The sequence below is a fragment of the Gobius niger genome, assembly GCF_951799975.1.
Source record: "Gobius niger genome assembly, chromosome: 2".
In the NCBI taxonomy this organism is placed as follows: Eukaryota; Metazoa; Chordata; class Actinopteri; order Gobiiformes; family Gobiidae; genus Gobius; species Gobius niger.
The window spans coordinates 26,117,241-26,240,615 of NC_136853.1; the positions used below are offsets into that span (position 1 = coordinate 26,117,241).

The 123,375-nt window shown below is 42.9% G+C and overlaps 11 protein-coding genes across 16 annotated transcripts; 6 read left to right on the forward strand and 5 right to left on the reverse strand.

The window, feature by feature from the left end:
• Positions 1-3,184: 3,184 nt before the first annotated feature.
• xpo7 (exportin 7) lies at positions 3,185-18,727 on the forward strand. The gene is made up of 28 exons (XM_079551650.1): positions 3,185-3,238; positions 5,434-5,580; positions 6,524-6,617; positions 6,698-6,864; positions 6,948-7,013; positions 7,096-7,200; positions 7,322-7,487; positions 10,019-10,092; positions 10,159-10,278; positions 10,357-10,503; positions 10,678-10,850; positions 12,173-12,366; positions 12,674-12,779; positions 13,024-13,159; positions 14,591-14,664; positions 14,747-14,827; positions 14,915-14,978; positions 15,059-15,167; positions 15,246-15,352; positions 15,428-15,516; positions 15,596-15,703; positions 15,782-15,864; positions 15,950-16,164; positions 16,252-16,390; positions 16,465-16,622; positions 16,705-16,803; positions 16,886-17,013; positions 17,090-18,727. The coding sequence occupies exons 1-28, from the start codon at positions 3,206-3,208 to the stop codon at positions 17,181-17,183; spliced, it is 3,276 nt and encodes a 1,091-aa protein (XP_079407776.1). The 5' UTR covers positions 3,185-3,205; the 3' UTR covers positions 17,184-18,727.
• A 276-nt stretch (positions 18,728-19,003) lies between these two features.
• On the reverse strand, positions 19,004-20,984 carry pbdc1 (polysaccharide biosynthesis domain containing 1). Its single transcript, XM_079551395.1, has 6 exons — positions 20,886-20,984; positions 20,529-20,594; positions 19,801-19,860; positions 19,535-19,675; positions 19,347-19,458; positions 19,004-19,277 (listed from the first exon to the last, which is right to left on the reverse strand). Exons 1-6 carry the CDS (start codon positions 20,913-20,915, stop codon positions 19,189-19,191), a joined length of 498 nt encoding a protein of 165 aa, XP_079407521.1. The 5' UTR covers positions 20,916-20,984; the 3' UTR covers positions 19,004-19,188.
• Positions 20,985-21,582: 598 nt separating this feature from the next.
• LOC306960041 (dematin-like) lies at positions 21,583-25,962 on the forward strand. Its single transcript, XM_079552306.1, has 13 exons — positions 21,583-21,833; positions 23,379-23,427; positions 23,529-23,609; positions 23,692-23,835; positions 23,915-23,959; positions 24,327-24,435; positions 24,547-24,591; positions 24,666-24,800; positions 24,874-24,965; positions 25,209-25,314; positions 25,391-25,446; positions 25,760-25,802; positions 25,880-25,962. Exons 2-13 carry the CDS (start codon positions 23,419-23,421, stop codon positions 25,945-25,947), a joined length of 933 nt encoding a protein of 310 aa, XP_079408432.1. The 5' UTR covers positions 21,583-21,833; positions 23,379-23,418; the 3' UTR covers positions 25,948-25,962.
• A 1,025-nt stretch (positions 25,963-26,987) lies between these two features.
• Positions 26,988-28,287, forward strand: LOC306960043 (dematin-like). The gene is made up of 3 exons (XM_079552308.1): positions 26,988-27,241; positions 27,444-27,524; positions 28,126-28,287. Exons 1-3 carry the CDS (start codon positions 27,200-27,202, stop codon positions 28,237-28,239), a joined length of 237 nt encoding a protein of 78 aa, XP_079408434.1. The 5' UTR covers positions 26,988-27,199; the 3' UTR covers positions 28,240-28,287.
• Positions 28,288-31,105: 2,818 nt separating this feature from the next.
• On the reverse strand, positions 31,106-44,674 carry ppp3ccb (protein phosphatase 3, catalytic subunit, gamma isozyme, b). Of its 2 annotated transcripts, none has more exons than XM_079551291.1 (14): positions 44,144-44,674; positions 41,197-41,394; positions 40,536-40,660; positions 39,223-39,334; positions 38,961-39,106; positions 38,512-38,651; positions 37,445-37,522; positions 37,260-37,354; positions 37,009-37,134; positions 36,795-36,872; positions 34,938-35,022; positions 34,457-34,554; positions 33,956-33,982; positions 31,106-32,781 (listed from the first exon to the last, which is right to left on the reverse strand). In XM_079551291.1, the coding sequence occupies exons 1-14, from the start codon at positions 44,193-44,195 to the stop codon at positions 32,597-32,599; spliced, it is 1,545 nt and encodes a 514-aa protein (XP_079407417.1). In that variant the 5' UTR covers positions 44,196-44,674; the 3' UTR covers positions 31,106-32,596. The 2 variants fall into 2 exon arrangements, with proteins under 2 accessions (XP_079407417.1, XP_079407418.1); XM_079551292.1 differs by having other exon boundaries at positions 31,111-32,772; positions 44,144-44,671.
• On the forward strand, positions 44,669-47,658 carry LOC306959238 (myosin light chain 5-like). 2 transcript variants are annotated; one of them, XM_079551293.1, is made up of 7 exons: positions 44,669-44,802; positions 46,427-46,534; positions 46,619-46,694; positions 46,765-46,869; positions 46,954-47,032; positions 47,405-47,453; positions 47,524-47,658. In XM_079551293.1, the coding sequence occupies exons 1-7, from the start codon at positions 44,788-44,790 to the stop codon at positions 47,626-47,628; spliced, it is 537 nt and encodes a 178-aa protein (XP_079407419.1). In that variant the 5' UTR covers positions 44,669-44,787; the 3' UTR covers positions 47,629-47,658. The 2 variants fall into 2 exon arrangements, with proteins under 2 accessions (XP_079407419.1, XP_079407420.1); XM_079551294.1 differs by lacking the exon at positions 44,669-44,802 and adding an exon at positions 46,304-46,321.
• Positions 47,659-47,833: 175 nt separating this feature from the next.
• Positions 47,834-52,548, reverse strand: hpse (heparanase). Its single transcript, XM_079551290.1, has 12 exons — positions 52,274-52,548; positions 51,838-51,962; positions 51,625-51,756; positions 51,379-51,552; positions 50,810-50,981; positions 50,485-50,532; positions 49,875-49,968; positions 49,694-49,800; positions 49,135-49,249; positions 48,934-49,061; positions 48,718-48,864; positions 47,834-48,071 (listed from the first exon to the last, which is right to left on the reverse strand). The coding sequence occupies exons 1-12, from the start codon at positions 52,483-52,485 to the stop codon at positions 47,906-47,908; spliced, it is 1,620 nt and encodes a 539-aa protein (XP_079407416.1). The 5' UTR covers positions 52,486-52,548; the 3' UTR covers positions 47,834-47,905.
• Positions 52,549-54,791: 2,243 nt separating this feature from the next.
• On the reverse strand, positions 54,792-106,967 carry helq (helicase, POLQ like). Of its 2 annotated transcripts, XM_079551703.1 has the most exons (18): positions 106,780-106,967; positions 106,049-106,712; positions 105,797-105,975; positions 105,511-105,711; positions 105,359-105,431; positions 105,194-105,291; positions 104,993-105,091; positions 104,594-104,739; positions 104,275-104,514; positions 102,481-102,622; positions 102,306-102,410; positions 102,025-102,232; positions 101,650-101,807; positions 101,467-101,565; positions 55,458-55,631; positions 55,280-55,393; positions 55,069-55,203; positions 54,792-54,975 (listed from the first exon to the last, which is right to left on the reverse strand). In XM_079551703.1, the coding sequence occupies exons 1-18, from the start codon at positions 106,945-106,947 to the stop codon at positions 54,895-54,897; spliced, it is 3,084 nt and encodes a 1,027-aa protein (XP_079407829.1). In that variant the 5' UTR covers positions 106,948-106,967; the 3' UTR covers positions 54,792-54,894. The 2 variants fall into 2 exon arrangements, with proteins under 2 accessions (XP_079407829.1, XP_079407830.1); XM_079551704.1 differs by lacking the exon at positions 106,780-106,967 and having other exon boundaries at positions 54,832-54,997; positions 106,049-106,375.
• Positions 106,968-107,682: 715 nt separating this feature from the next.
• mrps18c (mitochondrial ribosomal protein S18C) lies at positions 107,683-108,582 on the forward strand. Its single transcript, XM_079581991.1, has 6 exons — positions 107,683-107,792; positions 107,895-107,944; positions 108,012-108,095; positions 108,171-108,228; positions 108,303-108,362; positions 108,427-108,582. Exons 1-6 carry the CDS (start codon positions 107,732-107,734, stop codon positions 108,516-108,518), a joined length of 405 nt encoding a protein of 134 aa, XP_079438117.1. The 5' UTR covers positions 107,683-107,731; the 3' UTR covers positions 108,519-108,582.
• Positions 108,527-111,335, reverse strand: abraxas1 (abraxas 1, BRCA1 A complex subunit). 2 transcript variants are annotated; one of them, XM_079581967.1, is made up of 9 exons: positions 111,200-111,335; positions 110,889-110,979; positions 110,778-110,814; positions 110,635-110,701; positions 110,344-110,540; positions 109,396-109,515; positions 109,242-109,326; positions 109,053-109,164; positions 108,527-108,958 (listed from the first exon to the last, which is right to left on the reverse strand). In XM_079581967.1, the coding sequence occupies exons 1-9, from the start codon at positions 111,290-111,292 to the stop codon at positions 108,666-108,668; spliced, it is 1,095 nt and encodes a 364-aa protein (XP_079438093.1). In that variant the 5' UTR covers positions 111,293-111,335; the 3' UTR covers positions 108,527-108,665. The 2 variants fall into 2 exon arrangements, with proteins under 2 accessions (XP_079438093.1, XP_079438094.1); XM_079581968.1 differs by lacking the exons at positions 108,527-108,958; positions 109,053-109,164; positions 109,242-109,326 and having other exon boundaries at positions 109,402-109,511.
• A 177-nt stretch (positions 111,336-111,512) lies between these two features.
• On the forward strand, positions 111,513-115,721 carry gpat3 (glycerol-3-phosphate acyltransferase 3). Of its 2 annotated transcripts, none has more exons than XR_013794176.1 (12): positions 111,513-111,795; positions 111,861-111,927; positions 113,036-113,324; positions 113,451-113,525; positions 113,590-113,679; positions 113,769-113,862; positions 113,947-114,062; positions 114,164-114,219; positions 114,285-114,370; positions 114,478-114,568; positions 115,185-115,264; positions 115,336-115,393. XR_013794176.1 is itself a non-coding variant. In XM_079581953.1 (12 exons), the coding sequence occupies exons 1-12, from the start codon at positions 111,652-111,654 to the stop codon at positions 115,451-115,453; spliced, it is 1,344 nt and encodes a 447-aa protein (XP_079438079.1). In that variant the 5' UTR covers positions 111,513-111,651; the 3' UTR covers positions 115,454-115,721. The 2 variants fall into 2 exon arrangements, 1 of the variants encoding a protein (XP_079438079.1); XM_079581953.1 differs by having other exon boundaries at positions 114,440-114,568; positions 115,336-115,721.
• The last annotated feature ends 7,654 nt before the right edge of the window (positions 115,722-123,375 follow it).

Sequence of the window (123,375 nt, forward strand, 5' to 3'; positions counted from 1 at the left end):
AGTGAGAGATCGCGTTGCTTACGTTTGAGTTGCCAAAATTGATCCAATACTGCCCCCTTGAGGAAAGAAACAAGGCTTTTGTAAGGAATTAAATATTCTGGGGGAAAATACTACTACTATAATAATAATAATAATAATAATAATAATAATAATAATAATAATAATAATAATAATAATAATAATAATAATAATAATAATAATAATTGCAAAAGCCTATAATGAGTTGCCTTAAATGTAACATTCAGAGGAAGTGGGAACTGGATTGTTCCCACTGGACTGAATTGAACACAGGACCTTCTAGCTTTTAAGTAACCGGTGCAGATGGCCAACACAATAACATTTCATGATTAATCCAATCCTCCAGGGCCAAAATTTTGGTAACTGGAGTCCCACAAGCTTGCAATGTGGGCCGTGAGACGTAGCAGTGCACATGTGTTGAAGATTGTTCCCACGCTTTGGTCCTGGAGAAGTTATATTGTTAATCACAAAATGCAGATAGCATTGATCTGGGCCTACCTGTCTGAGACATTGAGTCAGCTAATAAACAGCAACAATGTGTCGTACTCACTGACGGCTGGTGAACATGGGCCTGTAAATACTCTCTGTCACTGCATCCAACAGATCAGTTTGTGGATGCAAAACAACTTTCTCCAACTAAATTCAGACAAAACTGAGATCATTGTTTTTGGCCCACAAACACAAAGACAAAGTGTTATCAGTCACCTTGAGTCTCTCTCTCAGACCTGAAACAGCCACATTAAAGCAATAACATCAGCAGCTTTTTACCATCTGAAACAAGATCAGAGGAATAGTGTCAAAACCAGACTTAGAGAGACTTATCCATGCATATGTCTCCAGCAGGTTAGACGACTGTAACCGCTGCTCACTGTCAGAGCTGCAGAACATCCAGAACGCTGCTGCTGGAGTACTGACAAGAACCAGGAAATACAACCATATTAGTCCAGTGCTCCGGTCTCTGCACTGACTTCCTGTCACTCGGAGAATAGAATTTAAAACAGCTCTGCTTGTGTACAAGTCTTTTCATGCTGTGATGCACTTTGAATTGCCTTGGGTACAAATTGTGCTCTACAAATAAACTTGCTTTGCCTAAACCAGAAAAAAAAAAATCATCCTACTTAAATGCATTACTAAAACATAAATACAATGATCTAAAATTGACATAAATAAAGTTTAAACTTGCAAATTACCCTGGCCTGAGTAAGCTACCATCTGAACAAGCCTAAGTACCACATACCACAGTTTGAGAAACACTGGCCAAAGCGAAAACTGAAAAGTCTCAAAACACTGTTCAAAGTCAGATTGACAAAGGCTATTGTAATGATTCAATGAATTGGTTTCTATTGAGAAACCCATGAGCAGTGTTGGGGAGTAATGGGATACGTATTTAGAATACAGTTACTCAAAATACTCATTTTGAGTAACTAGTCTAGTAGAGTTACACTTTCATTTGAGAATTTTTAGAATACCCTCCTAAAATTAAAGGAAAAGGCCTACATCTCAATCATTAAAATAGCCTTTGTCAATCTGACTTTGAACAGTGTTTTGAGGCAATATGCGAAAACATGACCGTGATGATGTCATAATGTCAGATGGAGGGCGGTGCCAATACATCTCTATGGGAGAAATGCAGTTTTTGTAAGAAATCTCCAAAACGAAAATTGACAAGTGTTTTTCCTCATCTGTAGGATTTGATCGTGATTGGATTCACAAACCTGTGATATCATTTTTATTTCTGAGAAAATAATTTGACATTAGTTCATATGTGCTGACAGACTAGACAATGAACTTTGTGACAGTTTTTTGTTTCATGTGGATTCCCCCAGTAATGACTGAGATATGAGCCAAAAATCAAAGACATAAAAACGTGCATTTTGTCAGTTACCACAGTTACCATAGTTACCGTCAGTTGCCCTCCACCTGAGGCTCAATCCGAAACCATCAAATTGTAGCCTCTAAGCACTAACACTAGCAACTAACTCCTTAACCTTTCATGGGGTCAACTGTTAGACCTCTATGCAGTTAGTGAACTAGACCTTCAGCAGCATTTGAACAATCCGTCCGTCCTTAAACAGGGGAAAGGGAAGTGACATCACCAACAGCTGCTTTTCTTCTTCTTTAAAGTTATTGGTGGAGTGCAGGCCAAACAAAAGTGCATGTCGCCCCCTAGTGTACAGTGTCCAACAACAACATAGTGTCCAAACAAAGACAAAAGAAAAAAATAAATCCAACTGATCCAAACATTTCCCTTTAGTGTTATTTTATTTCAACAGCTGTTTCATAAAGCGACTTTATGCAAATGATCCATGTGGCTTAAGTTTATACTAAATGAAAACAAAAGCATTTAATCTGTTTCCTGAGTTTCCTCTTTAACACTGACATGTGACTGAGCTGTGGGGACGACAACATGGATTTATCACTTTTATAAAGTTTGGCTTGTGCAGAATCTTAATTTTTTATTATTATTATTTTTATTATTAAATGTGCTCCTGTCAATCAACAGTGGTTGCGCATGAATCACTCGAGGGTGGGGGCGAGGGGGGTGGGTTTTTTTGGCGCAGTGGCTTGTGGGATGGCACATAGCTCCTAATCACTGGTTAGTTAGCATCAGAGGTCCCTATGCTAAAGTGGCCATGATAGTTAGCATCAAGGCTCCTTTTCCTAACTACTTCCTAACTGACTTACCAATTCGGAGGCAACTTGCCATGGCGGACGCTGACGCACATCCGGTTTGGCGTAAGAGCTCTTAGCAATCTGCCCGTTTCGGAACCAGCCTCAGTTTTAAACTATGGGCCCTTTAGTATGTTGTGATGTCACGTGAACGCAACCTATTAGGAAAGACCTTGATGACCTGTTTTTCCGCACATTTGCCAAGAAAGTTTTTGAATTCTTAATAAGTGGTGAAGACATTTATAGCAAGCGTTTCAACAGCATACCTACATTTTTGAATGTATACGCCGTTTGCGAAAATATTATGCAAATCATCGTTAAAGTATTCATAAAACAGTACTCTGACTGAACAAAGTAAGGGAATATGTTACAAAATACGTTTTAAGTCAAGCACTCAGCATTCTGTATCTCTAAATACAATGTAAAAGTATTCTCCCCGACACGGCTCATGACAGGTGGACGCCTGTGGGGGCGCTGTTGTCGCCGTTCATAGCCAAAAGCGAGGACTGTGAGGTGCATGAAATGGGGAAAAATGGCGGATCATGTGCAGGTAAGAAGAGGAATCATGTTTTTGTCAATATTACAATTTAAAACGCCTAAATTAAAGTTGGCCTACTATTTCGGAATGGTGGGTTGTGGGTTTGGACCCGGTGTGACTCCAGGATGCGCATAAATTAGTCGTGTTGTTTTCTGTTAGACTAAAGAGAAAGGATGGTGCTGTGTTGACTTGTGGCCTGCTGTCATTGCTAGACTTGGCTCGGTACACTATGAGCTAACTAATGCTAGCTGTGTGCCTCAAATTGAATCCGAAAAGGTAAACAAAGGCCCCCCGCGCCGCTGTCTTGTGTGCTATACAACTTCTGATGTTTTTATCATTTAACTGCACGTTGTATTTAGGATACAGGGCATTTCAGGAGCACATATTCCATTCACGTAAACAATAAAAAATACAATTCGGAAGGTTGCGGATGAAAAGATGCCCTGCTAGCATAAAAACCAAACAAATTTGGATTTTATTGTAATGGCAAACATTCACACGAACAGCTCTAGATGACTGATGCATCTACGGGCGGTTTTGTGGCTGTTTCCAGGCGCCAGAGCCTCATGTTTTCGTTTGCCGACGGTGCTAAAAAGCCGACTTTCCACCCGCGAGGCTAACGTTAGCATCATAGTTCTACTTCTCCCGCCCGACCTCATTTGAAAAGATTATTTGCTTTGTTTTATTTGACCACCTTTAATGTGAATATGATTTTCTTTTTTCTCTCTTTCCTTTTCGTCTCACTCGCCAACATCACATGTAGCGTTAAAACAAAAAATAAACGTGGCTACTTTATTCTAGGCTGCACATTTGTAGGATGATGCTGGACTGTTATGTTTGGATAGCATGCACGGCTAAAGCTAGCCCGAGACTGATGGGACACATGTTAAGGGAGCTGCTGATAGAAAGGTCTCTCCAAGTGCTTGATGCTGGACTGTGAGGTTAATATTATTTTATAGGCGAGATATTTCTAAATGTTGTGTAAAGACTAACGTGCAATGCGTTTGTATCCAGCGTGAAAATAATGTTTGTGAATTATTTGATAAACCACAGAATGTTAAACGGCTGAACGTCGTGTGAAGTAATTTGTGCATTTTTCAAACTTTATATTTCCTCTGTTATTTGAATTGGCTTCCAGCAGTGTTTTAAAGAAAGTTGTGGCTGCTGTGAATGTTAGACTTGATTCACAGCAAAGCGAAGACTTATCTATTACCAACAGAGCGTAGTTTATCAAAGGCAAACTTATGTCAGAATTGCTGGTTGTCAATCAGGTGTTTTTGATTTGCATGAATAAATACGTGTTAGTAATTCATGCTAGTACATTCGACACATTTTTATTATTAAGCCATTGTAATCTTAAAGAGCACTCTATGTTAAAGCCACACTGTGTAGGATTTACCCCAAGAATAAATTTTAGATACAAGCATTTATTTTATGACATATATTTTCATATTTGAAAAATGCCTCATAAATGTACAAACAAACATGTACTTTTGCTGTGAGCGCCTCACCTCTCCTAAGACATGACTGTAACTTTACTGGGAGTGGGTAAGTCTCCAGCCTGTCGCCATGGAGACGTCGACTAAACTCAGCGGAATTTGAGATTTAAACAGGTTAGGTTCACATCCAAATACAGTCTTTAGTATTTCAATGTTTTTTATTTGGAGCGTTTTTGTTTTTTGTCATAAAAAAAAAAAAATATATATATAATTACACACGCACACACGCGCGGGTCCAGTGTACCCCCTTGCATACCACCACAGCATTTCTCTGAGTATGTATGCATATACATACATACTTCCTATATGCACCAGCATAAACACATATACACACATAAATATCCATGTATATATACCGTGCACATACATGTACACACATAAACCTGCATGGTACAATGGTGGATCTAGCTCCAATTTCTGTGAGTGCAATAAAAGAAAGCCAACCAAACTGGTCATTAGGAGCATGTTTAGTACTGATAGCAACAGAACAGTCCAAAAAGTTACGCAGTGTGCCTTTAAGTAAAAAAAAATAGTGCTCATTTTGTTCATTATGTTACAACAGCCAGGCTTTGTTTACAAGCAAACATCTGGAACACTGTGTGCTTTTGTGTTATCGTGTTGTTTGTTCAACATCCAGGTAACTGGGGGGTCTACAATATGCATGTGGTTGACGCTGATATCTCATTGTGTCTTTCTGTCTTTATCTAGGGCCTTGCCCAGCTGGAGATCCTATGTAAGCAGTTGTATGAGACGACCGACACTGCTGTTCGACACCAGGCGGAGAAAGCCTTGGTAGAGTTTACAAACAGCCCCGACTGTCTTAGCAAATGCCAACTTCTTCTTGAGCGAGGCAGTGTAAGTATTCACAAGCTAATTCAAAGGTATTAGGGTGTGCTGATATCATGTACAATAAAGCAGTAGCCTGTAACGTCCCATCATCTGTAGCCACTAGATATCAACATGGCCGTTTTCCCATTAACCCATCACAGGACGCTCCAGAACACTCATCACTGACTAAACTTTATAATGTTCCCTTCATAACGTACAGAGGCATGCTCTCCATCATTCTTGATTCTTATGGTTTTTAGTATATAGCTTAATGCTTCTTTATTTGTGTATTAATTTATCATATCTCTGGTTGGGTTCACTTGCATATGATCAGGAAATAGGTTTGGGTTAAATTTTTACTCCCAAACAATTTATCTCTCAAATTTGCCGTCAGTTTAAGTGCTCTACACACATTTAAATATATAGTTTAATTTGCATGAAAGAATAAAAAATACATTTTATTGTTGGAGTTTGGTTTTGGTGTGTTTTCCCATGACATCTTGTGGTTTTGGCAAAGTGGCAAAGGATCTGACAGTCGTAACAGAGTTAATAATCATGTAAGAGAGAAAAGAAAGAAACACCAAGGCACTCTTCTTCCGTCAAAATTCTCTACATACGTTGTCTCCATTTTATTTTAAGGAGTTAATTCAATTTGAATGTCCTTAAAAACATTGCATGCAAGGTGTTTCTTTATAACACGTACAGCGTCCAACAAATAAATTTCAGTAAAGTTTTAGGGAACACATAAATTGCGAATTTTAAGTCAGGGAGTGCTTTGGTGTTGCTCTTGGTTTTCACCTCAGAACAATTATTGTGCTTTGGTAATAAATACAACTGCAGATTTCACAACATTTTCCCTAATAATTACTATGTCGATGTATGAGGAATAACACGGATTCAAACGGACAAACAAATATTCCTTTATATTTGGAAACCTACTCTCAATCTAAATCTGTCCTTGTCTCCACAGTCGTCGTACTCTCAGTTGTTAGCAGCAACCTGTTTGTCTAAGCTGGTGTCAAGGACCAGTAACCCCCTGCCATTGGAGCAAAGGGTCGACATTCGTGAGTCTCCCATACATACATGGCATGCGCAATGTGGGCTTAAGTGTAGATTTGATTACAAATATTATGCTGCTCTACAGGAAACTATGTGCTGAATTACCTGGCGACTCGGCCAAAGTTGGCAGCATTTGTTACCCAAGCCCTGATTCAGCTCTATGCTCGAATCACTAAGTTGGGCTGGTTTGACTGTCAGAAAGAAGATTATGTCTTTCGAAATGTCATAGCTGATGTGACGCGCTTTCTTCAAGTAAGTTCATGTACTTAAAAAAGCGGGCATGTTTGTCTTTTCCTATGTGTCATGTTATTGAAATTCTATTTGTGTGTCTCCAGGATAGCGTTGAACACTGCATTATTGGGGTCACCATTCTATCACAGTTAACCAATGAGATCAATCAGGTACAAACTTATAAAGATGAAGTACCGAATATGTTTTGGTTATGAAATTATAATTATAAAACCCTCTGTCTCTCGTTTTAAGGCTGACACAACACATCCTTTAACAAAGCATAGAAAGATTGCATCGTCTTTCAGGGATTCATCTCTTTTCGACATCTTTACTCTTTCCTGTAACCTTTTAAAACAGGTAATCATTAAACCCAGATGAGTTTTCACTATTGACGAGAACATCGTGGTTTCAAATGTTGCAAATTCTGCATTCAGTTTGATCCCTCCTGAAAGCTGATCATTGTTCTTCTACACTTCAGGCATCAGCAAAGAATCTCAACTTGAACGATGAATCGCAGCATGGCCTGCTGATGCAGTTACTCAAACTCAGCTATAATTGCCTCAACTATGACTTCATAGGAACCTCAACAGACGAGTCCTCAGATGACCTGTGCACCGTACAGATTCCCACGTCGTGGAGATCAGGTAGTGCCCGCTCATTGGCTTTTATCTTTAGGGGGACACTGTTGTTGATTTAAAAGTAGTGTCTGGAGCATAAGGTGAGGAAAGCGCTTCTCTTTGGTCCTCATGGCGGGGAGCTGACATTGCTGTAATACCACTCCCTGGTGGCCAGGGGCGACTCCAAAAGACACTTTGGAAACAGGATTATGTAGCTTTGGACCTCGTTTGTACTGCTTATAAGCCTGGTTCCAAAGTGCTTCATTTTATCTAAAAATTGTTATGACCCATGTGACAACGCTGGGCTAGGTAATTTTAACCACACTGGTTTTTGTATATTAGAAATAAAAAGTGGAAGCCTAAATCTATGATTGACAGGCTCTGGAGCTCTGTGGGGGCTCATTGCCAAGCCGGGCTTCTCACCTTTTTGCCCTTTTTAAGGAACAGGCCTGGTAGGAGGAGACTTTCCAGCCATGTTCATTAATTTCACAGACCACTCGCGATAATTGCTATGAGTGGGGCTGGATGGGACCTGCTGATCTCTATTATTTAGAGCTGTGACCTGGAGACATAGCTGCTCATCCCAGTCCTGTATTATCTATGCAGCTAGGGGCTCTCTTTATGTCTGTTAACATACAGGCCATGTTGCAAATCAAATCTAGTTTTGTCTCACACAATATCACAACGAGGCCTGTAGTTGTGATGTTGTCTGTTCCCCTTAACTGGTTACTTTAATTGGCCAGAGGAAAGCCTCTTTCAGTCTCAATGGCACAACTTGGGTTGGATTTAGACAATTGGGCGTTTTCTGCAGCTCAAATACAGATCCTTTTGTCCACTTTCTCCTATGGTTCAGTCTAGGGCTGAAACGACTAATAGATTATTGAAATAGTCAACAACTATTTTAGTAATCGATTAATCGTTTTCTGGTTCACACAGACTCAAATAGAGCAAAAATGACATGAAATTGTAGTATTTTTAATGAAAACCTACTTTGTTTTTCATAGTAAGTGTATGTAGTGTTTTGTATATTGTAAATTTCATGAATATCTGTCTGTGTCTCATCCAATCAGAAGCATAATTAGTGCCAAAAGCCTCTAAACAAATATTCACTTTAAGTTTACTCCATCAACACGTCATCAAGCAGCACCACTTTAGCTTTATGTGATAAATCAATTTCCTACATCATTCCCAGCAAAGCGATTAGTCGAATAATCGTAAAATCGTTCAGTCTCGTTATGCTCGGTGTGAGTGACAGTTGAACTGAGTCAAGCAGTTAGGGTTGCAAAGGGGTTGAAAATGACACCGCTTCCCTAAACCTACATTCTGCATAATACTCTTTCTAATGAGTGATGGGACAAACGGCAAAGCTACTATGATGCATACAAACATGGAATGAGTCTAATTCATTTCCAAAAGCCCTTCTTTGTATTGGCCACACACCCAAAACACTCCTCTTCAAACCCTGGTGCCAGACATGGCGAGGATGATTTCTCTGAGACTTTTCATCTCTGCTGTGATGTGTATTGCAGTAACTTGGCATTAAAAAGCATTCAAAGTCATTAAATAAATTGTGACAAAATCAAGGCCTTAAAGGAACGGGCCACCGGTTTTCCATACTGAGATATGTTCTTACCTTAGTTTAGACGAGTTGATGCGTACTTGTCTGGTCTTTGTGTGTGCGCTCAGTCACGCAAAAACACCAAACATGTTTGTAATCAGCCTCTCTTCCTCTCCTCTATGGACCCAAACGGGGTGAACTTAAAAGCGACCAAGCTCTTCCACATTTTCCCTATTTAGATACAGTGACGTGAGTAGTTACACGATCCAAGTATAGTTAGTGAATACCACCTTACCTCAACGTCCGCGCAGTAAAGTCGATGTGCTCCTAAAAGTGTTATTACGCCTTACAATATAGCACAACTTTTATCCGCTAAGAAAATCAATGTTTAATGTTGTGTAACTAGACTTGGATCGTGTAACTACTCTCGTAACCATATTTAAATAGGGGAAACAAGGAAGAGCTTGGTCGCTTCTAGCTTCATCCCATTTGGGTCAGTGAGAAGAGGAGGAGAGGCTAAATGCTAACAACATGTTTGGTGCGAAAATTGGGAGGCTGGAGTGCTACTTGGATGTAAAAACGTTGTATAAACTTGGTCTTTTGGGTGCTCTTCAGTGCAAGGTTCAGTTTCAGCAAAAAAATCCAACAAACTGAGGCACTCCAAAAGTAGAGAAACATGTTTGATGCTTTTGCGTGACTGAGCACAGGCGTAGAAACCAGAAACGCATCAACTCGTCTAAACTAAGGCAAGAACATATCTCAGTATGGAATGGTGGCCAATTCCTTTTTTAAATGGCTCTAAAAAAGCATTGAATTTAATTCCAACTGGCATTAAATCTACATTTCTTTGAGAATAATGGCACTGTCCGACTTTCCTTACTGTGGAAATACAAAATGTATGGTCCGAAACGCGATGAAAGCCTCTGTACCAGCTAATAGAACATCTGTCATAGAACTGCAACATGTGATGAAGAATTGACTCCTTGTATTTTCTTTGCAGCTTTTCTTGATTCCTCTACGTTACAACTATTTTTCAATCTATATCATTCCATCCCTCCATCCCTTTCTCCATTGGTGAGTTGGTGTTATTGGATATTTTAAGTTGTGCTTGTTGAGGCTAACGATAGTTATGTGTTGCAGGTGCTGTCATGTTTAGTTCAAATTGCTTCTGTTCGGAGGTCCCTTTTCAACAATGCAGAAAGAGCAAAGTTTCTTTCACATTTGGTCGATGGCGTTAAGAGGATATTGGCAAACCCACAGGTTAGTTTGACTTTAACGTGGCATATTTGATCAACTTGTTTATCCCTGTACCAGATTTTCCTATCTGCATTTTTTCAGTGTTTGCCGGACCCCAATAACTACCATGAATTTTGTCGCTTGCTGGCGAGGCTCAAAAGCAATTATCAGCTTGGGGAGCTGGTCAAAGTAGAAAACTATCCAGAAGTCATTCGCCTGATTGCAAACTTCACAGTCACCAGCCTACAGGTGAGTCTAACAGTTTTGATGCATTTCCATACAACAGCAACTCAGTTTGAATTGTATTTTGGTTTTACATTACCACGATTGAAAACAAGGACTTCAATCAGCCATTCTAACACAGTAATGTGACACATGACTGTGATTAAAGCGGTAACTTGAGTTGCTTTCTCTCATACACAGCACTGGGAATTTGCCCCCAACAGCGTGCACTACCTGCTGAGTCTATGGCAGCGTTTGGCAGCATCTGTTCCATATGTTAAAGCCACTGAACCACATCTGCTGGAGACGTACACTCCTGAAGTCACCAAGGCCTACATCACGTCACGGCTGGAGTCCGTCCATGTCATCCTTAGGTAACCACACCAACTGCACTCACTGGTGACTCTAACACTAGTACTCGCTCAGCCCGACTTTACTTCAACACACACAGCACTTCAACGCGGCTGCCACGCTTTTCCTCTCGGGTTGAGATGGATCTGAATCTGCGGCTCTGGCGTTCAGGTTTACTGCTGTGGTTCTAATGCCGTACCGAAGCTACAACCTTTGCAGTGCTGTCATTTAATCTTAGAGTGGAGTCAGAACCCAGGAAGAATCTAATCCAAGAGCAGTGATGAGAGCACTCTCTTATAGGGCCCGGCCTTTCAAACAAACTCCCACTGAAGTTTGCTCGGAAAAATCCAGACTCGGCAGCGAGTCTGGTAAGAGTCCGCATCAACTTGATTTCCACAGCGGAACATACACAAGCAAACAGGAAGCGGAGTAAACCAATCAGCGAAGGGCAGTCGATAAATGAGATTCTTAATCTCAGTGGGGCTTTCCTGGTTAAGTAAAGGTCAAATAAAAAAGATTATAGACGAGTTTTTCTAAGGTCGATGCTGATATTTTGTTAAAATTTGTTTTATTATGAGATGTATTTCTATTATTTTAAATAAATTGTATTATTATTATTACTATAGTTATTACTACAAAGGATAATGGACAGTAGTAAATGTTATATGATACAGTATATAATAAATAATATATCTAAAATGTAATTATGCAAAAAGACTGTATAGGATTGGTATTGGCCACCATGAGTGGGATCAGATCAGGAGCTCAAGAAAACAGATCAGGACATCCCCAGTGTGTGGTGGGCTTCAGTTACAAAAGCCTTATTACACATTTCTCAGACGTTTAACCTTTAGCCCTATTCGCACAGGATGAGAATTAGCCAGGGACTTTGGTAAAACTGAACTCACCCAGGACGTCGTTTATGTTTTATGGACATTCGCACAGGATTAGCAATGTCATTTATTTACTAATATTTACTGAACATTCCCCATAAATGCTGGACAGACTGTAACACTCAATGATGGCAACAATCCTTTGCTCACACCACTTGTCTGTCTGTGATGTGCAGTAGCGGAAACAGCCGGTCCATTTTGATCCATTTTGGTGATCCATGTTGCCAATATTCAGACTTCATAACTCGGGTTAAAAACTTTCAGAACAGCGACATTTCGATTTGCACAGGAGTAAAATTACAGGGGGACCTCAGAGTTTGCAGAATCAGTTCAATAGTTCATCAATCGTTTTTATTGCCATTGTTTGTTAACGGGTTCACAAAGTAGGAATTTTTCTCGGTATTTCTAATCTTGTGTGAATAAGGCTTTTGACCGTTTCCTTTGTCCTTCAGAGATGGATTAGAAGACCCCTTAGATGATGCAGGACTGGTTCAGCAGCAGTTAGACCAGTTATCAACCATAGGGAGGTGTGAGTATGAGAAGACGTGTGCTCTGCTGGTGCAGCTGTTCGACCAGGCGGCTCAGACGTACCAGGAGCTGCTCCAATCCACAAACTCCAGTGCTGTGGACATCACTGTGCAGGAGGGTGAGCTCAGTTCTTCATTCACGGATGTGTTCGCTTGGCCAGTCAGCCTCTTCTGCTTACTATGGCTCCAAAAACCTTGCTCCAATCACAGATGTACATTTGTAACACTCAGAACAAGCTTTGTAAACTGTTGATTTGGCACTAAATGGCAATTTTCTGTCTGATATTTCTTGTTATGTTTAACGTTTTTGCACTCTGGTGAATCACTTGTTTGAGTACAGTAAAGGATTGTAAGTCTGGCTGGCCAAGCGACCAATGTATTCCATCCAGAGAGAAATGTTTTATTGTTTAAACGATCTCTGTGTAGGTCGGCTGACATGGTTAGTGTATATTATTGGGGCAGTCATCGGTGGACGTGTGTCGTTTGCCAGTACTGATGAGCAGGACGCCATGGATGGAGAGTTAGTCTGTCGGTAAGTTTATGAATTACTGACAAATCATCTCTTTCTTGTTCTATTATTGCAATTTTCTTTTAATTCCTCATTGTTTTTGATCTTTCTTTCTACATATTTGGCACATGTGGTGGAATTTAAATCTAAGCTTCTTGAATTCTGATACATTTCCTATTATATAATAAGTAATTGTTTGCTGTTAATCAATTTTTTTAGCATATTAATTGAACAGGCATATTCACACATTGCTGAATGTCCTTCCTAGGGTTCTCCAGCTGATGAATCTGACGGACTCGCGGCTCGCTCAGGCTGGAAACGAGAGGCTGGAGCTGGCCATGCTGAGCTTCTTCGAGCAATTCCGAAAGATTTACATCGGAGATCAGGTGCAGAAATCATCAAAGGTAAGTGTGATCTCTGCTGCTGTTGTCGGCTGCAGACTTTGACAGAGCAAGCTACTCCATCTCACTGTCATTGGGTCCCATGAGTCCAGTTTGATTGAACTGAGCAGCTCCTTAGTCCACAGTGCTTTCACTTCATGCTGACCAAAGCTATGTTCATGGAGGGCTCATGCTTAGCCAATGTCAGGTCTAACATGGCATAGTAAGCACTAGTAGACTGACCGTTTGTTTTGTTTTTGCTCTGGACAGAACCTGCATTTTGTCACCCTCAGATAAGTAGTGAAACCTAAAAAAAAATAAAAAACCTTGTGACTGTCTGGTGTGACATTAGAGCCCCAAACCTTCTAGAAATAATTACGTAGTGAGATATTTTTTACCAATGTACTTTTTAATGTTTGAATTACAAGGAGAACTTGTACGTAGCTGTGTCACTCTGCTGTTGCTCTTAACGCGACAGGTCACATTTGTTCTTAGTGTGGATTGAGCCAGGTGTTCACTGTACCATTTTGGCTGTCTTTAAAACAAGACTTCTGAATTGCATGGAATATCATCTGCTGTTTGGTTTACAGCCTGGGACAAAGATTAGACAAATTATAACCATCTTGTTGTGTAAACGAAGAGGAGCTGTGTCTTTAATGTGGTCATGTTTGTGGAGACGCTTTTTAAGTATCGGCTTTTCTATATTCAATGAAATAAAAGAAAAAACAATTAATAACAGAAGCGTCTCCAAACCTTTGACCGGTTGTGTGCATCTATTTTCAGTGATGATCTGTAGACCTCGGCTCAGAAACCACAGCAGTGCTTGGCCTCAAACACATTTCCCTCTTTATCTTTTTAATCGATTTCATAAAAAGGCAAGAGGTACAACTTCCCTCTCGTCCGGCCGTCATCGAAGACAAACAAAACCGTGCAGTGCGCATCTGACTTTAAACATCACTACCTTTTCGTGTGCCCCTTTTAGATTTATGTTTTGGATATACAAATTCCTTATCAAAACTTTCTTCCTTAACGGTGCATTCTGCAACTATTTTATCTGGGGGAAAAAAGGTGATATTTGTGCGTACTTGATCTTGTAGTGACCCAGTGGCTGTATGAGTGGTCAGCATGGCACCTTTACTTTTCATCAGTGGTCTCTAGGACGCTCCAGGATCAATTGTCTGGAAGGTTTTCTCTGCTGATGGAGCGTCTCATCAGAAAACCTACAAAACATTTGATCCTGGAGCGTTGTAGAGACCACTGATGAAAAGTAAAGGCGCCATGCTGACCACTCATACAGCCACTGGGTCACTACAAGATCAAGTACGCACAAATATCACCTTTTTTTTCTGCATAAAAAGTTGCATAATGCACCTTTAAGCTTACTGAAAACTTAAGAGTTAGTGCTGCTATTATTGTGTGTATGGTGATGTGTTAACCATTTGTATTTGTTTTTAGCTTTACAGACGACTATCAGAGGTTTTAGGGTTAAATGATGAGACGATGGTTCTCAGTGTCTTTATTGGGAAAATGTGAGTATGAGTTGAAATAAATCCACTGCACAAACCCCTGCACATGTAGGCTATGTTTAACTGTCGTTGTCTTTTTTGATAGCATTACCAACTTGAAGTACTGGGGCCAGTGTGAACCTATTACCTCAAAGACTCTTCAGCTTCTGAATGATCTTTCTTTAGGATATCCTTTTGTCTGCTATAAAAGCAAACATTTGAATGTTTTTAAGTCCAGAACATGAACTGCTGCTTTTCCTTGACCTGTGTGCACTTATAGCAGCGTGCGGAAGTTGGTCAAGCTTAGTGCAGTGCAGTTTATGCTGAATAACCACACAGTAAGTGCATGACATTATCAAACAATTGTACTGTTATCTCTTGTTTTGAATGTAATTTTTTTTAATCTTTACCTTGTTAGAGTGAGCACTTCTCCTTTCTGGGAGTCAACAACCAGTCTAATCTCAGTGACATGCGGTGCAGGACCACCTTCTATACAGCGCTAGGACGCCTCCTAATGGTCGATCTAGGTACCTACAGTTCTGATCCGTTTAGTATGGTTGTGTTTGGCAAATCTTAGAAGTGTTTTTGTTCTACATGTCCTGCAGGTGAAGATGAAGATCAGTTTGAACAATTCATGCTCCCCTTGACAGCTGCCTTTGAAGCTGTGGCCCAAATGTTAAGTACAAACACATTCAATGAGCAGGAGGCCAAGGTAATCGCCACAAATGCACTTGTGTTACAAATGTGTTTGTTTGTGCATTAACTTCTTTGTTTTTTGTTGTTGTAGCGTACGTTGGTGGGTTTGGTCAGAGATCTGCGAGGCATTGCTTTTGCCTTCAATGCTAAAACCAGCTTTATGATGCTTTTCGATTGGATGTATCCTCCTTAATGTTCACGTTTCACTGAAAATGAGCTGTATGTGCTTAGATTGTATTCCTTTAACATTTACCTCTAGATATCCAGCCTACATGCCCATTTTACAGCGAGCCATAGAGCTTTGGTACCATGACCCTGCATGTACCACACCTGTTCTCAAGCTTATGGCTGAGCTTGTTCACAATAGGTAAAGATGAGCTTTTAGTGACTGAGAAAACTAAAAAAAAAGTCAACACATGTTTTTTTCTCTCCCCCTTTTGCACAGGTCTCAGAGGCTACAGTTCGATGTGTCGTCGCCAAACGGCATCCTGCTATTCAGAGAAACTAGCAAAATGATCACTACTTATGGTATTAACAAGCAGCAAAGTTAAAACGACATCAGTGTCTGCTGCCTTGAAATGTAAGCATTGTCTTGTCTCTTGTCTTTTATCAGGTAACCGTATTCTGACTCTAGGAGAAGTTCCAAAAGACCAAGTGTACAGTGTGAAGTTAAAGGGGGTCAGCGTATGTTTCGCAATGCTCAAAGCGGTGCTAAGCGGCAACTACGTCAACTTCGGCGTCTTCCGGCTATATGGGGATGATGCTCTGGATAATGCCCTTCAAACCTTTATCAAACTACTGCTCTCTATCCCACACAGTGACTTACTAGTAAATGAAATCACACTTATTTGACTTTTCACTTTTTAACCTCTAATTTGGGTTGGTCACACTAACTGCTTCTTGCCTTTTATCCAGGATTATCCGAAACTTAGTCAGTCTTTCTACTCTTTGCTGGAAGTGTTGACACAGGACCACATGAACTTCATTGCCAGTTTGGAACCGCACGTGGTCATGTACATCTTGTCTTCGATCTCAGAAGGGCTCACCGCACTTGGTAGGCAACCGTTTCTTTGACTGTGAAGCGCGCCTTTCTGGCCACGTTTATAAATACGCAGTTCTGTATTTCAGACACAATGGTGTGCACAGGCTGCTGCTCCAGTCTGGACCATATTGTAACCTACTTGTTCAAGCAGCTGTCTCGGTCCACAAAGAAGAGGCCGACGCCGATGGCAACAGACGACAGATTTCTACACATCATGCAGCAGCATCCAGAGATGATTCAACAGGTTGATAATTTTGTGATTGATTCTAACGTAATGCACAAAGTCAGTGATACTACTATACTAAGAACATTCGACAAACTTGCAGATGCTGTCCACGGTCTTAAACATCATCATATTTGAAGACTGTCGAAATCAGTGGTCAATGTCGCGGCCACTATTGGGTCTCATTCTGCTAAATGAGAAGGTGAAGCCCACGACTAAATGCTAAATGATCTTTAACCGTGTTGATGTTGCTTCTCATTTAAAATGTTCCCTATATGCTTCAGTATTTTGCTGACCTGAGGAACAGTATTGTAAACAGTCAACCCCCAGAGAAGCAGCAAGCCATGCACTTGTGTTTTGAAAACTTGATGGAGGGAATAGAGCGCAATCTTTTGACGAAGAACCGGGACAGGTGAATTTGGAGAAAATCAAGTTTCAAAATAATTAAAGTACAGAAATTAAACTGCATTGTTTCTCTTTTTATTTAGATTTACACAGAACCTGTCCGTCTTCAGGAGGGAAGTGAACGACAGCATGAAGAACTCGACATACGGGGTCAACAGCAACGACATGATGAGCTGACATTCCACTGGGCAGAGTCTGGCACAGACACATCCACAGCTCTCCTTCGCCACAGCCTTTCTACCCCTTACTGCACCCTGCTGCCCCTCTCCACATCAGCCTTTCTCCTCCCTTGGGCCAGGATGCCTAGGGATTCCAAACTTACCCCAACTTGAACTGCTGCGTGTTCGGCAATTTATGGGGACCTAGGCTAAATTCAGCCAATAAACCACTTTGCTTCTATGTTTTCACTTGCCCATTCCCTCTGACAGGCCATTTTCACCCTTTTTTGATAAAGCATATATAAATATACAGATCTATTTTAAAGCCAGCCTGCATTGGTCTGAAAGACCGTTCATCTGGTCATGCTGAAGATGGAGGGGTACATTTGGGGGGATGCTTCGCATGTATCAGCACTCCTGTGTCAGTGTGTGCTGGGTTCAGAAAGGGGTGCGTGTGGGGGGTGCTGGTAAATGTAGTTATCCGCTTTTGCCTGCCTTGTATAGAAAAATACAAACCAAGTGTACATTTCTTTTCGTAACATTTTGAACAATGTTTATAATGATTGAAATTTAAGACACAGCTGAGTTGAAAATGTGTGACTGGGCTTTTTACAGTGTAGTGAGTTAGTCCAAATATCTGTCTGCGTATGGAGCAAGCTGTCCACAGGAGGTGGGGGCACAGTGGGTGGGTCATCAGGTAGTGAACTGAACTGCAGCCACATAAGCACTTAAGTGGTAAAAGGTACACACTAATAGAAAAGGGAGATTCAGAGCATTCATGTTGTACATTTGAGTATCATATTGAACTTTATGTAAATATTGCCACTTCCCTTTTGCAGCAGCAGACTCGGCACGGTCCAAAGTTACTCTGCTGGCCTGTTAACCACCTCCTGCTCAAAGCAAACGCTAAACGTTAGACCCACTCCCAAAGGCCTTCTGTGAAACACTTGCTTGTTCCATAAGTTGTAAAGGCTAATGTGTAAGCAACATGGTAATGGCTACATGTTTTCCTCTGGTAGGCTGGGTGCAGTTTCAACCATTTTGTTTACACTCTGGATTCCTTGGACCAGGTTTTGGGACTGCCCCGTAAAGAGGAGATAGTCCTGCTGTGTGTTTGCAGATTTATGTTGTCTGTGTGGAGTGAAGTGGCGCTGTTGCCTTGTGCGTATGTGAAGTCCCACGGTGCTGCCACAGCTAGAACCCAGAACAGCTTCGGGCTCAGTCACAACGGCCTAAGCCACCATAGGAAATGTAACGTTCCCGGCTTGTATGGGGTGCCAGCAGTAAATGTAATGTCATCTGAGCTCCCGCGAAGGAATCCACTCTTGTTTTTAAATACCTGAAGAATATTGCGTCAAATCTTTGTAGAAGTTCAAAGCAGTCGAAAAGGAAAGCGAGAAATATGGAGTATATTAGCAACTTGTTACCCTCTACGATGTTGCTGCTAACGTTTTGTGACAACTAGCTCATTTCTAACCTTGTCAGCACTCATGGATGTTTATTGAGTTTCTATGTTTTTGGTTTGTGTCCCTGATGTGAATGTTGGATCCATAGAGTGAATAGTTGAGTTGTTTGGATGTCTGCTACATATAGTGTAAGCATTGTGACTGCAAATAAACCTCACTGATTTTTACAGTTAACTTCGCCTGGATTTTTATCTGTGCCTGTTGTGCCACTTCCTTCACTCGTTTTAATATCAAGTCTATGGTTTTAGCCGATAAGACACTCTATTTTACCACTTGGCATCATTGTATCCTGTCATAAGCTATGATTGAAATGATCCCGAAGTGTCTCTGGTATCACACTTTAAGGAAAACTGGAGAAGTTTAATGAGTAGCAAACTTTATTATAGTTTATGTGAGGACTTGACAAATAAAAATAACCCAGTAATGTTTGGCAAATTCAGCTTCGTGTAGGCCATTCAGTATTTAGGCCCCGTGAGTAATAACGAAACACATTTGTCATCAGGACAGAGGCAAAAAGACTAACTTTACATATGGATTAAGGAAGGCAGGTGCATTTCTTTATCTCTTGCTTTTGGACTTGAATACTGTTTCGTTGAAGCCTTCCTTGTTGCGAGCAATCTCTACAGCATAAAACTGCACTCTTGTAGCTGCAATCAAGAGGAAAGTTTAGACTCAAGGTAACTTCATTCCCAAGTACTTTTACACTCTCAACAAACCAAATATCGTGTTGTCCTCGGTGTATTCCTTTTCACAGTTCAAACGAAGAAGGGTGCCATAATTGAAATCCTCAACAATTCCCTCAAATTGGTTGCAAAACAGCCGCCACCGCTGCAAGAAACGTCAACAATACCTTTAGTGTATAAATCAACAATATAAAGAAGTGTGAGTTTGAAGCTTGTCTCACCTCTTTCGCTTCGTCTGATTTAAGATCTTCTGTTTGCAACAATTTGATGTCAAGATCCTTGAAGGTTTCTCTAAATGATGTGTAAAGTTGGTCATCCACTTTGGTCAGTTTCAGGAATTTGGGGTCCACAGACGATATGAGCTAAAGACATCAAAACATGTGGGACTTTTACCCATAACATGGTATTCTCGGCTGCAAACCGCCCCACTATTTCGGAGAACAGACACCAGACTTGTATGTTTCCCAGTTACTTGAAAAGCACTTACATTAAAGTAAACTTCTGCATGTTCTGCAGCCTTTATCGCCCACATGGCCTCGAGTCTTGGCTGCAAACAAATCACACAGATTTGATTAATGATTAGATTTTGTTTTAAATCCCTTTCTCACAGTATATTTTTGGTACAGCATTTTACTATTGTAGTTTCCACATTAAAATGTATTGTGCGGTGTTTCAGATCAGTGTTAATTTTGACAACATATTTTATTTTAGTCTTTTGACTAAAATGTAATGTAATTTTAGTCGAGATTTAGTCGAAAAAATGTTTTCAATTTTAGTCTAGTTTTAGACGACTAAAATTGCAAGTAAATTTAAGACGAATTTAGTGGACTTTGCATTGATAATATTCATTATAATCATATTTAATCTTGTTCCTCTGCTTCATGTTTCTGCTCCACATGAACAAATCTCAGAGCTGATCCTTTGGCTGTGAATTTACATGATCTGAGTCTCTTTCAGACGCTCAATAGAAGCTTGGATGATTTTAGTCTCTCCTTTTCATTTTTATTTAGTCTTATTTTAGTCGACTAAAATATCTGGACATTTTAGTCATAGTTTCAGTCTCATGAACAACATTTAATTTAGTTTTAGTCCAATTTTAGTCTTCAAAAATAACACTTTGACTAAAATTAAGACTAAATATTTGAGTCGACGAAATTAACACTGTTTCAGATATTACTGATATTAAATATGCAGTGAAAATGAAGGCTCACGTACATCATTTCCATATGCGTCCGCTGGCAGAGACAGCGCGTGTGCGGCTGATGTCGCTCCCTCCAGCCCCTGAAAAAGCACAGACAAAACCCCTCATCACATGATCAATAAGTTAAGCATCTGATTCTCTGAAACGTTACACCTATTATGAACTACTGAGCTTTCTTCTTCTAGGGCTCATCAAGTTGACAATATTTTCGCTGTGCACGTGCTCCTGTCAAATAGCTGCCGAACCACGTTATGACATTTACCGCCGCGGTCCAAACACTAAACATGCCAGAGTTCATTCTGTCAAAATCGCGTGTACTCAAGCACATACCGAAAGTACAAACCCCTAAACTGAACATTGAACACATTTACCAGAGAGGCCAAGGCACTGTGCATCGCCATTTTTCTTTTCCCTTTTTTTAACCAAAGATGTGCCAACAACGCACGCGAGAGTGTGACTTCATACAAAAACCTCCTCGCTTGATGCTTTGTTCACTCTAACAATCCAGACATAGCAAAAAAATTAGTCATCTACAAGAAAACAGTTTGAGTGATAGGCTAGAGTTGTTTATTTTAAGAACCGACACATTTGTAACTAATACAGGGCTAAATTATACGTTGTATACGTGACACAACTATCTTGTTTGTTACTGCTCTTTGTCAACTTTACCGTAGAGTGACGTCACAACGCGTCTTAAAGCGGTCCTCTCGGGTTTGGCGGACACCACAGACTTATTAAGCAAACTAATCAGGAAATGTCTTTGTTTAGTCTACATATTACAAGGGCCAAACATGAATTATTTTACTCATTGCGTCGATTAATTGTGTTAGTTTTATGTCCCATGCGTCCCATGTCCACACACTGCCATCTGGTGGCCAACCAGATAATCTCACCTTTTCTGTTCGCTAAATCTTATTTATTTAGAATTGTAATCGTTGCTTGTGTAAATACATATAAATCATAGTTGTTTCGTGAAATAAGAAACACTTCATTCTAAATTGATTAAATAATGTCGACGACGTGCTCGAGTTTATTGGATATTATGCAATAGCATGAATACTCTGATTGTTTTCTTGTCTCTATAAAGAATGGAATGGCCGTGGGAAGCCACAGGGAAACGGCTTGTTTTCCCCGATGCTCGTGCTGTGGTTAGAAGCAGTGCTCAAACCATCCCAGAAACCCAAGCGAAACACCCGCAACCTCCTGCCCTTCCTCCTCCTCCACCTCCGCCTCTTCTGTCCTCATCCGCCGACAGTCCTCCGGATGCGTCCACCTCAAGCTCTGAAGCGCATCGTTGTTATTCTCACTGTTGCTTGGAGGTAAGACGTACATTCTGCTGATGTTAATGTTTGCATTCTCATGTTGGTTCTACCCCAGCTCGTGGTTGTAGCATACGGATGGAGGGACCACTTGCCTCCTCGCCCTCCTCCTTTCATCCGCGCAATTACGCACCAGACAGGCCACATGAACGGCTGGTGACTAGGCCGCAGGACAAGGACGCTCTCACTCAGATGTGATGTGATCAGTGTTATAGAATATAATACTATATCGCATTTAGAGGCGTTACTGTGGAAGGCTTTTAACTGTTCCTCCAGTAGCCCCACAGCATTGACTCTCTTAGCACTGTTCTCAGATGGCCCGTTCTGTTCAGAAACTTGTGTCGGCTACAACGCGGAATATACAGAAGGCAAATACAATTATGAATGCATCATGCAACATTTGAAACACAACACGCAGCAAATTGTCTCCTCTTTTAACTGTATAGACTACTTGCCTGCGGTAGTTCATGTTTTTATTTTACCGGGAATGTAATGGTGTGAATAGTGAATGAATGAGATGTTAAGTTCTTTATTATCAACACAAACCTACAGACCATTTATTACTACAATGGTCTGTTGGTTATTTCGTTTTTATTATTTTTATTTGCTCGTGTGCTTGTTTAAAAATGTAATCTTAGTTTTGGACTGTTGTGCATCAGTCCTTTCAAGTCATGTGTTGGACTTGAGTCATATATTTTTAAAGTTGAGTGAGAGTGGGAGTGTGATTCTGTACAGTCAGAGAAGTGTAACCACAGCAATAACTGTTAGGGACGGCCTGGGCGTTGGCCTGACTGGGCTTGCTGATAAAGTCTCATACTGTAGAGTAGAGAGAGGGTAGTGGTTGGAGAGGACGACCAGGGCTGGGATGGAGAGGAGCAGATGAAAAGCAAGGCCCAGTGAGGGGTCCACACTGAAGTCCTCGTGGACGGGGAGAGGGGCTTTGCAGGATGTGGTGGTCTTCCAACAGTATCCTCAACTCTGACTATATACTCAGACATGTATGGAAACTTGTTTAGACACTAAGTTTCTTTTCTGCTTGCTGGCCACCACCCCCCGCCACTGTCCCCGGAGGAGGCTCCATAACAGCCTGGCTCAATCTGATCTGTGTAGTTTTACACACACTCGCCTTGTCCCTATTGCTGCAGTGAAAGCCCAGGGGATGTGGCGCATCTGTTTGAAACGATGATTTGTTCTCAGAGCAACTCTAAAGCTAAAGCAGCTAATACAATCCATTAGTGCACTAAAAATCCTTTAGCGTTCAATATGACCTGGGAAATTGATGCCTCTTCATCAGCAGGTTTCATTCTTCAGATAATTGTGTAGGCCTGAATGTTTCTCATCACTTATGATTTACCAGTTTAAACGGTTAATATAGAAACATAAATCATGTTTGTTTACTCAATGCAGTTATGAATGTAATATATTCTTTGTATAATGCTTGTGTCGTCCTCACATTGAGGGTGTGATAGATAATGTCTAAAGGAAACTATGAATGCTTATTATCCATTATCCATTATACATATTATATTTTTCTTGTTTTTACAGCCAGCTAAAACTACAGTGAGGGGACAGGTTCTCTCCAGCCATGCAGAAGGTACATAACTCTACACATCCACATTCACATGTGGTCATTTTCTGCACTGCTGTTTGCTGTAAAGAATTAAAATCTTCTAAATGAGTGTGATGATGTCACAGGTGGAGGGACGGGTCACCCCAGTTAACCTGCCCTCCTCCAGGGGCCCGAGTACTCCAGGGTCCCCTGCGGCTGCCATCACAGTAAGACCTGTTAGACAACAGTTGAGCTCCATTCCTATCCCTCGGGTCGGGAGGCAATAACTGATGAGAGTTTTTGGTGCAGGCACGTGTGGATGATCAGCTGGTGGGCTACAGAGACCTGGCAGCGCTGCCCAGAGACAAAGCCATACTTCAGGTGGAGAGGCCTGACATGATGACTTACCAGCCTCACCTCACCTTCTCCCCATTGGACGCCCCACGCAGAGAGGTGTTTACCACATGGAATTTAGAGACATAGTTTTGCAGCGTTGTGCAACTTTGTACAAAATTCCGTGTGTTTCTTACAGCGATCTCAGTCTCCTCCTTCCACATCTCCTACAAGATCCCACGAGGTAAAATCAACCTACCTCTTCTTCCCAAAATGTACAAGATATATTTTCATCGTGTTCTGGTCTTTTGCGTCTTAAATTCAAGCTAAGAAATGTTTAAACTGAACATAAACTCTAGTAAATGACACACTGGAAATTGGCTCAACCCCAACTAAACAATGAGCTGTCTGTCCTTGTTTCCCGGCGTTTTCTGTAAGTTACGACCAGGATGGGTTATGAGCCCAGTATTTGTTGTTGCACTCTGTGTCTTATCGTAGACCTAATACAAAAATGGACAGCATAGTTGAAACTAATACAAATGATGATAAAGGATAAAAGTTTTGCATAAACTCCTATCAATTATTATAATTTCAACTGTGTTGCTTTGCAGGTTAAACTGGACAGAGCAGAGAGCGACAGTGGCTCTCCTGGAGGATCCTCTCTACAACTACATGCTGAACGCAAGATCAGTGCCAGCTTACAACACTTTCATAGACCAGGTACACTCACATTAATAAGTGACATAAGAAAGATCTTACTCTAACGCTTTTCTCAAAACCATAATACAGAACAGCTTGTTAATTAAATATATATATATATTTTTCCTTTAGATAATGGAGCAAATATTTACAGAAAGCCTCCAATCTATAAACAAGGTGATCACTTCTCACTATTTGCCATGTTTTGGTAAATTTGAAAGATCCTTACACTGGTTGCTTTGTCTGTGCAGATATGGGTAAACACGCAGAGGGCAGTGGGGTTATTAATTCGGCCAAGTTCCCTGCAGCGCAGCGGCCAGACCCGAACGAACCCTCCAAGATTGAGACAGAGTACTGGCCCTGCCCTCCTTCGCTGGCTGCCATGGGTAAAACGCACACACATTACTTAGATGTGTGTTTTTGTAGACACTGTTGCAGAGATCGACTGTTCTGTTGCAGAGATTGAGTGGAAGAAGAAAAAACTGCTAGAAGAAGACGAGTTTGAGGACACCGATGAGGTCAAGACCATACAAGAGCAGGAGCTTGAAAAGGTGTGGATTTATTCATGTGCGACTCCGAAACATACTTATCTTATAATTATATGTGTGTTGAGTGAAAGTTGTGATGCATTCAGTGGCCTGCATGGGCCACAATTTCAAAATCAGTGAGCAAAAACCCTCAAATTAGATGTGATCTCTGCACATAGATATTATGCCATATTATGCCACAATTCATGCAGTAGCAGAAAGCAGAAATGCTTGATAGAAATGTTCTTTTTGTTCTAATGGTTTTAGATCAAGTCCAATCTGGGACGTCTCATTTTGAAGGAAGAAAAGGAGAAAGCCATTCAGTTTCGGAGGAAGACACAGTCTCTGCCTGACAGAACCCACATGCACACCAGTAAGAACATATCTGACATACTGTATCTGAGCTTCCAAATAGACCTCTTACTACATACAGTATTTGCTGTCGACAGGTTTGTCTGCAAACGCCTCAAAGTCTCCATCCCGGACAGGAGCAGGACTGACCAGAGTACGTACACTGTTGTGATAGTTGACAGTAATCCCCCATATGATTTGGTTCAGTAAGATTGCATTAAATTGTATTAAAATGTGATTCCAAATTTTTATCTAAATTACAGATTTTCTGGAAATACTTCAGTCTTGAATATATTATATATCCTTACATACTTCAAGCTTAAGTAAATTTATGTTACGATAGTGAGCAATATATTTGCTTGGAATTGTTAAACCTCCTTTAAATTAATCCAAAACGTATATTGTAGATTAAGTTATGAGGAAATAAAAGTACCCAACATACCTAACTGCTCATTATGTGTCAACAGATGCAGTCTGCAGAGTTTTCCAATGAAGACAAAGGACAATCAGGTAGGAGTCTTCTGTGGTGTAAGTCTGAAAAGTTGAGTTCCAAGAGCTCATCCTGTCTCTTTCTTCATGTCTTACAGCTGCTCAGGTAAGAGTGTGGCACTCACTGTGTGGCATGTGCATGATACTCACTGCTCTGGGCTTTTGAGCCAACATGTTTATGAGAACTTCTATGTTTATACAGTACCCTCCAAACAGACACTCACAGAAAAATAATATAGTAAATAGTCCCAAACATTCAAGTCCCTCCTCCATGTTTGACTCTGGACATGGGGTACTTGGCCACCTCTGTGTTTTTTTCTTTTTTTTTTGCCAATAACCTGTAGTTGACGTTGATGGAGACGACCGGTTGTACTTTTGACACTTTCTGACCCCAAAACCGTACTTACCTGTGCAGTTCTCATAAACCAATTCATGGAACGCCTAGACCAGTAGCCCCGTCCTGACAAGTGTTGGGAAGCCTAGTCACTTTCTACTTTCAAAGTTATAATTTAAATGGACAAAAATATAAATCTTGCACTGGCTCAGTACAAGACTTTTTGCCATAGGTTCCTTTTCTGTAGCACAATAACAGTCAGTCATACTAGGACAGGATTTCACACTGAATATGTCACATGTGTTTTTTCAAGCCCCTGAGCGAGAGCATAAACTTCAGAAATAAAATCAATGGCTTGTGGCTCACACTAATGTTATCCGTTGTTTTTAAAGGATGAGGCTTTTAACCAAATGGGCCCGATTTTCAACACCCTTTCTGTCCACTTTTTGCTATAATAAGCTAGTTCTGCAGTAAGGTAGGTTAAGGTATACTTTATTGTCCCCGTTGGGAAATGTGTCCTCTACATTTGACCCAACCTGTAAGGAGCAGTCTCCAGATGTGGACCCGGGGTGATGGCCAGAATCACCTGGCTGGAGGATTCATCTATTGTACATGTTTTTAGCGGTAGGGTAAACCAGCGCACCCGGAGGAAGCCTACGCAGACACGGGAGAACAAACTCCACACAGAAAGACCCCGTCTGGGAACCGAACTAAAGAATTTCCCTTTATTTGTTTAAAGTTGGATGAAACATCAACAGAATGTAAACGAAATGTGGCCCCAGCTTGGAAGTTTGTTTCTCATTACACCACTTTGCCATCATTTTTCCAGATTCAATAAAGAAAATATTTACCGTTACACTTTTGCTTATTGCAAAAACACCTGAATCCAATTTTAAAACAAGTTTTCAGTTTCTCAATAATGCAGTGAAGAGTGAAGTAAATTACATGCCCCGACACGCGTTTACTCACAAGCAGTATTGCATGATTCTGATCTTTGATGTGCTTCTTCCTCAGTTTCATGGCTGAATGAGTCATGTGCCATTAATTATGTGTTGTTTTGAAGAATGGAGATCGTAAGGAGAGGATGGATAGAGGAAGCTCACTGCCCAGTATCTTGGAACAGAAGGTGAGAGAGTACGCGAGACTGAGCGGCAATTCTGTGGTCCTCCGGAGCTTTGCCAAGTCATCAAACATCACCTGAATCGTCACTCTAAACTTGTTTACTTGACCATGTTATGCATTTGTGTGGACCAAAATGGAATGGTAAAAAAAAAAGAATGGTTGGCAACTGTAGCAGTAAGTCAAGTCTCTGTGTTCTCATGTCACAGATATATCCATACGAAGCACTTATTGTGACCCACAGAGGGCGCTGGAAGCTGCCTCCTGGAGTTGACCGTACACGACTAGAGGTTTGTATGGCCGGATTTGAAAGCATTGCAACAATGTCTCAAAATTTACTGTTAACACTACTGCCTTGTGCCGTATACATTTTTATTCTACTTGTAACATTTACGTCAAACATAATTTTTGTACAACAGGAAGCAGTATCTTTATAAAAAAAAATGTTACCAAGTTTAGTATTCCCAAAATACGGTATTCGGTGTTTTTTTTTGGTATTCGGTGTTTGTTTAGCAAGTGTCAATAATGTGACGTCATATCGCTAAGCATTGGGATTAGCAGCAATTGTAAACTAATGGAGATTTTAAAAGTTAAAATACTGGAGCTATTATTCACATTAAAACACTTGAACACCACAGTGTGCTAGATGTATTTACCAGCAGTACACTTTTTATACTGTTTTTAGCTCATGTTAGTCAATGGTAATGTATGCTAACAGCTGCAAAGATGGCTGATCTCCATGGTAACTGTGGAATTTCCCGAACTCTCTGACTTGTCCTCACTGGTTGGTGCATACCGTGTACATAAAATAAAGTAAACTCTGTCAAATCTGCCAGGCTGAACACAGAAACCAGTCGCGTCCCTTTAATAGTCCCTCCTGTGTGTGCGCAGCGGCACCTGGCCCCGGAGGAGTTCGAGCAGCTCTTCGGGATGCCGATGGTCGAGTTTGACCGCCTGTCGCTATGGAAACGGAACGAACTGAAGAAGAAAGCGTCCCTGTTCTGAAAAAAAGTGACCTGATTTGATACTTGACGGAGGCCGTGATCATCTCCGCTGGGGGGCGCACAGAGCCCTCGATCTTCTGACTTTCCCCCCCGTCGGGAGAGCCCGGGTCGGACTGCGCGTGCACTACGGCTGGATCAACTACTAACCCCTAAGATACACTGACATAATGTTCACCTACCGCACTGTACTCACTACTGCTTGCTGTCAGGCGCTTACCGTGAAGCCACTACACCGACATCATAAAAGACGCACATCAGAAACTTAGAATATTGTGGAAAGGTTTAACCTCTTAACCCCCGCCTGAACCGAGCGCATTCTCTCCACAATGGAAAACAGTGTAATGCCTCATTTGAAAGCCAAGACCTACAGAAGTGATCGGAACATTTTTGAAGCGTTTGTGTCGTGTTTGTCTCTTTTTGTTGTTGTCAGTTTTTCACCTCGTTTTTGTCGCATTTTTGTTGCTTTTTTCTGGCACGTTTTTTGGTCGCTCCTTTGCTGCATTTTCATCCTCGTTTTAGTAGCTATGATGCTTCTTTTTTCTTTTTTCTTTAGCTCTTAGATTTGGGTGAAGTCATAACAGGAGAAAATGTGCTCGTGGGGGCAGTGTTAATTTTGACAACATATTTTATTTTAGTTTTAGTCTTAGTCTTTTGACTAAAATGTAATTTAATTTTAGTCGAGATTTAGTTAAAAAAAAAGTTTCAATTTTAGTCTAGTTTTAGTCGACTAAAATTGCATGTCAATTTAGTCGACTAAAATTAAGACTAATTTAGTCGACTTTGCATTTATAATATTCATTATAATCATATTTAATCAAGGTCCTCGACTTAATGGAGCTTCTCCCACATGAATAAAGCTCAGAGCTGATCCTTTGGCAGAGGATTTAAATGATCTGAGGCTCTTTCAGACGGTCAATAGAAGTTTGGATGATTTTAGTCTCTCCTTTTCATTTTTATTTAGTCTTATTTTAGTCGACTAAAATATCTGGACATTTTAGTCATAGTTTTAGTCTCATGAGAAACTTTTAATTTAGTTTTAGTCCAATTTTAGTCGTCAAAAATATCACTTTGACTAAAATTAAGACTAAATATTTTAGTCGACGAAATTAACACTGCGTGGGGGTTGAGAGGTTACTTAAGTTTGATTCAGAAATGAAATCAAAAAAACTTCTTAGGCTAATTAAACTAATCACATGATCAATATTTTTAGTCATCTTCTGCTTGTTTAACATCAACAATGGGTACAACAAATCCTAAAAAATATCCAGTTAGTGGTGAAGCTGCATTTTTAAAGTCAATGTAAAAAAATGCGTACTATTTATATATAGGACTGTGATTATTGTGCTGCATTAAATCAATTCCTCATGGGCTGCCTGTGCCAGAGTCCGGCAGGTCTGAGGAGAGTGAGCCTGCTCCCGGTGAAGAAGCTTTATTTATTTTATTTATTTATTATTTTCCACCAATAACATTCCAATGGTGCAATCTGCATTTCATTGTATGGGTGTCATGCAATGCGGTATGGCTTTAAATTGTAACGATCCCAAGTGATTGATTGAAATATTTCTCTAGGGTTGGTAAATGTCATAGAAAAACTACAGTTCCACAATGTTTTACTTCGATGAGATTTAGCTTGTTTTTTTATTTGAGTTTCAAAGTGTCACAGCCTTAACTGAAATCACATTTAATCGATGTATTATGTAAATCAATGTGACAAATTGTAATGTATTATACATATATATATATAATGTTTATTTGATTGTCAGTCGTACACATATCAACACAGCCTATCAATCTTTTGTACAGCTTTTTTTTAAATCGCATATTTCTGAGTTGATGCATTTAAATGTTTTAGTTCCTCCTGTTTTTAGAGGTTATTTGGGAATTTGTTGAATCCGCTGTCACTTTTCATATTAGTATCCTTTAATTACACAGGACATGACGCACTCAAGTCCATGTTTCTGCTGTAGAATGTAGAGAACTCAAATAAACTAATCACAAATGTCCTGATGTTACAGATATGTGGCTTTACAGTAGAATTATCCCTATCCACTTTGAAATGTCTTTTTAAAGTTATTTAGTTTTCAGTGTTTTTAAGTATCCGACTGATGCATAATAAAGTTCAAATAATGGAGCTCTGGAAACCACTATACAAAATGTCAGTCTTTCTATATTATAACTACTATAATACTATACTATAATAACTATTGATATGTAACTTTACGCCGTCATATGTGCTCAATAATTTAAAAATGGGACTTCTCACCCATCATCCAAACAGCTTTGTCAGCCACAGCGCTAATGATCTTTGTCTTGGTAACAGATGGAAAATAAAAGACCGGTGGGAGCGGTTTATCTCGTATTAGTACCACCTGTCTTTGTTCTAAAAACTACGTCCAATTTGTTCAAAAACGTCATCTACGATGGAAAACTGTGCGACAGAGAGCTTACACAAAGACATCATATTTGGATCCTCTGCAAACATTTCCAGTACGGTGTTAAGCGTTCATCTTTGTTCACTAAACTGGAGCCTTTTCACTTTTTAGTGCTTTCCCCCCCCCCCTTCTACCACCATTGCTTACAATGCTCAAAATTACTGCTGCTTTTCTTTTTCTTTTAATCTCCTGCATGAGTTGTAAGGAGGATCTGTGTTGCCAAGAAACATGGGACTCTTCACATAAAAGCACAGATGCTGGCGATTTTTCAGTGCCACACGCTCTCCTTGGATGAAGTAGCACAAAGAGACACCTCCTACGCTGGACTTTGATTGACAGGCTCACCGTCCTTGAGCACAAAAAGCACAAGCACCCATTCAACAAACACAAGCCCCACTAATTCACCTCTTTATTTGAATGGAGTGAAACATCTACAAGCCGTCGATGGCCTCGTCATACAGCCTCAAAAAAAAGACATCTTTGTTTTTTTATCTCCCCAATTTCAGCTTAATAGAAAAAAAAATGAAAACATTTTTTTCAGCTTATGAAATTTCTGTACATTCAGTGAGTGAGATATGTTTTGAGACTTGAACAGGAGTCAAATGTGTGAGAGGACTTGCCGCTCCCACCCAAAGTCTTTATCACTTACCAACTTAAAGAAAATAACCATGCTGCGTTAAAGAACATAGAGCCGACACCTCAGTGATGCTCTCCTCGTCAGAGCACATGAATGCCACAGGATTAATTAGACTGCATTTGAACATTTCTTATTGTAAAAGGTGTATTTAGTTAACTGGATGTGTCCAGATACCACTGCGTCTAAGCCAAACTTCACGGAGCTTCGTTAGACGAACAGGTGACGTCAGGTTTGTTGTCATGGAAACATGACTAAGGCAGCTGAACTTTTAAAGGCAGCAAACAATCAAGCCTTCAACACACGACACGAGCTTCTCCAGCAATCCCTCTCAAAGTAAACTAATACAAGTTCAATAGCTGCTTAACCAGGAAAACAGTGAACTGCTTGCATTTCAACGCATGACTCTCCAGATCTTCAGCGGCAAATACAATGTGACCATAATAACTGGCCAAAAATATGACACACAAGAGCGAGGGAAAAGGTCCATTAACCACATCACAGAGTCATTACAGGAGATTGACAGTGAATACTTTCTGTGGCTTCTACCAAATCAGCCACCAACCAAAGGTCAGGTTTATTTCATTTTGGTCATTTTTATAAAACTTTTTTCAATCCACAAATTTAACTGCAAAAGCAGAAACATCTTTGTTACATTAATAATTATTTATTAGCAATAATCTTTCCATCACAATGCCTTTGTCCATTTGTATTTTTCTTCCCTCATTCTGAAAAATTATGCCTAAATCTGTGTTGTAAAAAACATCAAACTGAAGAGGAAACAATTAAAATATACACATAATTGTCAATACTTGCTCCGAAGAGCACATTCACACTATCATTGGCATAAGAAAAGAGGGTTTATGCGGCGGAGGATTCAACTGAATCTATCTTTTTTAATCAGTTGCAGCCACTTGCTGTTTTACAGGGGCATGAACTTCACATGGGTACATTTGAATAAGGCATACAACCTGGACAAGCACCCTCAACAGAGCTGATAAGAGGTGTTGTCCCTGAAACCAGGAGAGTAAGTGGATCAGCAGGGAGGGCTATTAGCATGTGCACATGCTTAATTTCCATAATGGTTTTGTCTGGCTCAGTCTTTGACAATGGTCATAAAATCTTCCTATATTATTCAATAAATTAAGCAGGGAGAAAATGGACTGAAGTTCTCTTCAATGACTCTCCTCGGAGAAGGCAGGGAGAGGAGGAGGGAAGGATGGAAGAGAATTGAATGAGAGGAAGCAGAAGAGATAGGGAAAGGGAGAGGTGTGGTATATATAGGTGTAGTTTTAGGCCTGGGAGTTGGTGCCATTTTTGTCTGGAGGTCCGGTACTTGCTGGCAAGTTGTTGAGAGATGGAGCACCTTCGTTTTGCTTGGAGTCCCGACGTGGAGGCATCCTTTCATTGATGCGGTCCAGTCCTCTGGCCTCTTCGAAGCTTTGGATCTTGTGCTGGGGCTTAAAGCCTTGAATGGCTGTAGAAACAGGCACCACAGATGAGTGTCACTTCAATGTCCAACTGTATTATATTATTAGTAAAGAGAAATAATTTCTCTCATTTACAAAGATAAGCAGCTTCAGCTGGAGGTAAACACAGGGCTGTTTTAAGGAGGCATTTTGGTGTCTATGTACTCTACAGAGGTACTTAATATTCTATCAATAATTGCAATAGAACTTTCATACTGGTGGATTATACGGTACAAAAATATATTCGACTAATGTACACTTTTGAAGACATTACCAAGTAAGTAACTTAACCAATCTCATCATAGATCTTACATAATTTTACATCATCATCATACATTTCAGAAAAGGTTCACTCATTATGACTCTTTGGGTTTTATCAACAAAAAGGTTTGTAACAAATCAAACAGTGAATGTGTGAAGTTTGGACACAGTGTCTTTTTTTGTTTGTAAAAGAAAATTAAGTTTAAAAAAAAAACGGGCCAAAATTTGGTTAATCAGGGTTTGTTCAATATTGTAGAGATTTTTAAGTAGTAATCTCAGATATTGAGAAGCTAAAATTGATTTTAAAATATCTTAACTGTAAAACTACGTATAATTCTGGTAGCCGTGTGCCTCCTGGAGTTAATGATTCCTACATATTATTGTTGTAAATAGTATTGTGTAAATACACGGAGATAAAAGTGTGAACATTCACATGCAACATGTCAAAACTAGTGTAATGACCATGAACTTACTTTAACAGAAAGTGCGGAAAGCGTGAAGGAAAACATGACACATTATATTAGCAGTTTGTTTATAGTGATTTCATTTTCCATTATATTTGTCCAACTGTATTAGTGTATTACTGAGTAATCCAAAGTCTAGTTCAGTGGTCACCAATTTCATTGAATAAAGGGCCAAATTATTTTCTCGCAAGATAATTTGGGGATCAGACAGTTTGCATTATTTCACTAAACAAAATGAAAATGGTATGTCAATATATTGAAACTTGATTTTATAAATACATTTCCTGCTTGCACAAGAGCATTATTTAATGACATACAAAGTTAACTTGGATGTAAAATAATTTATGAACAAAGACTGGTCAGGCGGGAGCTCTAGGGGCTTGATATTGGTGATCACTGGTCTAGATAATCTGGTTTATTGAGACATACAGAGATGTAGAAAGAAAAAGATGCATACCTCGTGCCTCTTCTGCCTCTACGGTGGCTGTGTAAGCGTGAGTAGAAGTGCCATGCCCAAAACCAACGGAGAGAGAGTTGCAACATTATATATCAATGCATTCAGTAAGTCACTGTTAACAAGCAGAGATAATGGTCATACATTCCTACTCTCTGTTATAACACTAGTTAAGATAACATCACAGGTTAGACAGTGCAAATTCGGAATAAAAAAGTTAAAGGTCAAGTCACAATGTAATTTAACCGGTAAACGTTAACGCAGTACTCGTCCAGAAGTGTAATAGGCTGCATGGTAGAGTGGTAAATGTTGATAACACATTATATATGCTGGTATACTCATTTAAACTCCTACTCATTCCTACGATAGCGTGGTACAGATGAGGGTTTCACGGACAAGATGCAACTTTACATTTAAGTCTGTCATTTAAGAGGCCTGTGATCGGTGGCGTGCAGGCTCTTGAGATCAGAGTAAAACTAGATGAACTGATTGGCTTCCACTCACCGCTCTGCAGAGTCTGCCGACCGCCAGACAGCACTCCCATAGGCAGCGTCCCAGTGGGGGTCAGCCCTTTGAGCTGCAACACGCTCTCATTCTCCTCCCTGGGAAAACCACAACAGAGCAGGTGTCATTGTAGAAGTGGGAGTCAATGGAAGACCGACACTAGAACACTCTGGAAAAACTGTTCAAATATGATCATCGCCTTTGATATGAATATCTAAATCCATATCAAAAGTGGCAAGAGGAGCGAGGGGCTTTTTTGTTGACACACTTAAACTAAAATAGAGTGGGTCATGTGTAATTCAAGAAACGTTATTAACCTTAAAAAAGTGGAGCAAGTCGTCAATGGAAATGAGAGCAATAAACTCAAATAAAGCATCTGGAACATTAACGTCTCTCATTCAAAAATACCATTATACACAGCAAATAAAACACATGTATGCCCTTATTTTAATGAGATTTTGTGACTCTTATGACAGCGCACCTGAGCACGGAGAAGACTCTGGCCATCTTCCCAATGGCCCTGATCTTATTTCTGATCACCTCTTTTCTGACGGCTGGAGCTCCACCTGGAAACAACAGTTCACATTTATTAACTGAATGTGTACTACAACTACAAGAAACATTTTGATCAACTTCAGTTTTTTTTGTGGGCGTGTGAATGAATTTTCTCATGCTGGTTGAATTTTGTAGAATAATTACAGAAAACACAGATTTCATCTCACTCAACTTTTTCCTTGTAGTGCTTTGAATTAATTACTGCTCTTTGCTGGAAATACAACTTCTCCCACAGCAAATATGATACACCAGTTAACAAGGATCACTTATAAAATGATTACATTATAATCGATTAAACATGATTATTTGATCAGTGGCCTCAGAGTTAAAAGTGCATATGACATGTTTTTAATGTTTTATTACTAGATTTGATGGGATAATGCAGGCGTAAGTGTTAATCACAGGTTTACGTCACTAAAGTGGCATTTGTGTGAAGAAAATGACCACAAGCGCGTTCCTTTTCCTTTAAACTTGAATGAACTCTAGCTTTTTATTATACTAGGTTTAAGATTATTGTTTGCAGTAAAGTAGCCTGATAAACCACACCCACTTCTTTCTGCGCGAAAGTAAACGGATAAACGGCAAACAAGTTGCTGATTCGTGGCGAAGACAGAACCAATCACGAGTTCAATTAACATTAACATTACCCAAAACTAATCATGGATGAAGTAGTCGAGGATTTTGCCTCCGAGTTCTCCGTGTTTATATTCAGTTCATATTTTGTGAAATGGACACAGCTGTCGTCACGTCCGCTAATTGGTTTATTTCACTGACAATCTGTGCGCGTCAGGCCCGCCCGTTCAAACTGCTCCAACTGCTCCGTGCCCAGACTAACTCCCTGTGTGGAATGGACAGGGTATAGTATGGCAGAGCCAGGCAAGCCGTAAAGGGCCTATGCAGCCTGGAGACTAGCTGGAGACTCGAGTTGCCACTGATCACAGAGATGTCTCCGAGATGTCCCCTAGAGATAAAATGAGCCTCCAGGTGGTGTTGGGGAAAACGAAAATGTTCAATTGTCAAGTCTCCATGCAGTCTTCATGTGCACAGTCTCAAGCAGTTGTGCCGCGAACAACATTTGTTGTCCTCAACCTGTGAGATGTTTCTGGGATGTCCCTGCAATCCCTCCGAGACCTGTCGGACACCAAGGAGATCTCAAAGAGCTGTGTGGAGTCTCTTTGAGGTTGAGGGCAACAAATGGTGTTTGCAACAGTGCCACAGCTGCTTGAGACCGTGTAGACCTCTCGGAGACTCCTCTGAAATTTAACCTGTTCGTTTTCAGCGAAACTACTTGGAGACTCGCCTTAGCACCAGGGGAAGTCTCTGTGACTAGCAGTGACTCTAGTCTCCAACTAGTTTCCAGGCCGGTGCAATAAGCACTTTGTATGCGCGCAATCAATTCGAGTTGGGGAGAGTCGTTGCGGAGACTGTCAGTGTCTCCTCCGCTGAGACAGGCCCTTCAGAGTGAGTAAAGCAGTGGTTCCCAACAGGGCCCAGTATTGGTTTGTTGGACCCATTTCTGTTGGTCACAGGCCTCTTCCTAAAATAACAGCAGATAAGTTTGTTTATGGCTTTTGACGGTCATCCTGCACATCTGAACAACTGAATTCTGAGGAAATATAGTAAACTATGTAACAGGCTCAAATACATCCATCTTTGTGCAGCTGCTTATTTTCACAGGTTGGAGTTGGGACCTGAAACTGAACCAGTTGAGAACCACCAGAATAAATGAGTGTGTGGATAAAGAGAAGTGCAGAGCTCAGTGGAGTAGGCTGCAACATCTTACCCTCACAAGTGTCATCACCCTCGGACATGAGCTCGTCATCAGAGCAGATATTCAGGACGTTCACCAACATCTCTGTCACTGAAACATATAGCCACATGAACTATCCATCACACCTCATAACTGCATTAGATAGCTACGATTTATGATCATTTATCTTAACTACCATCCAGACAAAAACAAAAAAAACATAGACATTAAACTTGATCACACTAACCTTTTTCTCCAACAAAAGGTAAAGACCATGTGAAAACATCCATAAAGTTGGGCAGCCAATACGGATGAGGGGAACAGTTAAACTGCCTGATGTTCATAACATTATTCTCATATTTGAGGACCGCAGCTGAGGAGAAACGAGAGCAATCAATCGTTCACATCTCTCCTTCAATGAACACATGCCAATAGACTCCATGTTGCCAAGGTTTCTGAAAGCGTTTCCATGGTTTCAGTTTGTCAATGTGTTCATACCTTTGTTGTTGTATACATCCAGGTAATTAGGAGCCGAAAAGATGGTAATTAAAGAAGGGAAGCCTGTTGTTTGACTTTTCCTATACATTCGATACCTGACAACACAAACAGCAGTCGATTTACGTAAAACAATTCGATGATTAAAGCATTATTAAAGCAAAAGGGAGGTCATCACTCCCACTCACCCTGCATCCTGCGCTTCATGTGCTCGTATTACAGATAAAAGATTATTGTTCATCAGGAAGTCACACACGGCTGGGTAACTGTAAAGAATGAAATGATTAGCTCGATCTGAGCAGCAATATGAGAACTGTGCTGTTTAAGTGAATAAAGCCAAAAGCTGTGAGATTTCATTCTTTTATAAGATAAGATAAGACGATACTTTATTGATCTCACAGATGGAGAAATTACAGTCTCGATTTAAAGTTTATGGCAAAAATGGCAAAAAGTCCCATTGTGCATGATTGGATCTTGCTGCTGAGGTGGGACGTCATTTGCTGGTGACATTTCTTTGGGTCTTCCACTTGACTTTTTTGTTCCATAACCCTCAAGATCTTCGGTCCAAAATGACCGTTTTACTTTCAGAACAAGATTATAATTTTTTTGCCTTTGCCATTAGGACGTCGTGACAGTGTTAATACCTGACAGAAAATGACAATGAATCCACATTTTTGCAGATTTGGTCTTTTAAAAAGGCCTGTGGACCTAAATTTATGATCAGCTGCAAATCAGCCAATAAATAAATGAGCGTTAGTACGAAGTGCACTTGGTATAAAAACACTTTAAAAACATTTGAAAACTCGAGTTAAAAAAAATTAGCTGCTTGGTTTAACTCTCGTTTTCAATGAAAGGTTTACTCAAAAAGAATCTTGTCTCACTCCCATTTCGTGCATACTGAAGTTCTACTTGGAGCCTTGTTAAGATCTAACCATTTGAATGTGATATTTGCCATTTTTCAACTGGTCTTAAACTTTTGATCAGGGCTGGAATAAACCACTACGAGAAAGGATCCTTTATATGCTACAGATTTGATGCTTCCACACAGAGACTAATCTAAACATCGGAGAGGTTAGTCATAAGGGAAACGCTAATTCAGAAAAGGGATGCTTTATAACTTCAGTGTTCTGTTAATTATTCAACAGCAAGAACCCTTTAACATTAAGCCAGTAGTGCCTGGATGGACCTTTTTTCCAATGTGTAAACCCGTACCGCACATCTCTACCATAGAGAGCATAGTGAAGCTGAGTGGCACCTGTAGAAATAGGAGCAGCCTCTGACACTGTTGTGGCAAAAATGTTCCTGGGTTTTCTCCGAACCGTAGTCTTCCCCAGGATCCGACCAGAGCAGGTCACACATGGGCCCAAACGCAGGCGGCTCTTTAAACCGGTCCAGCTGAGCACACAACACATACAACACCGATTAACATGCCAACAATCCAGTGACTAGTAGGCAATGGCTATTCATCTATACAGAGCTACTTCCCTTAAAGATGGCCCTCGCACACAACAGGACAGCCAATATAGTTAAACAATAATATGGTGAACAAAACACATCAATTCTTAATGTCCTGATACATTTCCTTTAACTCACTGGCACTGCTATCAGGACAGACGAGACAAACAGCTTTACCTAGTCTCCTCTACAACCCAGTAATTCATCGCACTATTCATCTCAAGAATGTATTGTATACAGTGTGGGTACCTTTTGTATGTCCCCTAGGCAGGTGATTTCAGGGCTCAGGCCTCCATGCACACAAAGGAACTGCTGGTTGAGGAGTGCAGCCAGGGGCAAGCAGTCAAATGCATCCATACATGCATCATATACACGCTCTGAGTATTTAATCTTACCTAAAGGACACAACACGGTCAGAGACATGCCTCGTACCACCACAAAAATATCACAGGTAGTCATTTCCATCATTGACAAATTCAAATGTTCAGAATTCGCACAGTGTAAAACTTACACTCCTGTTTAAAGGTGAAGTACTCTGTGAGATGCCGGCACTCGTGGTTGCCTCTGAGGAGGAAGAGCGTGTTGGGATGGTTGATCTTCAGGGCCCACAGGTAAAGCACACACTGGAAGAGGCAAATCAAAATCAACATTCACCAATCAAAATCTCCTGTGCCAAGACAGATACAAACAATCATATGAATGCAGCCGACAAAATACACGTATACAGTTCACAGTACAATCAGAATTACTTCTGGTTTTGTTAATGAGGACAGAGTAGGACTTGCTTCACATGGCACAGTGGCTGAATGGTTAATGATCTTTCCTCACAGTAACAAGGTCCCGGCAGTGTGGAGTTTGCATGTTCTCCTCATGTATGGATGGGTTTTCTCCAGGTGCTCCGGTTACCCCCATCGATCTACAGGTCGCCTCAGTGGCATTGAAGGAGAGGACAAATTTCCCTCCTGGGACAATAAAATTCACCTTGACCTTAACTTCTCCGCCCCTGTTCGTGCTCCAGTGTGTGAGCTGCAGCTTCGCGCTGAAAGACTCTAGACATCAGTTAAGTCGAAACTTTAGCCAGGACTCCTGTTCTATTGCTTTTGTAATGGGCTGATACAGGTGAAATACTGTATGAAAAAGGCAGACATTACCGGGCGTGTGATCGTATCGTTTACTTTTAACTCCACATATCCAGCATAATTCTGTCAAACCATGAAGCCAAAAACATGAGGCTTATTGTTGTCGCATAGAAAGTGACTAAATGCTAGAGAATATGTGGATTAGCTTCTTCTTATCAGGCCCTAATCAACAGTATGACCTCTGTTAGAAATAGAAACCGCACCAAGACACAAAATGAGTTTTAATTGCAAATATCCCTGCCTTTCCATAAAAATTCCAGCTCTTTAATTTAAAATGTCACTGGGAGGTCTGTAATATTTAATCATGATAACATATTACAAAAATAGGAGCAGCCTCTGACACTGTTGTGACAAAAATGTTCCTGGGTTTTCTCTGAACAGGGACCAGCCCTGTGGTAAAGTAGATTTAGCAGGTTGGCTATAAACCCAACAAGGAGGCATGAGAAACCCCCTTCAGTGAACTCAGACAGAAGCAATCCTCTTTTTTTAGATTGTTTTGGAATGGGGACAGGCTGAGCCTGTAGGCAGTGTTCAAGACAAGTGCCGGCACGCACCGCGTATCTGAGCGAGTGTATATGGACAACAATTTAAAATGGGCTCATACACAGCCTGTGCTCAACAACTCCCAAATGTCCGATTAAAAGGCACATAAAATACAACCAGACGACCAAGCAGTGGCTCCTACCTCAATGCTGAAGTATCCTCGATCAACATAGTCTCCCAAAAACAAGTAGCGGGTGGTGCTTGGAGAGCCGCCCACCTCAAAGAGTTTCATCAGGTCAAAGAACTGTCCATGAACGTCTCCACACACTGACATGGAAAAGAAAAACTGTTTACTAACCAACAGCAGCCAAGAGACAGCACATCTTTGACCTAGTGCTGCACAATAATCGCAATCAAAACAACACAATGTTCATATTAGAAAACTGCAAAGGCACTGATTACTTAGGCCAAAGGTTTGTAATGGCTCTCATTTGTCTACTAGGTAATATAAAAAGAATAATAATAATAATCTCTCTCGAACCTGCTTAATCTGTAGTTTCTCTCTACAAGTATGTTGCTACTAACTCCATCTGAGTGTAATCTTTCTCTCAAGTGGTATAAATGCTCTGGGACATGTGTAAAATGAATTGAATTTCGAATTACAAAAATAAAATTAATATCTATCTGCCGGGCAGAAAAATTGCAATTAGATATTTTTCTAAAATTGTGCAAGGGCTTGTGCACAGATGCTGAAGTTATGTCACGTGTCACAAACGGCAGCAATAGAAATGGGCTTGAGACACATCCTATAGCTTTGTCTTCTTTGAAGTCAACACATCAGTGATGTTTAAGAGTCGTCTCACCTGTGATAGGAGCTTCTACTTCCAGCATGCACTTCTCCTGACGCAAGATGTTGGCTCCATCGTTGATGATCCGCAAAGCTGCCTCCTCCTCCAGCCGGCCTTCCTTCACAAGATGGGCCTTAAGTGTCTCCACGCTGGGCCTCCCATCCACATAGAAGTCTTTGACAGTTAGGCGGTTACCGGGAGGATACGGCACCGCTGAATAACACATGATAAATGACAATGAAAACAGGGACCATTAAATGACTACTGCACAAACGTACAGTAACAATAACACCTCTATCAATCTATTGTTTCTCGTAGCTTTCAAGTGATACTGGCATTTAAAAATGAGACTTGGCCTCTTCAGAATAATTGAAAAAAGCTTTTTGTATGACTGAGGGACTCCTTATGTAACATCCAAACTACAGCGTGGAACTCATCGTGTATAAGCAAATTAACATGACATCCGAGTCACCAAATAACTTGATAAACCAGAATACATCAACAATGATTTTCATTCTATTCACTTACCAAATCCTTACCGACCAAGCTTTTATGTTTCCGATACCGATACTGGGGTGAATATAAGCCAAGTGGCTGCTATGAGTGAAAAAGTGACTGTTCCTCAATAAAGATCAATAAAGACTTATTTTTTCTTGCAAACGAGATGTTACAATTATTACGTTTATAAATAAACTGTAATGGATAAACATTAAATGAGGATCACTGGTCTTTTCTACACTAAATAAATCCTTGGGTACATGATGGGCTATTCAGTTTGCATTAATACAACCAAGTCACATAAAGTGGTCTGATCATTACACTTCTGCAATACAAATGTGTGCCACTCCAGGGGTGACTTTTATTTAATGACTTTAGGTGATTCAATCATAGTTTCTGTCACCAGCCTTGACTAACTTCGCTAGCATTAGCATGTTGTTGCTAGCCGGGCCATTTTAAGGCGGACAAAAGTACGTTTGCAGAGTAATGACCAACTCATCTACAGGTTCTGAGCTTCATAATATATAGCATGCCCATGTTCATCTATGTGCGTTTTTAAAACTGTGAGAGCCAAAATAGGCATCGGCTCAGTATCGGGTATTTGGAATCGCTATTGTATATTTTTTCCCCAGTATCGGCCCCGATGTCCGATACCAATATCAGATATCGGAGCAACCCTAATTTAAATCAACGGAAAATGCTTTACATCATTTTAACATGGATAGGCATGTCAAGGCCATAGCTTAAGACAATGATAGACCCTAAGCGCCTGAAGTAGCTCAAACTAAGTCATACTTAAGTGCAATTCCTGGAAGAAAAAAAAATGTTGGGAATTCATACGTGAACAAACAACCGAGATACATTAATAGAGAAAAGAAGTGTGTATAGAGGCTTCACACACTTTCAGCTGGTCATGTTGGTAAGTCATGTTGAGTAGCATCACAAACAAGACTAAAACATAGAAGCCTGAGATATCCTGGGACAGTGTCAAGGACACTCTGTCCTTGACACTGTCCCAGGACACTCTTGTAAAAGAGATTCTTAATCTCAATGAGATTTTTAGTTAAATAAAAGGTTTGAATGAAGGATGTGCTGATGTTTAAACGACCAAAGAGAGATCAATGTTCCTCCTGTTAGCAGTAGGAACCAGGAAAACTTTCTTCGCACACCAAAACACTCCATTGCATCGGCTTCCAATCTAATCAGCTTAAGTAAATTCAGGCAGCTAACGGGGCCCAAAATTTCCACCTGCAAAATACACAGTTAAATGTTCCTGACAGATACATAGACCCCTACAGGAGACCTGGATATTCTCAGAGCTTGGATCTGTTTGGCTACAACAACATATGGCCACATAAGCAAGTCAAATATAAGCAAAAAGACTATATCAAACAGGACACCTGTTTGCTTCCTCTGTAGAAAGATTCACAGAGCAACAACATCTGTTTAAAAATGTTTTGCCAATGAAGTATAACATAAAACTGAATCTTTTGTCTTTTGTCCAAAGAGAAAGACTGTCAACATGGCAATATAGAAAGCCTGAGGGAAACCAGAGAGTACAATGTGTTGGGGTTTATTCCAACTGTGAAAACTGACAGAACAATTTGACAACAGGATTATTAACACAACTACTGCAAAATTAAGGTTAAACAAATGATGACATGACCTGTTCTCTCTGGTCCATCAATTATGAATGAGGACAGAACCGTACTGTGTCAGCCATTGCAGCTGAACAGTGATTCAATTACCATAATTAAGCCAACAGGCCAAAGCATTATACAGGCTGTAGCAGCCACAACTGTTACATTGATAAACACTGGCATAGCTGAGGTTTTATTTAAATACTTGACTTTATGCAAAAGAAAACAACAACAGAAGAGCATTGAGGTTTGTAGTTTCTCCAGTAGCGGCCATCAATCTTTGTAAACAAATGTTCTGCACATTGGTCAGATTGGGTCGGTGCTCGTGTCGATCTAACATGCACGTATTCCCCACGCGCCGACGTGGCTCAAGTTTCAAGGTGTGTTGATATATCCACAAAATGCTGCTCATGCCGGGTCAGTGCGAACTCTTGACAGGCTTTGGCAGATAACTTTAACGAGTTCCACATAAGTATTCTTAACCCCATGATTGAATCACACGTATCCTGTACTCTACAGAGCTACATTACAACACACCTCTCAGGAAAAACAATGGATCTGGGTAGGGCAGAAAAGTGCGAGATGCTACCGCAAACAAAAACTTAAACTGTCTGCATTAGAATAGACACTTGGCATAATTATGAACAATGCCACAATGTCGATTGACTCCTTTGAATGCATCATGTTTCAGACAAACCCCACCAACTGGATCCTGACATCTTGCAGAGTATGAAGCTGTCACCTTGATAATTAGCAAACTGGTTGAACTTCCTGCACCAACAAATATTGTTAACATTAAATTAATCAACACCAATGTTACAAACCTTTGACCGGTCGTTCAGTGGTGGAGATCTTGTTTTGGTCTTTCGTCGACATTGTCTTTTCTTCGGTAGAATGAGTGGTAAATTAGCCGAATTCCTAACTAAACTTGATTAATTCTTTCTAGCTAGCCGCGCTAGCTGGGGTGCGCTAGCCGCGCTAGCTAGCTGAGTTTCAGCAGCGCCGCACAGCCACACGACAAGCGGCTCAGAGCAGACTTTAATTTAACGGGGGAAGGGAGAGGGGAGATCTTTTTAACCAGCAAATTAAAGCTTTCTACTTTCTACTCACGGCAGCACAGCGCAGTGAGCTAAGCCGCTGTCACTTGATTAGAGAAGTGCACACGGGTCCAAGAAACAGTCCTTCGCGGTAGCGCAGATCGAGAAGTAATGAGCAGAGCGTCAGATCATTACTCCAGTTTATCCTTTTACTCTCGGACGAGGAGCATCTGTAACAGGCCGCCGCTTTGCTTTTTGTCGTGATCCGATGTGTCGTTCAGACCTACCGTCGGATTACAATAATCTGCCGCAAGCGGATTTCCTACAACATGGCTCAGCGCGAGGAGCTGTGGGTAGTGTAGTGTCTCGCGCACTTTAAAGCGGCCACTTTACGGCATCCGCACCGCAGGTCGGCCCAGGTCTACTACGCAATGGTCCAATGTGGGGCAATTGTTTCAGCCTACAGCTTTAAAGTTCTATAAGAAATGAAATAAATAAGTAGTCAGGGTGGGTTTACAAGTTCACTATGGCGACAGCGCCACCATGTGGCATGAAGCATTAAGGACAGTGTTGGGGAAAAAAATACTTTTAAATCTGTAAAACAAAACCATGTAGTGTCAAATTCTTTGATCCATTATTCTCTGGATTTCCATGTAATCTGAAAGTGGCCAATAACTCATTAATTACATTGCTCATAGTGTGTGAGCCTAGGCTAAGCATGAGTAACAGAGCCACCGACTCTTTAGCTCTGCTTTTGAGGCTGTTCAATGAAAGGTGACCTGTAAAATGCCGCGCTCTTTACCAATATGAATTTAGTATTTTTTTTTTTACAGAGATTTGGGTTTTCAGATCCAAAAGGCTGCAGACCCCCATGGCCTGGCCCTAGACTAGCTCATATAGTATGTTCTACAGCCGGGGTGCCCAAAAATTCAGGCCAATTTTTAGTGGCCCTCAGGCTTGTTGAATTGGCACACATCTCCAGAAATTCAACTTTTTACCAGAACTTTCATAATTCCACACAATAAAAACCTCAGAAACTAACATTTCATTGTGAGACAGAGCTGGTATTAAAGCTCCAAGTTTAAGTAAAGGTGCCGAGCACGGTTTGAACCTCTCTTAAATGCACCCGGGTGAAAGTGTCACTGCACTGAGCACTGAGCTATGGCCCTCTACCTTGTATACTCTTTGATATGCGGCCCTCAATGAAAAAAAGGGTGGACACCCCTGATCTACAGTATGAGATAACTGTCACTTTCTATTTTGTTATTACATTAATAATGGTGATAATTCTTGCTGTGTTGGATAGACTGATTATGCAAGCACTGTAAAACACCAGTGGGCTCTCATCCTCTCTTTAGTCTCTATAAAAGATACTGGGCGTATATATACAGCATATAAACTTTATATCTGAGAAGGGAAGCGGATGTGTATAAAGGCACACGTTTAAGTTTTCCCGCTGATGAAATGCTCTTTTTATAAACTGTATTATAGCACTGTCTTTATATATTATGAACTGTATTGTTTTATGCTTTTTACAGTGTTTTCTAATTGTCTGTCTCAGGGACTGCAGATGTAAATTAGCTGCAAGAGCTAAAACCTGGTACAAAACATCATTTCATGGCACCTTTTACGACAATATACAAAAACACAATATAACTATACAGTTGTTTTTTTTGTTATCTAGGATGCCTTCACCCACCCCTTCAATGTGCATATAACTCTCTAAATAGAAACCCTTTAAAGGGTTTTAGTGCAACAGTTGTTGGGGCTCTGATCATATTGCCCGTGTATGGAGATCTTGGACTGTTTGGGGGGTCCCATTTAGATTACTGATTCTCCCCCAAGAGTCAGCTTCATTCAAAATTGCAGCATGTGTCCTCTCCCAATCCCAGACAGCTGCTGTATTTAAACTCAGGGTTCTCAAATAATTTGGCATACTGCAGTAGCCAGAGCATACTCAGGATGGTATGTGTCAGAACCCTCAGCTACACTTTATGTTCCTTAAATGAAGTGTTGTTGTGTTTGTTATATGTTGTTGTACCATAGACTGTATATTTCTGTTGTACATAGGCCAGCAGAAAGACAAAGAAGAAGGAAGGAGGCGCCAAAAGAGCCCAGAGAGCATCATCAAATGTTTTCTCCATGTTCGAACAAACCCAAATCCAAGAGTTTAAAGAGGTAAATATGTTCAAATATTTTATATATTTTTCATTTATAGGTGAGTGAGACATTGATATTTAACAACAATCTTTTTTTTGTTAGGCATTTACTCTAATTGACCAAAATCGAGATGGATTCATTGACAAAGAAGACCTGAAGGACACATATGCATCTTTAGGTCTGTGCTTTGAACACGACGCTGTAACAGTTTAATTTCTTAGATATAAACTTGAAAGTATGTTTTGAAGGTAAGCTCAATGTGAAGGACAATGAACTCGAGGACATGCTAAAGGAAGCTACTGGACCCATTAACTTCACAATGTTTCTGAATCTTTTTGGAGAAAAGCTGCATGGTAAGATCATTTGCTGTGCTAGACACCGTGTGAAAACAAAATTACACTTTAGAAAAGATATGTTTTATTTTATTTTATGGGCAGGTACTGACGCTGAAGAAATTATCCTAAATGCTTTCAAAATGTTTGATCCAGAGGCGAAGGGTTTCATACACAAAGACGAGTAAGTTGAATCTGCATGTTGTTTATTAAAGTGATAGTTTGCAAGTTCAAATGTTTTACACATTTAATAGACTGCTTCTAAATAACCTCCTGGGCCTGTAATTTCACATAATGACATAACGAGCCATATTTAATAATCATATGTTTCCTTAAGTCCCGCCTTATGCTGATTTCAGCAACTGATCAGAATCCCCGGGCTATCACTTCGACCAATAAGACGAGCTTTTAGGGGAACCAGTCTGTCAGGACCGAACAGGAGGGAAGGGGGGAGGGGCTTGATTGTTTGTTTAGTTTTGGAATCTCTCTCTCTCTCTTTCCTTTTGCAAACCATTAAATGCACAATTTATTTTTTCATTGCTTTCATTTGCTAAAGACTGCAGATTTTACTGATGACCCAGGCGGACAAGTTTTCATTGGAGGAGGTAAAGTAGACTGCCAATTCTGTAATATGTGATTCTGTAGTCAATATGTAAGACTCCCTATTGCTTGCAGGTCAATCAAATGTTGCAGTCATCAAATATTGACCCTGCTGGGAACCTTGACTACAAATCCCTGTGCTACATAATAACACATGGGGAGGAACAAGAAGAGCAGTGATGTTCATGAATAAAACTTCAATAAACTGGTGCGGCATGTGACCTTTTTGTGGCCCCACTGTTTGCGTTACACTCTAGATCTAATAAAGCATAAAATGTAGTGAACAAAGAAAGGCAGTGTGTTGATAAAGAGTAAACAAAATGGAGTGAAGATATGAGCTTTCCACAAGGAAGAACAAGGAAGACATTAAATAAAAGTCTCTTTAAACCATTGATGGAAAAAAAAATACAGTGTCCATTGCACTAAAGTATAGTGATCTACGTATATGTTCAGTGTGTTAGAGTGACAGACATGCTGGTGCCCTGATATCACTGTACACATAAAAGGAGAGAGAGTAGGCACTGAGGTGGATATGCTCTGAGGGAGGCAGATGAACTCCTTTAAGATCCGGGAGAGTGGTGTCATCCACCATCTTCAGCACGTCTCCGTTCAGCTTCACAGATCTATTAGGGTTTACAAGAATGTTAATACATATTTTAAGAAAATAATTCCTTCAAGTGAATGCCTGACTCTTAAAAGGCACTATACTTGATTTCTTTTCTACTAGCAGAACATGTTTTCCTTTAATATATTGAACATTTGTGGGAAAAACACTGTCAATCTAATTACAAAGCATCTATATGAATTTCATGAACTCTCAGACTAGTTTTTCTAGGATTTCGGTGACAATGATCCTGAAAAGTGACCCTGCAAGTTGTGAAATGTGCCTATAAACCCCTCCCTGTGAAGAGAATGAGGGGGACAAAATCAGTTATAGGTCTTTTATGGAATAAAATAACACTATTGTTCTGTTTCAAGGTTCTATCATGACAGATATTTTAGTATAGGTATCGGAAAAAGTAGCGTTCAGGTATCGGTATAAAAAACAAGTATCTTTAAAGTACGGGTATCGGGAAAAAAGGAATGGTACCCAGCCCCTGTGGTTGTTCACGAAAGCCCATCTAGACCAAGTGCTATGATATATTTCCTGCAGTAAATGTAAATAATGTATTTATTAGCAATAAAAGATATTCAATAGGAAGTTGTGACCTACTGTGAGAGGAAGCTAAGTCAGAGATAAATGGTTGTATTTAGGAAATGCACTGGCACCTGGAGTAGAGTCCCTCCTCTCCGCTCTGGTCAGACTGAAGGACAAAAGCCACCACTGTGCTGGACGCCATGTATGCAGGCACGGAGACTCTCGCTGCCTTGTGATTTAGGTTCATCGCAATCAGTGTGACCGCCCCATTCTTGGAACTAGGCAATTGAAAATGTGTAAAAATGGTATTCCACTTTAAAATCATAAATACTGCTAAGAGTACGTACCTCTTTTTGTTTGTGCAGTGCAAATAAAGCCGCACTCTTTTATGAAACATTTTAAAATTAGGAAATGCTTTCAATGACAAAACTTCTTGGCCGACAAGTCTCTTGTAGAGAACAGACAACCAGTAATCCTACGAACAGAGGATCTTATTTGAATATTCGATGGGAAACATAATAAAATGCAAAATACATAGGCTATCTTACTGGAAGGGGATCCAGGTTGTCATCAACTAAGTGGTAACTTCCAGAACCAATAAACACTTGTCTCATAACTACATCCAAACCCAATTTGGCTCCAAGGCTCAACTTATCCAGCCACCTGTGCAATGACAATGTAGACATTTATACTTCAAAATAGTATTCTTAATACATCACACACTTCATTTGTTACAGGACAAGGGTGTGCCTGTTAAACATAACAAAGCACTTCTCAGGGGCAGGTCCCTAAACCTTAAAGGAACAGGCCACCGTTTTTCCATACTAAGATATGTTCTTACCTGAGCTTAGACGAGTGAATGCGTACCTGTCTGGTCTTTGTGCGTGCGCTCAGTCACGCACAAGCTGTTGTTAGCATTTGGCCTCTCCCAGCATATTCCTATAGCTCCAAACGGGGGTGAAGTTGGAAGCTACACGCTCTTCCATGGGCACAAAGACCAGACAGGTACGCATCAACTCGTCTAAGCTCAGGTATGAACATATCTCTAATATATCTAACATATCATTAACTACAGCTGTCTATGACAGACTGTTTACATGGACTTACATGAAACCAGCAACAAATGTGTCCGAGAGCCCCACGGCTCCTCCTCCATACGCAGAACTTGTCTCTCCGAGCCACACTCTCTTTTGTGGAGAAGCCTGTTTCACTTTCTAAAACCAAAATAAACATTTAGTGATGACAAAATGTTGGACTAAAGAATAGAATCTGGCTGCCAGTGGATTACCTCTAAGACTTCATTGGTCTTTAAGGCCAGAGTGTCCAGAACTTCAGGGTCCAGAAAATCCTCTAAAGATGTATCTCTCCCATTTACATAATAACTACAACAAAGCAGCACAAATACATTTACGTGACGCTTAAGTAAATGGTAAATGGTCTCAACTTATTTAGCGCTTTTCCACCTACATTAGGCACTCAAAGCGCTTTACAGCAAGGATCCACTCACCCATTCATACTCTCATTCATACACCAATGTACGCAGACACTGGGGGCAATGTGGGTGAAGTGTCTTGCTCAAGGACACAACGGCAGTGTGCACTTTCAGGAGGTGGGATTCGAACCCCCGACCTTCCGATCATGAGACGACCCGCTCTACCAGCTGTGCCACTGTCGCCCAAGTCATCGACTGGACTGGGTTTGGTCACATTCTGACCACCAGAGCAAAGAAGCTTCAGTGAATAGAAGCAAAACATTCTTAGCTCAAACAAACCCAGTCCAGTCGACGACTAAAGCTTCACTACAATGAATATACTTCCTGGACGAATGAGAACCTTCACATTACCTGCAATTTGTTTATTTCTAAAAGGGAAAATAGGTGGAATGTATTTCACACTCACTGGTGCCAGGTACAAGCATCCACCGCCTCAGATCCACTCTGCAAAAAACTACAGCAGAAACAATTATGTCTTAATATGCAACGCCACTCCTGATGCAATGTTAAACTCATGTGAGCCAAGTTAAGGAGTTATGTTAAATAGATCCAATCATGTGTCACGTGTAATTCAATTACAAACTAGAGAACACTTTTAGAACGTGACAGTTGCAATAAGTAACACTAAAATGCATACATGCAGCCAATAGTGGAAATGAACTGAAGTTGAAATGAATTTAAAATTGGACAAGTTTCACAGGCAACATTTCATTATACACATCAGAGCTCACCCCTCCAGTATGTCTATCCTATGGTCTCGGGGTTGGCCGACGTCTGGGCCATACAGTCCAGAGTTTTGATAGAATCTCGATTCTGTCATAATCTTTCTGAGATGGACAAAATCCTCTCCCAGCTGGAAGCCATCCACTCGAACGCCTGCTTTCTTCTCGAAACTGTTCGGCTCTGTGAAAATCGGACACACACGTGTTCACATCACGGTTATATACAGAACATTATACACTCCTGTGTGTACTGACAATGTCAGTACATACAAAATCTCACTCACTTTCTAGAATTTGATCTTGTGAAATGTTAAGGGAAGTGGCATGTTTTTTCAATAGACCAAGATCAAGACATGTCTCATTGTTGTTTGGTAGTGAGTACTTATTTAATTACCTGCATTCCTTTCAACTGATAACAAGCTTTCCTGTGTAACTGAATATTGCTTTTAGATTTCTCGAAACTCCATCAATGTCACATGACAAAGCCGATTAGCTGGACAAACCAGAAATCTTGAAATATGAGGAAGTGAACAACGTGACAAAAAACAATTGCAATCAGCACTTCTGATGTGACCCACCATTTCCCAGCTCCCAAGACATGTTGTACTGTCTGGATGCGCAGTAGTGCATGAGTGCCTGAGCATTGGAGCTGTTCCAGCGGTTTTCAGCGGTCCTGAGAAGTGCATTGAGACCAAAAATCAGCTCCAGCCCAGAGCAGTTAGTGAAAGAGTACAACTGGTCCACTGTGGCCTCTGCAACAAACACAATTAGTCGCGTTATTCAAGATGAATGTGCTGTTGTGCTAATATACTGTTGTGACTGACCTGTGAATTTAACCTTTTTATACTTTCTCTGCAAGTCCTCTTTTTTAAGGAGTATTTGCTGCAGGAGCCATTGCTTCTTCAGGGAGTCTTCCAGCAAAGAGGGCAGCCCGACTCTTTCACACAGGTCTGAATCTGCCAGAAACACATCTATATTCAACCTGCCACAAAAAAATCAACCTGATGCTTCAAGTGTATTAAAACAGTGATACCTACCAGACGGTGCCTTTGACTGCCAATCATATTCCTGAGGAGTGAAGACCATGAAGTCCTGCCTGGTCCCACCAAACCTCAGAAAAGCTGGAGATAAAGCTCTGGCCAGGGCTCTTATCTTTGAAGAGCTGAGTCACATATGTAAATAATGAAAACGGGTTTATTCAAACGATGCGAACAAATAAAACATGGATGGTTTATTGTTCCCACATAGGAGATGAAATCCACTTATTACATTAGAACCGCAAATTAAATGAACTCGTTAAACTGAGCTGAGTTTGTATCAGTAAAATCTAGATTTATAGCCAGATGATGTTCTTGTTTTATTAATATTTTACCACAATTGGCACACAATCAGAACAGAGACGGTCTCGTGCAGCACTGTCTAAACACCAGGCCACACGCTGTCATCCACACAGGTACAGCCGCAAACACTTACCCCAAAAGATGCATAAACTTTTCATCGGACGCCAGACTGGCATCGATAGTGACGGACAGAAAGCGCGGATCCACGCGCCGCAGCGCTCGGGAAAGATCCACCTTGGTCAGGACGATCTCAGAAGCATTGAAATGAAGGCTTTGTCTAATAAACTCCACTTCTTCAGACGGGTAGAAGGCGAGCGCCAAAACGATCACCAACACACGCTTCATGGTTTTCCTCCAGAGTTCAACCACTGAAAGTACTACATGGTGCTACTGCTGACATGAACATGGGATGAAACACTTCCTGAATGTTTGTCTCCTGTGGGGCGCGCGGCCACAAAAACGTCTATGTGCACAACTCATACACAGCACGTGCACCTGTATTCAACAGAACTTGTGTCACTTCGTCATCCGCAACTAACAAGTCCCATGATGATCTGACACGTTTTTGTTTTATTTTTGGTTTTTGTTTTGATTCACGGCATGCTGGGTCTTGTATCAACCAGCCACTAGTGGGCAGTGTGGGTGAAGTGATTGAAACTGGCCACCCATCGGTCAGAGGGAACGAACTGTGCCAATGTACAAACAGCCACACTAACATTGCTTTGGCAAGGCAAGTTTTTTTGTAGAGCACAATTCATACACAAGGCAATTCAAAGTGCTTCACAGTTGCATAAATACAAGAAAACAAATAGAATCAATAAAAACTTCAACATAAAATTAATCAATTACAGTAAAAGGCGAGAGTGCAGATAAAATACTTTCAGTCATATGCATGGGTAAAAAGAACTGTTTTCAGCCTGGATTTGAACATTGTCAGAGTTGAGGCCTGTCTCACATCCTCATGAAGACTGTTCCAGATTTTAGCTGCATGAAACTGAAACGCAGCCTCACCGTGTTTAGTCCTGACTCTGGGAGCCACCAGGAGACCCTTCCCTGAAGTTCTCAGGGCCCGAGATGGTTCATACGGCTCTAACATGTCAGAGATGTACTTTGGAGCTAAACCATGAAAAGACTTGTACACAAGCAGAGCTGTTTTAAATTCTATTCTCTGGGTGACAGGAAGCCAGTGCAGAGACCGGAGCACTGGACTAATATGGTCGTATTTCCTGGTTCTTGTCAGGACTCGAGCAGCAGCGTTCTGGATGTTCTGCAGCTCTGATAGCTCGTTTAGAGAGGCCAGTGAGTAGGCCGTTACAGTTGTCTAACCTGCTGGAGACAAATGCATGGATAAGTCTCTCTAAGTCTGGTTTTGACACTATTCCTCTGATCTTAGCCATGTCTCAGATGGTAAAAAGCTGCTGATGTTATTGCTTTGATGTGGCTGTTTCAGGTCTGAGTCCATGATTACTCCTAGATTTCTAACCTGATTATTTGGTTTTAGAGAGAGAGACTCAAGGTGACTGACAACGCTTTGGTGCAGTGGTTCTCTTCTCACCAGTGTTAATTTTGACAACATATTTTAATTTAGTTTTAGTCTTAGTCTTATGACAAAAATGTAATTCAATTTTAGTCTAGTTTTAGTCAAAAAATATCTTCAATTTTAGTCTAGTTTTAGTCAAAAAATATCAATTTTAGTCTAGTTTTAGTCGACTAAAATTAAGACGAATTTAGTCGACTTTGCATTGATAATATTAATTATAATCATATTTAATCTTGTTCCTCTGCTTCATGGAGCTGCTCCACATGAACAAACCTCAGAGCTGATCCTTTGGCAGAGACTTATTATGATCTGAGGCTCTTTCAGACGGTCAATAGAAGTTTGGATGATTTTAGTCTCTCCCTTTCATTTTTATTTAGTCTCATTTGAGTCGACTAAAATATCTGGACATTTAAGTCATAGTTTTAGTCTCATGAAAAACTTTTAATTTAGTTTTAGTCGTCAAAAATAACACTTTGACTTAAATTAAGACTAAATATTTCAGTCGACGAAGTTAACATTGCTTCTCACATGCTCCATCAGGCGTTACTCTTTACATACAATTGTGTTTTGTTTGTGTCACCTTTGTGTTCATCCTTGTTAAGAACTATATTTTTGTGGTTTATCCTTAATCATGTTCTAGAGCAATACTGTTATAGCCTGAGAGTGAGAGTACTCAAAGAGCCGAATCCTTTTATTTGGTGATATAGAACCAAGTTATATCTTTACCAGGGGCGCCACTAGAAATGTTGGGCCCTGTGGAAACAAAAAAAATCAAGGCCCCCTACATAATCCAATAAACATACCCGTTTGTCAAAACAGCAAAATACACACATTCAGTTCAAGGGCCCAAGCACATTGAACTTATGTAGAAAAAGAAAAGTGTGTCTGCTCTTCTGGGCCCTTAAAATCCTCCTAACCTTTCAACCCCCTTACGACGTCCTTGATCTTTATATTATTTTAGAGCTTTTCAATCAGTGGGGATGAATTACCAAAATCAGACGATATACTGGGATTCTTCTACGTGCTTGCTGCAACATTCAATTGTGTAGAAAACAAATAATTTACACTAAAAAAAAGAAAAACACAAAATTTAGAGAATTCTGAATCCAGGCAATATTTTAATATAGTATTTACAAAACATAAATTATCAAGAATGTAAAATAAAGCGATTTGGAATTTACATAAAGTATAGAATGTTTCTCAAGTCAGTTCCTTTAAGAAGGCAAGTCTATTGGCATCATGAGCAAGTCGTCCACCTCCTCCTGCAGCGCTGATGCTTTCTCATTCAGAAGCATCTGCAAAAGAGAGGCACATGATCTGACACACTGTTAATACTGTTAATACACTTCTTTATCAAATGTAAGTTACTGTTTGAATCAGATACTCACTTTGGCAGCGGCCACTATCTGATTGGCCTGTTTTTTGTAAAGATTACTGATGGTCTTGGACAAAACACTGGGGTCAGCATTGGCAAGGTGAGACAGTGTCTTATAGCCGGCATTATAGAGCTGTTTCGCTCTGGACTAAATAAGGACAACAACAAAAATCTAATAATTTATGCAGTGATGGGTAACGTTCATAGAGAAGACTTGAACTGACCTCCATGACACCAGCCACCTCCATCAGTGGGATGAGCTCAGCTTGAACACAATAGGCCAGACGTCGTGTCAGCTCTGACAAAAGAACTTTATATGGCCAAAACTCCTCAAGTTCCTGACAAAGTTTTCAAATTAAGAAAGGCAAACATGGTGTCCATTCAGTGAATCTGACTATATACCTCAGTAAAATGCAGAACACAGGAGCAGAAAGCAGAGGCTGACGTCAGTAGAGTCTGGACAAAACCTCGACTCATTTGAAACTTCTCAGCCACAATCCATAGATTAGTCTCCTTGAGTAAGGAGAAAAGTACCATCGCGAGGTACATACGGGTCACGACCAGCATGTTTACATTCTGAAATCAAACACAAGTGTTTTCATGTTCAAAGACATACACTTTGCCCAGAGATTTCTTTACACACAGTAATAATAATAATTAAAGCCGCAAGCGGCATTTAGAGGCCCTCGCGAGCGGCGTTGGCCGGTTGGCGCACGCCGTCGCACGCCACCGCAATAACCGGGGGGCGCTGCCGCGCCGTACGTCGTTATGCCATCCCTGCCACCCTCGGTTGAGTTTATAAAAGAGCAAAGGCAAGAAATGCGCCTTCGGCGCCAGATCACGCAATATTTCCCAAAATGGCCAACTTTGTGTGGGTTGCCTAGCAACCGCGTAATGTACTTTTTTGTTCGGAACGTCATGACGAAGGTGTGTACCAATTTTGGTTTGGCTACGCCAAACTTTATTTCGGGTCGTTGCCATGGCAACACGGTGGGAAAATGGGCGTGGCCATAATTTACTTTTTGATCGGGCTCACGTGACGGATGTGTGTGCCAATTTTTGTTTGTCTACGACAAAGTTTACTTTTTTTCCCCATTAATTTTTATTTGTTGCTCTGCAGGGGGCGCTATCGCGCCCATTTTCAAAATTCCTATATCAAAACATCCGGGGCCGACGACTCGACCAATGATTCAAGTTTCAGTAAAATCGGCCAAAGTATGTGCGAGTTATGACTCTTCGAAGGTGACGGCGAACGCCGAAAACGAACGCCAAATTCATGGCGTTGCCATGACAAAACCGGAAATCCTATTAGAAAGTTTTTAATAACTTTTAATGCCCCACATGTGTAGATGATCTGGAGCGACCGAGGAGTCGCTGCGTTCAACGCCCTAGGACGAGTTCGTTCAAATGCGAGGGCACAAAAAGGCGCCTTCGGCGCCAGGTCGCTCTTCTGGCCAATATGGCTGCTGTATAGTTGGTTGCCTAGCAACCGCATAATATGTTTTTTTGTTTGGTTCCATGTGACCAATCACTGTGCCGAATTTTTTTCGTCTACGACAAACTAAAATTTTCGGGGTTTTCGGGATTTTGGGGGGTCTGGCCATAGGCCGCAATGTTAACGTCGTTTTTCCAGGGGGCGCTGACGCGCCATTTTTTTGAATTTTTGAAATTTGGAGATGTGGAGGGGTTTTTTTTCGCCTAATTGAATTTTGGGCAAAAATTCAGGACTTTTCGTCGGTGGGAAGTGGCCGAAACGGCCTTCGGAGGGGGAGAGGAAAAATAATAATAATTAAAGCCGCAAGCGGCATTTAGAGGCCCTCGCGAGCAGCGTTGGCCAGTTGGCGCACGCCGTCGCACGCCACCGCAATAACCGGGGGGCGCTGCCGCGCCGTACGTGGTTATGCCGTCCCTGCCACCCTGAGTTGAGTTTATAAAAGAGCACAGGCAAGAAATGCGCCTTTGGCGCCAGATCACGCGATATTTCCCAAAATGGCCGACTTTGTGTGGGTTGCCTAGCAACCACGTAATGTACTTTTTTGTTCGGACGGTCATGACGAAGGTGTGTACCAATTTTGGTTTGGCTACGCCAAACTTTATTTCGGGTCGTTGCCATGGCAACACGGTGGGAAAATGGGCGTGGCCATAATTTACTTTTTGATCGAGGTCACGTGACGGATGTCTGCGCCAATTTTTTTTTGTCTACGACAAAGTTTAATTTTTTTCCCCATTCATTTTTATTCGGTGCTCTGCAGGGGGCGCTATTGCGCCCATTTTAAAAATTCCCATATCATAACATCCGGGGCCGACGACTCGACCAACGATTCAAGTTTCAGTAAAATCGGCCAACGTATGTGCGAGTTATGACTCTTCGAAGGCGACGGCGAACGCCGAAAACGAACGCCAAATTCATGGCGTTGCCATGACAAAACCGGAAATTCTATTAGAAAGTTTTTAATAACTTTTAATGCCCCACATGTGTAGATGATCTGGAGCGACCGGGGAGTCGCTGCGTTCAACGCCCTAGGACGAGTTCGTTCAAATGCGAGGGCACGAAAAGGCGCCTTTGGCGCCAGGTCGCTCTTCTGGCCAAGATGGCCGCCGTATCGTTGGTTGCCTAGCAACCGCGTAATATCTTTTTTTTTTTGGTTCCATGTGAACAATCACTGTGCCGAATTTTTTTCGTCTACGACGAACTAAAATTTTCGGGGTTTTCGGGATTTTGGGGGGTCTGGCCATAGGCCGCAATGTTAACGTCGTTTTTCCAGGGGGCGCTGACGCGCCATTTTTTGGAATTTTTGAAATTTGGAGATGTGGAGGGTTTTTTTTTCCCCTAATTGAATTTTGGGCAAAAATTCAGGACTTTTCGTCGGTGGGAAGTGGCCGAAACGGCCTTCGGAGGGGGAGAGGAAAAATAATAAGAATTAAAGCCGCAAGCGGCATTTAGAGGCCCTCGCGAGCAGCGTTGGCCGGTTGGCGCACGCCGTCGCACGCCACCGCAACAACCGGGGGGCGCTGCCGCGCCCTACGTTGTTAAAATGACGCTACCACCCTCGGTCGAGTTTATAGAAGAGCAAAGGCAAGAAACGGCGCCTTCAGCGCCAGATCGCGCGATATTTCCCAAAATGGCCGACTCTGTGTGGGTTGCCTAGCAACCACGTAATGTACTTTTTCGTTCGGAACGTCACGACGAAGGTGTGTACCAATTTTGGTTTGGCTACGCCAAACTTTATTTCGGGTCGTTGCCATGGCAACACGGTGGGAAAATGGGCGTAGTCATAGTTTACTTTTTGATCGAGGTCACGTGACGGATGTTTGTGCCAAATTTTTTTTGTCTACGACAAAGTTTACTTTTTTTCCCCATTCATTTTTATTCGGTGCTCTGCAGGGGGCGCTATTGCGCCCATTTTCAAAATTCCCATATCAAAACATCCGGGGCCGACGACTCGACCAACGATTCAAGTTTCACTAAAATCGGCCACAGTATGTGCGAGTTATGGCTCTTCGAAGGCGATGGCGAACGCCAAAAATGAACGCCAAATTCATGGCGTTGCCATGACAAAACCGGAAATTCTATTAGAAAGTTTTTAATAACTTTTGATGCCCCACATGTGTAGATGATCTGGAGCGACCGGGGAGTCGCTGCGTTCAACGCCCTAGGACGAGTTCGTTCAAATGCGAGGGCACGAAAAGGCGCCTTTGGCGCCAGGTCGCTCTTCTATCCAATATGGCCGCCATACAGATGGTTGCCTAGCAACCGCGTCATATCTTTTTTTGTTTGGCTTCATGTGACCAATCACTGTGCCGAATTTTTTTGGTCTACGACGAACTAACATTTTCGGGGTTTTCGGGTCTTGCCATAGGGCGCAATGTAAACTTGATTTTCTAGGGGGCGCTGACGCGCCATCTTTTTGAATTTTTGAATTTCGGAGATGTGAAGTTTTTTCTTTTCACCAAATTGAATTTTGGGCAAAAATTCAGGACTTTTCGTCGGTGGGAAAGTGGATTTCTGGGGGAGAGGAAAAATAATAAGAATAATAAGAAAAACCCTTACAATAACAATATAGCGCCGCCTCCGGCGGCCCATATTTATATCGTCGGAAAGGTCTCACGTCCAGTAACCCACCCGTGAGGTTCATTGTCAAATACGAGCGCGTTGCGCTCGTATTTTACCACTTCTTTGTCAATATTTCTTAATGCGTTTTTTTTTCAGATTTTTATGCGAGCAACTACAAATATGCCGCTTTCGCGGCAAATACCTATATTACCAGATAGGCCTCAATGCCCTGAGTCACTATAGTAGGGTTTTAGGGACTGTTTTAGGGCCATAGTCGATGACGAGCGCGTTGCGCTCGTCATCGACTACTTTCTTGTCAATGTTGCGCCTTGCCTGGATTTTTCACCTTTTTTCATGCGAGCAGTTACAAATGTGCCGCTTTCGCGGCACACGCCTATTTCACCGGACAGGGCGTGGTGCCGGGGTCCCCCCTATTACTGTCTAATGCATGGGGAGCGCTCCGCGCTCTGTTTCTTGAGCGCTGCGCGCTCTTTTCGGGACGTGTGCTACGCGCACGTCTTTCTTCAGTGCGCTCCGCGCACTGCCGTACAATTACAATAGGCCCGAGCCCTGCCAGGCCGCTCGGGCCTAATAATAATTAAAGCCGCAAGCGGCATTTAGAGGCCCTCGCGAGCAGCGTTGGCCGGTTGGCGCACGCCGTCGCACGCCACCGCAATAACCGGGGGGCGCTGCCGCGCCGTACGTGGTTAAAATGACGCTGCCACCCTCGGTTGAGTTTATAAAAGAGCAAAGGCAAGAAACGGCGCCTTTGGCGCCAGATCACGCGATATTTCCCAAAATGGCCGACTTTGTGTGGGTTGCCTAGCAACCACGTAATGTACTTTTTTGTTCGGACAGTCACGACGAAGGTGTGTACCAATTTTGGTTTGGCTACGCCAAACTTTATTTCAGGTCGTTGCCATGGCAACACGGTGGAAAAATGGGCGTGGCCATAATTTACTTTTTGATCGAAGTCACGTGACGGACGTCTGTGCCAAATTTTTTTGGTCTACGACAAAGTTTACTTTTTTTCTCCATTAATTTTTATTTGGTGCTCTGCAGGGGGCGCTATTGCGCCCATTTTCAAAATTCCTATATCAAAACATCCGGGGCCGACGACTCGACCAACGATTCAAGTTACGGTAAAATCGGCCAAAGTATGTGCGAGTTATGGCTCTTCGAAGGCGACGGCGAACGCCGAAAATGAACGCCAAATTCATGGCGTTGCCATGACAAAACCGGAAATCCTATTAGAAAGTTTTTAATAACTTTTAATGCCCCACATGTGCAGATGATCTGGAGCGACCGGGGAGTCGCTGCGTTCAACGCCCTAGGACGAGTTCGTTCAAATGCAAGGGCATGAAAAGGCGCCTTCGGCGCCACGTCGCTCTTCTGGCCAAAATGGCCGCCGCACGGTTGGTTGCCTAGCAACCGCGTAATATGTTTTTTTGTTTGGTTCCATGTGACCAATCACTGTGCCGAATTTTTTCCGTCTGCGACGAACTAAAATTTTCGGGGTTTTCGGGATTTTGGGGGGTCTGGCCATAGGCCGCAATGTTAACGTCGTTTTTCCAGGGGGCGCTGACGCGCCATTTTTTTGAATTTTTGAAATTTGGAGATGTGAAAGTTTTTTTTTTCACCTAATTGAATTTTGGGCAAAAATTCAGGACTTTTCGTCAGTGGGAAAGTGGATTTTGGGGGGGAGAAGAAAAATAATAATTAAAGCCGCAAGCGGCATTTAGAGGCCCTCGCGAGCAGCGTTGGCCGGTTGGCGCACGCCGTCGCACGCCACCGCAACAACCGGGGGGCGCTGCCGCGCCCTACGTGGTTTTGAAATCGCTGCCACCCTCGGTCGAGTTTATAAAAGAGCAAAGGCAAGAAATGCGCCTTCGGCGCCAGATCACGCGATATTTCCCAAAATGGCCGACTCTGTGTGGGTTGCCTAGCAACCACGTAATGTACTTTTTCGTTCGGAACGTCACGACGAAGGTGTGTACCAATTTTGGTTTGGCTACGCCAAACTTTATTTCGGGTCGTTGCCATGGCAACACGGTGGGAAAATGGGCGTAGTCATAATTTACTTTTTGATCGAGGTCACGTGACGGATGTTTGTGCTAAATTTTATTTGTCTACGACAAAGTTTACTTTTTTTCCCCATTAATTTTTATTCGGTGCTCTGCAGGGGGCGCTATAGCGCCCATTTTCAAAATTCCTATATCAAAACATCCGGGGCCGACGACTCGACCAACGATTCAAGTTTCACTAAAATCGGCCAAAGTATGTGCGAGTTATGACTCTTCGAAGGCGACGGCGAACGCCAAAAATGAACGCCAAATTCATGGCGTTGCCATGACAAAACCGGAAATCCTATTAGAAAGTTTTTAATAACTTTTAATGCCCCACATGTGTAGATGATCTGGAGCGACCGAGGAGTCGCTGCGTTCAACGCCCTAGGACGAGTTCGTTCAAATGCGAGGACACGAAAAGGCGCCTTCGGCGCCAGGTCGCTCTTCTGGCCAATATGGCCGCCATACAGATGGTTGCCTAGCAACCGCGTAATATGTTTTTTTTTCCGGCTTCATGCGACCAATCACTGTGCCGAATTTTTTTCGTCTACGACGAACAAAAATTTTCGGGGTTTTCGGGATTTTGGGGGGTCTGGCCATAGGCCGCAATGTTAACGCCGTTTTCCCAGGGGGCGCTAACGCGCCATTTTTTGGAATTTTTGAAATTTGGAGATGTGAAGTTTTTTCTTTTCACCAAATTGAATTTTGGGCAAAAATTCAGGACTTTTCGTCGGTGGGAAAGTGGATTTCTGGGGGAGAGGAAAAATAATAATAATAATAATAATAAGAAAAAGAAAAACTCTTACAATAACAATATAGCGCCGCCTGCGGCGGCCCATATTTATATCATCGGAAAGGTCTCACGTCCAGTAACCCACCCGTAAGGTTCATTGTCAAATACGAGCGCGTTGCGCTCGTATTTTACCACTTCTTTGTCAATATTTCTTAATGCGTTTTTTTTTCAGATTTTTATGCGAGCAACAACAAATATGCCGCTTTCGCGGCAAACACCTATATCATTGGATAGGCCTCGATGCCCTGAATCACTCTAGTAGGGTTTTGGGCATTGGGAAGTGGCCATGGTCGATGACGAGCGCGTTGCGCTCGTCATCGACTACTTTCTTGTCAATGTTGCGCCTTCACTGGATTTTCCACCTTTTTTCACACGAGCAGTTACAAATGTGCCGCTTTCGCGGCAAATACCTATATTACCAGATAGGCCTCAATGCCCTGAGTCACTCTAGTAGGGTTTTAGGGACTGTTTTAGGGCCATAGTCGATGACGAGCGCGTTGCGCTCGTCATCGACTACTTTCCTGTCAATGTTGCGCCTTGCCTGGATTTTTCACCTTTTTTCATGCGAGCAGTTACAAATGTGCCGCTTTCGCGGCACACGCCTATTTCACCGGACAGGGCGTGGTGCCGGGGTCCCCCCTATTACTGTCTAATGCATGGGGAGCGCTCCGCGCTCTGTTTCTTGAGCGCTGCGCGCTCTTTACGGGACGTGCGCTACGCGCACGTCTTTCTTCAGTGCGCTCTGCGCACTGCCGTACAATTACAATAGGCCCGAGCCCTGCCAGGCCGCTCGGGCCTAATAATAATAATAAGAAAAACCCTTACAATAACAATATGGCGCCGCCTTTGGCGGCGCATCTTCCTATTTTCGGAAAGGTCTCACGTCCAGTAATCCACCCGTGAGGTTCATTTTCAAATACGAGCGCATTGCGCTCGTAATGTACTTCTTCTTTTTCAATGTTTCTTAATGCGTTTTTTTTTTCAGATTTTTGTGCGAGCAACTACAAATATGCCGCTTTCGCGGCAAACACCTATATCATTGGATAGGCCTCAATGCCCTGAGTCACTATAGTAGTGTTTTGGGGACTGGGGAGTGGCCATGGTCGATGACGAGCGCGTTGCGCTCGTCATCGACTACTTTCTTGTCAATGTTGCGCCTTGCCTGGATTTTTCACCTTTTTTCACACAAGCAGTTACAAATGTGCCGCTTTCGCGGCACACGCCTATTTCACCGGACAGGGCGTGGTGCCGGGGTCCCCCCTATTACTGTCTAATGCATGGGGAGCGCTCCGCGCTCTGTTTCTTGAGCGCTGCGCGCTCTTTTCGGGACGTGCGCTACGCGCACGTCTTTCTTCAGTGCGCTCCGCGCACTGCCGTACAATAGGCCCGAGCCCTGCCAGGCCGCTCGGGCCTAATAAGAAAAAGAAAAACTCTTACAATAACAATATAGCGCCGCCTGCGGCGGCCCATATTTATATCATCGGAAAGGTCTCACGTCCAGTAACCCACCCGTAAGGTTCATTGTCAAATACGAGCGCGTTGCGCTCGTATTTTACCACTTCTTTGTCAATATTTCTTAATGCGTTTTTTTTTCAGATTTTTATGCGAGCAACAACAAATATGCCGCTTTCGCGGCAAACACCTATATCATTGGATAGGCCTCGATGCCCTGAATCACTCTAGTAGGGTTTTGGGCATTGGGAAGTGGCCATGGTCGATGACGAGCGCGTTGCGCTCGTCATCGACTACTTTCTTGTCAATGTTGCGCCTTCACTGGATTTTCCACCTTTTTTCACACGAGCAGTTACAAATGTGCCGCTTTCGCGGCAAATACCTATATTACCAGATAGGCCTCAATGCCCTGAGTCACTCTAGTAGGGTTTTAGGGACTGTTTTAGGGCCATAGTCGATGACGAGCGCGTTGCGCTCGTCATCGACTACTTTCCTGTCAATGTTGCGCCTTGCCTGGATTTTTCACCTTTTTTCATGCGAGCAGTTACAAATGTGCCGCTTTCGCGGCACACGCCTATTTCACCGGACAGGGCGTGGTGCCGGGGTCCCCCCTATTACTGTCTAATGCATGGGGAGCGCTCCGCGCTCTGTTTCTTGAGCGCTGCGCGCTCTTTACGGGACGTGCGCTACGCGCACGTCTTTCTTCAGTGCGCTCCGCGCACTGCCGTACAATTACAATAGGCCCGAGCCCTGCCAGGCCGCTCGGGCCTAATAAGAAAAACCCTTACAATAACAATATAGCGCCGCCTCCGGCGGCCCATATTTATATCGTTGGAAAGGTCTCACGTCCAGTAACCCACCCGTGAGGTTCATTGTCAAATACGAGCGCGTTGCGCTCGTATTTTACCACTTCTTTGTCAATATTTCTTAATGCGTTTTTTTTTCAGATTTTTTTGCGAGCAACAACAAATATGCCGCTTTCGCGGCAAACACCTATATCATTGGATAGGCCTCGATGCCCTGAGTCACTATAGTACTGTTTTGGGCACTGGGGAAGTGGCCATGGTCGATGACGAGCGCGTTGCGCTCGTCATCGACTACTTTCTTGTCAATGGTGCGCCTTCACTGGATTTTTCACCTTTTTTCACACGAGCAGTTACAAATGTGCCGCTTTCGCGGCACACGCCTATTTCACCGGACAGGGCGTGGTGCCGGGAGTCCCCCCTATTACTGTCTAATGCATGGGGAGCGCTCCGCGCTCTGTTTCTTGAGCGCTGCGCGCTCTTTTCGGGACGTGCGCTACGCGCACGTCTTTCTTCAGTGCGCTCCGCGCACTGCCGTACAATTACAATAGGCCCGAGCCCTGCCAGGCCGCTCGGGCCTAATAATAAGAAAAACCCTTACAATAACAATATAGCGCCGCCTCCGGCGGCCCATATTTATATCGTCGGAAAGGTCTCACGTCCAGTAACCCACCCGTGAGGTTCATTGTCAAATACGAGCGCGTTGCGCTCGTATTTTACCACTTCTTTGTCAATATTTCTTAATGCGTTTTTTTTTCAGATTTTTTTGCGAGCAACAACAAATATGCCGCTTTCGCGGCAAATACCTATATCATTGGATAGGCCTTAATGCCCTGAGTCACTCTAGTAGTGTTTTGGGCATTGGGAAGTGGCCATGGTCGATGACGAGCGCGTTGCGCTCGTCATCGACTACTTTCTTGTCAATGTTGCGCCATGCCTGGATTTTTCACCTTTTTTCACACGAGCAGTTACAAATGTGCCGCTTTCGCGGCACACGCCTATTTCACCGGACAGGTCAGGGTGCCGTGGTCCCCCCTATTACTGTCTAATGCATGGGGAGCGCTCCGCGCTCTGTTTCTTGAGCGCTGCGCGCTCTTTTCGGGACGTGCGCTACGCGCACGTCTTTCTTCAGTGCGCTCCGCGCACTGCCGTACAATTACAATAGGCCCGAGCCCTGCCAGGCCGCTCGGGCCTAATAAGAATTAAAGCCGCAAGCGGCATCGAACGGCCCTCGCGGGCCGTGCCTCCTTTAGCGCCTCTATTGCCGCGTCTATGTAACCGTACCAAGGGCGCCAGCATGGCCACACTACATTTTATTGTCCCGATGTGCCATTAATCTTTGTCAGTAAACATCAAAAGAACATTTTTAGCCTCTCCATGTGAATGATGGCTCCAACCTGCAGAGGGTGCTAGCGCGCCCGTAATCTTTTTAATTTCACAAGTAGCATCAGACGGCCCTGACGGGCCGTACTTCCATGACCACTGTCCACAAGCTCCTGACAGGGGGCGCTAACGCGCTGTAATGTTGTATAATGTGAGATTCATGTGTCAGCCCCATTAGATAACATGGGGGGCCCCGGGCTTCACCATGGCAACACCGTACAAAGTACGATATGGGTCTCATTGGCTTTTTGGATCGGGATGCCATCAACTATTTTTGTACCGAATTTCATCCATTTCCGACAAACTAATTTTTTTCCCATAATGCAATTTTTCTTCTGCACCTGGAGGGGGCGCTATCGCGCCCAATGTCATTTTTTCACATTTGTTGTGTCCAGGGGTGAAAGGTCAACAAAATGTATATTTCCGATTTTTAATCGGAGTTTGTTTGTGCGAATGGGAGCGATTTTCAGTTTTTGATGAATCGCAAAATACTTCGGAAAGATTGCGGCTTCGCCGCAAACAAACCGTAAAACATAGACAAAAAATTTGGATAACTTTTGATGCCCCACATCTTGAGATGAACTGGAGCGATTTTGAGCTCATTTGGTGAAACGCCCTAGGAGGAGTTCGTTAAAATGCGACGTCAGCGAAAACGCTGACTCAGCATTCTCCAGACATCCTGTCAAAATGGCGGACTTCCGGTTTGTCAGGGGGCGTGGCCACAATAATATTTTTTTTTTGTCGTCACATGACGAATATCTGTACCGAATCTCGTCGCTCTACGACAAAGTTTACTTCGGCCCCTCCCCCATTGGCGTAATGTATTTTCACTTTTGTAGGTGGCGCTGTCGCGCCATTTTTTTTTTCCCCAATATGAAACACACATTTTAATTAATTTTTCACCGGACCTGAATTTTGGGCAAAGTTTGGTGAGTTTTCGACTATGTTCAGGGGGTCAAATTCCTGCTCAAAGAGCAGAAGAAAGAAGACGGAAGACGGAAGAAGAAAGAAGAAAGAATAATTAAAGCCGCAAGCGGCATCGAACGGCCCTCGCGGGCCGTGCCTCCTTTAGCGCCTCTATATAACCGTACCTAAGGCGCCAGCGTGAACGAACTGCATTTTATTGTCCTGATGTGCCATTAATCTTTGTGCGCAAACATCTCAGCTACATTTTTAGCCTCTCCATGTGAACAATGGCTCCAGCCTGCAGAGGGCGCTAGCGCGCCCGTAATCTTTTTAATTTCACAATTAGCATCAGACGCCCCTGACGGGCCGTACTTCCATGACCACTGTCCACAAGCTCCTGACAGGTGGCGCTAACGCGCTGTAATGTTGCATAAGGTGACATTTATGTGTCAGCCCCATTACAATAACATGGGGGGCCCCGGACGTCACCATGGCAACACCGTACAAAGTATGATAGGCGTCTCATTGGCTTTTTGGATCGGGACGCCATCAACTACTTTTTTACCGAATTTCATCCATTTCCGACAAACTAATTTTTTTCCCATAATGCAATTTTTCTTCTGCACCTGGAGGGGGCGCTATCGCGCCCAGTGTAACTTTTTCACATTTGTTGTGTCCAGGGGTGAAAGGTCAAAAAAATGTATATTTCCGATTTTTAATCGGAGTTTGTTTGTGCGAATGGGAGCGATTTTTAGTTTTTGATGAATCGCAAAATACTTCGGAAAGATTGCGGCTTCGCCGCAAACAAACCGTATAACATAGCCAAAAAATTTGGATAACTTTTGATGCCCCACATCTGGAGATGAGCTGGAGCGATTTTGAGCTCATTTTGTCAAACGCCCTAGGAGGAGTTCGTTAAAATGCGACGTCAAGAAAACCATGACTCAGCATTCTCCAGGTTTCCAGTCAAAATGGCGGACTTCCGGTTTGTCAGGGGGCGTGGCCACAATAATATTTTTTGTTTGTCGTCACATGACGAATATCTGTACCGAATCTCGTCGCTCTATGACAAAGTTGACGTTGGCCCCGGTTGGTCCCGCCTCCATAGACGCAATGTATTTTGATTCACCATGGCAACACCGTACAAAATACGATATGGGTCTCATTGGCTTTTTGGATCGGGACACCATCAACTATTTTTGTACCGAATTTCATCCATTTCCGACAAACTAATTTTTTCCCCATAATGCATTTTTTCGTCTGCACCTGGAGGGGGCGCTATCGCGCCCAATGTCACTTTTTCACATTTCTTGTGTCCAGGGGTGAAGGGTCAATAAAATGTATATTTCCGATTTTTAATCAGAGTTTGTTTGTGCGAATGGGAGCGATTTTTAGTTTTTGATGAATCGCAAAATACTTCGGAAAGATTGCGGCTTCGCCGCAAACAAACCGTACAATTTAGCCAAAAAATTTGGATAACTTTTGATGCCCCACATCTCGAGATGAGCTGGAGCGATTTTGAGCTCATTTGGTGAAACGCCCTAGGAGGAGTTCGTTAAAATGCGAAGTCAGCGAAAACGCTGACTCAGCATTCTCCGGTCTTCCTTTCAAAATGGCGCACTTCCGGTTTGTCAGGGGGCGTGGCCACAATAATATTATTTTTCTGTCGTCACATGACGAATGTCTGTACCGAATCTCGTCGCTCTACGACAAAGTTTACTTCGGCCCCTCCCCCATTGGCGTAATGTATTTCGATTTTTGTAGGTGGCGCTGTCGCGCCATTTTTTTTTTCCCCAACATGAAACACACATTTTCATTAATTTTTCGCCGGATCTGAATTTTGGGCAAAGTTTGGTGAGTTTTCGACAATGTTCAGGGGGTCAAATTCCTGCTCAAAGAGCAGAAGAAAGAAAGAAGAAGAAGAAGAAAGAAAGAAAGAATAATAATATTTCCGAGAAAAACAATATAGTCGCTTTCGCGACAATGTTATATTATACATTTTTGGAAAGCTTTCAACGATCCGCACGCACCCGTGGGGTTCCTGGGTGGATGACGAGCGCTTCGCGCTCGTCATCCACTATATACCCCCATTCACACTATATACCCCCATTCATTTTAATGCAATAATAAGTATAAAGGGCCCACACCTCCGGTGTGGGCTTCACTGTTTTACACGGTGAGTTTACGGTTGACATGGGGACAGCGCTTCGCGCTGTTTTTGTGCGCTCCGCGCACTTAGGTTCAGTGCGCTGCGCGCACTGCGCTGCGATTGCGATTACAATAGGCCCTTGCGACGGCAGGCCGCTCGGGCCTAATTAAAGCCGCAAGCGGCATCGAACGGCCCTCGCGGGCCGTGCCTCCTTTAGCGCCTCTGTTGCCACAACCCTACCAAGGGCGCCAGCGTTGCCACACTGAATTTTCTTTGCCCTGATGTGCCATTAATCGTTGTGAGTAAACATCTAAGCTACATTTTTAGCCCCTCCATGTAAGCAATGGCTCCAGCTTGCAGAGGGCGCTAGCGCACCCGTAATCTTTTTAATTTCACAATTAGCATCAGACGCCCCTGACGGGCCGTACTTCCATGACCACTGTCCACAAGCTCCTGACAGGTGGCGCTAACGCGCTGTAATGTTGCATAAGGTTATATTTATGTGTCAGCCCATTACAATAACATGGGGGCCCCGGACGTCACCATGGCAACACCGTACAAAGTACGATAGGCGTCTCATTGGCTTTTTGGATCGGGACGCCATCAACTATTTTTGTACCGAATTTCATCCATTTCCGACAAACTAATTTTTTTCCCATAATGCAATATTTCTTCAGCACCTGGAGGGGGCGCTATCGCGCCCAGTGTAACTTTTTCACATTTGTTGTGTCCAGGGGTGAAAGGTCAACAAAATGTATATTTCCGATTTTTAATCGGAGTTTGTTTGCGCGAATGGGAGCGATTTTCAGTTTCTGATGAATCGCAAAATACTTCGTAAAGATTGCGGCTTTGCCGCAAACAAACCGTAAAAGTTAGCCAAAAAATTTGGATAACTTTTGATGCCCCACATCTCGAGATGAGCTGGAGCGATTTTGAGCTCATTTGGTCAAACGCCCTAGGAGGAGTTTGTTAAAATGAGACGTCAGCGAAAACGCTGACTCAGCATTCTCCAGACTTCCTGTCAAAATGGCGGACTTCCGGTTTGTCAGGGTGCGTGGCCACAATAATATTTTTTGTTTGTCGTCACATGACGAATGTCTGTACCGAATTTCGTTGCTCTACGACAAAGTTGACGTTGGCCCCGGTTGGTCCCGCCTCCAGAGACGCAATGTATTTTGATTCACCATGGCAACACCGTACAAAATACGACATGGGTCTCATTGGCTTTTTGGATCGGGATGCCATCAACTATTTTTGTACCGAATTTCATCCATTTCCGACAAACTAATTTTTTTCCCATAATGCATTTTTTCTTCTGCACCTGGAGGGGGCGCTTTCGCGCCCAATGTCACTTTTTCACATTTGTTGTGTCCAGGGGTGAAAGGTCAATAAAATGTATATTTCCAATTTTTAATCGGAGTTTGTTTGTGCGAATGGGAGCCATTTTGAGTTTTTGATGAATCGCAAAATACTTCGGAAAGATTGCGGCTTCGCCGCAAACAAACCGTACCACATAGCCAAAAAATTTGGATAACTTTTGATGCCCCACATCTCGAGATTAGCTGGAGCGATTTTCAGCTCATTTGGTGAAACGCCCTAGGAGGAGTTCGTTAAAATGCGAAGTCAGCGAAAACGCTGACTCAGCATTCTCCGGTCTTCCTTTCAAAATGGCGGACTTCCGGTTTGTCAGGGGGCGTGGCCACAATAATATTTTTTTTTTGGCGTCACATGACGAATGTCTCTACCGAATCTCGTCGCTCTACGACAAAGTTTACTTCGGCCCCTCCCCCATTGGCGTAATGTATTTCGATTTTTGTAGGTGGCGCTGTCGCGCCATTTTTTTTTTCCCCAATATGAAACACACATTTTAATTAATTTTTCGCCGGACCAGAATTTTGGGCAAAGTTTGGTGAGTTTTCGACAATGTTCAGGGGGTCAAATTCCTGCTCAAAGAGCAGAAGAAGAAAGAAGAAAGAAAGAAAGAATAATTAAAGCCGCAAGCGGCATCGAACGGCCCTCGCGGGCCGTGCCTCCTTTAGCGCCTCTATATAACCGTACCTAAGGCGCCAGCGTGAACGAACTGCATTTTATTGTCCTGATGAGCCATTAATCTTTGTGCGCAAACATCTCAGCTACATTTTTAGCCTCTCCGTGTGAACAATGGCTCCAGCCTGCAGAGGGCGCTAGCGCGCCCGTAATCTTTTTAATTTCACAAGTAGCATCAGACGCCCCTGACGGGCCGTACTTCCACGTCCACTGTCCACAAGCTCCTGACAGGGGGCGCTAACGCGCTGTAATGTTATATAATGTGACATTTATGTGTCAGCCCCATTACAATAACATGGGGGGCCCTGGACGTCACCATGGCAACACCGTACCAAGTACGATAGGCGTCTCATTGGCTTTTTGGATCGGGATGCCGTCAACTATTTTTGTACCGAATTTCATCAATTTCCGACAAACTAATTTTTTTCCCATAATGCAATTTTTCTTCTGCACCTGGAGGGGGCGCTATCGCGCACAGTGTCACTTTTTCACATTTGTTGTGTCCAGGGGTGAAAGGTCAAAAAAATGTATATTTCCGATTTTTAATCGGAGTTTGTTTGCGCAAATGGGAGCAATTTTTAGTTTCTGATGAATTGCAAAATACTTCGTAAAGATTGCGGCTTCGCCGCAAACAAACCGTAAAACTTAGCCAAAAAATTTAGATAACTTTTGATGCCCCACATCTCGAGATGAGCTGGAGCGATTTTGAGCTCATTTGGTGAAACGCCCGAGGAGGAGTTCGTAAAAATGCGACGTCAGCGAAAACCATGACTCAGCATTCTCCAGGCTTCCAGTCAAAATGGCGGACTTCCGGTTTGTCAGGGGGCGTGGCCACAATAATATTTTTTGTTTGTCGTCACATGTCGAATATTTTTACCGAATCTCGTCGCTCTACGACAAAGTTGACGTTGGCCCCGGTTGGTCCCGCCTCCATAGACGCAATGTATTTTGATTCACCATGGCAACACCGTACAAAATACGATATGGGTCTCATTGGCTTTTTGGATCGGGATGCCATCAACTATTTTTGTACCGAATTTCATCCATTTCCGACAAACTAATTTTTTTCCCATAATGCAATTTTTCTTCTGCACCTGGAGGGGGCGCTATCGCGCCCAATGTCACTTTTTCACATTTGTTGTGTCCAGGGGTGAAAGGTCAATAAAATGTATATTTCCGTTTTTTAATCGGAGTTTGTTTGCGCAAATGGGAGCAATTTTTAGTTTTTGATGAATCGCAAAATACTTCGTAAACATTGCGGCTTCGCCGCAAAGAAACCGTAAAACTTTGCCAAAAAATTTGGATAACTTTTGATGCCCCACATCTCGAGATGAGCTGGAGCGATTTTGAGCTCATTTGGTCAAACGCCCAAGGAGGAGTTCGTTAAAATGCGAAGTCAGCGAAAACGCTGACTCAGCATTCTCCGGTCTTCCTTTCAAAATGGCGGACTTCCGGTTTGTCAGGGGGCGTGGCCACAATAATATTTTTTTTTTGGCGTCACATGACGAAAGTCTGTACCGAATCTCGTCGCTCTACGACAAAGTTTACTTCGGCCCCTCCCCCATTGGCGTAATGTATTTTCACTTTTGTAGGTGGCGCTGTCGCGCCATTTTTTTTTCCCCCAATATGAAACACACATTTTAATTAATTTTTCGCCGGACCTGAATTTTGGGCAAAGTTTGGTGAGTTTTCGACTATGTTCAGGGGGTCAAATTCCTGCTCAAAGAGCAGAAGAAAGAAAGAAAGAAAGAAGAAAGAAAGAAAGAATAATTAAAGCCGCAAGCGGCATCGAACGGCCCTCGCGGGCCGTGCCTCCTTTAGCGCCTCTATATAACCGTGCCACAACCCTAGCAAGGGCGCCAGCGTTGCCACACAACATTTTATTGCCCTGATGTGCCATTAATCTTTGTCAGTAAATGTCAAAACTACATTTTTAGCCTCTCCATGTGAATAATGGCTCCAGCCTGCAGAGGGCGCTAGCGCGCCCATAAACTTTTTAATTTAACAAGTAGCATCAGACAGCCCTAATGGGCCGTACTTCCATGTCCACTGTCCACAAGCTCCTGACAGGGGGCGCTAACGCGCTGTAATGTTGCATAATGTGAGATTCATGTATCAGCCCCATTAGAATTACATGGGGGGCCCCGGGCGTCACCATGGCAATACCGTACAAAGTACGATATGGGTGTCATTGGCTTTTTGGATCGGGACGCCATCAACTATTTTTCTGCCGAATTTCATTAATTTCCGACAAACTAATTTTTTTCCCATAATGCATTTTTTCTTCTGCACCTGGAGGGGGCGCTATCGCGCCCAATGTCACTTTTTCACATTTGTTGTGTCCAGGGGTGAAAGGTCAATAAAATGTATATTTCCGATTTTTAATCGGAGTTTGTTTGTGCGAATGGGAGCGATTTTCAGTTTTTGATGAATCGCAAAATACTTCGTAAAGATTGCGGCTTCGCCGCACACAAACCGTAAAACTTAGCCAAAAAATTTGGATAACTTTTGATGCCCCACATCTTGAGATGAACATGAGCGATTTTGAGCTCATTTGGTGAAACGCCCTAGGAGGAGTTCGTTAAAAGGCGACGTCAGCGAAAACGCTGACTCAGCATTCTCCAGACTTCCTGTCAAAATGGCGGACTTCCGGTTTGTCAGGGGGCGTGGCCACAATAATATTTTTTGTTTGTCGTCACATGACGAATATCTGTACCGAATCTCGTCGCTCTACGACAAAGTTTACTTCGGCCCCTCCCCCATTGGCGCAATGTATTTTGATTTTTGTAGGTGGCGCTGTCGCGCCATTTTTTTTTTCCCCGATATAAAACACACATTTAAATTAATTTTTCACCGGACCTGAATTTTGGGCAAAGTTTGGTGAGTTTTCGACTATGTTCAGGGGGTCAAATTCCTGCTCAAAGAGCAGAAGAAGAAGAAGAAGAAGAAGAAAGAATAATAATATTTCCGAGAAAAACAATATCGTCGCTTTCGCGACGATATCATATTATACATTTTTGGAAAGCTTTCAACGATCCGCACGCACCCGTGGGGTTCCTGGGTGGATGACGAGCGCTTCGCGCTCGTCATCCACTATATACCCCCATTCACACTATATACCCCCATTCATTTTAATGCAATAATAAGTATAAAGGCCCACACCTCCGGTGTGGGCATTCACTGTTTTACACGGTGAGTTTACGGTTGACATGGGGACAGCGCTTCGCGCTGTTTTTGTGCGCTCCGCGCACTTAGGTTCAGTGCGCTGCGCGCACTGCGCTGTGATTACGATTACAATAGGCCCTTGCGACGGCAGGCCGCTCGGGCCTAATAATATTTTCGACAAAAACAATATTGTCGCTTTCGCGACGATATCATATTATACATTTTTGGAAAGCTTTCAACAATCCGCACGCACCCGTGGGGTTCCTGGGTGGATGACGAGCGCTTCGCGCTCGTCATCCACTATATGCCCCCATTCACACTATATACCCCCATTCATTTTAATGCAATAATAAGTATAAAAGGCCCACACCTCCGGTGTGGGCTTCACTGTTTTACACGGTGAGTTTACGGTTGACATGGGGACAGCGCTTCGCGCTGTTTTTGTGCGCTCCGCGCACTTAGGTTCAGTGCGCTGCGCGCACTGCGCTGTGATTGCGATTACAATAGGCCCTTGCGACGGCAGGCCGCTCGGGCCTAATTAAAGCCGCAAGCGGCATCGAACGGCCCTCGCGGGCCGTGCCTCCTTTAGCGCCTCTATCTATCCGTGCCACAACCCTACCAAGGGCGCCACACTGCATTTTTTTTGCCCTGATGTGCCATTAATCTTTGTCAGTAAACATCAAAACCACATTTTTAGCCTCTCAATGTGAACAATGGCTCCAGCCTGCAGAGGGTGCTAGCGCGCCCGTAATCTTTTTAATTTCACAAGTAGCATCAGACAGCCCCGACGGGCCGTACTTCCATGACCACTGTCCACAAGCTCCTGACAGGGGGCGCTAACGCGCTGTAATGTTGCATAATGTGACATTTATGTGTCAGCCCCATTACAATAACATGGGGGCCCCCGGGCTTCACCATGGCAACACCGTACAAAGTACGATATGCGTCTCATTGGCTTTTTGGATCAGGACGCCATCAACTATTTTTGTACCGAATTTCATCCATTTACGACAAACTAATTTTTTTCCCATAATGCAATTTTTCTTCTGCACCTATAGGGGGCGCTATCACGCCCAATGGCAATTTTTCACATTTGCTGTGTCCAGGGGTGAAAGGTCAATAAAATGTATATTTCCGATTTTTAATCGGAGTTTGTTTGTGCGAATGGGAGCGATTTTTAGTTTTTGATGAATCGCAAAATACTTCGGAAAGATTGCGGCTTCGCCGCAAACAAACCGAAAAACTTAGCCAAAAAATTTGGATAACTTTTGATGCCCCACATCTGGAGATGAGCTGGAGCGATTTTGAGCTCATTTGGTGAAACGCCCTAGGAGGAGTTCGTTAAAATGCGAAGTCAGCGAAAACGCTGACTCAGCATTCTCCGGACTTCCTGTCAAAATGGCGGACTTCCGGTTTGTCAGGGGGCGTGGCCACAATAATATTTTTTTTTTGTCGTCACATGACGAATATCTGTACCGAATCTCGTTGCTCTACGACAAAGTTTACTTCGGCCCCTCCCCCATTGGCGTAATGTATTTCGATTTTTGTAGGTGGCGCTGTCGCGCCATTTTTTTTTTCCCCAATATGAAACACACATTTTAATTAATTTTTCGCCGGATCTGAATTTTGGGCAAAGTTTGGTGAGTTTTCGACAATGTTCAGGGGGTCAAATTCCTGCTCAAAGAGCAGAAGAAAGAAAGAAGAAGAAAGAAAGAAAGAATAATAATATTTCCGAGAAAAACAATATAGTCGCTTTCGCGACAATGTTATATTATACATTTTTGGAAAGCTTTCAACGATCCGCACGCACCCGTGGGGTTCCTGGGTGGATGACGAGCGCTTCGCGCTCGTCATCCACTATATACCCCCATTCACACTATATACCCCCATTCATTTTAATACAATAATAAGTATAAAGGGCCCACACCTTTGGTGTGGGCTGTCACTGTTTTACATGGTGAGTTTATGGTTGACATGGGGACAGCGCTTCGCGCTGTTTTTGTGCGCTCCGCGCACTTAGGTTCAGTGCGCTGCGCGCACTGCGCTGTGATTGCGATTACAATAGGCCCTTGCGACGGCAGGCCGCTCGGGCCTAATAATATTTCCGAGAAAAACAATATAGTCGCTTTCGCGACGATATTATATTATACATTTTTGGAAAGCTTTCAACGATCCGCACGCATCCGTGGGGGTCCTGGGTGGATGACGAGCGCTTCGCGCTCGTCATCCACTATATACCCCCATTCACACTATATACCCCCATTCATTTTAATGCAATAATAAGTATAAAGGGCCCACACCTCCGGTGTGGGCTTCACTGTTTTACATGGTGAGTTTACGGTTGACATGGGGACAGCGCTTCGCGCTGTTTTTGTGCGCTCCGCGCACTTAGGTTCAGTGCGCTGCGCGCACTGCGCTGTGATTGCGATTACAATAGGCCCTTGCGACGGCAGGCCGCTCGGGCCTAATTAAAGCCGCAAGCGGCATCGAACGGCCCTCGCGGGCCGTGCCTCCTTTAGCGCCTCTATGTAGCCGTGCCACAACCCTACCAAGGGCGCCAGCGTTGCCACACTGCATTTTATTGCACCGATGTGCCATTAATCTTTGTTAGTAAACATCAAAACAACATTTTTAGCCTCTCCATGTGAATAATGGCTCCAGCCTGCAGAGGGCGCTAGCACGCCCGTAATCTTTTTAATTTCACAATTAGCATCAGGCGGCCCTAACGGGCCGTACTTCCATGACCACTATCCACAAGCTCCTGACAGGGGGCGCTAACGCGCTGTAATGTTGTATAATGTGAGATTTATGTGTCAGCCCCATTACAATAACATGGGGGGCCCCGGGCTTCACCATGGCAACACCGTACAAAGTACGATATGCGTCTCATTGGCTTTTTGGATCGGGACGCCATCAACTATTTTTGTGCCGAATTTCATCCATTTCCGACAAACTATTTTTTTTCCCATAATGCAATTTTTCTTCTGCAACTGGAGGGGGCGCTATCGCGCCCAGTGTCACTTTTTCACATTTGTTGTGTCCAGGGGTGAAAGGTCCAAAAAATGTATATTTCCGATTTTTAATCGGAGTTTGTTTGTGCGAATGGGAGCGATTTTTAGTTTATGATGAATCGCAAAATACTTCGTAAACATTGCGGCTTCGCCGCAAAGAAACCGTAAAACTTTGCCAAAAAATTTGGATAACTTTTGATGCCCCACATCTCAAGATGAGCTGGAGCGATTTTGAGCTCATTTGGTGAAACGCCCTAGGAGGAGTTCGTTAAAATGCGACGTCAGCGAAAACGCTGACTCAGCATTCTCCGGGCTTCCTGGCAAAATGGCGGACTTCCGGTTTGTCAAGGGGCGTGGCCACAATAATATTTCTTGTGTGTCGTCACATGACAAATATCTGTACCAAATCTCGTCGCTCTACGACAAAGTTGACGTTGGTCCCGCCTCCATGGACGCAATGTATTTTGATTCACCATGGCAACACCGTGCAAAATACGATATGGGTCTCATTGGCTTTTTGCATCGGGACGCCATCAACTATTTTTGTACCGAATTTCATCCATTTCCGACAAACTAATTTTTTTTCCACAATGCATTTTTTCTTCTGTACCTGGAGGGGGCGCTATCGCGCCCAGTGTCATTTTTTCACATTTGTTGTGTCCAGGGGTGAAAGGTCAAAAAAATGTATATTTCCGTTTTTTAATCGGAGTTTGTTTGCGCAAATGGGAGCAATTTTTAGTTTTTGATGAATCGCAAAATACTTCGTAAACATTGCGGCTTCGCCGCAAAGAAACCGTAAAACTTTGCCAAAAAATTTGGATAACTTTTGATGCCCCACATCTCGAGATGAGCTGGAGCGATTTTGAGCTCATTTGGTGAAACGCCCTAGGAGGAGTTCGTTAAAATGCGATGTCAGCGAAAACGCTGACTCAGCATTCTCCGGACTTCCTGTCAAAATGGCGGACTTCCGGTTTGTCAGGGGGCGTGGCCACGATAATATTTTTTTTTTGTCGTCACATGACGAATATCTGTACCGAATCTCGTCGCTCTACGACAAAGTTTACTTCGGCCCCTCCCCCATTGGCGTAATGTATTTTCACTTTTGTAGGTGGCGCTGTCGCGCCATTTTTTTTTTCCCCAATATGAAACACACATTTTAATTAATTTTTCACCGGACCTGAATTTTGGGCAAAGTTTGGTGAGTTTTCGACAATGTTCAGGGGGTCAAATTCCTGCTCAAAGAGCAGAAGAAGAAGAAGAAAGAAAGAAAGAATTAAAGCCGCAAGCGGCATCGAACGGCCCTCGCGGGCCGTGCCTCCTTTAGCGCCTCTATCTATCCGTGCCACAACCCTACCAAGGGCGCTAGACTGCATTTTATTGCCCTGATGTGCCATTGATTTTTGTCAGTAAACATCTAAGCTACATTTTTAGCCTCTCCATGTGAACAATGGCTCCAGCCTGCAGAGGGCGCTAGCGCGCCCGTAATCTTTTTAATTTCACAAGTAGCATCAGACAGCCCTGACGGGCCGTACTTCCATGACCACTGTCCACAAGCTCGTGACAGGGGGCGCTAACGCGCTGTAATGTTGCATAATGTGACATTTATGTGTCAGCCCCATTACAATAACATGGGGGGCCCCGGGCTTCACCATGGCAACACCGTACAAAATACGATATGGGTCTCATTAGCTTTTTGGATCGGGACGCCATCAACTATTTTTGTGCCGAATTTTATCCATTTCCGAGAAACTAATTTTTTTCCCATAATGCATTTTTTCTTCTGCACCTGGAGGGGGCGCTATCGCACCCAATGTTAGTTTTTCACATTTGTTGTGTCTAGGGGTGAAAGGTCAACAAAATGTATATTTCCGATTTTTAATCGGAGTTTCTTTGTGCGAATGGGAGTGATTTTTAGTTTCCGATAAATCTTAAAATCCTTGGTAAAGATTGCGGCTTTGCCGCAAACAAACCGTAAAACATAGCCAAAAAATTTGGATAACTTTTGATGCCCCACATCTCGAGATGAGCTGGAGCGATTTTGAGCTCATTTGGTGAAACGCCCTAGGAGGAGTTCGTTAAAATGCGAAGTCAGCGAAAACGCTGACAAAGTATTTTCCAGAGTTCCTGTCAAAATGGCGGACTTCCGGTTTGTCAGGGGGCGTGGCCACCATAATATTTTTTGTTTGTCGTCACATGATGAATATCTGTACCGAATTTCGTCGCTCTACGACAAAGTTGACGTTGGCCCAGATTGGTCCCGCCTCCATAGACGCAATGTATTTTGATTCACCATGGCAACACTGTACAAAATACGATATGGGTCTCATTGGCTTTTTGGATCGGGATGGCATCATCTATTTTTGTACCGAATTTCATCCATTTCCGACAAACTAATTTTTTTCCCATAATGCATTTTTTCTTCTGGACCTGGAGGGGGCGCTATTGCGCCCAATGTCACCTTTTCACATTTGCTGTGTCCAGGGGTGAAAGGTCAATAAAATGTATATTTCCGATTTTTAATCGGAGTTTGTTTGTGCGAATGGGAGCGATTTTTTGTTTTTGATGAATCACAAAATACTTCGGAAAGATTGCGGCTTCGCCGCAAACAAACCGTAAAATTTAGCCAAAAAATTTGGATAACTTTTGATGCCCCACATCTTGAGATGAGCTGGAGCGATTTTGAGCTCATTTGGTGAAACGCCCTAGGAGGAGTTCGTTAAAATGCGAAGTCAGCGAAAACGCTGACTCAGCATTCTCCGGGCTTCCTGTCAATATGGCGGACTTCCGGTTTGTCAGGGGGCGTGGCCACAATAATATTTTTTTTTTGTCGTCACATGACGAACGTCTGTACCGAATCTTGTCGCTCTACGACAAAGTTTACTTCGGCCCCTCCCCCATTGGCGTAATGTATTTTCACTTTTGTAGGTGGCGCTGTCGCGCCATTTTTTTTTTCCCCAATATGAAACACACATTTTAATTAATTTTTCACCGGACCTGAATTTTGGGCAAAGTTTGGTGAGTTTTCGACAATGTTCAGGGGGTCAAATTCCTGCTCAAAGAGCAGAAGAAGAAGAAGAAGAAAGAAGAAAGAAGAAGAAAGAAAGAAAGAATAATTAAAGCCGCAAGCGGCATCGAACGGCCCTCGCGGGCCGTGCCTCCTTTAGCGCCTCTATATAACCGTACCTAAGGCGCCAGCGTGAACGAACTGCATTTTATTGTCCTGATGTGCCATTAATCTTTGTGCGCAAACATCTCAGCTACATTTTTAGCCTCTCCATGTGAACAATGGCTCCAGCCTGCAGAGGGCGCTAGCGCGCCCGTAATCTTTTTAATTTCACAATTAGCATCAGACGCCCCTGACGGGCCGTACTTCCATGACCACTGTCCACAAGCTCCTGACAGGTGGCGCTAACGCGCTGTAATGTTGCATAAGGTGACATTTATGTGTCAGCCCCATTACAATAACATGGGGGGCCCCGGACGTCACCATGGCAACACCGTACAAAGTATGATAGGCGTCTCATTGGCTTTTTGGATCGGGACGCCATCAACTACTTTTTTACCGAATTTCATCCATTTCCGACAAACTAATTTTTTTCCCATAATGCAATTTTTCTTCTGCACCTGGAGGGGGCGCTATCGCGCCCAGTGTAACTTTTTCACATTTGTTGTGTCCAGGGGTGAAAGGTCAAAAAAATGTATATTTCCGATTTTTAATCGGAGTTTGTTTGTGCGAATGGGAGCGATTTTTAGTTTTTGATGAATCGCAAAATACTTCGGAAAGATTGCGGCTTCGCCGCAAACAAACCGTATAACATAGCCAAAAAATTTGGATAACTTTTGATGCCCCACATCTGGAGATGAGCTGGAGCGATTTTGAGCTCATTTTGTCAAACGCCCTAGGAGGAGTTCGTTAAAATGCGACGTCAAGAAAACCATGACTCAGCATTCTCCAGGTTTCCAGTCAAAATGGCGGACTTCCGGTTTGTCAGGGGGCGTGGCCACAATAATATTTTTTGTTTGTCGTCACATGACGAATATCTGTACCGAATCTCGTCGCTCTATGACAAAGTTGACGTTGGCCCCGGTTGGTCCCGCCTCCATAGACGCAATGTATTTTGATTCACCATGGCAACACCGTACAAAATACGATATGGGTCTCATTGGCTTTTTGGATCGGGACACCATCAACTATTTTTGTACCGAATTTCATCCATTTCCGACAAACTAATTTTTTCCCCATAATGCATTTTTTCGTCTGCACCTGGAGGGGGCGCTATCGCGCCCAATGTCACTTTTTCACATTTCTTGTGTCCAGGGGTGAAGGGTCAATAAAATGTATATTTCCGATTTTTAATCAGAGTTTGTTTGTGCGAATGGGAGCGATTTTTAGTTTTTGATGAATCGCAAAATACTTCGGAAAGATTGCGGCTTCGCCGCAAACAAACCGTACAATTTAGCCAAAAAATTTGGATAACTTTTGATGCCCCACATCTCGAGATGAGCTGGAGCGATTTTGAGCTCATTTGGTGAAACGCCCTAGGAGGAGTTCGTTAAAATGCGAAGTCAGCGAAAACGCTGACTCAGCATTCTCCGGTCTTCCTTTCAAAATGGCGCACTTCCGGTTTGTCAGGGGGCGTGGCCACAATAATATTATTTTTCTGTCGTCACATGACGAATGTCTGTACCGAATCTCGTCGCTCTACGACAAAGTTTACTTCGGCCCCTCCCCCATTGGCGTAATGTATTTCGATTTTTGTAGGTGGCGCTGTCGCGCCATTTTTTTTTTCCCCAACATGAAACACACATTTTCATTAATTTTTCGCCGGATCTGAATTTTGGGCAAAGTTTGGTGAGTTTTCGACAATGTTCAGGGGGTCAAATTCCTGCTCAAAGAGCAGAAGAAAGAAAGAAGAAGAAGAAGAAAGAAAGAAAGAATAATAATATTTCCGAGAAAAACAATATAGTCGCTTTCGCGACAATGTTATATTATACATTTTTGGAAAGCTTTCAACGATCCGCACGCACCCGTGGGGTTCCTGGGTGGATGACGAGCGCTTCGCGCTCGTCATCCACTATATACCCCCATTCACACTATATACCCCCATTCATTTTAATGCAATAATAAGTATAAAGGGCCCACACCTCCGGTGTGGGCTTCACTGTTTTACACGGTGAGTTTACGGTTGACATGGGGACAGCGCTTCGCGCTGTTTTTGTGCGCTCCGCGCACTTAGGTTCAGTGCGCTGCGCGCACTGCGCTGCGATTGCGATTACAATAGGCCCTTGCGACGGCAGGCCGCTCGGGCCTAATTAAAGCCGCAAGCGGCATCGAACGGCCCTCGCGGGCCGTGCCTCCTTTAGCGCCTCTGTTGCCACAACCGTACCAAGGGCGCCAGCGTTGCCACACTGCATTTTATTGCCCTGATGTGCCATTAATTGTTGTCAGTAAACATCAAAACAACATTTTTAGCCTCTCCATGTGAATAATGGCTCCAGCCTGCAGAGGGCGCTAGCGCGCCCGTAATCTTTTTAATTTCACAATTAGAATCAGACGGCCCTAAAGGGCCGTATTTCCATGACCACTGTCCACAAGCTCCTGACAGGGGGCGCTAACGCGCTGTAATGTTGCATAATGTGAGATTCATGTGTCAGCCCCATTAGATAACATGGGGGGCCCCGGGCGTCACCATGGCAACACCGTGCAAAATACGATATGTGTCTCATTGGCTTTTTGGATCGGGACACCATCAACTATTTTTGTCCCGAATTTCATTCATTTCCGACAAACTAATTTTTTTCCCATAATGCATTTTTTCTTCTGCGCCTATAGGGGGCGCTATTGCGCCCAATGGCACTTTTTCACATTTGCTGTGTCCAGGGGTGAAAGGTCAAAAAAATGTATATTTCCGATTTTTAATCGGAGTTTGTTTGCGCAAATGGGAGCAATTTTTAGTTTCTGATGAATTGCAAAATACTTCGTAAAGATTGCGGCTTCGCCGCAAACAAACCGTAAAACTTAGCCAAAAAATTTAGATAACTTTTGATGCCCCACATCTGTAGATGAGCTGGAGCGATTTTGAGCTCATTTGGTCAAACGCCCTAGGAGGAGTTCGTTAAAATGTGACGTCAGCGGAAACGCTGACTCAGCATTTTCCAGACTTCCTGTCAAAATGGCGGACTTTCGGTTTGTCAGGGGGCGTGGCCACAATAATATTTTTTGTTTGTCGTCACATGACGAATATCTGTACCAAATCTCGTCGCTCTACGACAAAGTTGACGTTGGCCCCGGTTGGTCCCGCCTCCATAGACGCAATGTATTTTGATTCACCATGGCAACATCGTACAAAATACGATATGGGTCTCATTGGCTTTTTGGATCGGGATGCCATCAACTATTTTTGTACCGAATTTCATCCATTTCCGACAAACTAATTTTTTTCCCATAATGCAATTTTTCTTCTGCACCTGGAGGGGGCGCTATCGCGCCCAATGTCACTTTTTCACATTTGTTGCGTCCAGGGGTGAAAGGTCAATAAAATGTATATTTCCGATTTTTAATCGGAGTTTGTTTGTGCGAATGGGAGCGATTTTTAGTTTTTGATGAATCGCAAAATACTTCGTAAAGATTGCGGCTTCGCCGCAAACAAACCATAAAACATAGCCAAAAAATTTGGATAACTTTTGATGCCCCACATCTCGAGATGAGCTGGAGCGATTTTGAGCTCATTTGGTCAAACGCCCTAGGAGGAGTTCGTTAAAATGCGACGTCAGCGAAAACGCTGACTCAGCATTCTCCGGACTTCCTGTCAAAATGGCGGACTTCCGGTTGGTCAGGGGGCGTGGCCACAATAATATTTTGTTTTTGTCGTCACATGACGAATATCTGTACCGAATCTCGTCGCTCTACGACAAAGTTTACTTCGGCTCCTCCCCCATTGGCGTAATGTATTTTCACTTTTGTAGGTGGCGCTGTCGCGCCATTTTTTTTTTCCCCAATATGAAACACACATTTTAATAAATTTTTCACCGGACCTGAATTTTGGGCAAAGTTTAGTGAGTTTTCGAGAATGTTCAGGGGGTCAAATTCCTGCTCAAAGAGCAGAAGAAAGAAAGAAGAAGAAGAAGAAGAAGAAGAAAGAAAGAAAGAATAATTAAAGCCGCAAGCGGCATCGAACGGCCCTCGCGGGCCGTGCCTCCTTTAGCGCCTCTATATAACCGTACCTAAGGCGCCAGCGTGAACGAACTGCATTTTATTGTCCTGATGTGCCATTAATCTTTGTGCGCAAACATCTCAGCTACATTTTTAGCCTCTCCATGTGAACAATGGCTCCAGCCTGCAGAGGGCGCTAGCGCGCCCGTAATCTTTTTAATTTCACAATTAGCATCAGACGCCCCTGACGGGCCGTACTTCCATGACCACTGTCCACAAGCTCCTGACAGGTGGCGCTAACGCGCTGTAATGTTGCATAAGGTGACATTTATGTGTCAGCCCCATTACAATAACATGGGGGGCCCCGGACGTCACCATGGCAACACCGTACAAAGTATGATAGGCGTCTCATTGGCTTTTTGGATCGGGACGCCATCAACTACTTTTTTACCGAATTTCATCCATTTCCGACAAACTAATTTTTTTCCCATAATGCAATTTTTCTTCTGCACCTGGAGGGGGCGCTATCGCGCCCAGTGTAACTTTTTCACATTTGTTGTGTCCAGGGGTGAAAGGTCAAAAAAATGTATATTTCCGATTTTTAATCGGAGTTTGTTTGTGCGAATGGGAGCGATTTTTAGTTTTTGATGAATCGCAAAATACTTCGGAAAGATTGCGGCTTCGCCGCAAACAAACCGTATAACATAGCCAAAAAATTTGGATAACTTTTGATGCCCCACATCTGGAGATGAGCTGGAGCGATTTTGAGCTCATTTTGTCAAACGCCCTAGGAGGAGTTCGTTAAAATGCGACGTCAAGAAAACCATGACTCAGCATTCTCCAGGTTTCCAGTCAAAATGGCGGACTTCCGGTTTGTCAGGGGGCGTGGCCACAATAATATTTTTTGTTTGTCGTCACATGACGAATATCTGTACCGAATCTCGTCGCTCTATGACAAAGTTGACGTTGGCCCCGGTTGGTCCCGCCTCCATAGACGCAATGTATTTTGATTCACCATGGCAACACCGTACAAAATACGATATGGGTCTCATTGGCTTTTTGGATCGGGACACCATCAACTATTTTTGTACCGAATTTCATCCATTTCCGACAAACTAATTTTTTCCCCATAATGCATTTTTTCGTCTGCACCTGGAGGGGGCGCTATCGCGCCCAATGTCACTTTTTCACATTTCTTGTGTCCAGGGGTGAAGGGTCAATAAAATGTATATTTCCGATTTTTAATCAGAGTTTGTTTGTGCGAATGGGAGCGATTTTTAGTTTTTGATGAATCGCAAAATACTTCGGAAAGATTGCGGCTTCGCCGCAAACAAACCGTACAATTTAGCCAAAAAATTTGGATAACTTTTGATGCCCCACATCTCGAGATGAGCTGGAGCGATTTTGAGCTCATTTGGTGAAACGCCCTAGGAGGAGTTCGTTAAAATGCGAAGTCAGCGAAAACGCTGACTCAGCATTCTCCGGTCTTCCTTTCAAAATGGCGCACTTCCGGTTTGTCAGGGGGCGTGGCCACAATAATATTATTTTTCTGTCGTCACATGACGAATGTCTGTACCGAATCTCGTCGCTCTACGACAAAGTTTACTTCGGCCCCTCCCCCATTGGCGTAATGTATTTCGATTTTTGTAGGTGGCGCTGTCGCGCCATTTTTTTTTTCCCCAACATGAAACACACATTTTCATTAATTTTTCGCCGGATCTGAATTTTGGGCAAAGTTTGGTGAGTTTTCGACAATGTTCAGGGGGTCAAATTCCTGCTCAAAGAGCAGAAGAAAGAAAGAAGAAGAAGAAGAAAGAAAGAAAGAATAATAATATTTCCGAGAAAAACAATATAGTCGCTTTCGCGACAATGTTATATTATACATTTTTGGAAAGCTTTCAACGATCCGCACGCACCCGTGGGGTTCCTGGGTGGATGACGAGCGCTTCGCGCTCGTCATCCACTATATACCCCCATTCACACTATATACCCCCATTCATTTTAATGCAATAATAAGTATAAAGGGCCCACACCTCCGGTGTGGGCTTCACTGTTTTACACGGTGAGTTTACGGTTGACATGGGGACAGCGCTTCGCGCTGTTTTTGTGCGCTCCGCGCACTTAGGTTCAGTGCGCTGCGCGCACTGCGCTGCGATTGCGATTACAATAGGCCCTTGCGACGGCAGGCCGCTCGGGCCTAATAATATTTTCGACAAAAACAATATCGTCGCTTTCGCGACGATATCATATTATACATTTTTGGAAAGCTTTCAACGTTCCGCACGCACCCGTGGGGCTCCTGGGTGGATGACGAGCGCTTCGCGCTCGTCATCCACTATATACCCCCATTCACACTATATACCCCCATTCATTTTAATGCAATAATAAGTATAAAGGCCCCACACCTTCGGTGTGGGCTGTCACTGTTTTACATGGTGAGTTTACGGTTGACATGGGGACAGCGCTTCGCGCTGTTTTTGTGCGCTCCGCGCACTTAGGTTCAGTGCGCTGCGCGCACTGCGCTGTGATTGCGATTACAATAGGCCCTTGCGACGGCAGGCCGCTCGGGCCTAATAATATTTTTTACAAAAACAATATCGTCGCTTTCGCGACGATATCATATTATACATTTTTGGAAAGCTTTCAACGATCCGCACGCATCCGTGGGGGTCCTGGGTGGATGACGAGCGCTTCGCGCTCGTCATCCACTATATACCCCCATTCACACTATATACCCCCATTCATTTTATTGCAATAATAAGTATAAAGGGCCCACACCTCCGGTGTGGGCTTCACTGTTTTACATGGTGAGTTTACGGTTGACATGGGGACAGCGCTTCGCGCTGTTTTTGTGCGCTCCGCGCACTTAGGTTCAGTGCGCTGCGCGCACTGCGCTGTGATTGCGATTACAATAGGCCCTTGCGACGGCAGGCCGCTCGGGCCTAATTAAAGCCGCAAGCGGCATCGAACGGCCCTCGCGGGCCGTGCCTCCTTTAGCGCCTCTATGTAACCGTACCTAGGGCGCAAGCGTGGCCAAACTGCATTTTATTGCCCCGATGTGCCATTAATTTTTGTCAGTAAACATCTAAGCTACATTTTTAGCCTCTCCATGTGAACAATGGATCCAGCCTACAGAGGGCGCTAGCGCGCCCGTAGTCTTTTTAATTTCACAATTAGCATCAGACGGCCCTAACGAGCCGTACTTCCATGACCACTGTCCACAAGCTCCTGACAGGGGGCGCTAACGCGCTGTAATGTTGTATAATGTGAGATTTATGTGTCAGCCCCATTACAATAACATGGGGGGCCCCGGGCGTCACCATGGCAACACTGTACAAAATACGATATGGGTCTCATTGGCTTTTTTGATCAGGACGACATTAACTATTTTTGTACCGAATTTCATCCATTTCCGACAAACACATTTTTTTCCCATAATGCAATTTTTATTTTGCACCTGGAGGGGGCACTATCGCGCCCAGTGTCACTTTTTCCACACGTGTTGTGTCCAGGGGTGAAAGGTTAACAAAATGTATATTTCCAATTTTTAATCGGAGTTTGTTTGTGCGAATGGGAGCGATTTTAGTTTTTGATGAATCGCAAAATACTTCGTAAAGATTGCGGCTTCGCCGCAAACAAACCGTAAAACTTCGTCAAAAAATTTGGATAACTTTTGATGTCCCACATCTCGAGATGAGCTGGAGCGATTTTGAGCTCATTTGGTGAAACGCCCTAGGAGGAGTTCGTTAAAATGCGACGTCAGCGTAAACGCTGACTCAGCATTCTCCAGATTTCCTGTGAAAATGGCGGACTTCCGGTTTGTCAGGGGGCGTGGCCACAATATTATTTTTTGTTTGTCGTCACATGACGAATATCTGTACCGAATCTCGTCGCTCTACGACAAAGTTGACGTTGGCCCCGGTTGGTCCCGCCTCCAGAGACGCAATGTATTTTGATTCACCATGGCAACACCGTACAAAATACGATATGGGTCTCATTGGCTTTTTGGATCGGGACGCCATCAAGTATTTTTGTACCGAATTTCATCCATTTCCGACAAACTAATATTTTTCCCATAATGCATTTTTTCTTCTTTACCTGGAGGGGGCGCTATCGCGCCCAATGTCATTTTTTCACATTTGTTGTGTCCAGGGGTGAAAGGTCAATAAAATGTATATTTCCGATTTTTAATCGGAGTTTGTTTGTGCGAATGGGAGCGATTTTTAGTTTTTGATGAATCGCAAAATACTTCGTTAAGATTGCGGCTTCGCCGCAAACAAACCGTCAAACTTAGCCAAAAAATTTGGATAACTTTTGATGTCCCACATCTTGAGATGAGCTGGAGCGATTTTGAGCTCATTTGGTGAAACGCCCTAGGAGGAGTTCGTTAAAATGCGAAGTCAGCGAAAACGCTGACTCAGCATTCTCCGGTGTTCCTTTCAAAATGGCGGACTTCCGGTTCGTCAGGGGGCGTGGCCACAATAATATTTTTTTTTTGTCGTCACATGACGAACGTCTGTACCGAATCTCGTCGCTCTACGACAAAGTTTACTTCGGCCCCTTCCCCATTGGCGCAATGTATTTTGACTTTTGTAGGTGGCGCTGTCGCGCCATTTTTTTTTCCCCCCATATGAAACACACATTTTAATTAATTTTTCACCGGACCTGAATTTTGGGCAAAGTTTGGTGAGTTTTCGACTATGTTCAGGGGGTCAAATTCCTGCTCAAAGAGCAGAAGAAAGAAGAAGAAGAAGAAGTAGAAAGAATAATAATATTTTTTACAAAAACAATATCGTCGCTTTCGCGACGATGTCATATTATACATTTTTGGAAAGCTTTCAACGATCCGCACGCATCCATGGGGCTCCTGGGGCTCCTGGGTGGATGACGAGCGCTTCGCGCTCGTCATCCACTATATACCCCCATTCACACTATATACCCCCATTCATTTTAATACAATAATAAGTATAAAGGCCCCACACCTTCGGTGTGGGCTTCACTGTTTTACATGGTGAGTTTACGGTTGACATGGGGACAGCGCTTCGCGCTGTTTTTGTGCGCTCCGCGCACTTAGGTTCAGTGCGCTGCGCGCACTGCGCTGCGATCGCGATTGCGATTACAATAGGCCCTTGCGACGGCAGGCCGCTCGGGCCTAATAATTAAAGCCGCAAGCGGCATCGAACGGCCCTCGCGGGCCGTGCCTCCTTTAGCGCCTCTATGTAACCGTACCTAGGGCGCAAGCGTGGCCAAACTGCATTTTATTGCCCCGATGTGCCATTAATTTTTGTCAGTAAACATCTAAGCTACATTTTTAGCCTCTCCATGTGAACAATGGATCCAGCCTACAGAGGGCGCTAGCGCGCCTGTAGTCTTTTTAATTTCACAATTAGCATCAGACGGCCCTAACGAGCCGTACTTCCATGACCACTGTCCACAAGCTCCTGACAGGGGGCGCTAACGCGCTGTAATGTTGTATAATGTGAGATTTATGTGTCAGCCCCATTACAATAACATGGGGGGCCCCGGGCGTCACCATGGCAACACTGTACAAAATACGATATGGGTCTCATTGGCTTTTTTGATCAGGACGACATTAACTATTTTTGTACCGAATTTCATCCATTTCCGACAAACACATTTTTTTCCCATAATGCAATTTTTATTTTGCACCTGGAGGGGGCACTATCGCGCCCAGTGTCACTTTTTCCACACGTGTTGTGTCCAGGGGTGAAAGGTTAACAAAATGTATATTTCCAATTTTTAATCGGAGTTTGTTTGTGCGAATGGGAGCGATTTTAGTTTTTGATGAATCGCAAAATACTTCGTAAAGATTGCGGCTTCGCCGCAAACAAACCGTAAAACTTCGTCAAAAAATTTGGATAACTTTTGATGTCCCACATCTCGAGATGAGCTGGAGCGATTTTGAGCTCATTTGGTGAAACGCCCTAGGAGGAGTTCGTTAAAATGCGACGTCAGCGTAAACGCTGACTCAGCATTCTCCAGATTTCCTGTGAAAATGGCGGACTTCCGGTTTGTCAGGGGGCGTGGCCACAATATTATTGTTTGTTTGTCGTCACATGACGAATATCTGTACCGAATCTCGTCGCTCTACGACAAAGTTGACGTTGGCCCCGGTTGGTCCCGCCTCCAGAGACGCAATGTATTTTGATTCACCATGGCAACACCGTACAAAATACGATATGGGTCTCATTGGCTTTTTGGATCGGGACGCCATCAAGTATTTTTGTACCGAATTTCATCCATTTCCGACAAACTAATTTTTTTCCCATAATGCATTTTTTCTTCTTTACCTGGAGGGGGCGCTATCGCGCCCAATGTCATTTTTTCACATTTGTTGTGTCCAGGGGTGAAAGGTCAATAAAATGTATATTTCCGATTTTTAATCGGAGTTTGTTTGTGCGAATGGGAGCGATTTTTAGTTTTTGATGAATCGCAAAATACTTCGTTAAGATTGCGGCTTCGCCGCAAACAAACCGTAAAACTTCGTCAAAATATTTGGATAACTTTTGATGTCCCACATCTTGAGATGAGCTGGAGCGATTTTGAGCTCATTTGGTGAAACGCCCTAGGAGGAGTTCGTTAAAATGCGAAGTCAGCGAAAACGCTGACTCAGCATTCTCCGGTGTTCCTTTCAAAATGGCGGACTTCCGGTTTGTCAGGGGGCGTGGCCACAATAATATTTTTTTTTTGTCGTCACATGACGAACGTCTGTACCGAATCTCGTCGCTCTACGACAAAGTTTACTTCGGCCCCTCCCCCATTGGCGCAATGTATTTTGACTTTTGTAGGTGGCGCTGTCGCGCCATTTTTTTTCCCCCCCATATGAAACACACATTTTAATTAATTTTTCACCGGACCTGAATTTTGGGCAAAGTTTGGTGAGTTTTCGACTATGTTCAGGGGGTCAAATTCCTGCTCAAAGAGCAGAAGAAAGAAGAAGAAGAAGAAGTAGAAAGAATAATAATATTTTTTACAAAAACAATATCGTCGCTTTCGCGACGATGTCATATTATACATTTTTGGAAAGCTTTCAACGATCCGCACGCATCAATGGGGCTCCTGGGTGGATGACGAGCGCTTCGCGCTCGTCATCCACTATATACCCCCATTCACACTATATACCCCCATTCATTTTAATACAATAATAAGTATAAAGGCCCCACACCTTCGGTGTGGGCTTCACTGTTTTACATGGTGAGTTTACGGTTGACATGGGGACAGCGCTTCGCGCTGTTTTTGTGCGCTCCGCGCACTTAGGTTCAGTGCGCTGCGCGCACTGCGCTGTGATTGCGATTACAATAGGCCCTTGCGACGGCAGGCCGCTCGGGCCTAATAATATTTTTTACAAAAACAATATCGTCGCTTTCGCGACGATGTCATATTATACATTTTTGGAAAGCTTTCAACGATCCGCACGCATCCGTGGGGCTCCTGGGGCTCCTGGGTGGATGACGAGCGCTTCGCGCTCGTCATCCACTATATACCCCCATTCACACTATATACCCCCGTTCATTTTAATGCAATAATAAGTATAAAGGGCCCACACCTTTGGTGTGGGCTGTCACTGTTTTACATGGTGAGTTTACGGTTGACATGGGGACAGCGCTTCGCGCTGTTTTTGTGCGCTCCGCGCACTTAGGTTCAGTGCGCTGCGCGCACTGCGCTGTGATTGCGATTACAATAGGCCCTTGCGACGGCAGGCCGCTCGGGCCTAATAATAATATTTCCGAGAAAAACAATATAGTCGCTTTCGCGACGATATCATATTATACATTTTTGAAAAGCTTTCAACGATCCGCACGCATCCGTGGGGGTCCTGGGTGGATGACGAGCGCTTCGCGCTCGTCATCCACTATATACCCCCATTCACACTATATACCCCCATTCATTTTAATGCAATAATAAGTATAAAGGGCCCACACCTCCGGTGTGGGCTTCACTGTTTTACACGGTGAGTTTACGGTTGACATGGGGACAGCGCTTCGCGCTGTTTTTGTGCGCTCCGCGCACTTAGGTTCAGTGCGCTGCGCGCACTGCGCTGTGATTGCGATTACAATAGGCCCTTGCGACGGCAGGCCGCTCGGGCCTAATAATAATATTTCCGAGAAAAACAATATCGTCGCTTTCGCGACGATGTCATATTATACATTTTTGGAAAGCTTTCAACGATCCGCACGCATCCGTGGGGTTCCTGGGTGGATGACGAGCGCTTCGCGCTCGTCATCCACTATATACCCCCATTCACACTATATACCCCCATTCATTTTAATACAATAATAAGTATAAAGGGCCCACACCTTCGGTGTGGGCTTCACTGTTTTACATGGTGAGTTTACGGTTGACATGGGGACAGCGCTTCGCGCTGTTTTTGTGCGCTCCGCGCACTTAGGTTCAGTGCGCTGCGCGCACTGCGCTGTGATTGCGATTACAATAGGCCCTTGCGACGGCAGGCCGCTCGGGCCTAATTAAAGCCGCAAGCGGCATCGAACGGCCCTCGCGGGCCGTGCCTCCTTTAGCGCCTCTATATATCCGTGCCACAACCCTACCAAGGGCGCCAGCGTGGCCACACTGCATTTTATTGCCCCGATGTGCCATTAATCTTTGTCAGTAAACATCAAAACTACATTTTTAGCCTCTCCATGTGAATAATGGCTCCAGCCTGCAGAGGGCGCTAGCGCGCCCATAATCTTTTTAATTTCACATGTAGCATCAGACGGCCCTAACGGGCCGTTCTTCCATGACCACTGTCCACAAGCTCCTGACAGGGGGCGCTAACGCGCTGTAATGTTGCATAATGTGAGATTCATGTGTCAGCCCCATTAGAATTACATGGGGGGCCCCGGGCGTCACCATGGCAATACCGTACAAAGTGCGATATGGGTCTCATTGGCTTTTTGGATCGGGACGCCATCAACTATTTTTGTGCCGAATTTCATCCATTTCCGACAAACTAATTTTTTTCCCCTAATGCATTTTTTCTTCTGCACCTGGAGGGGGCGCTATCGCGCCCAATGTCACTTTTTCACATTTGTTGCGTCCAGGGGTGAAAGGTCAATAAAATGTATATTTCCGATTTTTAATCGGAGTTTGTTTGTGCAAATGGGAGCAATTTTTCTTTTTTGATGAATCGCAAAATTCTTCGTAAAGATTGCGGCTTCGCCGCAAACAAACCGAAGAACTTAGCCCAAAAATTTGGATAACTTTTGATGCCCCACATCTCGAGATGAGCTGGAGCGATTTTGAGCTCATTTGGTGAAACGCCCTAGGAGGAGTTCGTTAAAATGCGATGTCAGCGAAAACGCTGACTCAGCATTCTCCGGAGCTCCTTTCAAAATGGCGGACTTCCGGTTTGTCAGGGGGCGTGGCCACAATAATATTTTTTTTTTGTCGTCACATGACGAATATCTGTACCGAATCTCGTCGCTCTACGACAAAGTTTACCTCGGCCCCTCCCCCATTGGCGTAATGTATTTTCACTTTTGTAGGTGGCGCTGTCGCGCCATTTTTTTTTTCCCCAATATGAAACACACATTTTAATTAATTTTTCACCGAACCTGAATTTTGGGCAAAATTTGGTGAGTTTTCGACTATGTTCAGGGGGTCAAATTCCTGCTCAAAGAGCAGAAGAAGAAAGAAAGAAGAAAGAAAGAAAGAATAATTAAAGCCGCAAGCGGCATCGAACGGCCCTCGCGGGCCGTGCCTTCTTTAGCGCCTCTATTGCCGCGCCATAACCCACCCAAGGGCGCCACACTGCATTTTATTGCCCCGATGTGCCATTAATCTTTGTCAGTAAACATCAAAACTACATTTTTAGCCTCTCCATGTGAATAATGGCTCCAGCCTGCAGAGGGCGCTAGCGCGCCCGTAATCTTTTTAATTTCACAATTAGCATCAGACGGCCCTAACGGGCCGTACTTCCATGACCACTGTCCACAAGCTCCTGACAGGGAGCGCTAAAGCGCTGTACTGTTGCATGATGTGAGATTTAAGTGTGTCAGCCCCATTAGAATTACATGGGGGCCCCCGGGCATCACCATGGTAACACCGTACAAAATACGATATGGGTCTCATTGGCTTTTTGGATCGGAACGCCATAAACTATTTTTGTACCGAATTTCATCCATTTCCGACACACTAATTTTTTTCCCATAATGCATTTTTTCGTCTGCACCTGGAGGGGGCGCTATCGCGCCAAATGGCACTTTTTCACATTTGCTGTGTCCAGGGGTGAAAGGTCAATAAAATGTATATTTCCGATTTTTAATCGGAGTTTGTTTGTGCGAATGGGAGCGATTTTTAGTTTTTGATGAATCGCAAAATACTTCGGAAAGATTGCGGCTTCGCCGCAAACAAACCGTAAAACTTAGCCAAAAAATTTGGATAACTTTTGATGCCCCACATCTGTAGATGAGCTGGAGCGATTTTGAGCCCATTTGGTGAAACGCCCTAAGAGGAGTTCGTTAAAATGCGACGTCAGCGAAAACGCTGACTCAGCATTCTCCGGACTTCCTGTCAAAATGGCGGACTTCCGGTTTGTCAGGGGGCGTGGCCACACTAATATATTTTTTTTGTCGTCACATGACGAATATCTGTACCGAATCTCGTCGCTCTACGACAAAGTTTACGTCGGCCCCTCCCCCATTGGCGTAATGTATTTTCACTTTTGTAGGTGGCGCTGTCGCGCCATTTTTTTTTTCCCCAATATGAAACACACATTTTAATTAATTTTTCACCGAACCTGAATTTTGGGCAAAGTTTGGTGAGTTTTCGACAATGTTCAGGGGGTCAAATTCCTGCTCAAAGAGCAGAAGAAGAAAGAAGAAAGAAGAAAGAAGAAGAAAGAAAGAAAGAATAATAATATTTCCGAGAAAAACAATATAGTCGCTTTCGCGACAATGTTATATTATACATTTTTGGAAAGCTTTCAACGATCCGCACGCAACCGTGGGGGTCCTGGGTGGATGACGAGCGCTTCGCGCTCGTCATCCACTATATACCCCCATTCACACTATATACCCCCATTCATTTGAATGCAATAATAAGTATAAAGGGCCCACACCTCTGGTGTGGGCTGTCACTGTTTTACATGGTGAGTTTACGGTTGACATGGGGACAGTGCTTCGCGCTGTTTTTGTGCGCTCCGCGCACTTAGGTTCAGTGCGCTGCGCGCACTGCGCTGTGATTGCGATTACAATAGGCCCTTGCGACGGCAGGCCGCTCGGGCCTAATTAAAGCCGCAAGCGGCATCGAACGGCCCTCGCGGGCCGTGCCTCCTTTAGCGCCTCTATATATCTGTGCCACAACCCTACCAAGGGCGCCAGCTTGGCCACACTGCATTTTATTGCCCCGATGTGCCATTAATCTTTGTCAGTAAACATCAAAACTACATTTTTAGCCTCTCCATGTGAATAATGGCTCCAGCATGCAGAGGGCGCTAGCGCGCCCATAATCTTTTTAATTTCACATGTAGCATCAGACGGCCCTAACGGGCCGTTCTTCCATGGCCACTGTCCACAAGCTCCTGACAGGGGGCGCTAACGAGCTGTAATGTTGTATAATGTGAGATTCATGTGTCAGCCCCGTTAGAATTACATGGGGGGCCCCGGTTGTCACCATAGCAACACCGTACAAAATATGTTATGGGTCTCATTGGCTTTTTGGATCGGGACGCCATCAACTATTTTTGTACCGAATTTCATCCATTTCTGACAAACTAATTTTTTTCCCATAATGCAATTTTTCTTCTGCACCTGGAGGGGGCACTATCGCGCCCAGTGTAACTTTTTCACATTTGTTGTGTCCAGGGGTGAAAGGTCAAAAAAATGTATATTTCCGATTTTTAATCGGAGTTTGTTTGTGCGAATGGGAGCGATTTTTAGTTTTTGATGAATCGCAAAATACTTCGGAAAGATTGCGGCTTCGCCGCAAACAAACCGTAAGACTTAGCCAAAAAATTTGGATAACTTTTGATGCCCCACATCTCGAGATGAGCTGGAGCGATTTTGAGCTCATTTTGTCAAACGCCCTAGGAGGAGTTTGTTAAAATGCGACGTCAGCGAAAACCATGACTCAGCATTCTCCAGGTTTCCAGTCAAAATGGCAGACTTCCAGTTTGTCAGGGGGCGTGGCCACAATAATATTTTTTGTTTGTCGTCAAATGACGAATATCTGTACCGAATCTCGTCGCTCTATGACAAAGTTGACGTTGGCCCCGGTTGGTCCCGCCTCCAGAGACGCAATGTATTTTGATTCACCATGGCAACACCGTACAAAATACGATATGGGTCTCATTGGCTTTTTGGATCGGGATGCCATCAACTATTTCTGTGCCGAATTTCATCCATTTCCGACAAACTAATTTTTTTCCCATAATGCAATTTTTCTTCTGCACCTGGAGGGGGCGCTATCGCGCCCAGTGTAACTTTTTCACATTTGTTGTGTCCAGGGGTGAAAGGTCAAAAAAATGTATATTTCCGATTTTTAATCGGAGTTTGTTTGTGCGAATGGGAGCGATTTTTAGTTTTTGATGAATCTCAAAATACTTCGGAAAGATTGCGGCTTCGCCGCAAACAAACCGTAAAAGTTAGCCAAAAAATTTGGATAACTTTTGATGCCCCACATCTCGAGATGAGCTGGAGCGATTTTGAGCTCATTTGGTGAAACGCCCTAGGAGGAGTTCATTAAAATGCGACGTCAGCGAAAACGCTGACTCAGCATTCTCCGGACTTCCTGGCAAAATGGCGGACTTCCGGTTTGTCAGGGGGCGTGGCCACAATAATATTTTTTGTCTGTCGTCACATGACGAATGTTTGTACCGAATCTCGTCGCTCTACGACAAAGTTTACTTCGGCCCCTCCCCCATTGGCGTAATGTATTTTCACTTTTGTAGGTGGCGCTGTCGCGCCATTTTTTTTTCCCCCAATATGAAACACAAATTTTAATAAATTTTTCGCCGAACCTGAATTTTGGGCAAAGTTTGGTGAGTTTTCGACAATGTTCAGGGGGTCAAATTCCTGCTCAAAGAGCAGAAGAAGAAGAAGAAAGAAGAAAGAAAGAAAGAATAATAATATTTCCGAGAAAAACAATATAGTCGCTTTCGCGACAATGTCATATTATACATTTTTGGAAAGCTTTCAACGATCCGCACGCACCCGTGGGGGTCCTGGGTGGATGACGAGCGCTTCGCGCTCGTCATCCACTATATACCCCCATTCACACTATATACCCCCATTCATTTTAATGCAATAATAAGTATAAAGGGCCCACACCTCCGGTGTGGGCTGTCACTGTTTTACATGGTGAGTTTACGGTTGACATGGGGACAGCGCTTCGCGCTGTTTTTGTGCGCTCCGCGCACTTAGGTTCAGTGCGCTGCGCGCACTGCGCTGTGATTGCGATTACAATAGGCCCTTGCGACGGCAGGCCGCTCGGGCCTAATTAAAGCCGCAAGCGGCATCGAACGGCCCTCGCGGGCCGTGCCTCCTTTAGCGCCTCTATCTATCCACGCCATAGCCCTACCGAGAAAGCCAGCGTGGCCACACTGCTTTTTATTGCCCTCATATGCCATTAATCGTTGTGAGTAAACATCTAAGCTACATTTTTAGCCCCTCCATGTAAGCAATGGCTCCAGCCTGCAGAGGGCGCTAGCGCGCCAATACACTTTTTAATTTCACAATCAGCATCAGACGGCCCTAACGGGCCGTACTTCCATGACCACTGTCCACAAGCTCCTGACAGGGGGCGCTAACGCGCTGTAATGTTGCATAATGTGAGATTCACGTGTCAGCCCCATTATAATAACATGGGGGGCCCTGGGCGTCACCATGGCAACACCGTGCAAAATACGATATGGGTCCCATTGGCTTTTTGGATCGGGACGCCATCAACTATTTTTGTGAGGAATTTCATCCATTTCCGACCAACTAATTTTTTTCCCATAATGCAATTTTTATTTTGCACCTGGAGGGGGCGCTATCGCGCCCAGTGTCACTTTTTCACACGTGCTGTGTCCAGGGGTGAAAGGTTAACAAAATGTATATTTCCGATTTTTAATCGGAGTTTCTTTGTGCGAATGGGAGTGATTTTTAGTTTCCGATAAATCGTAAAATCCTTGGTAAAGATTGCGGCTTCGCCGCAAACAAACCGTAAAACTTAGCCAAAAAATTTGGATAACTTTTGATGCCCCACATCTCGAGATGAGCTGGAGCGATTTTGAGCTCATTTGGTGAAACGCCCAAGGAGGAGTTTGTTAAAATGTGACGTCAGCGAAAACGCTGACTCAGCATTCTCCGGATTTCCTGTCAAAATGGCGGACTTCCGGTTTGTCAGGGGGCGTGGCCACAATAATATTTTTTTTTGGTCGACACATGACGAATGTCTGTACCGAATCTCGTCGCTCTACGACAAAGTTGACGTTGGTCCCGCCTCCATGGACGCAATGTATTTTGATTCACCATGGCAACACCGTACAAAATACGATATGGGTCTCATTGGCTTTTTGGATCGGGATGCCGTCAACTATTTTTGTACCGAATTTCATCCATTTCCGACAAACTAATTTTTTTCCCATAATGCATTTTTTCTTCTGCACTTGGAGGGGGCGCTATCGCGCCCAATGTTACTAATTCCCATTTGCTGCGTCCAGGGGTGAAAGGTCAATAAAATGTATATTTCCGATTTGTAATCGGAGTTTGTTTGTGCGAATGGGAGTGATTTTTAGTTTCCGATAAATCGTAAAATCCTTGGTAAAGATTGCGGCTTCGCCGCAAACAAACCGTAAAACTTAGCCAAAAAATTTGGATAACTTTTGATGCCCCACATCTTGAGATGAGCTGGAGCGATTTTGAGCTCATTTGGTGAAACGCCCTAGGAGGAGTTCGTTAAAATGCGATGTCAGCGAAAACGCTGACTCAGCATTCTCCGGGCTTCCTGTCAAAATGGCGGACTTCCGGTTTGTCAGGGGGCGTGGCCACAATAATAATTTTTTTTTGTCGTCACATGACGAATATCTGTACCGAATCTCGTCGCTCTACGACAAAGTTTACTTCGGCCCCTCCCCCATTGGCGTAATGTATTTTCACTTTTGTAGGTGGCGCTGTCGCGCCATTTTTTTTTCCCCCAATATGAAACACACATTTTAATTAATTTTTCACCGAACCTGAATTTTGGGCAAAATTTGGTGAGTTTTCGACAATGTTCAGGGGGTCAAATTCCTGCTCAAAGAGCAGAAGAAGACGGAAGAAAGAATAAAGAAAGAATAATAATATTTCCGAGAAAAACAATATCGTCGCTTTCGCGACGATGTCATATTATACATTTTTGGAAAGCTTTCAACGATCCGCACGCACCCGTGGGGTTCCTGGGTGGATGACGAGCGCTTTGCGCTCGTCATCCACTATATACCCCCATTCACACTATATACCCCCATTCATTTTAAAGCAATAATAAGTATATTATTGCCCACACCTCCGGTGTGGGCTTCACTATTTTACATGGTGAGTTTACGGTTGACATGGGGACAGCGCTTCGCGCTGTTTTTGTGCGCTCCGCGCACTTAGGTTCAGTGCGCTGTGCGCACTGCGCTGTGATTGCGATTACAATAGGCCCTTGCGACGGCAGGCCGCTCGGGCCTAATAATATTTCCGAGAAAAACAATATCGTCGCTTTCGCGACGATATCATATTATACATTTTTGGAAAGCTTTCAACGATCCGCACGCATCCGTGGGGTTCCTGGGTGGATGACGAGCGCTTCGCGCTCGTCATCCACTATATACCCCCATTCACACTATATACCCCCATTCATTTTAATGCAATAATAAGTATAAAGGGCCCACACCTTCGGTGTGGGTTGTCACTGTTTTACATGGTGAGTTTACGGTTGACATGGGGACAGCGCTTCGCGCTGTTTTTGTGCGCTCCGCGCACTTAGGTTCAGTGCGCTGCGCGCACTGCGCTGCGATCGCGATTGCGATTACAATAGGCCCTTGCGACGGCAGGCCGCTCGGGCCTAATAATATTTCCGAGAAAAACAATATCGTCGCTTTCGCGACGATATCATATTATACATTTTTGGAAAGCTCTAAGCGATCCGCACGCACCCGTGTGGTTCCTGGGTGGATGACGAGCGCTTCGCGCTCGTCATCCACTATATACCCCCATTCACACTATATACCCCCATTCATTTTAATGCAATAATAAGTATAAAGGGCCCACACCTCTGGTGTGGGCTGTCACTGTTTTACATGGTGAGTTTACGGTTGACATGGGGACAGCGCTTCGCGCTGTTTTTGTGCGCTCCGCGCACTTAGGTTCAGTGCGCTGCGCGCACTGCGCTGTGATTACGATTACAATAGGCCCTTGCGACGGCAGGCCGCTCGGGCCTAATAATATTTCCGAGAAAAACAATATCGTCGCTTTCGCGACGATATCATATTATACATTTTTTGAAAGCTTTCAACGATCCGCACGCACCCGTGGGGTTCCTGGGTGGATGACGAGCGCTTCGCGCTCGTCATCCACTATATACCCCCATTCACACTATATACCCCCATTCATTTTAATGCAATAATAAGTATAAAGGCCCCACACCTTCGGTGTGGGCTGTCACTGTTTTACATGGTGAGTTTACGGTTGTCATGGGGACAGCGCTTCGCGCTGTTTTTGTGCGCTCCGCGCACTTAGGTTCAGTGCGCTGCGCGCACTGCGCTGTGATTGCGATTACAATAGGCCCTTGCGACGGCAGGCCGCTCGGGCCTAAAAACTCTTACAATAACAATATAGCGCCGCCTGCGGCGGCCCATATTTATATCGTCGGAAAGGTCTCACGTCCAGTAACCCACCCGTGAGGTTCATTGTCAAATACGAGCGCGTTGCGCTCGTATTTTACCACTTCTTTGTCAATATTTCTTAATGCGTTTTTTTTTCAGATTTTTGTGTGAGCAACAATAAAATATGAAACACCTATATCATTGGATAGGCCTCAATGCCCTGAGTATAGTAGTGTTTTAGGCATTGGGGAGTGGCCATGGTCGATGACGAGCGCGTTGCGCTCGTCATCGACTACTTTCTTGTCAATGTTGCGCCATGCCTGGATTTTTCACCTTTTTTCACACGAGCAGTTACAAATGTGCCGCTTTCGCGGCACACGCCTATTTCACCGGACAGGGCGTGGTGCCGGGAGTCCCCCTATTACTGTCTAATGCATGGGGAGCGCTCCGCGCTCTGTTTCTTGAGCGCTGCGCGCTCTTTTCGGGACGTGCGCTATGCGCACGTCTTTCATCAGTGCGCTCCGCGCACTGCCGTACAATTACAATAGGCCCGAGCCCTGCCAGGCCGCTCGGGCCTAATAATAATAATAATAATAATAATAATAAAAATGTCATTGTCTATTCACTAAAGTTTCCATTACCTTTCTGACTGTTTGTCCAGCAGCTTTTCTGGCGACAAAGCTCTCTGGGACGCCCACAGCTGCAGACATTTTCTGCTCTGAAGCCGACAACATGGTAAACTGTAACAAGACGACAGAAGTGAAGTAATACCAAACTAATAGCACCTAATTAAAGGGGATGTCATCAGGATGATGAGACTGCACCTGTCGGAGAAACACCATCCATTCTGGTTTACACTGGGAAATCAGATCATAAGGTGTGACCAGATACACCAGGTGAAGGTAACTGTTGAGCAGCAGACCCTCCAGACCTTTAGAAAGGTCGCTGTACAGCATGCCACTGTAGGTCAGGTCCACTGAGCCTGGGAGAATGGGTGACATATATAAAGCACAAATGGCAGGTTAAATTATTGCTTAATTTGATAATGTATTTACTGAAGTGTTACACACATTAAGTGGCCATTTATAAAAGATGTGAAATCTTGAATACATTTATGTCAACTATGTTTTGGTGGAAATGTGGTCTGTGTCATAAGCACTTGGCATTATAACATCCAAATGATGACGTTAAATTCTTACCTTTATATGTGGCTTTTCCCAGCCGAGTGACTTGCAGAGTTACATCCTGTGCATCGTGTTTGGCAGTGATGAGCCCCTTCTCTTTCAGCACTTCAACACACTCCAGTGCAAAGTCCCACAGAGATTTCTTTACACACAGTTGCCCCTCTTGTACAGAAAGAAGTGTGCCAGAGAGGAAGTCTTTCAACTGCTCTAATGACGTGGTGATCTGTAACAATAAAGTGTGATGTCTCGATAGATGTACCTCAGGCATTGGATTAATTTGGCATTAAATAATTTACATTTAGTCCAATGAGTGACAGGATGAGACTTAAAACTCCTTTTCCATCTTCATACATCAAGTTGCTATAACAGGTCTCCATTGGGGCACAAACAAGTGACGTAGCCTAAACAAAAAAGTACTCGTCTGAAACCACAGCTACAAGATTACAGTAATATTAAAGCATGAAAAAATACCATCTTTCTCTCCTTCTCCTGCAGAATAAGGATGCTCTCTCCTTCTGAGTCGATTCCCGCTCGACCAGCTCTACCCACCATTTGTTTGTACTGACTTCTCTTTAGAAACTCAGTGGCCACAAATGGTGAACGCAGAATTACTCTGAGGTGAAGCAAACATAGTTAATCAAAAGCTAAGAAAAGAACACAATGATTATACATGGCAGATGATCATAAGGCAGTAGAACAAATGGCTACTTTTTGACAACCTTTTCTACAAGCTACTAATATACAAGTTAACAATATGCTTAGCTTACGGGATAGCTATTTAACCCTTTGTAGGGCAAGTGACTAGGATATGTCCTCCCTGCTGCACATCTGTAAGGTAAAGAAGTATGTAGTCCTCACTCAGCCAATCAGACGAGATCACCCGACATCACAGATCCCACTACTGTGGTTTTGACCAATCAGCAGAGACCCGTTTTCTCTGAAGTCTGAAAAAGACCCACGTCTGGCTAAATTCATGGTTCATTTCTTTACATAACTTGAAAACTAACCCTGGTAAGTTGATGAAGTCACACATTTTACTGGTAAATAATTGTGCTAAGTGATGACATATGTGTTGGTTTTGGAAGAGGTAGTGAAATGAGTGAAATTACAGCATGAAAAAGGCAGGCACCATATTTGATCATACACTTGAACCTACTTAATAAGTTTTGTCCATATTTTGCCTATGACAGGTGTGATCATTCAAACATCAATATCACGAAACACAACGTCTCCTGAATGTCAGCAATACCAGACTAAATAGTAGTATTTTTGTTTACCACTTAAGGGCAGGGCACCAAATATGGTAACTTCGCTCACATTGATTTTCTGCATGATACTAAAAAATGTTAAAGAGGGGGTATTGTGTTTTTTTCAGTCACATAGCACCAGTCTATAGCACACTACAATGATGACGAAACCTTCTGTTGGTCTGTCAATGCAGTAAATTAGAATAACTGCCTTGTATAAAATTGCTCTCTCAAAATGGCTGTAGCGAATGTCTTGAAATAGGCCTCTGTCTCTTTAAGAACCTCTGACCCTTTCCGACACGCCCCCTCCACACGCTGTCTGTGGCATCAGTGGGGAGGGGGTTCTGCTGAGGAGCAGTGGTTGGTTACTCGGCTGGTGACAAAAGCTCGGAGGCGTCTCCAGGAGGTGGGGGCGTTCCTAGGAGGACTCAGGCAAACCTATCCCTAAAATGGCTGCCATCAGAGTTTTTACAGATTACTCAAAAATACGTGAATGTGCCAAGGCAACACTTCAGGCATGTTTTTAATGAGGGAATGACATAATAACATGATGTAAAGCTTGAAAAAGTCGATTTTGCATAATACACCCCCTTTAAAATAGAACTAAACTTGTGTTATGTCCCTGAATAACACTTAATTTGAAGTATTTCAATGAGTGCCCTATAAAGCAGTGTTTCCCAACCAGGAGTACGGGGACCCCTGGGGGTACTCAAGGACCTAGCAGGGGGTACTTGGAACTATTTCAGATTGAAAAAAGGGGAAAATGTAACATCATTTTTATAGGAAAAGCTATATTCTTCAGTAAATATTTTTCAGTGGGAGAATTTTAGGTTTATTGTGACTGCAACATTGTCCTTTTTTTCACAAATACCACTTTTAAGTAATTACTTTCTAAATAAACTGTAACACCCTTGAGGTAGGGGGTACACGGTTGACCACTGAAAGGCCAAAGGGGTACGAAAGACAAAAAACGTTGGGAACCACTGCTATAAAGGGTTAACTTTCTCCCCTCACTGACCTGCGAGCTGGAAGGTTGATGCCAGCAGCGAGTGTGGAGGTGCAGGTCAGGAGGCAGAGGACACCACGGGAATATGCCTCCTCCACAAGTTTTCTCTCTTCGGTGGTAAGGCCGCTGTGGTGGTACGCGATTCCAAACGGAACGGTCCTTCTGAGTACAGGGCACATATTACCATTCCCACTGTCCCGCAGCTCACAGAGGAGGGTAGATTTCTCTGCCTCTCTGTGTCTTAGATAATTCCTTTTACATAAAAAACACAAAATCACCAAATGACACAAAATAAATAAAGAAAAATGCACACGCTGAAAGGATGGCTTACTCTTTTAGATACTTGCAAATCATGGATGCAACATTTTCACAGTTCTTTTTGGTCGGGCAAAACACCAAACATGAATGTGAGGGAATGACCTCGGTTACCAGGGCGATGATATGATCAGGGTCAACTTTCTGCATCCCACTTGAGTACTACAAAATAAATTTATATTGTATACAACACACAGTAATGTTACAGTAGAGGTTTATTTAGGCCATAACATAGTATTACTAAGATCTTGTTGTAATGAAAAGTTGAGCATTTTCAACAAAATGGAATTCACATAAAGCTGATGAAATACATACATAACCCAAGGTACAAAAGAACAAGTATTCAATATATAACTTTTTTTTTTTTCTATTGTGAGGTATGCAGTGTCTACAATTACCAACTAAAATGATTTACCTTATAATTGAGAGGACGCGACAATCTGAAACATTCTTCCTCCTTTGGGTCCACTTCATAAATTGCATCCTTGAGTTTGACATACTCCTTTAGCTGGACCTGAAAAAGGAATAATGATAAAGATGTTATGCTAAAAAAAAAGAAAAGAAAAACTTCCTTAGCAGTATGTTCTTTTTTTAGTAATTATAATAAGTCACGTACAGGTCTGAAGTCATTGGTATAATTTTCAGCTTTCAGAAATGTCTGGATGTCCTTAATATTTCCCAGGGTGGCACTCATTCCAATGATCTGGGTCGTTTCTGAAAAGAACAATACTCGTGGTAAAAGCTGCCACATGTAAAAGTCGGTGATACTGTCACAACTTACTACTTATGTACAGAAGCTTGGCTATAGTCATTTCAATAATTGCCCCTCTGCTGCCATCACCCAACATATGGAGCTGAATTTGAAGGACAGCTATTTAAATATCAAGAGAAGCAGGGAAGTAAACGTGCTTGATTCAAAATGTGTAACATTACCTCATCCACAACGACCAGCCCAATGTTGTCCAGTCTATTCGTCTCTATCAAAGAGTTGACCAGACTGTGAGCCTTTTCAATAGTAGCAATGTATAGACACTGGCTCGTTCTTCTCTTGACTGGGGGGAACTTGCCCTTACTGCCAGCATACTCCTCTACCATGAAGTTTAGTTCTAAACCAAAGCTGGCCAATCCACGTACCTTCCCCAAACACAGACACAGGTCCATGAACATGTAAAGTAAATGCCACTTTCTGTCGTCATGTGCAATTGACAATTTCACATACCTTCTCTTGCACTAGGGATACGTATGGCAATATCAAAAGACAGTCTTTCTTTCGACAAAGCAGCTCTTTGAGAATCAAGATCTCTGCCACAAGTGTTTTTCCACCGCTTGTTGGCAAGGAATAGATGAGGTTTCTCCTTTGCTGAACACATTCCAGGTTTAGACACGTCTCCTGCCAATCTGGTGACATAAAAAGTGAAGGCTACAGACTTTATGTACAGCGTGTATTCCTCGTGTAACTCTAATACATTACCATATAGACTCTTAATTCCTTTAAGGTTGTGTAGAAGGTCCTTCACTTTTGTAGGCAGCCCAAAGAAGGGGCCCAGGTCAGTGGATTGTGAAGATACAGATTCCATGGCCAGCAACGCAACATTTATCTCCTCTGAAACCACAGCTTCTTGCAGCACCACACTGCGTGACACTCTAAAGGGAGCTGCTGCATTAGACAACATAGTTCTTTTCAGATGATCGCTCATGCTTCTCCGCACACTGGGATTATGCATTCGTCTGTTATCTTCATTCCCATCCAGCATAGCTCCACGTTTGGCTCTCTTGGTCGAGTCTTTAAAGGGAGTCGATGTTTTCTCAACAGCATTACTTGAATTTTGACTATTTTTTAGGATTTCTTGAAAGTTCAGCTGCGAGGCCGGTAAGTCCATTAAAGGCTCATCTGCCAGACCGTCTAAAATGGAGTCCGAAAGAGCATTTTCACGTGCTTGGTTTACAAGTGTAGCTCTTGAAGATCTCAGAGAAGTGAAGTCAGCACTTTGATGATCTTCAGCTTTGATTTCAGTACAGCTGTCGTCCTCCTGCTGCCCTGCATGTGCTCCAGCAGAGTCCAACTTGGCCAAGATTGAGCTGTCCTCCAAAATGCTATCATATCCCCCAAAGAAGTCTTCATTATCACTACAGTACTGTTGAGAATGAGGATTAACATTTGGAATTATCATATAAAAGAATCCAATATATTAGAGAACATACCTCTGTACTTTTAACATCAGTCATAGGAGAGCCGTGTAAATTGTTAGATTGTCTATTCTGTAAACTCCCCCTCTTTTTGGCAGGTGTCAAGTAACTTTTAAGCCTCTCCCTGGATCTCTTCTTTCCTGAAGACACTCTTTTAATTCGGATACTCTGTTTTACATCCATACCCACTGTCGCATGGCTTTGGCTCTTGTACTCTTCTTTGACACAAAAAATGAGCTAGCCAAATTCAGCACAGTCGATTCATTCTCTTTCTTTGCACTAAAAAGTGTTTGAGGGTCATAGGTAAAATGGTCTAAACAAGGAAAAGCGAGGTAAAATAAAGTGCAAAATAGGCACAGCAAACACATAAAACATCTACATCAGGGTAAAACCAGACAAACTGTTCAAGCATTAGAAAAATCGTTAGTATGTAACAACACACGGCACGAATTTGAAAACAAGACCGTTGTTTTGAGTTAAGAGAGAAACTGATTACTATTTCCGGTTTTGGTCAAGCGTTTAAACCATGGAGTTTATACTAGTAGTCTGTAAGTTAAATATCATGAAGCACACTAACTTTAGATGCACAAAGAATACAACGAGAAAAGAAACATCTTTTCGCCTTCATGTAATTTAAACATTAAAAAACAACATTTCTCCTGTAATAGGCTTGTAATCCTCTTGACATGCTGTAAACTCTTTGATAGAGGTCCGTCCAAAATGTCTTCCCAGAGAAAAACTGAGGATTTTTACAAGAAAATCTCTGGAAAGTGACATGTTTTCTTCCGTGTGCGTGTTGACAGTTGTGTTTGTCTGTCTATGTTCGTGATCAGTGTTGAAAAATATCTTTCTTTCGAACAAAATATAACGAGCCAGGATATAATAAGATAGAGAGTGGAACCAATGACAGGCAAAATACAGGGAAGGTAAAGTGTAGGGACCGCTTCCTGTCCTCTGTCAGGTCAACATGTTCGCAATGAAAAGCTTCAGGGACCTAAAACCTGTTTTTGAAACACTTCAGAAAACAGGTAAGCGTAGATATTGAACAAAAGTCATGTGCTTTTGCAAACCATAAATCAAATAGATTGAAGATTGCAATACATCTTACCTCATGTAAATATGCAATACAGGTTTTAAGTGTCTTTCTACGTCTTCAAATGTGATTCAGCAAAAGGATGTGGTAAGTTTGGCTTTTGAAGTCACTTTAATGATATGAACATTTTTATTAGTCTAATCTATATCCTTAGCTTGTAAATATGGAGAATCCTTACAAAGAGCCACCGAAAGGATGCATCCTTTGCAATGTGAATATTGACTTCAAAAATATACAGGTATGTATAGGGTCTGATTTGTGTACTCTGTGGGCATCAAAGAGTGTAATATTATACATATTATTCTTTCTACAGCTGCTGTCCCAGTTTATTTCACCTCAAACAGGGAGGATATATGGTCGCCACTTGACTGGTACACAAGAACACAAAAGAAACTTGCAGAGCAACAAAGTCTGTTTTTATTCAAGTTAATCTTTATTTTCCCAGGTTTGTGCGGCAGGAAACAGAAAGAAATATCAAAAGCTATAAAGAAAGCTCAGTCTCTGGGTGTGTATTTTATTTCTAATATATTGTAATTTCTTCAGTTTTTGAGAATATTTGTCACCCCCAGGTTTCATGCCAGTGACACACAAGCATCCACAGTTCATGCGAGATCCCAACATCTGCAAAGTTAAACTAATGGGACCGTCCACTATGAAGTAATGAATAAACTGTACTTATGTCCTGTTGTAAAGTCCAATGTTTTGCCTTTGTGCTTCTTTTTAAATTCTTGTGTATATTATTCACATTTATGATCTCCATAAAACTCGGGAACCGACAATAAATTTTATGATTCACAATTTTGAGCATTTAGGTCATTTTTGTACGTTTATGGTCATTTCCATGTGACATTTCTGTGGGTCTCTTTCTTGATGTCCATTTTCTTTGAATCCGCTCTGACTCCATATCATCCCCTGATGGGATTTCTGACGGTCCTGCTTGAATACCCTCATTGCTTTGTAGACTAGAGCAGAAGTCAAGTATTGGATATGCTGCACTGGTTAAAGTCTGAGATTGGAACAAAGGGGAGCTGCCAAACAGGGCTCGAACGGCTTCATGGAGCAAGATGTTCCTCTTTGGCTCTGGAAGAGTATTAGCGGGTTCTGATAAAGGGGAAAAAAACATGATATCCAAGCTCTTGATTTATATTGGACACAACAATGAACATACTGGTTTAAGAAGAAAAAAAAGCTCTACCTTTTAAAAGCATGTCTGATTTTTGCTCATTAACTTTTCTTCTAAGAGCGGAAACTTCCAACTGCAAAGCCTCAAGCTGCCTCTCGCTGTTCTCAACATCTCGGCACATATTCTGTCCAATGACCAAAGAAAGTTGGACATATCGGCACGCAAAAGCGACACACACGATCAATGATGTGGATTTCTTACATATAGCACTGATTGTAGAGAATCATTCATGTCGTTTATGTCCTCCACTTCATTTAAACATCCATTTGAGGAAAAGAAATTAGACCTTGAGTAAAAAAGTAAACGTTAAGCAACAGCATGAACTGGGTAACATCAAACATTGTTTCCAACGTACCTGTGCTTTTTAATGGTGACATTGTAACCCACTGCAGAGCACAAAGCAGGCGCCTTACAATATGACACTGGGTCAAGCAAACTCAAGTTATTTACTAACACTGGAATGCTAGTCACCTGGCTGGAAAAATTATACAAGAGATATGTTGTGACTTTATTGATCTCACAATGCGTTTCCAATGACATCACACATAGTTCCGGTGGCCATTTTGAATGCCGAAGTAGCATTATGCAGTACTACAACATGTAACAATATCACTACTAAAGATAATAATGAAAGACAACTAACAGTTTTTATGTACTCGTAATCATTGCTCAAGAAGATAAAAGTTTAGAAAACGCCCCAGAGACGCACGTTTATGTGATAAAACCAGCAAATGTGGCACAGACGTAGCAGCTCTGTCTGTGGAGCTATAGCAGGACATACCAAAGATCTGCTTCACTCTGAAGACTAAATGAACACATCAAAGAGGAAACTAAAGCTGCTCAAGACGTTAGCATGCTACCGGTTAGCAACTGTCAATGGCTTCGACACGATAAACACACGTGTGGCTCACATCTATGAACACTGAGGAAATACTACAGTACCAGCTCAGCTCTGACTTCTGTCACATGTTGTATCCAAGTCTAAATGTTTGGAGAGTGGTTCAGGGCTTTCTCTTGGAGAGGTCTGAGCTAAATGCTAATCGGTAGCATGCTAACATCTCGAGCAGCCTAAACACTGACTTACTGGCTTCTTCACATAAACGTGCGTCTCTGGGGCCGTGTTTTTACTGTTTTCTTCATGAGCAATAATTACAAGTAAATAAAAATGCCACTGTCAATCAGTTTTCATCTGAGTAGAGATATTGTTGCATGTTGTAGTACTGCATAATTCTACTTCGGTGTTCAAAATGGCCACCATAACAACAAAAGTCACATGACTGAAAAGCATGTATAGATGGGGTACCTGCAACGCAAGATGTATGCTGCATATTCTGTCTTATGAGTGGAGCCAGATACAGTAAAATAACTTGGCGTCAACAGAAGAAATATCATATGAGGATTGGACAAAGTACTCTTCAGGTTCTTGTGGATAGTCTTCTCTCTCAATGTCATTTGTTGCTTTGTGTTCCTTCTCTGCTTATACCAGCCAATCACACTTTCCTTCAGAAATACAGAGAGAAACGTTAGGTTTTCCCCTGTGTGAAGTAATAGTGACATAATAATAGAAGGTATGTTACAACTATCTTCCTCTTACAGGTTTGCCGTCCCCCAAAAGCTTTTGTAGAGCATTAATATCAACTTCTCCTGTACTGGTATAGAAGCTTTGAGAGAACGTTGAAATGAGTTGCAGGCTTCTCAAACAAAACTAACAAAAAAGTCAAATTAAAACTAACTTACCTGTGAAGCTTTTGACATGCTATGTGCTTTTGAATATCTGTGCAAGTAAGCATAAAACCCCTGTTAAAACATGATCACAAAGAAATAATCAGCGTTAACTTAAAAACTCACTGAATGTTTCCTCGATGTGAATGAGATCTGTCTGAGAGTCATTGATGGTGACCTGCTCCTCAAATACGCTTTCTCCGAGAATAAGACCTTCCTTCAGAGATTAATAAGAGTCATTTAGATACATACATTTTTACACATAAATTAAATTCACATAACGTTACATTTTCCTAGTACAAGACAAGTGTGCAGAGTAACTGACGAAAAGTTGATGCTAGCTATTAGCTAACTAACTTGTACTGGCCTCTCAATGCTCCCTATTGATTTTAAAAACGTAGACAACGCTTAAACACGCATTCATTTAAATATTTTACCACATCTGAATCGTTGTTTAGATGCTGAAACATCAGAGAAGACAAAACTATCCCAGGCATACGGACAGTTGACTTGGCTCCCGCCGCCGCCATGTTTGTTTACAGTTCCAGATGTGAGCAGCGTCAACGAGCGGCGCGTGCAGTGCGTTGACCGAAGCGCTTTGGCTTCAAATGTGCTGAGAACTGGGGAAACGAATATATATATTTTTTTTTAATGTGGATGAAGTCTTTCGTTGCAGATACTTAGGGCGCATGTATTTCGCTCGTTGTGTTAGTCAAGATATGTTAATTTAAAGGTTGCCTAATCCTCCTTCGACTAACGGTATTCAGCCCCAGAGCTGCCACAGCGCGAGCTCCTCGGAGGCAGGCTGGGTGTTTTTGTGGTTTCTCTGTTTCAATAGAGGGAGGATGACCTGACCCAGTGACACACAGAGGATCCCCGAGAAGTGGTGATGGAGGACCTGTGGATTATGGCACTAGGACTTCTACAGCTGTGGATGTTTGTGGTGGTCTTCCTCATCATGTTGCCTGCCATGTTTGGTCTCTCATTGGGGGTCACTGGAGTTTACATACAGATTTTAGTCAAAATCCTGGAGGTAAATAATAGTATTTCCCCAGCTAAATATTTAAAAAACAATTATTCATGTTTGTTTATATGCAGTGGGCTACAATTCGCATTCAAAGAGGACGTCAGGAGCAACCCAGTGTTCCTGTCCCTTTACCAAATGGTAAGTTTTTGGCTTAATAAACTGTCAAGTCACTATAACATGTGTCTGCCAACTGTTTTTCCTGAACGGCCTCATTATACACTGTTGTAATAAGACTTCTGACTGAGCGTGACTGACATGGGACTCTTAAGTGTGGGAAAGGGCCAGTTGCAGTTCCGTATTTTGTTTTCCGAACATTTTGTTCCACTTTATGCAGGATTTGTCTCAGCTCCTGACAGGATCATGTGACTGTGTGTGGGAGTATGGGGCTATTTTATTGGCTGTTTGCTGAGCTGAGATGCCATGGATATCCTGAAACAGACTCAGACTGATGATGTAACTGAATGTTGCATAACATTAACCAAATAACCACCACGTGGTCAGCCCCCACAATCTGGAGCAAATCAAACACATAACTATGCACACTAAACTAAACCATAATCTTGGCCTTTGTGATCTGACCTTCAAATGCTCAGTGACTGAACCCTGAAGAAAATTGTGCTTGAGTATACAGCTGAAGGCAATCCAGGTTCAACTGCAGTCATAGTGCCTTTTCTTAAACCAAGGCACTATGAAGCTCTCAATTACGTTCTGGCGAGATGGGTTGTTTGTACTTCAATTAGTAGTAGTTTATTGTTAGTTGAATATACTAAAATATTGTTTTATATTCATGTGTACGCATATTCAATACAATTGTAATCCTATTGTATTCTTATGAATTAAATCATATTAAAGTAACCAGTAAGACTTTTAGCTCACATTTAGAACTATTTTAACCCTCAAACTTCCCAATGGGGCGACAGTGGCGCAGCTGGGGTGATGGTGGCGCAGCTGGTAGAGCGGGTCGTCTCATGATCGGAAGGTCGGGGGTTCGAATCCCACTTCCTGAAAGTGCACACTGTCGTTGTGTCCTTGGGCAAGACACTTCACCCACATTGCCCCCTCATTCATACACCATTCATTGGTGTATGAATGAGAGTATGAATGGGTGAGTGGATCCTTGCTGTGAAGTGCTTTGAGTGCCTAATGTTGGTGGAAAAGCGCTATATAAGTTGAGACCATTTACCATCCCTACTATACTTCGCTCTGAGTCAGTGGAATTTCTACCACTCAGTTCTTTGTGTTGTAGGTATTATTAAACGAGACGGTGGCTCTATGGAGCAGGAGATGTGTGAGCTGCGCTGCTCTCGGACCACCGTGGGAGGTGAATTTGACCTAAGTGACGCCCTGTACTTCTTTAAGAAAGGATTGGAGAGCATTGTGGATGACGAGGTGACCCAGCGGTTTTCCTCAGAAGAGTTGGCATCTTGGAACCTGCTCACACGCACCAACCACAACTTTCAATACATCAGCCTGCGTCTCACCATCATCTGGGGACTCGGGGTCTTTGTGCGCTACTGCATACTGTTCCCGCTCAGGTCTGTCCCATTGTAATAGGCTTGTGTGTTGCCCTGGCGACAACATCTGCCTCATCATAGATTGCACAGTCTCAGTCTACTGGATTATTGTATCCGTTTAAGTTTGAAACCTGCTCTTATCTTTAGACTAACTCTTGCACTCATTGGTCTGTCGTGGCTTGTCCTTGGTTTAACTATAATTGGATTATTACCAGAGTTCAGGTATATGACATATATTGATATGGTATGTTAGCCTCATTGTAACCTTTTAAACTGTCATTTGCAGTCTCAGGAGTTGGCTGAGTGAGCTGGTCCATCTGACATGTTACAGGATTTGTGCCAGGGCTCTGTCAGCCACTATTCGTTACCACAATAAGTTAGTGTCAATTGAAAACATCTTATAAGCAGCATTGCTTTTTCATGCGCCTGTGTTCTCTCAGATTTAAACTTATGTATCATTTACAGAGAGAACAGGCCACAAAGGGGTGGCATATGTGTGGCAAATCACACAACACCTATCGACATTGTCATTCTGGCCAATGATGGCTGCTATGCTATGGTGAGTCTTATCAGAAATATCCTTACATTATACAGGACCCTTCAGATCCTGTGGTCCTGGTATGACCTTTTGGTTAATGTTCAGGTTGGCCAGATTCACGGGGGGCTGATGGGGATCATACAGAAGGCTATGGTGAGGTCCTGCCCCCATGTCTGGTTTGAAAGGTCTGAGATGAAGGACCGCCACGCTGTGACCAACAGGTGAGGCAATATTTCAACAAACATAGAGAATACTAGTTCAGTGGCAAGTAGACATAAAACATTTTGTATTTAATGTATAACATTTGTCCTAAACTCAACAGATTGAAAGCACATGTTGCAGAAAAGACTAAACTCCCCATCCTAATATTTCCTGAAGGTTGGTTTTAAACTGTCTGTTGAACTTGTAGTGAATATGATTTGATCCTTATTTGGATTTTAAAGGGACATGCATCAACAACACGTCAGTCATGATGTTTAAAAAAGGAAGCTTTGAAATTGGAGGAACAATATATCCAGTTGCAATCAAGGTGAAAATCTGAAAGAGTTAAATAAATGTGCCAACTATGAAGAGTATAATATACTTATGTTTGTCATAGTATGATCCTCGTTTTGGTGATGCTTTCTGGAACAGTAGCAAGAACAACATGCTCAGCTACCTTCTGCGCACCATGACGAGCTGGGCAATAGTGGTCAACGTGTGGTACCTCCCCCCAATGACTATTGAGGTACAAAATGTTTTTAACTATTGCTTGTAAAGCAGAACTAAGTAACTCATGCCCCTGGAGGCCACAAGTGCCACTGCAGGTGTTATAGCATGTTATGCTTTAAAAAAAAAAAAAATTCCCACTCAAACTTGGCTGTAAAGTAAACTAAAGCTAGTTAGCTTTGCCCATTAGCCTGTTATCTTCTTCTTTGTGATTCCATTAGTGTGTGTACGGTCTCGGGGTCGGTGCAGGGAAAGTTGCAATTGTGGTTTTCTGGCCAAAGACACCAGGGGGAGATGAAAGACCCTCCAATCATCCCATTAACACTTGTATTACCCCCAGAGGGACTACGAAAAGGATTTTTTAAGTTACATAGTTCTGCTTTAAATATATGTTATAGTTATTGGTACACTGGAAGACTGACAGAGATAGTCCCAAAAAATAAGTGCATTCATAGTAACATTGTAGTGTTGAACATTTGAATGAGTTGGAGACGTTCCCTCTTGGATCTGAAGTTATTTGGCAGCCATTGAAGTACAGATAACATGCCTCTATTTCAACAACACATACTGTTGTATTAACTCGATTTTTAAGCGACATGTCATTATTATTTATTATGCGCTCTGTTTTGGCCCAGGAAGGGGAAGACGCAGCCCACTTTGCCAACAGAGTGAAATCTGCAATAGCCAGTAAAGGAGGACTGCTTGACCTCGCCTGGTGAGAACTGAACTCATTTACTACCAACGCCCCTCTGTAGCGTCAAATAAACACCCGCTTTTTCCGGACAGGGACGGTGGGCTGAAAAGAGGGAAGGTAAAGGATCATTTTAAAGAAGAGCAGCAGAAGATGTACAGCAGTATCATTGTGGGGCAAAACGACATTAGCGCGTGTGATGAGATGCGTTAATGGCGCACCGAGTTGCCTTGTGTGCGAAATGCGCGGTATAAATAAAGCTGCCCTGCCTTGCCTAATGAATCATTGGACAGTGGCCTTTTTTATGGACTGCCACATTATTTACCTGAAGTGCCTCCAGGTGGAACGCATCAACAAATGTGACCGTTCAACTTTCAACCACTGTAAACAGTATCAGTCTTTGTTTATAATGTTATGTATGCAGCTACTGGCCATTTCTGAATAAATACGTGACATTTTGCAATTTATGTCTTATGTGGGGAGATTGAATGTTCCAAAAAAAAAAAGTGAAACGCCCCACTGATCCCACCCACCAGTTGACGATGTGTTGTTATGTTGGCAAAGGCGGGTCGTTGTAGCACTTTGGATTTACCAGTAGGAGGCAATATTTACTCACAAATGCACTCATGTTCCGCTTTAAAAAAGTCTAATAATGCGCCACAGCCCGTCGATGCTTCACATAAAATATTTGATGGAGTGAGATGCTATTATTTTTTTGTTGTTGTTTTTTTGTTTTTTGTCACTTAGGCCTATATCATTTTTTAAAGATGAACACACATTATATAGTTTCATGTATCTATTACCTGAAACAAGTTAGGGTTAGTGCGCTGGGTGTTTTATCTTCTGAGCTGTATGAACATCTATGACCCTAACATCCCTCCATTGTCATAAACAATAACACAATGTCTTTACAGCTTTTGTTTTTTTTTACACAACTGATCAACTGTTGGGGAAAGCTGTTTTATTTCCCTTTTTATCCCTTTAATAATTCTCTTGCGGGAAATGGTGGCCAAATTCCACACAGCGCTGTTGAAGGGCACTTTTTGTCCTTGTAAACACAAACCCATCGCTTGTCCTTTTTCTAATAGGAGGCGGTGAGAAAGCCTGCGCGTGTGGATAAAACAGCGGCCTCACTAAATGCCGTGCACAGTGGAGTATAGGGGCTGCAACATGTTTACTGTGACGGTCCATAATAAAGAAAGCAGACAGTGTGAAATAGCATTTGAGTTATTCTTCCACACACAACAGGCTTACATTTCACAGGCTTTTCTGTCTCTCACTCTGGAACCGCGTCCTGCGCTCGAGCGGCTTCAGGCAACCGGCCATAATAACAATCCTCCAACTTAAATTGCTTGAACAGAAATGTTTGTTCTCCCCTAACAAGATTGTCAATTATTAATAGGATCTAAAGCCGATTCTATAACTCAATTGCTGAGGTGGGATTCTTGGCGAGAGATGCCGGGCCACACCAGTTACCGTGATGTATGTGTCTGCACATCTTTATATCCAATTTAATGTGATTCGGATAGATTTCAAAGGAACATCATAAAAGGCATTGGAGTGACCCCCAGCCTCGGGATGCCCGCACACTCCATACCACGCCACGCTCTATATCTTTAATATGTTCATTTGCCTACTTGTTTCTTTTCCTACAGGCCTGCACAATAACGCCTATCGCTAATTGCAACAGGCAACGCGAGATCTTGAGTCACCACGCGCTCTGCGAGCCTAAAACTAAAAAAATATGTTCATTTAAATATGTGCAAAGGATCAGTTTCACTCGTTATTTTCCTAATTTACTACTTTTATTCTAGCCTTTTTTGTCCTGGTTTGTTTTTTGTTTGTGTATTTTAGGCTATAGCTGTTTTGTCCCAATTTAATGGGAAAAAATATATAATACAAATTATGTTTAATGAGACGTTGTTAAAAGGTTTGATAAAATATCTCAATATAGCCTAATTGTTTATAACATATGCAATCACCATGACATATTGCGCAAGGCCTACATGTGTATGTGGACTGTAATGTGATGTAGATAGATTCCAAAGGGACATCATAAAAGGGACCTGGACTTGCCTGGATGCCTGTGTACACCAACGCTCTGTATTTTATTATGTTGATTTCATTTGCCCACTTTTACGTTAAACCTCCGGGGGTGATCTATACAAAACACAATGCAGGTGTACACACAAAGTAAATATGAAGATGTTTCAAAATTAGATCATTCTTTTGAGGATGAGAGCTGCCTTTACAGAGGACATCATTAGAAATGGTGGCTCTGCTGGGAACTGAGCAGTTTGACCACTCACAAGGGTAAATGACCGGGGTCTTCTTTTCTTTTTTTTTCTTCTTTTTTTTTCCGCAGACTTGCCATTAGTTGGAGGGTAATGCCTCTAAAATACATTGTTCAGACATCTATTCGGACCGCTGCTGTAATGCATGTGATGCTGAGGAGATACAATGCAGCTCCAAGAGAAAATCAATACTCAGAGAGAGAGAGCCGTGCACTGCTTGAATACCACTGTCTGTGCTCTGTCACAGGCATATATTTCAGCATTTCTCTGTTACTCTGAGATCTTAAGTTGTCTGATTAATTGTACGGTGTATGACAGCACGATATTTGAATTATTTTTTTTTAGATTGAAAATTATCAATGTAAGTGCTTTTGATTTTCATAAGTTGAAACATAAATAAAAGCTCCCTCTTTTTTGGCTTTTACTGCTGCAGCGTTTGGGTCACACTGACCTTCAACAGGCTCTTTATTTCCCCTGCAATATGATTACAAGTGACTAAAAAGTTTCCCTTCAAAATATGTTCAGTTTGGATTGTTTTACACCAAGGCATATTTCAAAAAAAGTAAAAGATTTGCATCAGAAAGCATTAAACAACCGCCTTGTAATGTCTTTGTGTGTTGTTTTGCCCAAACGAGTTGTCAAAAATGCCCACAGCATGTAAGTGTCCTCCTGTGGCTGTGGTCAGGGGAGGGAAATCTGAGACCAGGCCTTCTGCAGCATCCGCCCCCCCCTCATTTGCATACTCTAATGAAACGGGCTATAATTGGGCGCAATTGATTTTTTTTCTTCACGGCTTTGATTGAGCTACAATTGAGTCTGAAGTTCCTCAAGTGAGAACTGATTGATTTGTGGTTTAAATTCCAGTTTATTTAGTTTTAGAAAAAATAATTATGAAGTGGCGCTATGATCGGGGAGGACGGAGCCTGGACTCGACCCGCTTTTTGTCCATTCACTTTTCCTTCTAAGGGGAAATAATTTGCGCTGTCAACCACAATACGTCCAAATGACCAAACAATTCATTGCAATAGTGGAGTGGGATGAAAAATGTCCTTGGATGGGGTACATGAAGGTGTGAAATTGCAGACTACCTTTAGCCCGCGCCGTGTGCCTCAAAAGGTATTTCTTGCTTTATTGACACAGTAGCTGGGTTTCACCTTGATGGCATCTTGGCGGTACGAATCTTCCTCCAGCCTTGATTGCTTTTGTTTCCAGGTCACCTCCTATCTGTGGCTGCAACTTTTTCAATTTCTACGGGGCTTTTTTTTTTTTTTTTCGCACAACGCCTTGGAAAATGGAGGAGGGAAGGAAAGCGCAACCACAAATTCAGATCTGCTTACAGTCATGCTTAAGAGGGGAAACACACACACACACACACATATGTATACTGTCATCAGCCGCCCCGCAATACAAGTTCATCAAAGAAACAATCAAATCAATGCCACGGTTCATTAATATAAAATTATCCCCCCCCCCCGTTGGAAGATTAATTGCATCAAACTTATGAGAGTGTGTTTTGTTTGAATCTAGAGCTGGGGAAAATGATCGATGATGAGAGGGCCCGTGATGAATGGAGGAAGCGGCGGAACTAAATTGAAAGTGTACTCATCCGTTCTCCCCTCACAACTAATGACAAATTGAGCATGTCACGTCCAACAATACACGCGCAGGTTTATCATCCTCGCGCTCAGCCGTAAATGTTGATGCTGACGTATATTGTTCTGATGGTACTCCCTCAAATACATGCGTTAGATCCGACGGGCCAAAGGAGCATCTCACGGAAAATGGACCACCTGGGATTCACCGGAACAAAAGGAGATGTACAATTTTAAGTGAAGTTGAAGTTGAAGTGGAATACTCACATTCGAAACTGTGGGACCTTCCTAACATTTAGAGGGATCCTTAAAAAAATGGTTGAAATCCAAACAGTCATGCTCCCATTAATGAACCTTTCCTTGGACTTTCTCTTTGTTCCTGTTATTGCTTAACTAATGTTGTCTTATTGTGTGTGTTTGTTTGTTTTTCTACCTGCCTTCGGACAATGGATGAAATTTAGCTTTTGCGTTGATTCCAGCATATTTATGTGGAAGCTGTCGGCCCACACATTGATTAAAGCCACACCGTGTAGAATTTCACCCATTAAATAAAATGGAAATACAAGCATTTATTTTATGCCAGATATTTTCATCACTGAAAAACATAAATGTGCAAACAAACATTTACAAAGCTCACCCCTCCGAAGATAAGACTGTGGACTTTACCGGGAGTGGGTGCGTCTCCAGCTCGTCTCCATGGAGATGTGACGAAAGGCAGTAGAATTTGAGGAAAAAAAAAAAGAAAGGTTCTCATCCAAATCCATTCTTTTATTACACACTGCAGTAATAGCATTTTCTGTGTTGAGCTGGTCATTAAGAGCATGTTTTATTTTGTTGGCAATAGTAGAGTCCAAAATGTTGCGCGGTGTGGCTTTAATATGGACTGTCCTAATTCAAATTTAAAAAATGAAAAAAATAAATTTAAAAAATTCAGTCTGAATTTTGTGGGACCGGTGATATTTGTGCGTGCTGTTAAATATGCACACAGAAAATACAAGAAATTTGTTTTTTAATCAAATTGAGTAAAAACAAGATTTAAATTGAAACTACGAGCAAAAGTAAATTGCTGAAATGGACCTAAATGAGGGAAAATACGATTGAAAACCGAACTCTTGGGCATTTTCGAGTTACCGCATTAGCAGAAAATGTGATATTGCGTCTAACAATAATTTGCCTGAATGAGAAAAATGGAAGTGCATTTGAGCTGCTTCATTTAATTATCGGCGTGGGTGCGTAATGTGGATTTCTATAGATGCGCTTCGTCTCTTTTCCCCATTTTCTGGTCCCAAAGCAAAGCTGCGCGGAGTCGAAGCATCCCATGGGGGAAACCAAACCTTGACCTCCTCCAGCAACAGCGGCGACTGCTTCACCAAAACGGAGCCTGTAATAAAAAAACAAAAAAAACATCTCTTTATTTCCAGTCTGAGTGGAGTCTAAAAAACCCAGAGTTGGAATATTTCCTACTTTTCCGTATTCAAAAATGTATATCTGTCAACGAGCAGAGTTACAGATTATCAAATTCCTATTAAGATTGCGTTTGGCCTGGCTCCATGCGACGCCGCCATCTGTGAATTGTGTTGCAGATTGTCGTCCTCCAGTCACGCCAAAACACAAACAGCAAGGATAGTTTATCTCGTTGACGTTTGTTTAACAATTACTATTTTTGTCTCCCGTTGTTGAAAAGTTTGATCAAGCTGCACGAAATAAATCATAACTTTTATTATAAGCTACCACTGATAATAGCATGAATCGATGTTTTCAATAAGGACAACACCCTTTTCACCTTAAACTGTATTATTTGGGATATTCATTTTTACCTCATGGAATTTGAATTTGAATTTGTTTTTGCTATATATATATTTTTTAACATCTTGTCAGTCCAAATTCTTCAGCCTTATTAAAGCGACTTCCAAAATAAAATTGCATTGATTGATTTTATTCCAAGTTCATTTTTGGCAACTCAATGCAGAATGTCATCCATCATGACTTTTTTTTTTTTGATCAGCGCCTCCAGAGAAGAGGTTCATCTCTCCTCTTCTCCCAACCAGCGCAAACGCAGCCGCAAAGCGCTCCAATCTCATTCTCAGCAGCTATGCAGTGGAAAAAACCCAGTTCATTGGAGCAGCACCACTTTACAACTTGTAGGCAAAATGAATACTTTTAATTTCTGCGCCTGGGATGGCCCCCGAGCCGCGCGACAATGTTGATGGATGATGTTTTAATGCGACTGAATGTTATTTTTACTGAACAGGGAAAACTATAAATTTCGACTTCATTGCCAATGATTGTGCCCTATGCATAAAAGCGCATATGAATAATGGCCTCTTGCAGCAGATGTTACTTTGCAGAAACCAATTCCTCGGATAAGATTTGCCCAAGATTAATTGTCTACAGCTGTTCCATGGCCCGGTGCAATCTTAATACATTTATGATAAGTTTAAAGGCTCACTGGAGGCAGCGGAGCTTCCCCAGTGCGGCTGCTGATAGAAAACGATGCTTTATTCCTACATCTGGATTCATATCCTCCATCAAACTCATCATTAGCTTTTATGCAAGACATCGCAGAGGCCAACCATCATTACCGCTAAGACACAACAGTAGCATACCCTGTTCCTTTATCCTCCCCAGGCGCCTCATCATGCCCATATTTTCATCTTTTACCTTTTTGAGTGACTGAATTATTCAGATTTGTGCAAATGGCTTGTTTTCATTTTTCTCGCCTGGAAGTGGAAATTGAAAATGACCCAGCGTGACCTCCATCTATTACTCAAGCTAAATTGCGGCAAACGTGCAGTGTGGAGGGGAGTAATTGCGCGGGGCCAACTGGTGGGGCTTTGTTAACCGCGGAGCCGTGACCCTGGCATATACACAGCATCTGCACTCGTTTGAGAGAATGGCTCGCGTTACGACCCACACTCCAGCTTTAATACAGACACATTTAAATATTCTGCGCAGAACAAAAGCAATCATGTCCGTGGCTCGCTGCGGGTCAGGGGGTGCCAGCTCAACAGGCCAGTTGTTTAAGGTGAGTTTTTAATGCCGGAAAGTTCCTGACACTGGCGAGAGGACACAGATTGTCTAAGGGTTTCATTTGCTGCTCATTTAACACTGTTAAGCTGTGCTATCTACCCCCATTGTTTGCTTTTGATCCAATCTTTCGTCGCGGCTCTGCAAAAGGGCTTTTCCACGGCAATACCGGCGTTGTGATGTATTGTCCAACTCTATTATTTATGATGGGACGCAGGTTGGTGATTGAGAGAAGGTGAAGAGACACCGAGTTATCATCGTCCACAATCTGTGCAACAGCAAATTTCAGCCACACTAGATGCTGTACATTTACACATTATGATATAAACATTAATGAATAAAATATGCTAGACTATAATTACCAGGATGTGTGATGTATTGTGGCATTACCTTGATAGCAAAAAGCAATGTTCCTGTTTATCTGAATAACTATAATATGTACAACCAGATAAAATGTGCAGTCATGAGGGACTATAAAGGTCACAAAAATACTAATACATAAGCATGTGTATTTTAATTTAATCCAACTCTATGTGATGAGCTGTTTTAGAACGAAGTCTCCACACAGGAAAGCTCATATGTTGAACTTCATAACATTCTGATAGAGGTTGTTGGGGATAAGGTCCACAAACTTGCCATATTAATCTCGTGGCTTATAGATCTTTCAACAGACCATGTTGTGCCTGTGACTGAATACTGGCACCACCTTTCAAAGACAAAAATCACCTTCATTAATTTCTGCAGACAGAAAATACATGAATAATGTAAAATGTATCATTGTATGTGAACCGTGTGCCAGTTTTTGTTAAACCTCTTACCACCCGCCTTAATCAAGTGCATTTTCATTTGAAAGCTAAGGCCTACAAAAGTCATTTAAACTGATCTTTTTCCTGGTGTTTTTCTTGCGTTGTCGTCACTTTTTTGACATTTCTTTTCATTGCTTTTTTGTCACTCTCTTGTGCCGTTTTTATTGCTTTTTCATCACTTTTTCGTCACATTTCAGTCACATTTTGGTAGAGCGGGTCGTCTCATGATCGGAAGGTCGGGGATTCGAATCCCACCTGCTGAAGGTGCACACTGTCGTTGTGTCCTTGGGCAAGACACTTCACCCACATTGCTCCCAGTGTCTGCGTACATTGGTGTATGAATGAGAGTGGGTGAGTGGATCCTTGCTGGAAAGCGCTTTTAGTGCCTAATGTAGGTGGAAAAGCGCTATATAAGT

Coding starts and splice junctions, on each gene's coding strand:
- xpo7 (XM_079551650.1), top strand. CDS start 3,206: ATGAAATGGGGAAAAATGGCGGATCATGTGCAG. Junction 7,014..7,095: donor TAACCAATGAGATCAATCAG/GTACAAACTTAT, acceptor TCTCGTTTTAAG/GCTGACACAACACATCCTTT. Junction 16,391..16,464: donor AGAAGGGCTCACCGCACTTG/GTAGGCAACCGT, acceptor TCTGTATTTCAG/ACACAATGGTGTGCACAGGC.
- pbdc1 (XM_079551395.1), bottom strand. CDS start 20,915: ATGGCGATGCACAGTGCCTTGGCCTCTCTG. Junction 19,676..19,800: donor ATGCAGAAGTTTACTTTAAT/GTAAGTGCTTTT, acceptor TGATGTCTTTAG/CTCATATCGTCTGTGGACCC. Junction 19,278..19,346: donor CGAGGACAACACGATATTTG/GTTTGTTGAGAG, acceptor TCTTGATTGCAG/CTACAAGAGTGCAGTTTTAT.
- LOC306960041 (XM_079552306.1), top strand. Junction 24,436..24,546: donor ACAACACTTTCATAGACCAG/GTACACTCACAT, acceptor TTTTTCCTTTAG/ATAATGGAGCAAATATTTAC. Junction 24,801..24,873: donor TCCTTCGCTGGCTGCCATGG/GTAAAACGCACA, acceptor GTTCTGTTGCAG/AGATTGAGTGGAAGAAGAAA.
- LOC306960043 (XM_079552308.1), top strand. CDS start 27,200: ATGGATAGAGGAAGCTCACTGCCCAGTATCTTGGAACAGAAG. Junction 27,242..27,443: donor CCAGTATCTTGGAACAGAAG/GTGAGAGAGTAC, acceptor CTCATGTCACAG/ATATATCCATACGAAGCACT. Junction 27,525..28,125: donor TTGACCGTACACGACTAGAG/GTTTGTATGGCC, acceptor GTGTGTGCGCAG/CGGCACCTGGCCCCGGAGGA.
- ppp3ccb (XM_079551291.1), bottom strand. CDS start 44,195: ATGTCGACGAAAGACCAAAACAAGATCTCCACCACTGAACGACCGGTC. Junction 39,107..39,222: donor CTTCACCTTTAAACAGGAGT/GTAAGTTTTACA, acceptor TGTGTCCTTTAG/GTAAGATTAAATACTCAGAG. Junction 37,135..37,259: donor GGATGTATACAACAACAAAG/GTATGAACACAT, acceptor GTTTCTCCTCAG/CTGCGGTCCTCAAATATGAG.
- LOC306959238 (XM_079551293.1), top strand. Junction 46,870..46,953: donor TTTTGGAGAAAAGCTGCATG/GTAAGATCATTT, acceptor TTTTATGGGCAG/GTACTGACGCTGAAGAAATT. Junction 47,033..47,404: donor GGTTTCATACACAAAGACGA/GTAAGTTGAATC, acceptor CATTTGCTAAAG/ACTGCAGATTTTACTGATGA.
- hpse (XM_079551290.1), bottom strand. CDS start 52,485: ATGAAGCGTGTGTTGGTGATCGTTTTGGCGCTCGCCTTCTACCCGTCT. Junction 51,963..52,273: donor AAGTTTATGCATCTTTTGGG/GTAAGTGTTTGC, acceptor TATGTGACTCAG/CTCTTCAAAGATAAGAGCCC. Junction 48,865..48,933: donor CACTGCACAAACAAAAAGAG/GTACGTACTCTT, acceptor TCAATTGCCTAG/TTCCAAGAATGGGGCGGTCA.
- helq (XM_079551703.1), bottom strand. CDS start 106,947: ATGGATGTAAAACAGAGTATCCGAATTAAAAGAGTGTCTTCAGGAAAG. Junction 102,623..104,274: donor ATCAACCTTCCAGCTCGCAG/GTCAGTGAGGGG, acceptor GCTTCACCTCAG/AGTAATTCTGCGTTCACCAT. Junction 55,204..55,279: donor AGGTGGCTGGTGTCATGGAG/GTCAGTTCAAGT, acceptor GTCCTTATTTAG/TCCAGAGCGAAACAGCTCTA.
- mrps18c (XM_079581991.1), top strand. CDS start 107,732: ATGTTCGCAATGAAAAGCTTCAGGGACCTAAAACCTGTTTTTGAAACA. Junction 108,096..108,170: donor TTGACTTCAAAAATATACAG/GTATGTATAGGG, acceptor TTCTTTCTACAG/CTGCTGTCCCAGTTTATTTC. Junction 108,363..108,426: donor AAAGAAAGCTCAGTCTCTGG/GTGTGTATTTTA, acceptor TGTCACCCCCAG/GTTTCATGCCAGTGACACAC.
- abraxas1 (XM_079581967.1), bottom strand. CDS start 111,292: ATGGCGGCGGCGGGAGCCAAGTCAACTGTCCGTATGCCTGGGATAGTT. Junction 110,702..110,777: donor GCATGTCAAAAGCTTCACAG/GTAAGTTAGTTT, acceptor GTTCTCTCAAAG/CTTCTATACCAGTACAGGAG. Junction 110,541..110,634: donor TTTTGGGGGACGGCAAACCT/GTAAGAGGAAGA, acceptor GTATTTCTGAAG/GAAAGTGTGATTGGCTGGTA.
- gpat3 (XM_079581953.1), top strand. CDS start 111,652: ATGGAGGACCTGTGGATTATGGCACTAGGACTTCTACAGCTGTGGATG. Junction 114,371..114,439: donor TATATCCAGTTGCAATCAAG/GTGAAAATCTGA, acceptor TGTTTGTCATAG/TATGATCCTCGTTTTGGTGA. Junction 115,265..115,335: donor GGACTGCTTGACCTCGCCTG/GTGAGAACTGAA, acceptor TTTTCCGGACAG/GGACGGTGGGCTGAAAAGAG.